The sequence below is a fragment of the Triturus cristatus genome, chromosome 11 (assembly GCF_964204655.1).
Source record: "Triturus cristatus chromosome 11, aTriCri1.1, whole genome shotgun sequence".
Taxonomy (NCBI): Eukaryota; Metazoa; Chordata; class Amphibia; order Caudata; family Salamandridae; genus Triturus; species Triturus cristatus.
The window spans coordinates 1,019,810,992-1,019,955,170 of record NC_140594.1 but is presented as its reverse complement, the minus strand read 5'-3'; positions in this window follow the sequence as shown (position 1 = coordinate 1,019,955,170).

The window sequence follows — 144,179 nt, the reverse complement described above, 5'->3', positions numbered from 1 at the left end:
TTGCACAGGAAATGGTTATTAGCAAGAAACTGAACAGTTACATCTAGGCATAGAAGTAGATATACAGATGCATAAATTTACAGGTGAATATTTACCTTTGTGAATCGGATTCTTAACTTCTCCAAATAACTTGAAAACAGATGTGCAATCTCTGGTCATTTCCTGTGTCTGAACTCTGGAAATGCTATTCTTCCTGGTGCCCCACAATACTTACTGACACTGCTTAAGACAACACTTCATACCGCAGCTAGACTGTTTAGCCTAACCACAAACAAATCAACCATATCAGTTTGATACTACACATTTTGCATTGGCTAAAACGAACAGTACAAATGACATTCTTTTATGCTGCACCACTTACAAAGTCACTTAATTGACGAAACCCAAGTACTAACAGAAGCAGCACACCATTTTGGCCATGCTAAGAGATCACTAAAGCTGAAGCTTCCTTCGATTTCAAGGGCCTTAAGGGCACAACCACTGCTTGGTACTCCCTACACCCCTCAAGTTTAGGAAACCCCAGAAGTTCACATTTTCCATCTCCTTTTGCACCAATATCTATGTATCTTTTTACCCCAGAAACTACACAATCCTCTACTGTAATGTTTGCAGCGTCTGTGTTTCTTTTCGGTCTAGTTCTATGAATAGCAGGTATTGTCATCTGTTGCTGCAATAATAATAGCTAAATGTTATCATCCGTAATCGAGCTCTGTTGCAATGGGTTTAAACTAAAGGACTTCTAGTACCCTACATGGTGCAGGAGCTTTGTGTAACATGGCTAAATATATAAATGAGAAATTAGATGAATAGGATAGTCTGATTTAGGTGAGATCACCCCAAATCCTTTGCATAGCAAGCACATACGGATGCATTCACAAATCAAAGCTTACACATGAGTAATTCTGCAGTTATAACTTTACTCTTACACTTTTGAGCAACTTACATTTATTTTTTTATTAAAATCAATAAAATTATTTTTAATATTCATTGACTTTAAACACATGCACATCCAAACACACACACACACACACACACACACGCACACACGCACACACACACACACACACACACATATAAAGTCAAAATAAGTTCATTTAATTTAACATTCCTATGAACTTTTTCCTCCTTTAAGCCCTGCATTATTTTCTGTGAATGAGTATTGCAGTACCAGAAGTTTGCCATTTGTGGTGCTGGGCCAACTTCTAATCTGGAGTACATTTACAGTGGTTTTGAGTCATCTTTGACTGTAGTAACTTTAAAAGCGCAATTTGTTTACAACAACGGTCTTACTCTTTTGTGGGTGGACAAATGTCCCTCCCTCAATCCTTTCTCTAAACCCCTTCTTACTCCTCCTTTGATCCCTCCCCTTTAGTAGAAAGTATTCCCCATTTCCCAATCACTCCTCCTTGTCCCTCCAACATTTACTACTGAAATGTATACGTACATGTGTGGAGATACTGCAGTCATTGTGGAGATTTCTACACAGAAAAATATAGGAGAGGCTGAGGTGGAACCTCTGCACATGGGTTTGACAGTAGTAATTTGCAGCACATTAGTAATATTGTAGCACTGCTAAACGTAATTTACAACCCTTATGACACTTGCAAAAATGTCTTTAAAATGCAAAGGAAATCAGGAAAAGTATATTTTCCATGAACATGCACCTCTTAATAAATTTGGAGGTGGTAAAGTCTCTAGTTATCAACCACTGTTTATTAGCTAAGAGCTTTCACACTTTCTGGGAAACGTGTTGGTCCTTGTAATTTCCAACTGTTTTTGCTTGAATTTTGAAAGTTGCCTTACACAGGTTTGTCAGTAATGTTGATATAATGCATAATGTTTCACAATTGACATTTTAAGCTTATTAACTCTATACATGTTTGAGGTTGAATGGAGAACATCATGCCTTTTGTGTCTACAGTGTAATATTTGCATGTTTGCTTTTGTGTGTATGATAAACAATGAATGATTCCCTTCTTTAACGTTTGTTTTGACTGTCTTTTTAGTAAAACTAAGTGGAATAGAAGACAGCAATCAGGATTTGAACCATACATACATATGTGATCAATATGTAGTTGAGAATACACATGAAATGCTTGATGTAGAAATATGTTTATTGTATGATTAATCAGAACCTTGAAAATATAGTGCATTAGAAAGGTATTGAAAGAAAATAATAATAATGATAATTAGTTCAGGGGTACAAGGAATTTAAAACAATTTTTGTTAACCTTTTATCAATGCAATCATTTAAAATCAATTGCCATTAGGTCAAAGTGCATAGTGCATTGAGGTTAATAGATCTTTGTGTACCATATGACCATCACGAACTTGATGTGTCAAAAAATAAAATACGTGTTTTTGCAATCAGCAGTCATTACATATTGGATCATATGGTTAGGATATTTTGAACAATATCCCAGGTGCCATGTGCATTTTATTGTTCAGCGATCATTGCTGCACTTAAGTGGGTTGTTTCAAGCAGGTCCTGCACCACCTTAAGGTATTTGCCGATTCGAGCCAGTTCAGAGGGGACCATAGTAGTTAATATCCCGATTGTGACAATGCTACAGGTTCTTAAGCCATAGATTAGAAAGAGTGGCTTTAATAATGTCAGCCTGGAGTGGAGTAGCGACGGGCATCAGCAGAGTAAATGTGAGAACTGATTCAAGTTTGTAGCCACACAGCCAGCACTTCACAACATTGGAGAGGAGCGATCAATTTAGATTAAAGTCTTTAATTTTTAGTGTCATCATCCTCACATTTGAGTGAGGCAAGCTTTCCGAATTGAGCAACTAAGGTATGGCTGTTGTTTTAGACTGACCTGGTGTTAATTGTCGTACGAGGCTACCAAGGCTTGTGAGATAGTCTTGATACATGACATGTTATGTTACACCTCTTACACCACAAATAAGGTTTCACTGTGCTATAATTTGTTTGAAAATGCCATGTCCAGTGGCATTACATTTGTTAAAAAGGTTATACCTCAAGGATTCAACAGAAGTTTGTATCATGGTCAATTTGGATATGTGATGGTAAGGTGTTCCAAAGAGAAGGATAGCCAGTACCCTAAAAAGATGTCTGCCAATACTCCTGATAAAGCAAAGATAAAGTAAACAGTCCCTGAGATTTGTTTTGATCCTCAACAGTTTTCTGGCCACATCATTTTGAACTTGTTGTAAACAGGTTATGGAATTATCACAAAGACTGGAAGGAACTGCATTACTGGGTTTGATGCTGGAGAAAAGAAATGTATTATCTATATCAATGTACAATGAGGGACCAATGAAAAGGAAGAACTGCTCATAGTTTATTGGAATGCCTCATTTTGTTACTGTACAAAGGGGTCAAAAACTTCCTACAACAGAGGGAGTCAATAGGAGACAGAAACTATACTAATTTTTATGAATTTATTGTAGGTTGGTTGATGAACGTCAATGCTGTGTAAGTAAAAAAGGTAAGTTCAGTTGCTCAAAGATTCTCTCATGGCCAGCCATTGTCCAGGCCAAAAACCAGGACTTTTGTACACCAAGGCTGCCTAGGTTTGATTCTGTCTCATGCCTCTTTGTTCCACTGCCCTACATTTCCTGCCTCTTGGTCTTGCACAGTGTCAGCCCTCCTTTCTTCCTTTAGCACTATTTCCCTATCTTGCTCTTACTCCTTGTTTTTTCCTTTTCTTTCTTCCTCATTCTTGTTCTACTTCAAAGACTGATAAGTGATAGTACCCACCACTGCCATAAACTAAGCACTCTAAACCACCTTCTGCTTGAAGACATGGACAAACAGATCTTCAAGTGAGATCCACCCAATTGATCATTTAAACTGCTCACAAGCTGAGGATCACATTTGTGTCATCCACTTCACACCAGACAAATGTCTTTACAAATGAATGAAGAAGATAAGCCAGGCCAGAAAACATTTATTAAACATCATAGACACAGCTAATCCTTGCAGTACTCTTTACATGACTAACCTGAAGGAGAACTGGAACAAAGCAACAGAAATACATATGAAGAGAACCTCTAACACATATGCAATTATCTTTACTACTCTGCCCCACAAATCTATCTTCCACCAAACACTAAAATAAAAGGGACTGGTCATCAATATTGAAGGGTGATGAAAGGTCAGACCTCTGACCATTACCATCCAGAATACACATGACAACCACTTTGGTGCTCTACCTCGGTCTAAAACTGACCCAGAATCCAATATTTTCTGGACTTCAAAGAAGTGATGCTGTTGGGTCAAGACAGCTCTGTCATATAGCTACTAGAAGTGGCAGGAGGTGAATGGGGAACAAGTAGTCTTAATCACCGCGCTGGGTCCTGTTAATGTGTCTTAAGCAGCACTCTAGGTTTTAAAGAACTTGGCACTTGGTGACCAATAAGACCAAAGTAGGCCATTTGTTTCAGTACAATGATGACCAAGGAAAGTTCCACTCACAAACGTTTTTGTTTGAGTCAGAACGTGTAATACTGTTAGCAATCTGTGGCTAGGAAACAACACATGAGATTGATGAGAACGCCTTCGTTGACGGCAATGTTATCTGTCCCTTACTTGTCTTTGCTATGCACGTGAATTAAATATTACATTTATATGTTCATTTTTTTAACCACACATTTCACAGCAAAGTGGGATAATAAAGAATTCTCACAAGTGCTGAATGGAACTGTATATTTTATATGGAAACTTTTGGGGTTTCTCCTATGTTGGGGAACAGTTTATATTACTGAATGGTTGAGTCTCTCTACTTCTGCTTTGGTTTCACTAGCATATGTCTGATTAGGGCTATACTCTCTATCTCATCAATAACTTATGATGTCTTTATTATGCTGGTCCTACATAGTGTTTTGTGTGCTTGAACATTTTTTAATGGCTATATGGATAAGGACTAAGTAGCTTTACCTTCTAGATATATAAATATAGAATTCCCATTGACAAGAATCATTTGTAATATTTATGGACCATAGATGTATGCATGTTTAGTCAGCACGACTGGCTCAAATAAGTGCTTTTTTAATGAAGTACTTTCCATTCTGCCTTTACTGTGTAGTCATAAGGGATTCATAATTATGACATAATGGAAATGCTCCATGATGATGTGAGCAATTTTAACTTTCAGATTCCCTGTTGTATCAACTCAGTCCAGGAATTTCCATGTTTTCACCTAATGAGAAGGAACAGCTTAACTCAAATTGAAAATTCACTTCATGAATATCAGTTTGCTAAATGAGCGAGCTAAGGGTGAGCTGTGCTTTATAAAAGTATATTTCTTGATTGAAGAACAACATATTCCTCCCACAAAGATGAAAGAGTGCTTTTACTGTTATAAATTCAGTGAATCTTGTTTTTTTAAAATGTGTGTTTCACTTTTAGGGATGATTTTTCAGACAATTAGGAACAACTGTAGTGTGCGCGTGCGTTTGTTAGTAGTTCCCTATTAGCAAAAAAATACATTGACACAAATGAGTTCCACTAACTATTATCCACAATACAATGTTCTCTCCAAGCTGCGTTGCTGTGGAAAATGACCCAATCACGTACTGCTAATCGTCACCACCATGCGTCTTTCTGCACACAATGTGTAGAGTATTTTATTGTTTGAATGTGTATACGTGGGCTTAAAGAGTGCAAAGCTATAGAGTGCTGTACAGGGTAAGAGGGTTGAAACAATGCGACATAAGGTGTCAGAAAATCGGTTATTAATTTTAGGGTGGAACTCCTACTAATTTAATAAGCACAATCCTCGTAGATACCCGCGCAGTTCAAAGTTAAGCTATGCTCAGACCTTGATAGCTATGGCAAAAGTAGCAGGCAGTTCCCAAGAGGAAGATGTGCTACTTTTAAGCAGAACCAAAACAATACTGTTTGGAACATAATAAAATTGAATTCCCAAAGCAGATTTGGAAAGTCAAGAATAAACTTCAAAGCAATAGGACACAAAATGCTTATAAATAGACAAAGAGAACAGGAGATATGCAATTTTAAAGTTGTAAGGCAAAGAATGAAAATAAATGGCAAATCATGAATGAGAGCCCATGTTCATGATCAGCTGAGACCTAGTCACAATTTCAGGCTGACCTCCATGGAATGGAATTCAGGTAAGCCTAGTGCGTCATATCAATGGGACATTTTACCTTGAAACTTTGATACTGATCTAGTTCTCAATATCCTTCAGTGGGGCCACAGCAGACTGCTGAACCTGGCAACGGCCCCTCAAAGTCATATGAGCCCCAGCCTTCAGTATTTGTGCCAATGTCTTCAAGCAGGGCAAACGTCAGATTTTGTAACCTCCAGTGACTCTATGAAGCTGGGAAGGATTAATAGCCATTGCTATGTCCAAATATCTTTGCTTATATTTAGTGAACATTTTAGGTTCCTAAAATCCTGAGGGCTCCATGAGGCTGATACCTTCATGAGGAGGTGCTTATGACGTGTTTTCTTCATACAGAAATCAGAGTGGGAAGAACCTAAATATCTTGGCCAGCAAAAATGATCATTTTTCTAGTTGCCTCTGAACCTTAGTCCGGTCCTGCAGAGGTTGAAACACTGACTTTGAGCTCAATATTGTCTTGATGCTGGGAAAGTTACTCATTGTTTCTTCTAAAGCCCCCATGGCCTTGGGGGAGGTTTCTAAGTGCCAAGTCGTGCTCCAGCCTGGGTTTTCTCAAGGAACACTGTAGGCTAAACACATCTGGGCAACTGTATCTACTTCAGAAGAGGAAGCAATTCTGCCTTTTGTGGTTCTGTATCAGTGAACAGCAGGTCAGCCAAATGATTCCTGGAGAGCAATTTAAACTCCTCGGTGCAAGTTGAGATAAGTACTTCTTTAGTCTTGCCCGAAAGGTAGAAAGAAAGTTTTTTTCCCTTGCTTGTAGAGTTCCTCTACATCCATGGATGGGCTGAGGGAGTGTAGTTGGTTGAGATTCCCTCATTGTCCATGAAAATGGGGAACACCCACTAATGATAGTGCTAGTGCTGTATGTGTCCACGCTATCTATTTTACAGAAGCAGCCCCTTCTGTAATACCAAAGTGCCACAGGAGTGCACAAACAGGTGCACATGCTTGTTGTGCTCCTGGGGCACTCTTTGTAACTTGACCCCTGATGTCTCAATCACATAGGAGCTGCTACTCTGCTCTCTTGAAGTAGTGTGCAAGACAATCCTCCAACAATTGTGTGGCACATAAAGTCGCCTTACAATAGAGTGACTACACATGGACCAATACCAGGCACTCCTGCCCTGTCCAACTCCTTAGACCGGTCCTCAGAGATTAAACTCCTCATGTTCACAACCAATATATGCCCTCACACTCAATTTAAGCTACATATTTGGTTGCAGTATCAAAGTAAATGTTTTTAGTCAATGATGAAATATGTAACATTTCTATGTCCCAATCCACCATCCCAAGACACTGTTGTGTAGTTTGGTTTGTGTTAGTTTGATCTCTATATTGTGGCCCCACAATATTTTCCTCAATATTTTGACACACCACAGTGTGAAGCATGTGAGTACTGTCAATGTTTTTCTTTTTGAATGATTTAAGTACACAGACCATCACAGCCAGATGTACATGTACATCTACTAGGGCTAATATTTTGAGTTATACATTTTTGTGGATATGACAGATGACAGCAAGCCTGCTGTGTTTAAGCGGCTTTGTAGCCTAGTTAATGCTAGTAATATGGTTTTGATCTAGCATCTCTTCTAAATCTTCCTAGATGTTTTAACTGGTAAAGGCTGTTAGAATACAATTTGCTGGGCTTTAAAGAGCGCCATTTCCTGATGAAGTCTGGAACCATAGCATTTAGGAACTTTACATTGAATGACCTATAAATCCATTAAGTACTGCTGTGTACCTCGCCCTATTGTGTGCCATCCATTTTAGCTTCTTTCGTATTATATGCAATATAAGGGGATGCATCTGATCCTTACACAAACCAAACATACCCAGAAGGGAAAAGTTTGGAAGGGCAAACTCGGCCTTTCCTGAGTTATCCAGCCGTTCAACTCACTAGAAGGACATTTATCTCCTCCGTGCTGCTATGCTAGCACTACAGTTCCCTTAAACAACTGAGGTGAGGACATAGAGTGACACGGTTTAATACAGAAGTATGTTGAGATTATGAAAGAGGGGTCCTTCCAACATATCCTCAGCTACACGTGGGACCAGACACACAGCTGAGCCTGAAAAACACCTGGTAACATGGAAGAACATTGGCATGCAAATATAATGTGGTTGCCACCTGCGTATGATTGCAAATGGTGAAAGAACTCCCTGCTTGGTTATGGCTCAAGTCTCTTTGAAACTTAAGAGGTCCACCTAGCTGCACAGGAATGGCCATCTCCATGCGGACCCCATTGCCATGGGGGGTCCTGAAGGAGACCTTTCGGGACCACCATGCACAGCTGTATTAACATGAGCAGCAGTAGGCAGTGACTTTCTATCCTTTATGATGCTGTGTTTACTTAACATCTTTTCAAGCTTAGGTACCTTGCATGTGTCTTAGCCTGTAAGCATTATGTTCCTTTGAGGCTGAAACATTGAATCTAAAGCATATGTGAAGCCCAGCAATAAACTTTTATGTTTGGACTAGCTAGTCTGCTGTGCTAAACCTGCATGCCAGAGTTTTTCTTGGGGGGGAAATATGTGGAGTATTATTATGCCAAATGTATAAAGACTTCCCCTTTATGTAAAGAACTGCAAATAAATCTGGCCATGTTTCAGAGTTTGCTTCCCACGACATAGAACAAACAGGAGAATTCTACCGGTACATCTGTCAATTTCTTGCACCCCTTTTTACTTGTACTTTGCCACTAAAACAATTGTAAATCTTTCTAACATCCTTTGGCAAAGCTTGTGCTATGTGAAGTTGCATAAATAGATAAGTAAATGAAACATTAACTGTAATGCACCTTTTTCTTTTGCCCAGAGCTTCTAGACAACACCACTGGATGCTATTCGTCTTCTCTGGTTACTGGACCTTCACTTCCCCATACATCTACCCATCCCTGCATTAATATAATCCCAGCATTGTCTTTCCTGTACCAGTCAATTCGTAGACAGGTTTTTTGCATCCTCCCTTGCATTCTGCATTGCCTTACAGTGTTCCAATAGCCAGCTGCCCCTACACCACCAATAACAGGGGAATAGACCAGAAGAAACGTGTTCTGTGTTAGGAAGATCCAAGTATCCAATCGTAGTCACTATTTGCCTTGTTTCCAGGAGTTTCAAGAGTCTCCCTTTTTAGCTGGTGAATCACTTAGTAAAACCCTCCTGTCTTACATGTTTTCTTACCCATAAGGCTCAGAGGCTAGATGATAACCTGATAGACAACTTCTACTTGCATATGCACAGCAGCTCTTTGGCGGTCAATTTTAATGATATTGTAATAGGAGTCTACAAGTAATAGCTCTGGTCTTTGCTGCATTGTAGCCTCAAGAGTGTGCATGACAGGCTAGTAATTCAGTTTTAATATAGCATCTCTCCTGAAGAATCCTTGACACTTCAGTTGCTATAGCCATAGGTTGTCTGTATACCATTTACTAGGGTACCATTCACTGAATAAGAGCAGAACTGTAACATTTTGTGCCTTGATATGTTTGTGTGGTTAGGCGGTTGAGATATCAGTAGCTGTTTCCACATGAGAGCCAGGTATCTTGAGGAGCCATTGGATGAAAACCTTGGGCTTCATTTTGTTCACGTGTCTCTATAAGGAAAGCTGGTCAATGTTCATTGGGAATCTTAAATCTACTACCTAGCTCACCTTCAATGTAGAATTGACAATATAGTGATCAGGCCAGGAGAGCTGGTGGAGCTCTAAGAACTTAACTTGGGTACTAACAAGAACAAAAGGGGAAGACTATGGCTGTCTGTACTGGATGGAGTATCTGCCCAGATAGGTAGAACACTTAAGATGGCAGCTTGATCATAAATAGTCAGAATGCATTGGGCCAGACCCAGGGACATTGGAATTAAATGAAGCAATACATTTGTGAGTGGACGATATATATCATTATAGACCAGGGAAGAGGTAGAGTGGTAGGTTGTTGGGAAGTTGGTCTTAGGATGTCAGAAAATGCCATAGCCTTGTTTAGAATGGTCACAGTATGTCATTTGTAAGTCAATATTCTACACTGGAAAGCAAAAATGCGTTTAGAAAAGCTACTATGTATAAAAGATGGGCCACTATTATGCAAGTTATAGCCAACAAGTTGCAAAGAACTCCCCCAACATATAAATGATGTGCCACTGTAATGCCAGATTGCTAAAATATGCGAAGGCCACAACATGCAAGTGTCAATTACTAATGAAGACCTCCACTTTATTCCACTGCAGCCATACACATAGAGGTGCATGCACACACAAACACACACCCATACACATATGCACACACAGACTTAAGTGTACGATAAAAGATGCATGTTGCTGACACATATAATTATTACACACACATGCAGACATACATTTAAAAAAATCCACAGTGGGAGTGATAAGCAGGAAAAGAGAGTTCACTCAGCTTCTTATAGCAATACAAAAGCTTCTCCCCAACCTGCATGTGAAGACCCTATATTGAAGCTGCCGTCTACTAGTACATCAGTGGAGATAACATACTGCTGAAGGAAACTAGCTGTTGAGGGTCTAAATATACTTTTTTTAAGAGACTCTGGTATTGAGAATGGCGTGGTTATTTCGCATACCGTTACAACGCAAGCCGGAAAAACGACTTGCGTTAAGGGGGAAGAAGGTGTTGGATTTAAAATCCAACATCTTCCTTAGTGTCCGCACAGACTGGAGTTGGAATAGTAAATTATACTATTCCAGCACCCAGTGCCCCCTTCAGCAAGTTGTGGTTCCAACTTGCGTTGTAACGGTATGCGAAATGACAACGCAGTCATTGTAACGACTGCGTTGTTACATGCGAAAAAAGGATATATTTTCCCCTTGATGTCTTTCTTTTTTTAATAGACATTTATTCCATCTGTCAGCTTATGATCCTTTCCCCTGTGTCCCTTTCTCATTTACTTACTTGTAGAGGGATGGTGATCCTGTTTTTTTATTGGACGCTGTGTAGGCCCAACATCTAACATGGAATTCTGGGGGTTGATATAGAGAAGTTGGGAGTAGCAAGGCAGGAGTGGGCTAACCGGGTACAACTGGAGATGGGAGGCGACAGACAGTGGTGAAGGAAGAGGCATGCACATGCATCAATAAATACTCTATACCTTCAAATACCAATACCCATTTCATTGGCTGAATTTCTCAAGGCCATACGAGTGAGAGCTGGTAGTAGGTGCCTGGCGACTTAGTTGTTATCAGGTTGCAATGTAAGAAGGCTCACTCCATGTTAATCTAGGAAAAGCTGCCAGTTTTGGCAATATTCATGCTGCCACCACTTTCTCATAGACACACACAGAACATGAAAAATCTGTGCATAATTGAAGATGGACACTCCTGAAGTTCCTGTCTCTGCCATTGAGCTGCTCTGCTGCTCTTCTACCACTAGGGATGGCAGGGGGAAAGCTGCAAAGTATTGTCCCCCTTCTCAGTTGATGACATTCTCTCTATGACCTTCCCATGGTTGATAATCCGATGACCAGTATGCATTTTATTTGTTGCGGTTTTATCTTTGCAATGATCACAATACATGAGCCAGAATATCAAACAATCTAAAATCCTAAAATACAAATGACTCTTTACACCGTAACATTTGTGATATCTGCACAGCCAGAATGGAAATGACAGTATCACCAATACATCAAAAAACTGAAAGTCAATTGCTTTAAAATGTCAAAAGTAGGGGGGTCATGGTCTGACACCGAAAGAAGATGGTGGCTGGTTTGCGCTTCTCCGTCTGGGACTCGAGGACTTTTTCGAAGACAGGCGGCGTCGGCTCCCTGCCACCTCTTATTTCGCCAGGAATTGCCTCCCGAACACCGCTGGATTCCGATGGTGTTTCCTTCAAACAGCGTGGTAAGTCCGATATTGCCTTTTTCTTTTGAAATGTGCGGCACGTTTCCTTGACTCGATTCGCAGCCGCCATTTTGTTTTGTTTCTCTGACAGGCATATTATCAGTACCGCTATACCGATATTTTTAGTCACAGACAACGTGACCTTACTTAATATTTAATATTTCTTCTTTTTGACTTCTTTTTGCCAATATTCCATGGGCATCTCTTCCTGCAGGATATTTTATTAAACTAAATGACTCTTTCAATATTGGATGCCGCTATTCCTCTTTTCTCTACACGGCCAGATTTATTTGCATTATGGCTATAGTACTAATGCATGATTGTAAGTGAGCTTTTCGACCTCTGATCCTGTATTTTACTTGTGGCTCGCCCATCAACACCTCTGCAAATGTAAAGGGCGGACAAATATTAATAACAACTATTTTTATTGACCTTTTGCTCTCAGTGTCTACAGTCAGAGTTCAATATTTTGCAGCGGCTCTACAAAAATACTTTTATTATTCGAGACATAAGGGATCTGTAAAACTGCGATATTACCTTATCATATTGTGTCATTTTTAATCTATAAGCGATATGTGCTCTATATTAACTGCTGCAAATTTGTGCAATTTTTATAATCCTATTACTGCAACAGTCATGTCTATGGGGAGGATTATCCACTTCATCATCCTGTGCCAAATCCTCCTCAATTCTTTCCTCTAATCCTTTTTCAGTGTTGCAAGGAGATATGGAAGATTCAGATAATTTTGCACATTCCCAGCCCAAAGAAACAGCTAACATATCGCCAACATATACTACTTCTACCCCACAATCCTTCACATCAACTGGGAAGAATACGCCCAAGACATCAACCTCTTCGAAGTTGTCATCAATCAAGAGAGTTAAAAAAGATCCTCCTTCACCAACTGTCTCTCCTCCACCAATATCTGTAGATCTAATGCTAGAAGTTACTGGAGCTCTTAAACCACATATGGAGGAAACGAATATCCACTTGCAAGCCTTGGAAGATAAATGGTCGACTCTTGACAATTGAATAAACTCAATGGAACATCAAATGGACTCACTGCAACTATCTTCTCAACAGATTCACCCCATGAAAATGGAAATTCTACAATTGCAAAAACAAGTGGAGACTCTTGAAAATCGAGGCAGGCGTAGCAATTTACGAATTTATGGTTTATCCGAAGGATTGGAAGGCTCCAATCCCATCGCTTTTTTCCAATCATTTTTGCCACAAGTTCTCGATCTTCCTGAAAGCCCACTACTAAATATACAGCGAGCACATAGACTTGGAAGTCCACTTCAAAACTCCTCTACCCACCGTAATCCGAGAGGTGTTATTCTCTATTTTTTGGAATTCACAGATTTGTTGAAAGTCTTACAAGCAGTTAAAGTCAAGCTACACATAACTTGGCAAGGTTCTCAGTTATTCTTTTCTCAAGATTATGCGAAAACTACAGCAGATAAACGGAAGAGTTTCCTTGCAATGCGCACTGCAATACGTACTATGAATGCCAGATTTGGCCTGATTCATCCTTGTCTATTTAAAGTAACTTACAAGAATAAAACAACCACCTACGAGGATCCTACCTTGCTTCAATAATTTATCAACAATTATAGAAAGGAGTGCATGATTTTACAAGATCATCCCATGCTTGATCTTCTCTTTTTTCTTGCTAATGTTATTGATTATAGTCTTACAAGCGTTCTCACGAGTGTCTAAAGATTATATGTTTCTATATTCTAGGTGCCGTCTTCCCTAATCCATCCATTCCTGTGTAGTCCTTTTGAATCCCCATCTCCTCGTGGTTTCCCCTGGAGTTTCGTGACTGGTTTTCCATCTTTTCTTCTTGGTTTCAACACCCTCCATCCATGTTTGAGTTTTTGGTATGTGTTTTTGTCGTTTTTACCTGTCCTATTTATCTTATTTCTTTCTTTCATTTTCTTTTTCTACTCTCCCCTCTATTCCTTTTCTTCTTTTTCTTCTCTTATTTATCTTAATATTTTCTATTTCATATCTTATTTCCTTAATGTTTGAGTGCTTATTTTTCACTCTTCTGTTTATTGCAACTTTTCTATTGTTTACCTGTTATGCTGTAATGCTTTTCCAAAGTTATTCTTAGTTTTTACAAATAATCCATGACATTACGTATTGTTTCATGGAATGTTAAAGGTTTGGGTACACCTATTAAGCGACAAAGAGTTCTTGCGCATTTATCTAATCTTAGATCAAATATTGTATTTTTACAAGAAACACACTTAGTTGCTTTAGAAGTTCTTAAGCTTAAGTGACAATGGGTAGGATTTTTTTGTTTTCTTCTCCTGGTACCAGCTAAAGAAATGGGACTGTGATTTTGTGTCAAAAAAAATTGAAAGTGACTCTTCTATCTCAAAACTCAGATGACGAAGGACGTTGGTTAATTGTTTACCTTACAGTTAATGAGATACCTATTACTTTGTTTAATGTCTATGCTCCTACAAAACCTGATAATAATTTTTGGACACATATCCCTACTCTCTTGATGTCTGTTTCTACTCTGTATGTTGTTTTTGGAGGCGATTGCAATTTAATTGTTGATCCCTATATTGACTGCACTTCCAAAACACCTTTTATTTCCTCTCCCATACACCAGTATTTTACCAACCTACTTTCCCATAGATCTCTTGTTGATTCATGGAGATTTTATAATCCACAACTTTGTGAATACACTTTCTTCTCACCTACTCACTTCTCACAATTACGTATCAATCATTTATTTGTTTCTAAAGCACTGACACATTCTTTACTACATGCTGATATTGGTTCTATATTGATTCTATATTGATATTAGATCATGCTCCTGTGATAGTGGACTTGGAGTTGCTTCCACTTAATGTTACCAATAAAAGATGGCGCTTTAATACCTCTTTATTGGCCGACCTTACCTTCACTTTTTCTTTTGAAAACTACTTCTTCAACCGTAACATATCTTCTGTATCATCCTTTTCAATTGTTTGCGATCCTTTAAAGCTTCAGCCAGAGACTTTATTATTTCTTATGTTGCCACTAAAAATTGTCTTAATTCCCGCAAAGCCAACAAACTCCTCAAAACTATCAAGTTATTGGAATCACTCTATACAGTTACAAAATCTAAAGCCGACCTTAATAACCTTATGCGAGAAAAATTTAAATATAAAAAACTTTCTATGGAAAATGCCTCTGCCTATCTCCTCCGAGGTAGTGCATGTTATTATGGCGGCCAGAACAGAACTGGAAAACTGCTTGCTTCATACCTTAAAATCAAAAAAGACCGTAATAATAATGACTATGTCCTAAATTCCAATTCTTCTCCGGTAACCAAAAATTTAGAAATCTTAGAAGAATTCAAGAAATATTATACTTCTCTCTTTACCATTTGAAGATCACCCAGCCCCTAGAGACATTCAAAATTAGCTTGCCTCCATACCAAAGCAATTTTCCACAGATATTGATTTTTCATCATTGGAGCAAGATATCACTATGAAGGACATTTCCCATGCACTGAAACTTCTTAAGCCTGGGAAAGCTCCTGGCCCAGATGGATTCCCTATGGAATTGTATGCCCATTTTTCCAAATCCCTCCTTCCTTATCTTCTTTCTTTATTTTCACACTTCATCACTTCTAAAGTTTCTAGTGGAACTTTTCAAGATGCTCTCATTTGCCTAATCCCAAAGAAGGAAAGGATCTTCATCTTTGCAAAAATTACAGGCCAATTTTGTTAGTTAATTCCAACTATAAAATATTCTCCAAAATTCTCGCTCTCCATCTTGAACCCCTTCTTCAATCTATTGTGTGTAGAGAACAATCTGGTTTTATTAAAGGACAAAATATCTCCGATAATACCAGCATGTTCTTCAATATATTACACAAGGCTAATAAATAATCTCATTCATTGGCAGCTCTTTCTCTAGATGCGGGAAAAGCTTTTGACCGCATGGATTGGTCATTTATTTTCCACACACTAACATGGTTTGGCTTTGGCCCCAAATTTATTTCTTATATCTCTCTATTATGCTCTTCTCCCAAAGCTTCTATTTTCACCAATGTTTCCACTTCTGAATATTTTACTTTACAAAGAGATTTCCGTCAAGGTTGCGCTCTCTCCCCACTCTTATTTATCCTCGCTCTAGAACCCTTCCTTGAAAGAATGAGACAAAATTCTATCATATATGGCTTTCAACATGATAATTTCCATGTCAAAATGAGTGTCTATGCAGATGATATTTTATTATATATCTCTAAACCAGAACATTCTATACCCGCTTTTATTGCAGAGGTTCAGACCTTCTTTTCCATTTGTGGCTATAAGTAAAATCATGATAAATGTGAAATTCCTCCTCTTAATATTTTTTGCTTTAAACAAGATTTTGCTCTTACTAATCTCTAATGGAACCCCCACAAGATTAAATGTTTAGGTTGTTGTTTTGCCCCCTCTATTAAACAAACGCTATTTTTAAACATGACTCATGTCTTACCAACATTATCGACATCTATCTCTAAATGGCATCTGTCCTGGTGGGGCAGACTTGATATGATTTAAATGATGCTTGCTCCCATCGTTTTTTACATGATCTCCACTACTCCTCTCAGCTTTCCATCCTATTTCTTCAAAAACCTTAATTCTATTGTATCTACTTTTTTGTTGAATAAAAAGAAAGCTCGCTTGTCCCTTGCCATGCTTAAACGCCACAAATCACATGGTGAAGTTAACTTTCCTGACTTCCAATTTTACCATAATGCCTTTCTTCTTAAGCAACTTCTTTAACCCAATCCACTTCTGCCTTTCTTCCATCATGGACAGACTTAGAACTCTCTTTCTTATCTCACTTCTCTTTTACAGAATCGTTAACATTTACTCACAAAACACGCTTTTTATCTTCACCTATATATAGAACGGCCCATAGACTCTAACATTCTTTTCTCATCTCTCACCTTTCCTCCAAAGATCAATTCCTTAATTCCTCCATCTGGCATAATCGCTTTCTTAAAATAAATAACAAGCCAATATTTTGGAAAGCTTGGTGAGACAAGGGGTTACGTTGGATTCATAAACTTTATTCTAATGATACTCTAATTACTTTTACTGAAGCACAAACTTTATAATTTACTAAATTCTTTCTCCGCCAAGTTTAGGGGCATATTTACAAGGCGGCGATAGAAAATTATCTCCGCTTTTGTGGCTGTTTTCGGCCGAAAAGCGGCGATCATTTTATCGCCTAATTAGCAAGGTCACGCTGATGCGTGAAACCTTGCATTAGCGTACGAAATCTTAACGCCCAGCTTTGCACCTCTAATGAGATGCAAAGTGGGCGTCCCTGACCTGACATGACAGGAGAAATGTCGCTAAGTGACATTTCTCCTATCATCAAGCCCCACACTATGAAGCATAGCGGCAAGAAAAGTGGCGATAACCCCTGTTATCGCTACATCCTTACGCCTGCTTCAGGACTGACTTAGCCATGATATCCTATGGAAGGTGGATATCATGGCTAAGTTTGTGGGGCCCTATCAACAAGCTAACGCCACATTTCGTGAGATTATCGCTGGGTTTCCAGCGATAATCTCATGTTAGGCAGTTAGCGCTAGGATTTTTATCGCTTTTGAGATAAGCATTGCTAATAGCACGCTATCTCAGCGATAAAAATCCACGCTAGCCGGCGATAATTATCCTAGTGCTAAGTGCGCTTAGCGATAATTATCGCCGGTTGTTGCTGATATGCCCCTTAATCTGTTGACACAAAACATCTCCTCATCCCTATCATAAATTTCTTCCACTCCACCTTCTACATCTTGTCACTGTAATATACTTCCAATTGTAAGTGCTCAACCTAGTGCCTCATTTATATATAAGTCTATTACCACACCCCTCGATCCTAGAGCTAAAACTAATATAGAACTCCAATAGGAACATGAATTCAATACATCATGGCCTATTAAATGATGGTCAAAACTTCATAAATCTTCTAGGTCTGCAAGCACAACGCAAACTCTTTTCTTTATTTACAATCGACTTATGTATACTCGAGTGTCTTTACATAAATGTACTTCCTCTTCCTCCCCAAATAGCTGGTCTTGTAACGATTCCCATGCTGATTTATATCACATGTTAGTTTCCTGTCCCTCCACTCATCAATTCTGATTGAAGATCTGGTCTCAGATTAATACCATTTTCCACACACACTTCCCTTATTCACCTGTAGATATTTTCCTGGCTTCTCTATCTGACCATTGGCATGATTTTCCCTCTAACACAGATATTGTATATTTATTGATTGCAATTGCCTTCCAACAAATACATAAGAATTGGAAACAAGCTACACAACTTTCCTTTCAAGCTTGCTGGTATGGTGTTTGCAATAATCATCGACTTTATCGTGCATATGTTTTCCTTATCATTGCTCCTGAAAAGACAATTTATATGGTCCCCTGTAATCACATTCAGAGATATGTCAGCACAAACATTTGCTCGTCATCACCACTTAGTAGAAGAAGTTCCCAAACCACCATGATTTGTTTTTTATTGGCTTTTATGTATATATTTACTTACCCATAAAACTTGTTTCTCCTCTCCCTCTAATATTTTATTACAGCTAATTCTATAAAATGTTGACATCTTTTTATACTGTATTAAGATTAAGCCCTCCTACTTTTATATTGTACATGTTATTATATTTACTATTGCACATTTTTCCTCTTCCCCCCTTTTCCTTCTTTCCAGAGTTACATTATCTTTTCTCTCTATATACAACTATTTTATTTTGAATGTGTTACTTTATGGACTTGTTTATACTTGGTTGTATTTTGTCCAAAATAAAGTTTCTTTGTTTAAACTAAAATGTCAAAAGTACCGGATGGCACTGCAAAAAGAAATCTGCACAAAAGTGGGCCTCTTTCTGAAAATGTATTTTAATTACAGTCTCATTGCATTTAATGGAAGACCAAAAAAATACCAGAAAACAACTTAACTTGTTCATATCACAAGAATCCCTATATGACAAACAACTGTGAGACTTGACATTTTACGAAATCAAGGGCCTTTTGGAGAATTTTTACGGGACCCAATTATTTTCCATGAGGAGAGACCCCAAAAGAATAAAACTTGTCACAAAAGAATAGTCCATTCTTTAATGTCGTATTATCAGCTGGTCCTGGGTTTGCCTTTTTCCTACAGGAAATATTGATACCTAATAGGAGCATTTATTAAATTAGTGGGAAGGGACCTATTGGGCAAAATATTATCTGAGGTTCAAATCAATGAATTGTGACATGCATCAAACAGATGCCCACCAACATCTAACAATGCTGATTGCACCTGCTTCAGCACGCTGGTAGATTTGATTCTCTTCCTAATGGACTGTCAGTCCCAGTCTACCCTATCTCCACCCATATCTAAAACTGTCCTTGCCCACAATGACAAGTCATTCATCATTGATGATTGCCATGTTTTCATTGCAAGACGCTAGGCAATTGAGGACCTTCACAAGACAATGGCTGCGTGCAAGTATAGACTGCATGTCTATTTACTTAGGGGATTATACTCTTGTTCCCTTTATACCCACTTTGTGAATATTCGTTCATCCTAGGAATACCGAGTGTCCAACCTCATTCTCTTCCAATCTGCGCGTGCAGTGCCTGAGATGCTCCCTCCCCAGCTAGAACACCACCTCAAGGGAGTTCTGTTCTCTTGAGCTTTTGGCCAGTTTCTGAAAAAAAAACATGCCCAGGGTTATAAAGTAGGCTCCTGCAGCTCCTGCGGTGCATGGGCTCCAACCTTCAAGCACCCCCTAATACTTCAGGTGCCCCATTCCCTACCAGTGAATATCTGTGGTATAAGGGAGACTCAGGGGCCCTCTTCAAATTCTGCAGGGTGGTCCCATCATTTACCTTACTCCACTGCCCCATGCCATTGATAATGATACTATATAGCCACTGCTATTACTCACATAGAAGTGTTTTATATATATAGCTAGGTGCAAGGGTGCCTGTGTTGAGGGGAAGATTGCTGATGTGCAGGAAGGTCCCCCTTCCAGCACATAAAAAATCTTTAAATGCCGTTTTGTAATTTCTAATGCAGCACACATAGAAATTGCAAAACTGCATTTTTTAAAAAAATGTTTGTTTATGTGCAGGAAGGGAGACCTTCCTGCACATAAACAATCATAGGCAATTTGCTTTTTCTATGTGTGCTGCACAAGGCAGCACACTTGGAAACAGCAAAAACGAGGAGAAATAAAGCACATCTCCTTATTTCACCTGTTTGAGACCAGGTTTTCACTGGTCTTAATTTTGCCACTGCCTCCTATTTACGCTGCCCTTGTAAATAGGATCCAGCGTCATAATCAATGGGTGCTGCAGTGGAACGCCCATCACAACACCCATTGCCGTCCCCTTTCACATTAAATACAGTGTGAAAGGGGGCCTTGTTTACAAGGCAGCCTTAAGTGGCTTAATGCTGCCTTGTAAATAGGGCAAGGCCCCTATCGCCACCACAACGTCACTGAACGTGACATTGTGGTAGTTATAGGGGCTTGTGAATATGCTCCTCAATGTCTTATTTTTACTTGTCATCATTTGCAAATGGTCTACTTGTTTCAGCACCTACTGAATAACTTGGTGAGACAGTGAAGCACCCTGGACAGGAGGTGCCCCACACATGATTCCTTTTCCAAGAATCCTGTGACTACTATATTAAAATTTGGGGAGATGAACAGAAAAGAGGCCTCCATTGACTTGACCCTTCTGGGCAGTGCTTAATTTGAGCCTGTGGTTTCGAGTGCTCGTCACCAGCACTTAATTGGTAACACTGGCACTTATGGCAGTCTGCCACATGGTGACACTGTTTGTCTTATTTAAAGATCAGCATAACAACAGTTGTTTATTAATACAATATACATAAAAAGACTAATACCTGCTGCCCAAGCGATTCTTACAGCTTTGGGGGCCTTGAATAGAATGACTTGTCATACTTGCACACATGTAGGTGTGTGATGATTAATAGGTGTTTTGGTGCTGTCGTTGGCTGCACTGGTTAGGACAATGAATGGTGAAAGCAGCAGTGGCTGCCTGATGAGAGCCCTGGCACTTTTTTTATTTACAAATTAAGAACTGAAGCTGAAGCAGGCATCGCACACCTCTTCGACACTGCGTCAGCAAAGCTACAAATTTGAAATCACCACAACGTATACTATTATTGTATTACGTGATTCTTCACAATAATGTACTGACGTAAAGCGCTCTGATACCATCGGGTCAGGCAGCGCTATATAAAACTTAAAAAAAACAAAAAAAACTGCTTCTTGGGATTTTACTGATAAGAAAAATGGCGTATTTTGAAAAAGCAACAAACAGTTTTTTATAGCAAAGCTGTCAAAAGAAGAAAAAAAATTCTTCAGCTCTTTAATTTTACCAAAAAATCCTGTGAACCTGGGAACATTTTCAATGGTAATTACTTCCACATTTAAAAAAAAATCTTTAGCATTAAGCAGTATAGGTTAAAGGTTGTAGGAAAACATGAAATCATAGAGTCTTTCGCTTTATTTATTTTATTTAAAATTCACATCCACCAGGCAAGCACCATCGAGCATGTGGACCCTTAGAATAACACAAAGAACGGTTTAAGAAGATAAACACTGAAAACAACAGAGCTACGAGCATTTCATCAGGAATGGAGGGGCAATGGGTAAGGAAATGGAAGAAACAGATGGCCAGTGTCGAGGGATATTTGCAGGTTTTTTTCTAACATATCTCAAGGACCCTCTATAACTTTGCTAGTCAAATCCATAGCATCCCAAAGCTTTGTCTGGTAACCACATACAGAATATACTGAAGAACAATCATCTATTATCTGTGTTTCTGAGTACCCAGGCTTGGTTTAACATAGTTCTCTTGTTACCTGTTCTGGTCTAAATAGCCACATCAACTTATCTGTTTGTTGTTTTCGATTGCAGAGAGCACAGTAATAACTGTTGATGAATATTCTAAATGTTTTGCTTGCTGAATACCATCTTAAAGGTACATTTGATATTTATATTGATCTGATCTGAAGTTGTTTCCTTGTGCATATTTGATAAGAAGTATTTCATTGCAGACTGTAACGTTGTTTTATCAATATGGCAGTCATTCTGGTTGATATATGACTATATTAGAAGAAATATTGGCTTCATCAGTACTGAATATATGCATCAAGTCTGAGAAAAGATGAAAGAATGCTGGAACTAGAAAGACAAATCAAGGGCTCGAACTTTTGTCTACATGTAAGTATAAATTAAGTACATTCTGTTTCAATGTTGTTAAAATGCTAGCAGGTATATTTTAAATATGATTTCAATGTACATTCGTACTCTGTATGTCTATGTACAGTGCAACACACATGCCAAGTCAGACAAGAAAGAAGAAATGAAAGCATTTCTTCTTTTAATGGTTGCTTTCAAGTGGTGTTAATTTTTGGTGCAAACTGTGTCTATTATTGTTAGTAGATAGGATTTGCATCAAAAGCCATAGGTGGTACCATGGGAATGCCCACCTACCACCCATTGAATGCCCCCTTTGACTCAGAGTAACGCAATGCAAAGCAGCGCATTACTTTTTTCTTTTTTACAAACCAATGCAAATACCAATTTGTTTTGGTTTGTAAACGCCCCAAAGAGATTTTATGTTGGATGTGCGTTAAAAACGTAAGGCAAATCTTACACAAACCCTTTGTAAATCGTTGTCAATGCGGCTCAAACCACAAAGTTTATCGACTATCGCATAAAACAGTATATTTGCTGTGAAAATAGATACAGACATAGTGGTTAAACAGCTTTTAGTTGCCTAGTATCCAATTGCTAATAATCTATGCAGAAACTGTTCAAGTGTTATGTCTTGATGACACAAGAGCTCCATAATAGAGTTCCCAGCACAATATCATCATTCTCCGGCCAAAGAGGTGGGTACAGTCAATTCATAAGGCTCCGTTCCAATCCAAGATGCTATCTAAACATCCTGTGATGTTCCTTCTAGTTTTAGGGAATTCTCCATGTCTCATAGTTCTTCAGAAAGAGATGAAGCTGAACTGTATAATTATTCCTAACCCAAGATGGTGGGTACAGTGAATTCCAATTGCTACTTCACAGTCAAAGATGATTCTTACTTTTTGTTTGAGGCCCTTCGTCTTCAGTATAAAAGGCTGCTGAATTTAAGGGAATTTGGGCTTCACACTGATGATAGTATTTTTGTTGCATCCTTCGTTCCCTTGCTTAAGAATTTTGTTCCATTGTTTTTTCCTCAGGATTTTCCTTGGATTCAATAATCTATTAAAATCTCCTGATTCCAGGTTCTTTAATTTGAGTTTGGATAGCTGTATCCTAATACTCATCTTTCAACAACTTCTTCATCTGCCTGTGGAGGTTTTTCCCTCTTGGGTTTTTTATCCCTTGCAAACTTTCTTGAGGACATCGCCTTCTCACATATTGTTTGCTCTGTGCAGGTGGTATCACATTTTCAGGAGAGCCATGATACCCTCAAGCAGCACTAAAGTCAAGACAGAAGCCTCAGTCCAGTCTGAAATCTAATTCTAACAGGACAGGAAAGTGGTTAGCCTGACTCCCACGAGACTAGCATGAGGTTTCATCTGGCTTCCACCTCTGGTTGTATCTGGGGTGTTGGCCTCAAATTGGCATTTCTTTTCTTAGGTAAATAACTATACCAAGAGTTCTGTATCTTTAATCCCCCTTTCCTCTTCTTACCCTGACTTGACTGGGATTCTATTCGTATTGCCTCAGCTTAGGGATCCCTCCTTTTGGTCGCATCAATAAAGGTTTTTGTGTATGACACCTGGAACAAGAGCAATAAATGCTGCACTGGTGGTTTGGAAGAAGAATTTCAATATACTTCTTTCACTCACTATACAGAACTGAGAAATCAATGACTTAAACCAATATTAAAACACTATGACGTGTAGTGTAGAACAGAAACCTTAACGATTTGTGCCCAAGTCCAGCTCAGTACTGCTAAGATTCTCTTAAAAGCCTGATCATTTTTTTTATTTGTTTATTTTAATTTCAAACAAAGACATAATATAAAAAGTTACATTGAAAGACACTCAGTTAGCCGTAAATCAGCACAGTCACAGATACGTATTGAAAAGAAGCATTATAAAGCAGATTTAACACAATAAGTGAGTAGTGTCGCATCAAGTTTAGGTAGCCCGTTGTACCCTCCCACAGCACAGGATAAAGGAATGCAGTGCACAGTCTATTCCTAAGTGTCCCAGGGACTATCTGCAAATCTCTGGATCTGGTGTGTTCATGCGGTGTAATATGTCGTACCATCTTTCACCAGATCTAGCTCCAAATGAGTACTCAGATGTGTTCATTGACAATCACAGAGCTATTTTCTGAGTTGGTATTTCCGACCCCACCACCTCCTGAGTTCCTATAAACGCTGTACAGGGAACAAAAGTTCTTGGGACGATTTCGAGGGGGGAGGAGTTCACTGTAGTGCTCCGTTTGAGTGCAGCAGTATACCATGTCCCTCGCCCAATGTTTGACTGTGGGAAGCGGCCCTCGTATCCAGCAGATCGCAACTCTGCGTTTGGCTATTAACAGTCCCATGTCCACTAATCTATGAATCACCTTTGGTAGTAATTTAGAGTAGCCCAGCAGCGCTAGGGCTGGTTCCGACTCTAGGTCCTGCCCAATTATCGCAGTCAACTTTGAGAAGGCGTTTTCCCAGAACTTTGCGATGCCAGGGCAGCGCCACGACAGGTGTATAAAATCTGCTATGTTCTCCGCACAGCGCTCAAATTTGGGGTCCTCTCTAAGACCATAACTGTGTAGTCTTTACGGGGTACAATATACCCTGTTTAGGTTTTTAAAGTGGGTCAGTCTGTGTCGCCCATTAAGGGAGACCCGCCTGGTACTGGTACAGCAATACTTCCAAGTCTCGTCGTCTATGTCACTGTTTAGGTCTCTCTGCCATGCCAGGCGGGCTTTAGTAAAAAAGTTATTTCTATAGGACTGCGTTAGGTTATATATTGTAGATACGAGCCTCATTGGTTCTTTAGCTTTAATGATTAGTGTAAGGGTGTCTAGCTCCGGCAGTTCCTCCATGTCGCTTCCCAGAAGTTGTCCCAGTGCATGTCGGGTCCTGTGAAACTGGAATCGGGTGAGGGGGACGAGCCTAGCTTCCTCTCTATCTAGACTGTCCCAATTCCTTGCCATGCTGCCAATAAAGAGGTCACCTATTGTTTGGACCCCCATAGAGCGAAGCGCCCTCACTACACCCGTTTTTCTGCACGAAGGCAGCCATTGGCACCACTCCAAAGGGGCCAAGGGAGAATTCATAAAAGTCCCAGATTGAAGTTTAAGGAGACGATGCCTTGCGTGAGTTGTCGCATTGATTGAATCTAGTAAGCAAGTCCTTTGATCCGGAGGAGTAAAAAGCATCATGGGCAGAGGGCGAGGGATGGTCACCTCTCTCTCAATGCATAAATGGGGCGTATCAAGTGGACCATGTATCCATTGGTAAGCGTGTGCGCATTGTGCCGCCATATAATACATATCGAAGTAAGGTGCACCCAGTCCTCCCATATGGTAAGGTAATGTGAGTATTTGCCATGCCACCCTGGGTTGTTTGTCTGCCCAGGCCACCTTGACCAAAAGCTTGATAATTAATCAAAATCTCAGTAACTTGAAATAGTACAACTGGGCCTTGCATGGCATATTCTAAAAAATTCCATTTTTGATTTTCCGGAACTCTGGATGAGGTTCCTTCAGAATAGAAAAGAATCAAGGTGCAGCAGCCTCTTAGAAAATGCAGACACATGCAGGTTATTTGTTAACTATTTGACTGGCTGTCAGCCTTAGGGTGGTCTTCAGCCCAAACGTTCTGTGTTGCTGAATATACGTTTGTTGGCCTTAGGACTCTATTCCCTTTAACACTGCTAACTCTTGCTGAGGTTTTTGTACTTACTTGTAATTCATGGTAAATTTTGCCCATTCCTGTTTGGCATATTTAAATTACTTGTACGCCCCTAGTAAGGTGGTATACCATATACCCAAGGATGGTAAAATAAATTATCCTAGTGAGCCTACAGTACTTATTGTGCCACCAACTTACATATCCCCTCAAATACATGTTCCAGGCCTGCCATTGCAGCCTGTAAGCAGTGTTAACTTGCCAATTCAACCCCTTGCCAGGTCTAAAACTCAATTTCAAGTAAATTTGCCAACCCTAATTTAGGCCCTACATGTTCTGAAATCCTTCTTAATGTAAAGTTGAATTTTAAGTCACAATTTTGAAAGTGTCGCTTTCAGAAAGTTGGCATTTCTCCTAGCCATTTGGTGTTTGCAGCCTGTTTCCTGGGTCACATGACTAGGTGTAGTTGGCAGTTGGACTTTATGTATTCCTTCAAAACAGCCACAGAATAGAGGGTCTGGGTGTTGGAGGCAGGATGGGCCATCCAAAGCAGGATGGAGGGGCAAAGCTGTGCACAGCCCTACTTGCATTTCAAAGACCCTTTCTCAGCTCACACACTAAGAACATCACACAAGCCTATTGTTCTCCCAGACAGAATGGGACCATGTCAAGGAGGCAGGAAATTTCGGACACTTCTGTAGGCAAACATTCCAGAAGTTTATTCCACTTCAAAAATGGCATCAGGTATAAATATAGGACCCTCAAATCCACTCTTTAGCTCAATTCTGGACCTGGAGAATGACTCTCATAGGACTGCCCTGCTGCCTGCTGTGTACTTCAGAGGTCTGCGCTGCTGCTCCATTAGGAGAGCCGTGCTGCCTGGAGCCTGCCCTGCATCCTCAGAGAACTCCTCTGCTGCCTGACACCTGCTTCCCTCCTTGAACCCAAGACTTCCAGAATGACTTCAAGGGCTAGTTGACTGGCTCCTGAACAGAACCTCAGGGAGAGAAAAGGTTCCAACCATTTTGTACCCTCACCTCAACACATCCTAAGTGAGTCCTGATCCCCACCAGACAAGACCTTGACCCATGGTTGTGGTGCTAAACATACCCAGAATTTGGGACTAAAACGTTTTTTGGGCTATAAACTGCTCTGAGAACTGAAGAAATGCCAAGGCTAACCTGCTTGTTAATCCGCCCAAGGTGCATCGACGGTTGGTCTTACTTTTACGCTCTTCCCTATACGTTCTTCTCCACAGCAGCATAGCCTGTCCATCAATCCTTCACCAAAGGGGTATCCGACGTCGTGAAACTGTTTTCAGCTACAGCTTCCTGCTTTGTCTTGCTGGAGATTTAACTTTAAAAAACAAACTAAGTCCAAACGTGGAAATCTTCACAGCGACTTCATCCAGCGGCTAACTGACGATGACGCTCCCTCCTCCGACACCGCCTGTAGCCTTGCCCCGCTGAATTTTACTTTCTCCGAATATTTTCTTCAAAATTGCTTCTAAGTCCAAAGGTAAGCACAGAGTGGGCCCAATCAACTTTTTTTACTTGGCCCGCATTCCATTGCTTTGGGCCATATTTTTTTACTTTGACCCGATCTCACGCGACGAGTTGTCCGCATTTGTCACTTTGATCTTTTATGCCCTTACTTTTACTAAAGACTTTAAAAATTCATAACTCAGGTTCCACTAATTGAATTGTATTTGTCATTTTGGTATCAATTCTTTTTAAAATGTACTGTATTTTTCTAAATTATGGTGGGATTTTTTTCAGTATTATATGTTCACTTTATTACTTTTGTGAGCTGCATAAATACCTTACACATTGCCCCTAAGTTAAGCCTTACTGTTTTTGTGGCAAGCTACCAAGGGTTAAACAAAGGTTAATTTAGTGACTTTTGTGGTTCATCCTGACAGATATTGTGGCTGTTGCTTGAATCGCGGTCACACACCCCTTCAACCAACAACTAGGCCTGGACAGAGAAATTCACTCATCTTCTGGAATTGCAGGAATTCACAAACTCTACGGTCCACATGCAACGAGGAGTTCATAATATATTACACCTTTCACTGTATGGTGGAGTTTTATTTAGTTTGTGCACACAAGGCTTGATGTGGCAATCGTTGGCAAGCGCAACAAGACTTGCAAGCCACTAGCAAGTGAGACTTGGTGGCCGTGAGCGCGGCTTCTGGAGCTTTTTTCATGAAGTTGACGAGTGCATGCAACTGCAACTTGTACAGATCCTCTACTCAAGAAGCAGCTATATCTACTCAGCATTTTCGAGTTACTATTCTACTGCAACGGACCAGTGAGATTGTTTTGTAATGCAAGCAGCCTTTTTTTACCCATTAAGAAGGATGTGCCCCAGAGACTTCAACTTACTTCTCCTGTCCAGCAGGCTCATCCCAGTGCTTTTTCCATTTCCTGGTCACTTTTCATTTGGAATTTGAGCTGGATGGATCACTCTCTTTAGCTGCTGCATATATACCATTGGATTTAAGGACTTTGTTTGTGATATTTCAGTAAGTTTAAAACATTTTGTATAAGGATGTTGTTTGTTTGATAGAGGGCATGCACCAGTATTTATTTGCACTTTTATTAATTTTTGTTATTTACAGTTTCAGTAGGGGTCTTTTTATATGTTTGCATTTCATTTTTTATCTTTTGTAAAGGAAGAATGTTGCACAGTTCAGTATATTTTCTCCATGTTTGTTACATTTGCAATATTCATTTATTTTTTTATCTGAATTAGTCTGCATGTGGGCTAAAAAGTCAGTAGGCCCAGGCTAGTACTAGTCATAGGGGCCTTAAACAAATGTTTCTGTGTTATATGTTATTTTGAAAAGATCTCAAAGGCATTGGATTAAATTTAAAATTAGTTTTTGTTGTATTTCATTATTTTTGTGTGTTAAACAGGTGCATAGGTGGGGTATTATTTGATGTCTTGGGAGGGTCTGTGTTGTTGTAATGCTTTTATGGCTCAGTTATTTTTTGTTTTTGGCAATACTGAATTAATTGCAGCGTTGTCTTCAGTATTATCAATGCCTCCTTTGTCTGCCCAGTGTGTGTGAGTGTTTGCCATAAGCCATCATGTGTCTTTGTTCTCCATGCCATGTTGCCATGGGCCATTTGGTGTAATCAGTGTTAATAGGCTTGCATGTGTTCTTTGTTTCCTTGGCTCCTTGCCTGTTATTGTTTGGCCATGTGGCCAGCGACCTTTTTGTGTAGTCATCAGTTGTGCTTTTGTCATAGTCCTGCAAGTGTTCTTTGTTGTGGCCATGCCTCCTTGTTTGCTGCTGTTGTTTGACCATGTGGTTAGTGGCCCTTTTGTGTAGCCAGTCAGTGTGTTTTTGCCATAGGACTCCATATGTTCTTTGTTGGGGCCATGCCGCCTTGTTTGCTATTGTTGTTTGACCATATGCCTGGTGGCCATTTTGCATAGCCAAGCCAGCCAGTGTACTTGTGCCATAGGACTGCATGTGGTCTTTCTTGTGGCCATGACTCCTTACTTATTGTTTTTCTTTGTCAATGTAGTCAGTGACTGTTTTGTGTAGGCAGCCAGTGTTCTTTTACCATAGGCCTGCATATGTTCTTTGTTGTGGCCATGCTTCCTTTTTTGATGTTGTTGTCTTAGCATGTGGGTGCCGGCCATTCTGTTCAGCCACCCTTTTTTTCCAGTTTTTAAAGGGCGGTTAATTTGAGAGGGCTATGCCTTTTTGTATTTGCTCAATTGTTTTACTTTCCCCTGATATCTTTTTAATATTACGCTTGAGGATCATTGTAGTATTTGTATATTAACAGAATTTTATATTGTATGCATTTTTACTGGTTTCACCTGCACATCATTGCCTCCAAATGGGTTTCTCATAGTCTCCTGGTATCCCCTAGTACACTAGCAATTCTTTTTTGGTTGCTATTTTTTCTTTTAATTTTCTTTTTTTGCTCTTTCCTTTAATTTTTTTTCTTTTAATAATTTTCTAATTTCATTTTTTAATTTTATTTTCTTGCTATTTTCTCTTTCTATTTTTTTTATGTAATGTTTTATTTTGTTTAAATTGTTCAACTATCCATTCACCACCTGCCTGCCATAGGTGCACACATACCAGCCTTAATTGCTTAAGGTTTATTCCATTTCCCCCTGTACCCACATGCCTGCCATAGGCACACAGCAGCATTCATTTTTTAATCATTATTAAATGTTCTCCTGCACCTCCCTGGCTGCCAAAAGTGCCTCCCTTAGATGCACACAAAGCAAATAATGACATCTGTATGTTGTTATCCTGACTGGAAATTAAATATTATGCTCTGGTGGTGTAATTTGACTTTGGGATGGATATACTATTGTTGTTTAATATTTAGGATAATGATGACTTGAAGTAACCACAATAAATTATATTGTCTTTGGCTGTACTAATTCAAGCTGCAACAATGCTATATTTCACTAACTGTTTTTCTTGCTTGTTTGCTTTTAGGTGCACAAGAGACATCACCCACATCACTCCCGTATCTACAGCACCAGTACAAACTAAGCCCAAGGCAAGGTCTCTCAGTGAGGCAGCCAGTGCAATTGTGTCTACGACGACAAACAGTGACATTGAATTGGATATGTAATTTTCGCAATGCAGTACCCAATCATTGGAGGAAAGCCAGGTAAGTGTACAACAACCACAGCCGGCAATACATCTTTCTGAAGTAGGATGAGAACAGGAGGTTGAGCTTCCTGCTGAACACGAACCTCTCTTTAGCAACCATTGGCTTCCAGATCTCCAGCAAAAAGAAGGAAGGGTTCTCCACTATCCCCGCTGGGATGTGCACATTAAAAAAAATAGGGGTGGTTGTTAAGGTGGTGAGAAAGGGGAATCAACTTTGATCAGGGTGGGAGGTGAAGGTGATGAGGAAGAAAAGGATGACATCTTTACACAAAGTAGCCCTATCCTTAGCAGTGTGCCAATATCACCCGAATAAGCAACCTTGAAGTGGTACAAGAGTCAGATGTAGACACCACAGCCGCATATGTGACTGTCCCAATGAGATGCACATTGAGTCTCCCACCTGCTGGTTCACCCACTCTCTGGAAGTCACATGCGTCAGTGGCATCAGAAAAGGAAAACATCCAGTTTACTATTGCAGGCAAGTTTAGGGAGCATGAGTGGCCCTATGAATGCAACCACCCAATTGCACGTCTGTTCATCAGGAAGCTGGCTAAGATTTTTGCTCAGGGCCACCTCCCTTTTTCTTTTTGTGGAAGGAGTGGATGTTTTAGAGTTTGTCGTGGCCAGCTGCCCACAATAAAAGGATCCCTGCAGGACTTATTTTGCCAAAGTGGCTGTTCCAGCGCTCCATCACGACGAGGTAGAATTGGTTGGTCAAGCTTTTCAGCACAATGCTGTTCACACTATTCACCTGAAGACAGACATCTGGACCTGCTGTCAAGCCACTGATTACATGTGTATCATTGCACTCTGGATTTCTTTTTTGGGGTTTAGACAACCAATAGCTGCTGGTCTCAGCACTAAGGATACTTTTAAGTGTGTGCAACAGTAGCCATGTTTGAGATGGAGAATTCCCGTATAGCTGCAAACATCTTGGGAGACTTTAACAGCAAGGTGTTTGAATGGTTGAGACCAAGAGGTATCAGGATTGGTTTTTGTCCCTAGACAGTGGCAGTCATATAGTTAAGGCCATGGCAGATGTAACATGCTTCAGGGTTCTGTATTTGGTGCATTGCATCTACCTCATTGTGCAGGACTTTTTGAAAAAAGAAGACCCAGCCAGCAACTTACTGACCATCTACAGAAGAATCTGCACTCATGTCAGCCATTCTTCTTAAATGCGGAAACAATTGAGGATCAGTCAGCATGCTAATAGAGTATCAGTTAAAGCCCTCTCACAGGACGTACCAACATGTTGGAACTCAACCTATTACTTGTTTCAACGTCTGTTTGAGCAGTACAAACCGATCAATGAGTATGTCATGCAAAGAGGATGGGATGTAACTAAAAGCATGATCATTGGGATGGACAAATGCAAACCAGTCAAATGCCTGACAGAGATGCTACTTCCTTTTGAGGTTTTCTCACAAGGACTCAGCAAGAAGGACAGTACGATGAGCCAAGCTATTTCATTGTTGTATCTGCTAAAGGACCAGTTAAAAAGCATGTCTGACTGGTTTGCAGCTGTAGACGATGAAAACAAAGATGTCTATACTTAGGTTCAGAGCTTAATTTTTCGCTTGCATCAGCATACAAGGCTGCAAAGAGACATTGTGTCATCCAAAGAGTATATCTGTGCCACAATACTGGATCCACGTTCCCCAAACATTCTGACCACCTTCATTCCTTTTTCCGAAGGGGATGTTTCAGAATATAAGACGTGAATTGTTGAGAGAGCCATAGTCCTGGAAGAAAAAAGGCTGGAATATAGAGTCCCACTCATGGAAAGAAGTTCTTGGGTGCTGCCTTCAAATTCCAGAAAGGACTGAACGCTCTGCAGTAAAAGTTATTGATGGAACTTTGGCACCGCACTCCTCATCTCACATCATGAAAAGGGACCAGACTTTTGTCAACATCTCTGCCTGGCCAGTTGTGGATGGAATAGTGTGGGATGCAGTAAATTTCCAAATTCATGGCCCCACCAAGGTGGTTAATGTTCCAAATGTACTTCGTGTTTCTATGGGGGATGTAGTGAAACATAACATACGCTCTAATGATTGGGACGTACAAGCTGTTCAATCTTTATTTTCTGATTTAAAGTATTATGCTGCATTTGATGCTGAGGATTTGTATTTAAATACTGCAAATTATGCTGATTTATTTTGCTACCGGCATTATGGCCATCATTACCTGCATAAAGCTAATACATTTAGAAAGGTTTTTAATTACACTCAAAGGGAACATTGCCCGACTTGCATTGAAGGCAGTTCGAAAACTCTTTTAAAAATGTGTATATTTCACTGATTTCAATAAATCCAATCGGGATTCAAGTTATTTTGAAATGAATACTACGTCCAATTCTAACGTCATGCTCACCCACACTAAATTAGTGTATTCCAAATTCTTTATTGATCAACAGGCAGTGGGTGGCTATGAGCTGTGGAAGGATGCAGTAGATCTTAAATCTGTTTGGGGTTCTAAATTCTGGCAGGTACACGGCTCTGATGCTTTGCATTGTGCGTGACTTATCCCAATACAAATCCTATTCTTGAATAGTTCAATTTATCAAACAACCTGTTTAGGTTTAGCCACTGCAAAACAAATGAATGCACCTAAAATACCTGCACTAGCTCATTATGAGAACTGGAATAATCATACTGATTTGGCCATTGATGATTTGCAATCGTTGCTTTCCAATAATACTTTTAATATCTCTAGCCTGGACCTCCTGGGTTGGTTGGTTTGGCAAACAAGTTCAGATTCTTGCCAATGACGTTTTCTAGACAAGGCCCCAGAATTGGTTTCAACACTCGACCCTTACGTCAGTTAAATGTCATTTGTCATTATTGTCAAGTGACGTTGACTTGACAGATTTTATAGAAGGGCCTGCTGGTCCTAGATCAAAAAGATTTATTTATGCAACTTACAATGAAATATGGAAGCTGCCCCAAATTGAAGCTGCTTCGTATCTAAGGGTAATAGACCAAGCTAATTTAGAAAAAGTGCTGACTGTTGTGGAGAATAGTATTAACACTCTTTCTTCCCATATTTACATATTAGACAATATTGTTTCATCTGTTGTGGGTATTGTTCATGATGAAGTGTCTGTTTTGTATCATAGTCAAAATTAATTGCGTACAGTTATGCAGTTTGCATGGACATTGCAAACTTTGAAGATGGGGAAAGTTCCATGGGATTACATGAACACGTCATCGTTATTTACACCATTTAACTTGACAGATGAGCAACAGTTTATGTCCATGAAGGATTCCACATATTGAAAAATTGGAACCTTTTCATTTTTCGGTTGCTGAAACTAATTTAGCAGTGTGGCTCATTCATAGGGTAATAACTCTGCCATTTTCCTTGTTTAAATTTAGTTCATGTATGAAACATTATCCCTTGGGCCACTATGAACTTTTAAGTAGTTCATTTCTTCACAAAGTGTGGTCTTTACCATTCACATACAGATGCTTACGGGATGACAAAGAGGTGTATCTTACTGAGGAATCATGTGATTCCTCACCTCATCATTATGTTGTGTGTAAGAGTATACAGTTGCATGGCGCATGTAAATTAACAGGACCGAATTTGGCGTGTGTTTTGAAGGGTCATCCAGTGCCAGCTATCACTCCTACGTTTACCCTGCTAGCAGACGGTAGCTATTTGCTTTTAAATAATGAAGATTGCTGCGGCTTGCTTGCTGGCATTCACTACAATGTAACAGTCTCACAACGTGTGGTTTGCTGTAAAAATGTGCTTTTTCTAGCCCCACATGGGAGGCTTTACATCTCGATTTGGCATTCCATTCCGACCTAGAAGGCAGAGTTCAGTCAATTGTGCAGAATAAGAGCATTATTGTTCCCAAAAGAAGTTACACTCACATCTGCCCATGAGACATTCGTCCTTCACGTTGCTAACACCCGTACAGAAGTACACGCGCTTCTTAATACTGACCTCCCATTACATTTCGGTGCTTTGATTAACACTATCTTCAATGCTTCCAACTCCACAGGCATTGCCCATTTTTTTAAAGCTGTGGGCTCTGGCCTTGTGACCTCTTTTCAAACTATATTTGGCGTGATACCAGCATTTATCCGTTCTATTTTTTCCAGCGTCTTCGGTGGCTTGCCACTATTACTTTCCCTAGCCGCTGGGATTCTGCTGTTAATTTGCTTGCTCCAAAATGAATGCACTTCCTGTAGACCCAAACAGCCAAGACCGGCTGCTGCTGCTTTGTAGTCGTATGCTTGAATGCTACGGTACTTTACCATTGGCCACTCTGACCGTGGCTTATGGATTAACCTTTCAGTTTGGTTATTTCACTTGCATGCAACCAGTCTTCCACTGCCTGGAATGTTCGTTTGAATAGGCATTGGATCTTTGCCTCTCCAATACGGTGTCTCCTGCCCCGGATTATGACCTGCTAATGAGTCCTCCAGTGGCTCATGAGCTGGACTGTTCTGGTGTTTATGGACTATTGCCTGTGCAGCTGTGCTTGAAGTTTTAGCGGAATGGGATGTCTGTGCAGCTGCACATGATTTCCTACAATGAAGTTTTCTTGAGGAAGACGCAAGTTGTCCACTGATGGTGCTAGAAGCTCCCATTGTTGATGAACATGTATGTTCATTTTCTTTGCTGGAATGGATGGCTACTCTCTTTTCTGACAATATCAATGACTGTTGCAACTTACTGCTCATACACCTTAATGGATTAACCTGGATGACTTCCATCATCTGCCGGATATTTTTTGTAATGGTTTTTCTTTTTCATTTTTTTTTTATCAAATCGAGTTTTTACACATGAATTTGTGCACCATTTGACTGTTTGTCCAAATATGACTGCTGCTCTTGATTCTTGCTCACTCTAACTTGAACTCTGTGTTCTATTGTTTCCACTGTCCGTTGGCCCAACAAAGGGGAGGGTGTCGTGAGGAAATGTGGTTAACTGCATAAGTAGTATATACTTGGCTGCCATTCTGCCTCTTTTGCACACAACACTACATGGCTCTGTTCTCGTGTAATACTTTGCTGGTGCTGCTTCACATGAGAACTGTCTACCTTTCACATATCCAGCTGGGTAACATGCTCTCTGTCTGCACAGCGTGTTCAAGGTCGAATAGCAATGTATGCTGTTGATTCACTTTGGTCAGTCCCCCGCACATAGACATAACATGAAGCACAGCGGCCCAACTGAAACTCGGGTGCTTTTTAATATGGCATTACATGCATGAGAAGGCACTTGGAGAAAACCCTTCCAACATAGAAGAGCTGTGCTGATCCTGGGATGGGATTCATTGCATCTGATCTCGTAGGTATGGGGTCTCGCTGACAAAGCTCAGAGGTCTTCTATAATTATTCTAAACTAGCTCATGAGCACGGGGAGGGTGGTAAAAGGCGCTATAGTCGTGTTTCCACTGTCATTATAATATGATTTCCAATTTTGTGCTTTATGGAATTGTAACAATGCTTATTATATTGTTCTTATGCATTATGCTGCTCTTATTGGCTAGAGTACTGCACCTTAGAGCACGTTAGCTAAAAATGAACATTTTAAACTATACAGTATCTCTGATTACTCACGGTGTGGACAAGTATGAGTGTGAACGAAAGAGTGTTCTTCTTTCCCACTATTCCTGAGAGTTTACTAAGTCGCATGTTCTAGGTTGTCTAATCATTGGTAGCTTTGCTGTAGTACGGAGAACAAATGAGACACTATTGCTAGTCGGATTGGGGTTCTGGGCACTGAGGTGGCTTTTTTGGTACACAACAATACACAGACGTCCTGGTTTCCTGCACATACTTCTGTGCATGAGCAGAATCCCTGCAACAAATCCTGTTGTCTCACAGCAGCCAACATGAGCAACAAGAACACCAATGGCTACAATAACAGAACACAAGAATTTGCCACAACCTCAGCATTAACTTGGTATCAAAGGGTAGGGCTTAAGTCCAGTGTATAGGCTAAGGCAAAAGAGGCTGAGCAAGCGGTAGTACTAACGACCATTGAGAGGATGTCCCAAGAGTATCTGGATGACCCAAGAGAGGTCTACGTGGTAAAAGCACATTAGTGTATTGGTATGCAAAGATGCACCACTGTCCACAGCTCAGCAGGCTTGCAATAAAGTATCTGGCCTGTCTAGTAGCAAGTGCAATAGTGGCTCGCCAAGGGAGTGCTGCGGGCGGTGGGGCGGGGTGGGGTGGGGGAGGGGCAGGGTGGAGGGGAGTGGTGTCCGACATGTGACGGTCAGTAGTAAGGTAAGTAATTAAATACATAAAACTATTTACCTTGTGTGTGCTGCATCGCCAACTCGCTCAAAGAGGAGTTAGCAAATGTGAACCTACCTGACCTACCTACCACTGTGCTTGGATTGGAACAGGTAACTAACTATTGCACCAATGAGTAATATGGTATTGAGTGATTGTGAGTGATGATTGATGATTCATGTGGAAGCAGACAGTGTGGGGGGGTGTTCTACTAATTTGTTATCTTGATTTTGATGATTTCCAATGTTTCAGGCCTGATGGGTGATAATTTTCCTGAAGGTTATTGACCCTTTCATACTTAGCATGATTTACTAGCAGGGGCCACTCCTCTTTTTTCTGTTTCTTCAGATACATAGACCAGACCAGTCACTTTAGTTCATAAACAGAAATCTATACAAAACAAATACTCAAATTCTGTTTGTCTTCTTGTTCTTCAACAGCAGTGCACTACTGGTCTAGCTCGCTTGCGTCGGTGTTGGACTGATTCATTACTTGGAGGCAGGAGGAGAAAGATAGAAGTACTCAGGGTGGGACTCCCTACTCAACAGCCAGAAGAAAGAAGGTATTGATTGAGTCCATCGACTTCAAATATAAACCAACATGATGGTGACTCTGAAGCCTACTACCCTATGTGGACTGGAGATATTAGTGTTGATTTGGAAAATGCTGCTGAGTGTGCCTGTGCCGGCTCAAATGTGAAACTCCTCTTATGTGCTTGTGATCCGGGGGGACCTGTTGCTTGTGAGAAAGACTTGTGTTGTGATGCCACATCATCATCTTAATTACATGATGCATGTACTGGGCTAATTGTTATAAGTACAGTTGTGAGATAGGTTATGCAGCTATGTGTCTGTGATTGGTTGTAAATTGCTCTCACTCCTCAGTTACTCTGCCATGTCTAATAAAATGAATGATTGCAGCAGTCTATGCTCTTGCTCAGCCTCCGAGTCTTGGTAGTTGATACACTCCTCATGCAGCTTACTTTTTCTCCTTCTCCCTATTACATTGTTTCTGTTTTATAATCCACAAGCCTCTTCTTTTCCTGCATGAAAGGCAATAGACCCATAACGCTCCCTTCTCCCTATATTATAATTTCTGTTTTATAGTCCACAAGTCTCTTCTTCTCCTGTGTGAGAGGAGAAAGCTCCATGACACTCCTACTTACCGTACAGGCCGGTTCAGCCATGCATCCAAGACAGACATTCTAAGAAGACTGCAGATGTACCGCCCAAATTGGCAAAACAGTATAATTTTTCTTTTACCAATCATAAGTTATAAAACTGTGTGGGTTCACTAATTACAAAGAGAGCCAGTCGGCACACAATTTGGTAGGGTTGTACAGTAAACATTTTAGTAGGGACTTCGATCGCCCCCTTCACTGTGGGACCAGGATCACCATACCTCTGAGCCTCTGACTGCCACCATTTTTGACCTCTCAATAGTACCCCTATCTCATTGCCCATCAATTGCTCCCTCCTGGTACCCCAACTTTGGTAGTGCACCAACCCATTTCAAGCTAACGTCCTTCCTATTTGGCCTGCATGTGCATTCTCTCAGTAACACAGATGCTTCTGTCACTGTTCCGTCTCAAGTGGTAGGTTGGATGCACATTGCTACACTATCCAGGCACTTACCACTCCATACAGTCCCCCAGACTGCACTTTCTGTCTGTCTTTCCATAATTTGTATTTATCAAACATAGATGACAGAGCATTTAGATATATTAATAATGTGAGCTTCTGCAGCTGAAGGACTGTTTGCAGACCATTTTGCTGAACTGTCTTACAATTTATTTTTCATTTCCTTCTGCAACAGATTGTTGATGATGTACTGCTCATTGCCCTATTGAATATTGTGTTGCTGTGTAGTGTTAGTCTTTGTCACAACATTCCCCAAATCCCCTTTCCCATCCATTTTTCAAACCCCTAAAGCTCTTCCTCCAGCTATATGTTTTTTTGAGCTGTGACTTAAGTTATAATATAAATGGATCACACACTTGGTGGGACGGATATAGTGAAAGTGACACCAACTCACTGAGGAATCTTCTATAACCTGAGGCGAAATCAACATTGCCTATCAAAAAATGTTTTGGGCCCTTGCCTGTCGCGGGTACTTGGGCCTCCCACACAAGTGAGGCAACATTTTTACCGGGAGACCTGGGGGAACGCTGGGTGATGGTAAATTTGTGTGAGCCCAGTGATGCCACAACTTTCCCACACCAAAATGTGTGAAAAAAGTGATTTTTTCATCTAAAATTGAGGTTTGCAGGGAATTCTGGGTAAGGAAACGCTGGGGGATCCATGCAAGCCATACCTCCCTGGAAGCCCCCGGGTGTCTAGTTTTCAGAAATGTATGGGTTTGGTAGGTTTCCCTAGATGGCCGCCGAGCACGGGGCCAAAAACCCAGGTGACCCCCCTTGCAAAACCAGGTGGTTTTGAGATAGGCAATTTTGATGTCGCCTCACTATGTTTTGGGCCCTTGCCTGTCGCGGGTACTTGGGCCTCCCACACAAGTGAGGCACCATTTTTACCGGGACACCTGGGGGAACGCTGGGTGGTGTTAAATTTGTGTGAGCCCGGTGATGCCACAACTTTCCCACACAAAAATGTGTGAAAAAAGTGATTTTTTCAGCTAAAATTGAGGTTTGCAGGGGATTCTGGGTAAGAAAACGTTGGGGGATCCATGCAAGCCATACCTCCCTGGAAGTCCCCGGGTGTCTAGTTTTCAGAAATGTGTGGGTTTGGTAGGTTTCCCTAGATGGCCGCCGAGCACGGGGCCAAAACCCAGGTGACCCCTCTTGCAAAACCAGGTGGTTTTGAGATAGGCAATTTTGATGTCGCCTCACTATGTTTTGGGCCCTTGCCTGTCGCGGGTACTTGGGCCTCCCACACAAGTGAGGCACCATTTTTACCGCTAGACCTAGGGGAACACTGGGTGGTGGGAAATTTGTGTGAGCCCGGTGATTCCACAACTTTCCAACACAAAAATATGTGAAAAAAGTGTTTTTTTCAGCTAAAATTGAGGTTTGCAGGGGATTCTGGATAAGGAAACGTTGGGGGATCTACGCAAGCCATACCTCCCTGGAAGCCCCCGGATGTCTAGTTTTCAGAAATGTGTGGGTGTGGTAGGTTTCCCTATGTGATGGCTGCGCTAGGGCCCTAAATCCACAGGTAGGCATATTGCTAAAAACAACTCTGTGCCTAGTTGACTTTCTGCCTGCCGGGGGGGCATCGGGGGGGAGGGGGTTGCCCCGATATGCCCCCAAGGGGGGCAGAAACACTGTGGCTATTTTTTGGGGGTGGGGGCATTGATATGCCCATTCTGGGCAGCCCCCACCCCCACACATAAAAAAAGCCAGCGTAATTGTTGGCGTCCAGTGGGCTTTTTGCCCCCTAAGGGGGGCAGATTGAGTTGAGGGGTTCTGCCTCTATCTTCCCCCCCGGTGGGGCAGAAAGTCCAGTAGATGCCAGGGATTTTTTGGGGCAAATTTTAATTAGGTTGGGGGCTGTTCAAAACGGGCATGCCAATTCACCCACCCTAATAAAAATTTGGCTAAAAAAATCCCTGGCGTCTAGTGGGCTTTTTGCCCCCCGGAGGGGCAGATGGGAGACTACTGCCCCATCTGTCCCCCAGGGGGGCAGGAAGGCTGTAATTTTTGCGGGGAGGGGGTGGGGGCATGGGCATGGGCGTTTTGGGCAACCCACACCCTAATTAAAATTTCCCCCAAAAAACTCCCTGGAGTCTAGTGGGCTTTTTGCCCCCCCGGTGGGGCAGATTGAGGGCTAATGCCCCCACCTTCCCCCCCAGGGGAGGCAGAAAGTCCACTAGGTGCCAGAGAGTTTTTTGGGTAAATTTTAATTAGGGTGGGGGTTGCCCAAAACGGGCATGCCAATGCCCCCACCCAAATTAAAATTTTCCCCGAAAAATCTCTGGCGTCTAGTAGGCTTTTTGCCCCCCGGGGGGGCAGATTGGGGGCTACTGCCCCATCTGTCCCCCACGGGGGGCAGGAAGGCTGTAACATTTGCAGGGAGGGGGTGGGGGCATGGGCATGTCAGTTTTGGCCAACCCCCAAACTAATTAAAATTTGCCCCAAACTAATCCCTGTCGTCTAGTGGGCTTTTTACCCCTCCAACAGGGCAGATTGGGGGCTGATGCCCCCATCTGCCCCCCAGAGGAGGCAGAAAGTCCACTCGATGCCAGGGAGTTTTTGGGGCAAATTTTAATTAGGGTGGGGGCTGCCCAAAACGGGTATGCCAATGCCCCCACCCTAATTAAAATTCGCCCCAAAAAATCCCTGGCGTCTCGGGGATGCGCAGCGTAAGGAGAAGGCAGGCGGGAGCATTGGTGACTGCACCAGAGGGCTGTGGACTACAGGATCCAGGAGGCTAAGGTCGAGGGGCAGCATCATCATCTGTGGCCCCTCCCTCCCGCACCGAACATTAAAAGCACCTCGCGCCTCCCGCTTCGCGGGACGCGCAGCGTAAGGAGAAGGCAGGCAGGAGCATTGGCGACTGCACCAGAGGGCTGTGGACTACAGGATCCAGGAGGCTAAGGTCGACGGGCAGCATCATCATATGTTGCCCCTCCCTCCCGCACCAAACATTAAAAGCACCTCGCGCCTCTGCTTCGCGGGACGCGCAGCGTAAGGAGAAGGCAGGCGGGAGCATTGGCGACTGCACCAGAGGGCTGTGGACTACAGGATCCAGGAGGCTAAGGTCGACGGGCAGCATCATCATCTGTGGCCCCTCCCTCCCGCACCGGACATTAAAAGCACCTCGCGCCTCCCGCTTCACGGGACGTGCAGCGTAAGGAGAAGGCAGGCGGGAGCATTGGCGACTGCACCAGAGGGCTGTGGACTACAGGATCTAGGAGGCTAAGGTCGAGGGGCAGCATCATCATCTGTGGCCCCTAACTCCCGCACCGGACATTAAAAGCACCTCGCACCTCCAGCTTTGCGGGACGCGCAGCGTAAGGAGAAGGCAGGCGGGAGCATTGGCGACTGCACCAGAGGGCTGTGGACTACAGGATCTAGGAGGCTAAGGTCGAGGGGCAGCATCATCATCTGTGGCCCCTCCCTCCCGCACCGGACATTAAAAGCACCTCGCACCTCCAGCTTTGCGGGACGCGCAGCGTAAGGAGAAGGCAGGCGGGAGCATTGGCGACTGCACCAGAGGGCTGTGAACTACAGGATCCAGGAGGCTAAGGTCGAGGGGCAGCATCATCATCTGTGGCCCCTCCCTCCCGCGCCGGACATTATAAGCACCTCATGCCTCCCGCAGCGCGGGACACGCGCTGGCAGCGCCGGGCTAAGCCCGGGCAAAGGGCAGGCCGTCTGTGGCCGTCAGGGGCCGGAGGTGGCCAGGCCAGGCCTACCCTCTTTCCCGTACAGCTTAAGGATCAGGAATGGGTAAGCGGAAACTTCTCGTTACACAGGACCAGGGGGGAGCCAAAGCTAAAGTCCCTAGAAAGTCGGGTACCATTATATCATATTTAACCTCAGCTGTGGGGGTATTAACATCAGAAAGTGCGCAGGCAGAGAGGGAACTTGGACTTGATCTTATTGAAGACCAACAAACTGGCCCTGTGCAGCCCCCAGGGAAAACCCCGTTCCATTAGAGCCGGTTGTTGTCATTGGCCCCCCAGCTCAGGCATTGGAACATCTCGGTGCTGCTGGAGAAGTTCCGGCCACCGCTCTACCTACAATTACTCCTCAACCTACACCCCTTCAGGCCCCTGTAAAAAAAAGTCTATCAAAACTCCAACCAAAGGGCACAAAGAGAGCGAGTAAAAAGCTAAATAAGCGGGACCCTACATCTAACTGTACTTTATTGGACCCTAGCCCTGTGACTATGGACTCTCTCTATTCCTCTATTCGGGACATGGTGGAGAACATTTTTTCTAGTCGGTTTGAGGAGATCCTTACCAGTATGGCAAAAGATATTGTTGACACCCTGAATTTGTGTGTTGTTAGCTTTCTAGAGAAATGTGCCAAGATTGATTACACCCTTTCAGCTATAAATAAGGCCTGCACCTCCCCACAAAATAGTACCTCACCTAGATTGGCTCACCCACCAATAGATGGCCCAACTAGTAGCTTAGTGGGGGGCCGTCCTGGGAATCTGACTCCAGCTGAGCCCCCGAAGTTGAGCACCAAAATAACAACTCTAGAAGCAATGGCCTCGGAGGGGCACTTGAATAGGCAGACTAGGCCTCTAGTCGATCTTAGGACTCAGGATAAACCTGCTAGCGGCCTTACCTCATGTAATACATCAACCCAACCCTGTATTAACCTCCCTCCTGAGGCTGATCCATTGGTGGTTATACTGGTCAAAGTACCGCCATTAGCACACGGTAAGTTTGAATCAACCAAAGCACTATTGTCAGTCACCAGAAAATGGTGCGATCAGAATTGTACGGGTTATGCCAACATTTCACGCCATATTCTAACAGCCAGGCGGGTTGGATGGATCGGAGGTACCCAGAAAAAACTTAAAGGGGACTGTGTAGTTGTCAATTTTAACAATCCCCATGTAGTAACAAGTATGTTATGGGATGCCTCAGATATGGATGGGGAGGTTGGTAACATTAGGGCTGCCCCTTTAAGTTTTTTTTACCCACCGCCCTTCTAGACTTTTTAGTTCCCAAGGGAGTTATTGCCCCGCACCACGTCCAGAGACTATTCTGGTACGTGTGCCCCCCGCCGTTTTTAGTGAAGAGGCTGCGCCCTGGAGTTTCCCTAAAGTTTCATCTCAGGATAATCTCAGAACTAGCAGGAGAGACAGGTCTCCAGTTGTTATTGCCACATCTAACAGGTTTTTACCCCTGTCCCAGCTTGATGTAAATGACTGACTAGATCTTCCAGTCCCTAAACCCAGTAGTATTGGAAAGGAAACTGTTAATACAGTGGACCCCGGAGTTCTTATTAGGCTCATGAGCTGGAATATAGCTGAGCTACGATCTAAACAAAAAGATGTAAACTGGTTAAAGTTTGTGGCAGGTTTTGATATCATTGCTTTACAGGAGACCTGGGCCAGGGACACCAACTTGTGGATTGATGGACTTAGTTCCTATTTTCAGCCTGCCCTACCATCTGTAGCCGGCAGAGCAAAGGGAGGGCTGTTGTTCCTTTTTTCTATAAAACTTAAGGCCAAGATATCTCTGATAGACACTGCCTCCCAAAATTGTCAAATTGTGGAATTCATTACTGAGTCCCAATCCAAAATACTGTTTATAAATGTTTATAATGCACGGGACTGTGTACCTGAGAACGAGCACCTTAGATTTTTAGCAAACTTATTAGAATTGTATAATACTCGTCAAACCACTTTTGTACAAATTATTCTATGGGTGATTTTAATATTCATCTTTGTGATTTTAATTGTAAGATTGCTGATCCTTTTGGCCCTCCCCATTCTGCCCCCCCACACTTTGAACATTCTACTAAGGGTGAGGCCCTCGAAGAACTCCTTCTATCGGCGGATCTCTTTGAGCCATGTTTTCTTCCTAAGGGGGAACGGGTAGCGACGTTTGAAGCAAGGGATAGTGAATCAATCATCGATTATATTTGCCTATCCCCTGCCCTCTTAAGGCTGGTTCACAGGTATAATGTTTTTCGTTCACCATTCAGCGATCACAATCCTGTGATCCTAGAACTAGATAAGGCTTTTTGCCTTAAGGAGGCCCCATTGGACACAGCTCCCCCTGTTACCCTGGCCACTAGTGAACAAGGAAGGAAAGTAAAGTGGGCTAAAGTAGTTCAGGAGGACTTCTTGGAGAGCCTAATCGCAAAAACAAGTGATGAGTTCAGGAAGTGTATGGACCCCTCTCAATCGGGTGGAGTGATAATAGTTGCTTTTGATTCAATCTGTAAGCAGGTTTCATCAGCCTTAACCACCCATAGCAAACCACGGTGTCATCAGGGAAATAAGTAGTTTGATGCTCGTTGTTCCAGGGCTCATCAAAAATTATTAACTGCCTTAAAAAAGCTATCCCGTGATAAGATCTTAATAGCTACCCTTAGGAAAGATTATAAACTCATTATCCAGTGCCGGAAAAACGAACTTAAGAAGGAGGCTTGGGATGCCTTAACCTCGGTTGAGGTTCTTAAGGATAGCGCCAAATTTTGGAGTATGGTTAATAGCCCATTTTTAACAGGGAATGATAATGCCCTACTTGACATTAACATTTAAGAGGGGGAGTGGTTGAGTCATTTTGAAGGAATTTACGCGAGTAATCTGATCTTTGACCCTTTTAAGGTCCCTGAATCCTTCCTCCCCCTTAACCAGTTGATATTCAACAAGAATGAAGTGGGGAAGGCCATAAAAGACTCTGCCACCAATAAGGCCCCTGGGCCAGATGGTGTCCCGTTGGATCTTTATTAAGGGGACATTGAGCTCTGGAGCACCATTTTAACCAATGTTTTTAATGATAGTGTTGAGAATGGGTTTCCGGAGTCCTGGTCCAAATCAATTATTATACCGGTTTTTAAAAAGGGAGATAGGGGCGACCCGAGATGTTACCGGCCCATCTCACTAATTGATTCAGCGGTCAAAATTTTGGGTAAAGTGATCTTGAACAAAATCTCAGATTGGGTGACGGAGAAGGGGATTTTATCAGAGATACAATATGGCTTTAGATCAGGCAGAGGCACCATGGACCAGTGCCTTAACTTGTACCTGTTAGTTAACAAATATACTAAAGCCACCAAAGGATCCCTGTATCTGGCATTCATGGATTTATCCACAGCCTTTGATCTGGTGAACAGAGCGAGGCTGTGGACGATCCTGTTGGACCTGGGGATTGACCCTTGTCTGGTGTACTTTTTAGCGGAACTGCACCGAGACTTGTACGCCGCAGTGAGGATTTCTCATGAGGGTAAATGCACACGTCACTTTAAATCGGGCAGAGGGGTGCGCCAAGGATGTATCCTGGCCCCCTTGCTTTTTACCTTATATATTAATAGATTAGATCTAATCTTAGGGAAGGCCAGCCTGGATACTCCGCGTATAGGGAACAGCACTCTACCTGTTCTTCTATATGCGGATGATGCTGTTCTTCTGGCCCGTACCCCTCTGGGATTACAGAGACTATTGAACTCCTTTGGGGTCTTCATGAGCTCACTGGATCTTGTGGTGAATAGCTCTAAATCGCATGTGATGTCCTTGGGTATACAGAAAAACAAAGTTAAAAAATTCTATTGTAAAGGACTGGAGGTTTCAAGAGTTAAGGTATTTACCTACCTGGGGGTCATATTTGACGATAGTTGCTCGTGGGCCCCTCAGCTTACAGCAAAAAAGAATAGTGTAGGCAGATCATCTTCCGCCATATTAAGTTTTGCTCGACGCTTGGGGGGCAAACCATGTGACGCCGTTCTTGCCATCTGCAGGGCGAAATGTTTAGCCATAGCGGTTTATGGTGCTGCCATTTGGGGGTATAAAAAAGCGGAGGGAATCCAAATGGCAGAAAACAAATTCTTTCGGTCACTGCTCTCTGTTCCCCAATCATCTCCTACTTTTTCAATACACCAAGAATTGGGGTTGGGTTTTGTGTCCGATCTTATAAGTTTGGCTCCCCTAACATTTTGGCTGAAAACATGGTTGAATCCTGAACTTTCCCTTAACAGATTGATCTTAAAAGACTGTATTGGTTTAGACAGAAAGGCCGATATCCCTTGGCTCTTGTATACTAGGAAAATGTTTTATAAGCTAGGGCGTCCAGAGATTTACGAGAACCCAGAAACAATCATTAAGGGGGATATTGGCTGGGTTAAAGTTAATTTTTTAAACTTAAGGTCTCAAGAGCGGGAGGAAGAGGAATTTACAAAAACCACGGTTAGGGCCCACTTTTTATTAATAACCTCTCCCCAGATTGAGCCCTACCTCAAGCTAGTCAGGAATCACTATCACCGTTGGTTGTTGACCAGATTTCGTTTTAACCTGATTCATTTCGTTTTAGGGAGCTTTCAAGGATGGAGTAAACCTGTAGATGCCGCTCTTTGTAACTGTGATGGTTGCTCATTACAAGACACTGTGCACTTTATCTTTTTTTGTAAATATTATGCTGAAAGGAGAAAGAAGTACATTATACCATTGTTGCAAAGGAGAGGATTTTTTCAAGTAAAACCTGCACTGATGTACTTGCCATTACTAAATTGCCTATGGAATATTTTTAACATTGCTAACTTTCTGGTTGCTGCGGCCCGGTCAAAGAAAAAGCTTGACGTACAGCCTAGTTAATGATTTTAGTGATATATGTATTTGTCTGGATGAATATTTATAATGTGGTTGTTATTGTATTTGCGTCTAATTAATAATATTTAGTATTGTGATGTACTTTTGTGATTTTAATTAATCGATTAAAGTGGTTTTGACTGACTGACTGACTAGTGGGCATTTTGCCCCCCGGGGTGGCAGACTGGGGGCTACTGTCCCATCTGCCCCACAGGGGGGGCAGGAAGGCTGTAATTTTTGTGGGGGTGGGGACATGGACATGCCCTTTTTGGGACCCCCCACACTAATACAAATTTGCCCCAAAAGAATCCCTGTCGTCTAGTGGGCTTTTTGCCCCCCCGGTGGGGCAGATTGGCGGCTAAAGCCCCCATCTGCCACCAGGGGGGCAGAAAGTCCATTAGATGCCAGGCAGGATTTTGGGCAAATTTTCATTAGGTTGGGGGCTGCCGAAAACGTGCATACCAATGTCCCCACCCTAATTAAAATTTGCCTAAAAAATCCCTGGCGTCTAGTCGGTTTTTTGCCCCTCTGGGGGGGCAGATTGGGGGCTACTGCCCGATCTGCCCCACAGGGGAGCAGGAAGGCTGTTATTTTTGCGGGGGAGGGGGGTGGGGGCATGGGCATGCCCGTTTTGAGAGCCCCCACCCTAATTAAAATTTACCCCAAAAAACTCCCTGGCGTCTATTGGTTTTTTGCCCCCCTGGCATGGCACATTGGGGGCTGATGCCCCCATCTGCCCCCAGGGGGGGCAGAAAGTTCACTAGACGGCAACGAGTTTTTGGGCAAATTTTAATTAGGTTGGGGGCTGCCAAAAACAGGCATGCCAATGCCCCCACCCTAAGTAACATTTTCCCAAAAACTCCATGGCCTCTAGTGAGCTTTTTGCCCCCCCCGGGGGGCAGATTGGGGGCTACTGCCCCATCTGCCCCCCAGGGGGTAGGAAGGCTGTTATTTTTGGGGAGCAGGGGGTGGGGGCATAGGTATGCCCGTTTTGGGAGCCCCCACCATAATTCAAATTTGCCCCCAAAAAAACCCTGGCATCTAGTGGGCTTTTTTTCCCCCCCCCGGCAGGGTAGATTGGCGGCTAATGGCCCCATCTGCCCCCCAGGGGGGCAGAAAGTCCACTAGATGCCAGGGAGTTTTTTGGGCAAAATTTTAATTAGGGTGGGGGCTGCCCAAAACGGGCATGTCAATGCCCCCACCCTAATTAAAATTTGCCCAAAAAATCCCTGGCGTTTAGTGGGCTTTTTGCCCCTCCGGGGGGCAGATTGGGGGCTACTGCCCCATCTGCCCCCAAGGGGGGCAGGAAGGCTGTTATTTTTGTGGGTGGGGGCATGGGCATGCCCGTTTTGGGAGCCCCCACCCTAATTCAAATTTGCCCCCCAAAAATCCCTGGTGTCTTGTGGGCTTTTTTCCCCCCGGCGGGGCAGATTGGGGGCTAATGCCCCCATCTGCCCACCAGGGGGGCAGAAAGTCCACAAGACACCAGGGAGTTTTTTGGGCAAATTTTAATTAGGGTGGGGGCTGCCCAAAACGGGCATGCCAATGCCCCCACCCTAATTAAAATTTGCATAAAAAATCCCTGGTGTCTACTGGGCTTTTTGCCCCCCCGGGGGGCAGATTTGGGGCTAATGCCACCATCTGCCCCCGGGGGGGGCAGAAAGGCTGTCATTTTTGCGGAGGGTGGGTGGGGGCATGGGCATGCCCATATTGGGCAGCCACCACCACAAATTATAAGAAAAAATTAATCCCTGGCATATAGTGGGCTTTCTGCCCCCCGGGGGGGGGCAGATTAGGGGCTACTGCCCCCCAGGGGGGGCACAAAGGCTGTACATTATGCGGGGTGGGGGCATGGACATGCCCTTCATGGGCAGCCCCCACCCTAATAAATTATGAGCGCAAAGTAAATATCCCTGGTGTCTAGTGGGCTTTTTGCCCCCCAGGGGGGGCAAAAAGACTGAATGGCACTAAAAATATTTGGGAGGAGCAAAAGCCCTTGCCTAAGGGGCCGCTCCCCCCTCCCTGGTGTCTAGTGGGTGGATCCCTGCTTGCGGATCGCCCTCCTGGGGCAATCCCCAAGCAGGGATCCACTGGGGAGGGGTACCATTGGAAAGGGGAGATTCTCCCCTTTCCAATGATACCTCTCCCGTCTTTCTACGTGCCCGGGGGGCTGAGATAGCCCCCTGAGCACATACAAAGTGAAACTGAAATGAGCCTAAAGGCTCATTTCATTTTCGGTTTCTGTGCAATGAAGACAGCGCAACGTGCGCGCTGATCTTCATTGCACAGAAACCAGGGAGGGGGCCTCGGTAGCTGGGGAAGCTCTTCCCCAGCTCCCAAGTTCAAAGGGATTAAATAGAAATCCCTCTGCTGTCTGCAGCAGAGGGATTTCGTGCCCCTGGCCTCATGACGGAATGGTTCCGTCATGAGCACAGGGGCACCGATGCTCATGATGGAACCATTCCGTCATGAGCATTGAAGGGGTTAATTTATCAACTTTCAATGCTTTTGTTGTGTTCAAGGAGTGTTCTCCTGCATCAAAGTTGACTTTTGTTCAGTTTCAGCAATCTGTGATAGGCAGCCTTCTTGTTGTGGAACAGGCAAGTGTCCCTAGAGTTGGAGTCGTGGAGGATGTGGCTCGATTGAAAGCTCGCCACTTTCCTGATTTCATTCCTCCCACATCCTCCAAAGACTTTCCCACTAGGAGATGTAGAGTCTGTTAGGGAAGAGGTACGCGGAAGGAGACTCGTATGTACTGCCCCGAGTGTCCTTCTAACCCTGGGCTGTGTGTCCCTGCTTGTTTTAGAGCGTACCACACGCAAAATAATTTTTGGGAGCATACATGAGTGGTAAAGTGAACTGCCTGGTCTGTATTCTTTAAAAAATGTGATTGTTTCAAGGTTGGCATTAGTGCAATGTATTCAATTTCAGATTTTGTGTTAGTAGATTTGTATCTATTCTCAATTTGTTTGAGTTTTTATTTTTGTCTAAAAAAAATACTAAATGTCATGGTGGTGTGTGTAGGCTGGTGCTTGGCTGGTGGTGTGCGTGGACTGGTGCTTGGCTGGCGGTGTGCGTGGACTGGCGTTTGGCTGGTATTGTATGTGGACTGGTGCTTGGCTGGCGGTGTGTGTGGACTGGTGCTTGGCTGGTGGTATGTGTGGACTGGTCCTCGGCTGGTGGTGTGCCTGGACTGGCACTTGACTGGTGGTGTGTGTGGACTGGCGCTTGGCTGGTGGTGTGCGTGGACTGCGCTTGGCTAGTGGTGTGCGTGGATTGGCGATTGGCTGGTGGTGTGCATGGACTGGCGCTTGGCTGGCGGTGTGTGTGGACTGGTGCTTGGCTGACGGTGTGCATGGACTGGTGCTTGGCTGGTGGTGTGCCTGAACTGGCACTTGACCAGTGGTGTGTGTGGACTGGTGCTTGGCTGGTGGTGTGCGTGGACTGGCGCTTGGTCGGTGGTGTGCATGGATTGGCGATTGGCTGGCGGTGTGCGTGGATTGGCGATTGGCTGGCGGTGTGCGTGACTGGTGTTGGGCTAGCGGTGTGCGTGGACAGGCGCTCGGCTAGCGGTGTGCGTGGGCTGGCACTCGGGCTGGCAGTGTGTGAGTAGTGACTTCCGTTTTTTTTGACAATTTTTTAGGTTTGCAAGGGATTCTGGTTACCAGACCCTGGTGGGAGGCAATCAAGTCACCCCATCCTGGATTCCTTTGGGTGTCTAGTTTTCAAAAATGTATAGGTTTGCTGGATTTCCCAAGGTGCCCACAGAGCTAGGGTTAAAAAACTAGAGCTAGGCACTTTGCCAAAAAAGGGTCATTTTTCACTGCGATATTGAGGTGTGACCACGTTGCGTTTTGCACCGTTTCCTGTCGCGGGCACTAGGCCGACCCACACAAGTGAGGTACCGTTTTTTTCGTAAGACTTTGGGGAACGCGGGGTGGGTGGAAATTTGTGGATCCACGCAGATTCCAGAACTTTCCACCACAGAAATGTGGCGAAAATGTGGTTTTTGGGACAATTTTTTAGGTTTTCAAGACATTCTGGGTATTTGACCCTGGTAGGAGGCAGTCAAGTCACCCCATCCTGGATTCCCCTGGGTGTCTAGTTTTCAAAAATGTATAGGTTTGCTAGGTTTCCCAAGGTGCCCGTAGAGCTAGGGTTCAGAAACCACAGCTAGGCACTTTGCCAAAAAAGGGTCATTTTTCACTACGATATTGAGGTGTGACCATGTTGCGTTTTGCACCGTTACCTGTCGCGGGCACTAGGCTGACCCGCACAAGTGAGGTACCATTTTTCTCATAAGACTGTGGGGAACGCGGGGTGGGTGGAAATTGGTGGATCCATGCAGATTCCGGAACTCTCCACCACAGAAATGTGGGGAAAATGTGTTTTTTTGACAATGTTTTAGGTTTGCAAGGGATTCTGGGTAACAGAACCTGGTGGGAGGCATTCAAGTCACCCCATCCTGGATTCCCCTGGGTGTCTAGTTTTCAAAAATGTATAGGTTTGCTAGGTTTCCCAAGGTGCCCGCAGAGCTAGGGTTCAGAAACTAGATCTAGGCACTTTGCCAAAAAAGGGTCATTTTTCACTACGATATTGAGGTGTGACCACGTTGCATTTTGTGCTGTTTCCTGTTGCGGGCACTAGGCCGATCCGCACAAGTGAGGTACCATTTTTCTCGTAAGACTTTGGGGAACACAGGGTGGGTGGAAATTTGTGGATCCACGCAGATTCCAGAACTTTCCACCACAGAAATGTGGGGAAAATGTGTTTTTTTTTACAATTCTTTAGGTTTGCATGGAATTTTGGGTAAAAGAACCTGGTGGGAGGCAGTCAAGACACCCCATCCTGGATTTCCCTGGGTGTCTAGTTTTCAAAAATGTATAGGTTTGCAACATTTTACTAGATGCCGGCAGAGCTAGTGTTAAAAAAACTACAGCTAGACACTTCGCAAAAAAAGGGTAAATTTTCATTGTGAAAATGTGGTGTGTTCACGTTGGGTTTTGAGCCATTTCCTGTTGTGGGCACTATGCCTACCCACACAAGTGAGGTACCATTTTTATTGGGAGACTTGGGGTAATTCAGATTTGTAAAGCATCTGTTATTACCTATTGATTTTTGATGCATTTCTGCCTTCCAAATGAAAGACTTTGTGTAAAAAAAAGTCATTTTGAAAAATGACTGATAATTCTCATACTAGTATGAGTATTCCCAATTTCGAAAATGTGCAAATATGTACTGTTTCTAAACTCCATAATTTGTTCACATTTCAGGAATACATAGGTGTCTTTCATACCGAATTTTCCATGTATACATTTTCCCACAATAATTGCTATATACCCGGAACATAATAAAAAAACATTGCAAATTGCTGCTCAGTTTTTGACTCTGGGTTCGTCGGGTTCTTGGTGAACCGACAAGTCCTATATATCCCCACAACCAGGAAGGTCCAGCGGATGTAACGGTATATTGCTTTTAAAGAGCTGTCATAATTAGAAGAAGTTACAGGTAAAAACGTTGACACAAAAGGCTGTTTTTTTCAACTAATTTTCATTTTTTCCTATATTTAACTGTTAGTTTCTATAAAGAAACCTTGATGGATCTACACAAATGACCCCTTGCTGAATTCAGAATTGTGTCTACTTTCCATAAATGTATAGCTGTCCAGGATCCATTATTGCTTTCAGACCCATTTCTACCATTAACTGGAAGGAGGTTGAAAGCACAAAAAATAGCAAAAATAGGCTATGTCCCAGAAAAATGCCAAAACTGTGTAAAAAATGTTGGTTTTCTGACAAAAGTCTGTCATTCCCTAAAAGCTGTGAAAATTGTGATTTCAGCCCCACAAACCCTTTTTTGATACCATTTGCAGAGAAAAACCCAGATGCTTTCATTTGCAGACCGTTTTTCCCATTTTTCCCCAAATAAATTTTGCTGTGTTTTGGCTAATTTCTGGGACCCCTCCAGGGGAATCCACAAACCTTGGGTACCTTTAGAATCCCCATGATGTTGGAAGAAAAGGACGCAAATTTGGCATGGATACCTTATGTCGTCAAAAAGTTACACAAGCCTAAGCTCGCACTACCCCAAATAGCCCAAAAAAGGCTTAGCACGGGGGGGGGGGGGGGGAGGCCTAGCAGCGAAGGGGTTAATACTTATTCTAAATTTACTTTTCTAAATTGGTGTACGATTTTTTCTTTTGTTGTGTTTTTACTTTATTGCTGGTTGTGTACTCCATGAATACTTTACACATTGCTTCTAAGCTAAGCCTGACTTCTTTTTGTGCCAAGCTACCAAGGGTTAAGCACAGGCTATTTCAGTGACTTTTTTGATTCACCATGACATGGATTGTGGTTGTTGCTTGAATAGGGGGCACCTCCTCTTCAACTAACAATCCAATTTCTCAAAACATCTAAAGTACTAATGTATCCTGGGAAATTGACAAACCAGGATTCAGCAATGAACTGTATAGAAACCTGCTTTTCATTTTGTTTTACTAGGCAACTTGTGGCATACTCAATCACTCATTTTAAAGAAATAACATGAGAACTCAACTTTAATAACTTATTACAGTGGAGTTCTGATATCAAAGTGCTTGCTGCCAGAGCCAGCATTCGAGGGGAAAGGCAGGTCAGGTCATGGACCAGATGTTTATGGAACAAAACAAAACGCTGCTTTTCTTTCTTCAGCTTAGTTTTTCTAGCTGCACAGTGACAAGCAGAAAGGAGACATTTATGGCCACATGTTTGTTTTTTGCACTCCTTAGATGATAATGGAAAAGTTAAAATCTTTCTGCATGTTTCGACTCATTCCGATCTACTGTGACTTTTAAAAAAAAAACTAATTTGTTTTAAACGGTTTCTAATATCTTTATGAAACAAACATCTAACATCTTTTTTGATGAATTAATTTTGTAGCCGATATAATTTTTTTATTTTTCATGTTTGCAAAGATGCTCTCTCTTTCATGTGAAAGAGCTTGGCAACAAGAATTTAAGTGATTTGTGGGAAAGGTAATTGTGTGAACATATATTATAAGGAATAAAGTACCCCGTACAGTACTAATAAGGATATTGTAAGCCACCCCAGAGTTCCATAACCTTATAAAGGAACTCAGCCTTTGGTCTTGTTCCTTTATATAGTCAGGGAACTCCTCAGCATTTGAAAAATCCTTTCAATCTATGGCATAGGGCACTTTATCCCATATAAAAAGGCCATCTGGATAGATAGAGCAAACCCATTTAGGAGATTGCTAATCTTCTACTGCTCCTATCAACCAGGTCCACCTCCACAAAACATTTAAAGAACTATGAAACTCAGTATCATCTTTCTAAATCACGGCTAGGCTGATGTCGCAAATGCTAATACATTTTGGGGGGGCTAAGACACCTGCAACATGTGAGCAGAATCTTAGTAGACCTTACAATTATTTACTGGGCAATTGAAGAACCAGAACCTTTTGGACCTGGTGGCGCAGGGTACGCCCTCTGTCTCCGGGGTTCACCTGCTTCGCTACACAGAGACACGGGACACTCTGTCGGCGTTAGAAGATTGGATTTATTTAGCTGCAGCTAGTACAGTTATCCTAGAAGTACACAAAGTAGGTTCTCAGGAGACTGCCACTTCACTCTGTGGCGCATCAGATTAAATAGCATACAATACGTAATTATTAACAAGACATACGCCCCAAGCATAGAAGAAAAGAGCCAATAGGGTAAGTGGAAAACAAAGCGGAGCCAGTAGAAAAGGTTCGAAAATAGAAGTATCAGATGACTCGAAGAGACCTCTCCTCCAACTGTGTTTGTCATCCCACCCCCGAACTAATTTATTAACAGATTACAACTAACTTGCAGGTGGCGAGATACGTTTGTGTGTATTGGAGGACAGTCACGACACAAGAGAATGCTAGCAGGAGACAGTGAAGGCCAGTCGATAAGATATGATCGGGAAAGAATAGTGTGAGCCTACAGATAGTAGAAACAGGGATTAGGAAAGCCAGACAAGGATTAGTGTACTCGGCTAGTCCAAACACCAGCTTCGCAAACAAGGCCGAGGACGTATTTCGACACCAAGCTACGGGAAAAGCAGAATAGACTTCGTTCGCCGTGCTGCCTGAGTGATGGCAACACAAAATGGCGGCGGGTCACAAAATGGCGGGTTTATTCGATCGTGATCAAAAATCGAAGTTCCTCAGACCCTCCTTTTGCCAGAACTCAGGCAAGATAGACTCACGTTAATCTGAGTCCTCATCAATAGCCATGAGATCATCAAGCTGTTGCTGTAACATCATCCTTATGTTTTCTGTTACTTGAGGTTTGGGTTTTGGGATGCACATAGTAGCACAAAGATCACAGATAGCGGGACCACAGTGCATACAAAGGCAACAAGAAAATACAATAGTCAAGATTATTCCAAGAAATGTCAATGCTTTCCAACCCCATTTGGACAGTAGTCCCCAAAACCATTCCGTTAAAGACCAATCTCCTTCGTCCTGATGAATAGAATCGGAGATTATGTGCAACTTGGAGATAGCTTGGTATACTGTTGGAGCGTCATTAGGAATGAAAATACAACAGCTTGACCCGATCAATTTACACACTCCACCACGATCGGCAAGAATAAAGTCTAAGGCAACTAGATTTTGCAAGGTAATAAGACGATCCGCCTGTAGTTCCGCCGTGATATTACTCAAGGCTCCTACAGTGATGTCTATTGTAGTCTCTACGACACGGACCAATTGCCTTATATTTCTGCTGTTGGCCATTGGACCCCAGAAGGGAAGAAAACCTTTAAGGAAATCTCCTCCCTCTTGTCCCGCGGTGTCTTTTGAGTCTATGATTCCTCGGCTGAGACGGGTTCGGTGATAATTTGCAGAAGCAGTGTAAGTAGGAGGAAGAAGGAAAGCTATGTAGCAGGTACCAGAGAAACCTGTTGGTAACCAGGTATAAGCTCTATCATAGCAAATGAAATAGGTGCCTTGAGACGGTACTAGAGGAGGAGAGTTTTGAGAGGAATAAATGTATGTGTAGGAACAGTTACTCTTTTGTGCAGTATCAGAAGAGCGATAGTTTATTTTTAAAAAGAAATTACCTTGATGGGGTATAGTCCAGATTGGTGAGGAGTTCTCTTTTCCCATTTTATTATTGAGACTCGACATATATTTGGTGACGTTCCAATTGGTGTATGCTTTCCTTTCGTCGATGTTCTCCATGATTTTAGCCATAACTACCATACCCTTAATCAAGGAACTATGACTAAAATCCGGATAATTAATTTGTGAAGCAATGGACCGTCTAAATTTGATTTGATATGCATTGGAGAAAATGACAAAGAATGCCCAAGCAGAACCCTCATAAGAGAAAGGAAGAACTAGATATGGTATTCCTTTCTCTGTAGTATGTGGCATAAGACCACATACCCAACAATCAGTTGTGTTAACCACTAATTGATGCTGGTTCAATAGTTGGACAAAGGAATTGTTGTAATACTCAGTTCTTCTGACAAGTTCATGTGAAGGGAAAGTATGAAGGAGGTGTGGAGAGATAGTAGAAGAAGGCAAGGTATTTCTTGGCTGCAAAACATAAACTATCCAACCAATAGTCGCCAAAACAATACATAATGATATTAAAACACATAGAGTTATACTGTAACGACTGTACATTATTTTACAAGATGCTTTCTTCATTTCATTTCTTCTCTCTTTATTACTTGGTGTAGTTTCCATTTTCACTAGTGGATGCTCACGGCAATCTTCCTCAATCACTGAAGTCACGATGCTCTACCGTCCTATGACACTGAGGATCCTGCAGACCTATTGTCACTACTCAGGTCATGACCTAGACTCCTACCGTGACGCTGCAACCTAAACAGAACACTACACAAGGGAGAAGAAAGTTTTAATAGTTCTTTTGTCTAGGCCTGAGATGATAACGTTCCTTCCCTAGAACACTCTGGTCTCGAAACAATGTTCTTGGTTCAGTCGTATTCAAGCGACGATGCGATGTAATTGCTTCTTGTAAAATGCCGTCGTCCTCTTTTTCAGACAATGTTCCATTCAGGTGTGCATCGCTAAAGGGTACAAATCGTGGAACTGTTTCGCCTTCACAGTCACCAACCCCTCTACGAACCCACTGATCAAAAGGCAAAGGCAAGGGTACTTTCTTGCAATGCACACCGTGAATCCAATTTTTCTTTCCTTCAACTTTAACTGCTGTCCTTGTCATTAGTAGGACCATTTGGGGCTCCCGCCATCTGGGTTCCAAATTCTTCTTCTTCTGAAAGTTTCGGGTACAGACCCAGTCACCTGGTCGGATGGAATGACCTGGATCTGTGGAAGCCTCCGGCAAAGCACTCTGAACCTGTCGATGAAGGACATGCAATTTAGTTGTAAGGTCATGCAGATAGTCAATCAACATTGGATAGGGCAAGTCGGAAAACTTTTTAGGACGAGGTATTCCCCATACGTTGGCCGGACGGCCAAACACCACTTCGTAAGGGCTAAGTCCCAGACGAGAGTGTACTGCAGTTCTGGTGGATAGCAGAGCTAACGGTAAAGCATCAGGCCAATTAAGTCCCATACTTGCTTGAATCTTCGCTAATTTCAACTTCAAGGTACCATTGTAACATTCTACTAAACCCGCTGACTGAGGATGATTTGCCGCGTGGAACTTTTGCTTGATTCCAAGACCTGCACAAACTTTCTGCATGACTTGGCCAACAAATTCGCTCCCATTGTCACTCCAGACAATGCGCGGCAATCCAAACCTGGGAAAGAACTCTTTTAGAAGGATTTTAGCTGTGGATAAAGCTGTGTTATCTTTCAAAGGGTATGCTTCTATCCACATCGAAAAGGCACATACTACCACCAAAACATATTTGAGGTTGTTGCATCGATCCATGTGAATGTAATCGATTTGCAACACTTCAAATGGGTATGTCGGAGGAGCAAAGTGACCTGCTGGAGTGGGGGTTCCCTTTCCTGGATTGTACATCAGACAAACAATACAATGCTTTACTACGTTGTCTGCACATTTTGGGATGTTCTCATTTTGCCAAACTGGGGCTAAAAGTTTACAAATGCCTTTTGTGCTTAAGTGAGCTGGACCATGAGCCATAGTAACCACTGGGAGTACATAAGCATCTGGTAACAACCAACGTTGATGTTCGGATAATTCTACCCAACAACCCATCTTATCTAACATTCCCGTACTTTCTCTCCACTTGCTCAACTCTCTTTCTGAAGCCTCTTTCTGTAACGCTTTCACGCTTTCCACTGTATTCTCACACATTCCTCTCTCCCTGACCCAATTCACAGGACCTGCCATATACATTCGACTCGTTGAATCCCTCGCTGTTTTCTTTGCTGTTTCATCAGCAAATGCATTTCCCCGTCCAACATCATCTGTAATCTTCTTGTGTGCACTACACTTCACTATCGCTATTTGGATGGGTAAAGCAAGTGACTCCAGCAGATCAGTCACTAACTGGCCATGCTGTATCTTAGTGCCATGTGAAGTTAAGAAACCCCTCTCTCTCCAGAGACGCCCAAAAATGAACGCGACACCAAAGGCATATTGACTGTCAGTGTACACGTTCACTCTTTTCCCTTTTGATAATACACAATCTCTCGTCAGTGCTATCAACTCTGATGCTTGCGCTGAATTGTGTCTAATGCGTGCAGTTTCCACAATCGTATGTAAGGTAGTTACAGCATAAGCTGAAACCGTATCTCCATTAGGCATCTTGAAACAAGAACCATCTACCCATAGAGTCCCATCCGGATTCTCTAGCGGTGTGTCTCTCAGGTCAATTCTCCCTTTTGTCTCTTCCTCAGTACGGAAGAAACAATCATGCTGATCCTTAACACTCTCCTCATTTGGAAGGGGCAACAAAGTAGCTGGATTCAGGGTATTACATCGTTTGATGTGTATGTGACTAGCCAACAGCGTCAACTCGTAACCAGTTAGATGTGCACTCGTAAGATGCTGTGTCTTCGTTCTATTTAGTAAGGTATCCACTGCATGTGGCACCATGACAATGAGAGTGTTGTCTAACACCATTCCAGCAGACTGTTGGATAGAAATTGCTGCAGCTGCTGTGGCTTTGAGACAACTGGGCAATGCTTTAGCTACGGGATCTAATGTAGCCGAAAAATAGGCACATGGCCGCTGTCTATCTCCAAATTGCTGTGTCAAGACTGATAATGTACAACCTTCTCTCTCGTGAACATACAGCGTAAAAGGCTTAGTGTAATCTGGGGTATCCAGTACAGGAGCAGAACACAGAGCAGTGCGTAAATCAGTGAAACTCCTTTGGCACTCATCTGTCCAAGGAAGGGGCTGAGGCGTATCTTTTAAAGTGAGTGCCAACAAAGGTTTGGCAATCAAAGAGAAGTTAGGGATCCACTGTCTACAATAGGAAGTGATACCCATAAAGGCACGTACTTCCCTTTGTGTGGATGGTACAGACATTCGTGCAATCACCTGAATTCGTTCTGGTGTCAATCGTCGTCCCTCCTTTGATAGGAGATGACCCAAGTAGGTAACCTCTCGACAAACATATTGCAGTTTGGAGGGTGAAACCTTGTGATTCAGCTTAAATAAGTGACGTAGCAGTGCAACAGTGACATCTTTGCAGATATCTTCTGAGTCAGCGGCGACTAACAAGTCGTCCATATATTGGATAAGAGCAGCACCAGAAGGCAAGTGAAAAGTATCCAAATGACATTTCAAAGCTTGGCTGTAAATGGAGGGACTTTCACAGTACCCTTGGGGTGCGCGCTTAAATCGGAAGCTTGGGCCTCCAAGGGAGAAACCAAAAATGTCCCTACTCTCTTCTGCAATGGGAATACTGAAGAAGGCATTCTTTAGATCAATAACAGAAAACCAAGACGCTGTGGAAGGTATCATAGTCAACAAGGCAGTGATATCTGGAACAACAGGAAATTGTGGAATCACAATTTTGTTTACTTCTCGCAGATCAATCACAAACCGGTACACAGGAGGCTGAGAAGGGTCAGTACGTTTAAGAACAGGAAGAATAGGACTATTGCATGTGTTACCTCTCGTTTCTTCAACCACACCCTTCCAAATTAAGTCATGAATGATTTCCAAAAGCGCTTTTTCACCTTCAGCAGAGATTCTATATTGTGGGATACGTGGTAGTTCAACATTGGGCTTGAGAGTGACAACATAAGGCGGTATCTCAAGACAACCCACATCGTTCGGACCCGTGGACCAAAGTGCTGTTGGAAGAGAAAGCAACTCAGAAGGAAACTGATCTTTAGACAGATACATTGGGGTGATCAACTTCTGACCTAGAGTAAGATGTACGCCTGAAGGAGAACAATATATTGTAGCATGCATTCTTTTCAATAGGTCTAGACCCAACAGATTCTCACCACAACCATTCGTCAACAGAAGTGGAGCTTCCAAATCATAAGGACCAACTGAAATAGGCAGAGGACGAGAAACTGGATTGCGAACAGGGGCGCCAGAAAATCCTACAGAAACATTTGTTAAGCCAGACAAAGGTGCCCCAGGGAGTTTAGAATGAATAATAGAACTTCTCATTGCTCCAGTATCTAGAAGAAATGGCTCTGATACACCCATTGTAGTGACGTTGACATAAGGACCATTTTGATCTACTGGGATTGGCACAACTCCCTTACTTTGTCCATGGCTGTCCTAGTTAGCATGAAGACTCTCATTCTCGCCTTCAACATATTGGTCTTCATTATAATACTGAGTAGATCTCACATTCTGCTGATCAAAGTAGTTCATGGAATTGGGAGTAGGAAGGGCACGCTGTTCTTGAGTTGAAATACCTCGACCTCTACCTCTGTTTGCTGACTGTAGGCCAGCACGACCTCGTGGAGCAGATAACGCTCCATTGCGCTGCAATAAAACCGGACAACTGCTCTTAAAATGACCTTCCTCCCTACAATAGGCACATTGATTAGGACCTAACAAAGGTCGCGGAATGTATGTCTCAGTTTTCTGATACAATCTCTGAAACTGCGGTGGCTGCTGAGTCTGAGGCTGAACATAACGTGGAGGATAAACTTGCTGCAAGAGAACCTTCGTTTTTAAATCTTTCGTCTTTTTCTCTTGCTTTTCTTTTTCTTCTTTATCCCTATTCTCGTAATATTGTGCGGTAGCCAATATCTGGGCAGAAGAAGAAACAGCCCAAGAACTTTCTGAATCCTTTAATTTGTGTGACAGCTCGGGAAGCAAATTGAATACAAATTTGTCCACGAATAATCGCTGTCCACCCTCGGTAGCCATGTCCTGACCACTGTGATCGATAAATGTCTCTTCGAAACGAGTAAAGAAATCAGAGACACTTTCATCTTTCTTTTGTTTGCATGCTGCTAGCTTATCCCAATTCACTCTCAATGCAGGCATCATAGTTTTCATCAATGTAATGATTCTACCAGGAAGCTCTGAGATCAAAGCATCAGGCTTTGCGCCACCCACTTGATCTCTATCTGTATCAGCTATAACATCCCAAGTAGCACCCAGTTCCTGTGCATGATCCTCTCTACGAATCTTAGCCCATATTGTCAGTGGGACTACATTACCCATTAGCATATCAATATCTGCTAGATTCATAATACAAGCATCGATTGTCTGCGATAATTCTTTGTAATAACCTGCAGGGTTTTTACGAGGTTCTGGTAGAGTCTGCTTAAGGGCCAAAACTTCAGATCTCTTCCATGGCACATATACCCATATGCGTTGAAAGTGAGCAGGAATAGCTGGATTAACACCTGCTGCTGCAACTTCCTCCTTCCATACTGGAGGAACCTCTCTCATAGGATAATTTTTCGACGTCAGTTTAACCGACGGATCAGAATCAAGAAAAATCTGAGAGAACAATAAGGTTCTATAAGAGATGAGTGTCCTTACAGCTTCCTCGACTTTAGAACCTACAATAAGTCCTTTTTCAAAATCGGCTTGAACATCTAACAAATCTTGTGAGATCGGACTCGAACTCACATCTTCCCATTCTTTAATGAGAATATCGCACATTACATTAAAAACATACCTTTGCGTAGGCGCATTCCATTGCAAAAGGGTAGGCATAATATCAGACACACTATATTGTGGACCCTTCTTGATCCATCTTCGTGCAAGAGAATCTAGCTTCTCTCGTTCCTCAAAATCTGGAAACTGACTGCGAGATTGTCTTCGAGCAAAAGCCGGAGACACATTAAAAGCTCCAAAGAAAGGAGATAAAATACTAGTGACAGAATCTGTGAGACGCTTACGCATAGACGGTGAATTGGACATCAGAACTGAAGACAGAGTATTAGGCGAACTAACAGGAGAAGGACTAGGAAATACAGGAGGAGCAGAAGGCAAAGGAGAGCTAAGATCAGGAGATGAAAACAAAGAAGTTGAGACTAATGGTAAAACCGGAAAGGGCGGTAATACTGGAGGAGGCAAATGCTGAAGAGCCGGAACCGGCGGAGGTACCACTAGCAGCTGAGCAAGCTGTAACGGCTGAGGTACATTGGCATTTTGCGCATAGGGCGGAGGCAACCTCAATAAATGGGACATTAAGGGATCTTCTTCTATATCTTTCTTATTATCAGAGGGAGAAACAGGCAACACCGGATAGCATTTATCTATCGCCATACGATGTTGTCCTTCTGAAATTTCGGTCGCATTGTCAATTTCATCATTCTTGAACTGTTGGGCAGCCTGTATAATTGTCATACCCTGTGCTTTCCTATCTCGTTTTGCTTGTTTAATTTCTTTTTGTTTGGCTTCCTTACGCCAAAGGCAGAAAGAGTCAAACATTGCCGGCCGGGCTTTTCTTTTGAACAGAACTGATTCCAAATTATCTAGCACATCAGGGTGAAAACTACCGTTTTCTGGCCATTTAAGAACACCATCTTTCTTCGTGTATCGAGTCCATGTCTCGTTAAAGGCAATGGGGCCGATACCATGTTTCGAATAGAGCTCATATGTGGGAGTTCCAACCGAAGGAATCGGACAAGAGTCCTCAAGTCGAGAGTCCCTATTACAACCAAGACAACAAATTCTTCCAAACTTAGTCAGACCAGGCATTTCGCAATGTCTCTGGACTGTTCACAAACTTCAAGGGAGTAAAACTCAGTTTACGCAGTACAAATGCACTTACCCTCGGCTTTAGTCTTTGCAATGACTAAATCTAAGACACCTAAGGACATCAAACAAAGAACCAAAATTGTGGGCGCGACCCACGAAAATACTTAACTTAACTAAGGACATCTTCTTCCACCAACAGAGGCCCGTCTATCGTCTCGCTTTACCATACATCACCAAAGGAATGGGCCAAAGCAGGGCGGCAGTCAGGGCAGCGGTCGCCAGTAGCAGTCAGGAAGGAGTAACCGCGCTGCAAAAGACCTTCGGACCACTTTCGACATACAGGGGTCGCTTAGCGTGGTTCGCGAACCCTCCGGAATTTTCTTGCGAGGTTCCTCACGACCTTCGAGCAGAACCGGTACCACTGAAGCCACCCCATGTTGGGTGCCAATTGAAGAACCAGAACCTTTTGGACCTGGCGGCGCAGGGTACGCCCTCTGTCTCCGGGGTTCACCTGCTTCGCTACACAGAGACACGGGACACTCTGTCGGCGTTAGAAGATTGGATTTATTTAGCTGCAGCTAGTACAGTTATCCTAGAAGTACACAAAGTAGGTTCTCAGGAGACTGCCACTTCACTCTGTGGCGCATCAGATTAAATAGCATACAATACGTAATTATTAACAAGACATACGCCCCAAGCATAGAAGAAAAGAGCCAATAGGGTAAGTGGAAAACAAAGCGGAGCCAGAAGAAAAGGTTCGAAAATAGAAGTATCAGATGACTCGAAGAGACCTCTCCTCCAACTGTGTTTGTCATCCCACCCCCGAACTAATTTATTAACAGATTACAACTAACTTGCAGGTGGCGAGATACGTTTGTGTGTATTGGAGGACAGTCATGACACAAGAGAATGCTAGCAGGAGACAGTGAAGGCCAGTCGATAAGATATGATCGGGAAAGAATAGTGTGAGCCTACAGATAGTTGAAACAGGGATTAGGAAAGCCAGACAAGGATTAGTCTACTCGGCTAGTCCAAACACCAGCTTCGCAAACAAGGCCGAGGACGTATTTCGACACCAAGCTACGGGAAAAGCAGAATAGACTTCGTTCGCCGTGCTGCCTGAGTGATGGCAACACAAAATGGCGGCGGGTCACAAAATGGCGGGTTTATTCAATCGTGATCGAAAATCGAAGTTCCTCACAGTGAATAACTTCCTGAATTTCCCCCGAGCACCCTTGGACTCATTTGAAAATCTTTATAGCACATGAGTGCTCCCAAACTCCAGCCCATCTCACAAATACCTGTTACGAGCAGATTAATCAAGTACATTTCTTATCAATACACATCTTGTAAAACTCATTATCTCTTATAATTATTTGTGACTATGTTACTTAATAGTTTAATGCCTGTTTAAGTATCATCAGCCCTATATGGTTTCTGGCATCATATAAACCATTGAATATAGTGTGGGAGCATGAGTAAAGAGGCCTTCTCAAGGATAACCTTACTTTAAAACATTGAAACGATAGAGAAATTCCATTGAGGTAGGGGAGGTCTGATGTACTCAGAAGGGTGAAAACTCACAACGAACATACCTCACGTAAGCATGAAACTCTGGCCAAGGAGCATGAGAGGGGTCACTGTCTCTTGCTCTGACTGCCACACCAACCTCCTTACTCAGAATTATTACATGAGATGAAGAGAGCACAGCTTGAAAAGAAAGATCTCTAACCTCTGCTCCAAGGCTCTTAAAAATGTTCTCTGTGAAACTTCAGTTATCACAAGCACTGAAATCATGAGGCTTATGGCTAACAATGAACTTGCACAATTTTTACCAGATACATTTTGCATGGTCAAACCTGTTAATAATTATCAGAGAAAAATGCTTAGAAATTATTTTAATGTGCTGATTTTTCTTTATGTTCCTTGTAACCTCAACTTGTTTAGGCTTCTCAGCATTAACACAATCAGGGAAATTAAGGGGCTGATCACACTGGCCGTCCCGTTTGCCAGTTTACAATCTGACCACATTGAAGGCAGTCAGAAACATGCCTCTTTGCATTGAGGCTTGTTCTGCAGCCCGGAAAAGGGCCACAGCACAAGCCCCAATGCCAAAAGGCCTGTTTGTAAACACCCCTAGAGGTGCCTGCCACAAGATGCAGGGAGATTCAGGGGCCCATAGCGGAGGGCCATGGGGAACAGGGGCCCTGCTAGAGGCCACAAAAAAGCCTTTACACCAGCCTTTTCACATCGGAAGAACTGACGCGAAATGGCTGGCGGAAAGGTGGATCGCCATCCCCATGGTGGTGCCTGAGAAGGCACCGTGTCCATTGTGGGGAATACAATCTGTCGCTTGCCTGATGGGCTCCTTGAGCCCGTTGGAGGCTGTCAGTCGGTCCCTGGGCCTATGAGGTCCGACAACTCTATCGTAATGCGGCGATCTGACCACTGTTATAGATGTCGGTGGGACCGACACCGATGGCATGTCTGTGTCAACCATTTAATTCCCTTGTAAATTGCACCTGGTTGGACACCACTATCAGTCTATGGGGCTTGTTAAGCCTTTACATGATCAGCAAATATCACTTGGATTGACTTCAACCATGCATTTCATGTACCTTTAAATATATGTTCCTTCTAAATGCCTCGGTTAACTTCACAAATACGAATGCATGCTTGAAGTCTGAGAAACCTGAGGTCCTGTGAAACCACAGTCTCATGTTCTCACTCTATCCCACCAACTTTGGGGCATATTATCAAGCCAGGCGATAAAATTATCGCCGCTTTAGCGGCAGAAAACTGCCGCTAAAACGGCGATAATGGGCTTGATAATATGCTCTATGGAATTCCAATTGAAGTCCATGTTAGATGTGAAGGACGTCTAACATGGGCTTCAATTGGAATTCCATTCCATAGAGCATATTATCAAGCCCATTATCGCCGTTTTAGCGTCAGTTTTCTGCCGCTAAAGCGGCGATAATGTTATCGCCTGGCTTGATAATATGCCCCTTTGTTACTATGAGTTACTGCATGAGATGCAGAGAGTACAGCTCCGAAATACAGAACTCAACAACGACTCCAGGGTTTCTGAGCTGCGCTGTGCAGCTCATGCATTAACCAGTAAATCTTGCTCCTCTTACCGCACTGAGAGTAAAACGCAGATCTTGGTAGTTTAAGCATCAAAATCCACCTTAGTTCCAACACCTCATAAAATGCCATGATTATTGCATCCAATTAATTCCAAACACCTTGTAGTTGTTTTTTATTGAGTCTGGGAATTACATCCTCTGTTAAAGGGCAGTTTGTAAAGAAGACTCTTGTTTTTGACTTCGGAGAATAACAGCATTGTAGTAATATTATTCACAGTATCCATATTGTTTTAGAGAAACATGCTCATGAGTAACTGTGTGCCAATCACGTCTGTACAATGTCGACAGGGCTAGCTAGATAAGCCCTAAAAAGGTGTTTTTTAATCATTTCTCTATTGCTCTGAGCAGGCAAATTCATTTGACCATCTCAAGGAGTGTTCGAGATGTTCTCTCTAACACGTCCATGCTCCAGAATATATTACAGGCTGCATAATTTAATGTAAAGCACAACCCAACAAATCTGCTGTTTAAAAAATTTGAGTTTTGAGGTCTGTTCCGGAAGGCAACTAATGAATTATTTCAACACTTTAGGGTCTGGTAGAGCACAGAGGAGAATTAATTTTTCAAGGCAGCAAATAATGTTTAATTTAAAAACAAAAGTGTGCTGTTTAACCAGAAGTGCTTTCAGACAGGCTCTCAGTACTCCTGCTAAAATAGCATTTTACCTGCTGGAACAGTCCTCCTACGCTGAATAAAGGGAATTTCCAACCATATGTACCACTAGGTAGGATCCTAAGTGCCTTATGGGTAAGTCTTCCAGTTTTATGATTTTACCGATTTCTAAAGATAAATACAGACAGAAAACAATGTGTTTCATGTCTGTATTTATTCTTAATAGCCGAAAAATACTGAAAATGTAACTTCTTGTGAGGAACTCTCGGTGCTCTCTTTCATGAATTCTAGGGAACAGCTGAGCAGGCAGACAGCATGGAGGGTTAACATACAGGATGAAATTTCCTTAAATACAGGCATGTGTTAACATATATTTGTAGTATGACGCTAAAATGTACATGTGAGTGTTGTCTTTTGTTATACGTGGCTTCTTAGTTTGCTAAACGTGACAGGCATCCATGTTTGAGTGCACGTCGAAGAGTGATATAACGCAGACATTTACCATTTTACATCTACATTTATTCTTGAAATACAAAATAAATATGGATAAATGCCAGTAAGATGGACACAAAATAAATATGGATAAATACTGATGGAAATCTTAAAAAAATAAATACCATAAAACCAGGAGCCCTACTTATGGGTGACCAGTCATTAAAGGCATGCTTCAGACTTATAGGCCCAACACAAATGCAAGTGCTAGCAGCAAGGGCACGGGCACTTAACAAATAGTAAAGTCTGCAAGGCCGTTAGCACATACTGCCACACGAGGGAAGAGTGTCATAATTAAAAATAAAAGCAGACTCCTGGGAGATGCTGGGGCTTTGCCACCCCTCATACCTCCATGGTTGAGTGTCTAACAGCTTTTGCTGTATTTGTGAAGAAGGAAAGTTGCTAGCGTGTGCCCACAGGAGGCACTAAGAAAGGGGGCATCAGTCAGCCTCTAATTCCATCTTGGATCTCCCCAGGGGCGTAACACAGGCCTCCGCAGCCCCTTTGGTGCGGGGGGCCCGACGCTCCAGGGGCCCCCTCACTCTCAGGGAGGGAGATGACTGCAAGCAAATAAAATGGTGCTCCTGCGCGCATGGCCTCCCCAAGTCCCCATAAATTAAACGGTGCACGCACGCCACGGTGACGGCCTCTAAGCCTCTCTCCATTAATTATGGTGCAGTGCGCATGCCCTGCCAGCCTGCCTGAGCCTTTTAATAAATTAATTAAATAGTTGGTGCGCAGTACGCCCGGGCCGGCTCTTCATAAGGCTCTTCATAATTAAATAGTGCGTGGGCGTGGCAGCGTGCAGTTGTTGTCTATGCGTCTGCGTGGTGCCTCAGTCTTCAGGGTAGGGGCGGGGCGGGGCTGGTGACTAATGCTTGCGATTGTCATGCGTATTGTAATTAATAGTGCCTGTGACTTGTACTAGTACTGACTAAGAAAAAGGGTGCGGCTGCTGTGCCAGGATAATTTAATTATACTAGAGTACTAGCCCCTGCCTGGTGGCTACCTTCACCCAGTCGCCCTGTCTTCTGCTTCCCGCTCGCCTCCGAAACTGCAGGCCAGGCCTAAAAGTGAGTGAGTATGTCCGAGGAGGCAACCTGCCTTGTGTTGTACTAAAGTGGCTCTATAAAATAACCCGTGAATGGGGTGTACAAACATACAACCTGCCCTGGGGTGTGCAACAAACGTATTACTAAACCATTCATCCTGTGTACAAACACAACATTATACAGCCTCAAAAACAAGATGTGCACAGATGGAACCTGGCACTGCAAACAGCGCAGATGCGACTACAGTACAAACACGGCATTATAAAGCAGCGAAATGCCAGAGGCAAACTCCTGACACTAACATGCATTAGTGACAACTGTGGGCTTTTACCACTGGGTCTCTTAGAGAATGACACCTCAGGTCCATACACGGGGGCTAAACACAGCACGTTTCTGGGTTCTCCACACAACGTGTTCGCTATTTGACGCCACACTTCTGCAGCTTGTGTTGAGGAAATTAAACATTCCCTTGTGCTTGTATAAAACATAGCTGCCAAGTGGCATTGGCACCATGATGTGTCCATTCGTAGCTTTTATCCAACAACACTTTGCATGCTAGATGGTCACAGCACAACTCCCAGATTGCAAGACGCTGTTGGATTAAAATCCAGGCCTGGCTGGCAGTGTCACACGTGACGAAAGAGCCATTTGGAGGCAATGTGGAATCTGTAATTTAGCAGGCATGTCTATGCTCTTAGTAAATTGTAAATACCGCCAGTTGTTGACACACTGAGGTCTGAGGCCTCTGTTTGTTATGAAGTAAGGCCCAGTCTGGTGGTTCAGGTCAGTCCTTGTGAGGGAAGCTGCAGGAGTGAGGACAGGGACCTTCTTTGTAATTGTATTTGCCTTAATACCCCGATGAGGCGTCAAAGCGCTTTTCGGCAGGTAGCACACTACTCCAGAACCCAAAGTGGATTAGTGGTGAATTAGTATCAGGGATACTAAATTAATTTGAGCGGCGGACATGTTGTAATTTCATAGAGACCCTGTTTTGTCTGGGCTATGTGAAGGGAGCACCTCTCCCCTAGTCCTGGACCTAGAGACAGCTGGTGCTCAGGTTTATCGAACCAGCAGACTTCCCTGCTCCCCCAGCAGTCTTCCAGGGGCTACCCACGAGTTGCTGATCCTCCCCGGCAGTCAGTCGGGCAATACATGAGGTCTCCCTGATTCAGACGCTTTCTTCCTACAGCCACCCTAGGTGTTGCTCGGCCAGAAACAATCTACCGGAAAGTGCCCTGATCTCGGTGCCCATGTCATATCTTAGCACCCTCCCAATTTCAATCCCTGCCAACAAAAATCTCCCAGACAATGCTCTCAGGTGTTTTTGAAAAGGCAGACCCATCAATATCCTCCCAGATGGTGGTCCCGACTCCCAGGTCTCCCTGAAGCAGCATAAATCTCCTATGCAGTGCTCCTAGTTGTTCCTCACCCAGCAGAGACATTGCAGACAGTGGTCCCAGGTCTCCCTGGCTCAGCAACAGCAGTAGCATCCAACACTGGTCCAGTAGCATCCTAGACAGTGCATCAGGAATTTCTGATCCAGCAGCTGTCTCACAGTAATGGCACCAGATCTGCCTGTTCCAGCCACAGTCCCAGCAGCAGTAGCCAAGCAGTATACTAGATAGTGAGACTAGGCCCAAGTCCAGCAGCAGACTCCCACAAAGTGCCCCAGGTCTCCCTGCTCGAACAACAGTCTCACAGATAGTGTCACCCTGGTCTTCCTGAGCCAGCAGCAGTCTCCAAGAGTGAATTACTCCCATTGCCCTATAGTCCAGCAGTCTGGGAGACAATGCTTCCATGACTCCCTGACCCAGAACACCATCACCGAACAGTATAATAATAATGACAAATAATTAAAAATAATAAATAATAATAACCTTGAATTTGTAAAGCACACAGCTACCTCCGAAGGGGTTTCCCGGCGCTGCGGGCCCTCGGGAAGATTAAGCGAGCTATTGCCCAGAGTCACATGGTGCTGGGCTGACCTACCACCGGCGATCGAACTGTGAACCCTGTGGTCCGGAGTCAGGAACACTGGCCGCTGCGCCACACCTCTTCCACAGTATCTGCACAGGTTTCCTTCACTCTTCTCATCATTGGAGGAGATGAGGCCTAACGGCAAGAGCTGCTGAGTTTTGATCTGAGGAACGATGTTTGAGTCACAGCGTCTGCTTAGCATTCTGTGATTCCAGGCAAATCACTTGATTCCCCTGGACCTAAAAAATGAATCTGGCCTTCTGAAGTGTAATCTGCTGCTCACAGAAACCACTCTACAGCCATTGGGCCAACTTTGCTTTACTTAAAAGCCAATAGGCCTCATCTATGCAAGAGCTATTGGCTTGGCCAATATGTTTTAGCCATGTTGTACACTAGCGTGGCTTCTGTTCAGCATGGATAAACGTTAGTAGGGTAAAGGAGAGTGGCATGTAGTATCATGGAGTGACGTAAAGTGAAGTAGAGTGGAGTGGTCTGGAGTGGTGTAGAGTGGAGTGAAGTCGAGTGGTGTAGAGTGTTTTAGAGTGTTGTGGAGGGAGTAGAGTGTCATAGAGTGGAAGGGTGCAGAGTGGACTAGAGTTGAATGGAGTAGAGTGTTGTAGAGTGGCATAGAGCACAGTAGATTGACATACAGTAGAGTGGCATAGAGTGGAATATTGTCAGAGAGTGGAACTGCACAGATTGGGGTAGAGTGTTGTAGGGTCGAGTGGCATGGAGAGGCGTGGCATAGTGTGTAATAGAGTAGCATAGAGTGGAGTGGCGTAGAAAAGAGTAGAGTTTAGTGTGTCGTAGAATAGAGTGAAGTGCCATGAAATGCCATGAAGGGAGTTGTGTTGACTGTCGTAGAGTGGAGTAGTGTTATAGAGTGTTGTAGAGTGAAGTGACAAAGAGTGGAGTAGACCGTCATAGAGTGGAATATTGTAAAGTGTAGTGTCGTAGAGTGGCCTAGAATGAGGTGGCGGGAAAGTACACTGGTCCAGATTTGATGAATGTAGAGCTCAGTGGCGTAGAGTAGAGTGATGCAGAGTAGAGTGCAGTGGTGTAGAGTGCAGTGGCATACAGTAGATTGTTTCAGAGTGGAGTGAAGTGGCGTAGAGTGGAGTGGTGCAGGGTAGTGTGCAGTGGCGTAGAATAAAATGGTGTGAAGTGCAGTGCTGTGGTGCAGACTAGATTAGAGTGGCATGGAGTGATGCCGAGTGTAGTGGCTTAGAGTGGAGAGGTGTGGAGTGCATTGACATAGAGTTGGGTGGTGCAGAGTAGCATGCAGTGGCATAGCGTTCAATGGCGTAGAGTGCAGTCTTGCAGAGTAGAGTGTCGTAGAGTGTAGTATTGTAGACCGCAATGGCATAGAGTGCAGGGTTCTAGAGTGCTGTGATGTAGAGTAGAGTGGTGCAGAGAGGAGTAGCGTAGAGTACAGTGGTGAATAGTAGAAAAGAGTGGCGTAGAAGGCTGTGACAGAGCGCTATGGTGTAGAGTGGTGTAGCATTTAGTGGGGTAGAGTGCAGTGGCATAGTGTTCTAGAGTAGAGTTTAGTGGCATAGAGTGTAGTCCTGCATTCGTTTTGATTTATGTGATGTTGAGTGTATTGGCGTAGAGTGCCGTGGTTTAGAGTATGGTGGCGTTGAGTAGAGTGGTGCAGAGTAGAGTAGAGTGGCGCAGCATTGAGTGCAGTGGCATTGAGTGCAGTGGCATAGAGTGGAGTGGCACAGAGAAGAGTGGAGTAGAGTACAATGGCATACAGTGGAGTGGTATAGAGTAGAAGAATAGAGTGAGGTGGTGTGGAGTGGTGCAGGGTAGAGTGCAGTAGAGTAGAGGCTTAGCGCAGAGTGGCGTAAAGTAGAGTGGTGCAGAGTAGAATGGCGAAGGGTTGCAGTGGCGTAGAGTAGATTGTTTCAGAGGAGTGAAGTGGCGAGGGATATTGCAGCGAAGAGTAAAGTGGCATAGAGAGGACTATTATAGAGTGGAGTGGTGCAGAGTAAAGTGGAGTGCCCCATACTGGAGTGGTGTTGAGTGCAGTTGGGCATAGTAGAGTGGGGTAGAGTGCACCGGCATAGAGTAGAGTGGTTCAGAGTAGAGTAGAGAGACGTAGAGAAACATAGAGTGAATTGGGGTAGAGTGCAGTGTCATAGAGGGCCGTGGGGCACAGTAGATTAGAGTGGCGTAGAGTGTAAAGGTATAGATTGCATTGGTGTAGAGTGCGTTAGTGTGGCGTAGAGTAGAGTGGTGAATAGTAGAGTGTAGTGGCACAGAGTAGACTGATCCAGAGTAGAGTGGTGGAGTATTTAGTGGAGGAGAGTGCAGTGGTGTAGAGTAAACTGACATAGAGTGCAATGATGTAGAGTAGAGTGCCATAGAGTGCAGTGGCATAAAGTAAAGTGTTGCAGAGTAGAATATAGTGGAGTACAGTGCAGTGGTGCAGAGTAGATTGGCTTAGAATGCAGTGGCGTAAAGTGTATTGTTTGGAGTAAAGTGGTGTACTGGCATTGAGTGTAGTGGTGTTGAGTGCAGTAGCATAGAGTGGAGTGGTGCAGGGTAGATTGTAGTGGAATAGTGTGGAGTGGCGTAGAGTGGAATGTCGCAGAGTGGAATAGAATGGCATAGAGCGCAGTGCCTTAGAGCAGATTGTTTCAGGGTAGAGTTCAGTGATGTAGAGTGCAGTGTCATAGAGTGCAGTGTTGTAGAAGTGCAGCAGTGCAGAGTAGATTAAGTGGTTTAGAGTGGATTGGGGCAGAGTGCAGTGACGTAGGGTGGAGCGATGTAGAGTAGCGTGGCGTAGACTGTAGTGGCATTCAGTGCAGTAGAGTGGCATAGAGTAGAGTGGTGCTGAGTAGAATACAGTGGCATAGAGTGCAGTGCTAGATTTCTGGGTGGTAGGGCAAAGTGATAGATGGTGGGCTGCGCCGCCGGGGGAGGGGGGCCCCATCCATGTGCTTTGCAGGGGGGCCCTCTCAAGTTTCGTTACACCACTGGATCTGCCACACTATTTTTCTTGGTTTGGCAGAGCTGAGAGAGACAGAAGCTGAGGAGAATTCCCTTCTCCCTCCTCCCTCCTTCTGAGGCTCCAGCGACATTGACAGAACTGGTGTGGACAGAAGAGGGGGGCTTGCTGTGCGTCCTTCTCAACTGCCTCGGGTCTCTAGTTCCCCTGCTCAATGCACATAGCCTGTGGAAAGGTGGCAAAGGGGGGGATTGGAGGGTAGAAAAATGGTGGGGATTAGGACATGAGAACGTTCAGAGCATCGGCCTGTACTAATGTTCACAGCCGGCTGATGCTCCATTGCCTTCAATGAAGCTCTCAACTTTACGGTCTTCTAATATTCTTAATGCCCCCAAGCTTTCAGATTCCTTTGTACGGCATATCGATTTGTGAGTTGTTCCGTAAAGGACGGCAGCCGCATATTTTAAGTCCCTCTCTTTAGCTTTTTCCAGTTTCAGCTTTCAGATCTATAATTCATTCGAAAACTTTTTTCTCGCAGAGGCGAAGCGTCGCATTATCATATAATACAAATATGTTCTTCTAAATAAATGACCGCAGTAAACTACAGAAGCCCCCTGTGAGCTCAATGCATTCGGCTCTATTGATCTGGTAAGCTTTTCGTCAAGAAATCCCATTTGCGCCAAGCAGTGCGGCATTGCCAATCCTCTTTAAATAGAATGTGTGCTTACGATAAGGCAGGTGGCTGGACACATTGCCAAGGACATGCAACAAGAACGCCTGAAGGTAAAGATTTGTAACCGGTCCAGAGAGTTGGGCTCACACTGCAATGTTTCAGGCATGCCAATGTGATGGGCAACATCAGTTGTTCAAAATGGCACTTTTTCATAATACATTCTTTAGAAACCCCCGTTTGTCTTCATAAAAATCAAGAAACGCAAAATGTGTTTGTTCGTTGCTATAAATTATAGTGCGCTACCTCTCCAATTTACACTGTATAAAAGGATAACGTCTTTCTAGAAAATGAATCAAGGGGGCCAGCCATTGCAAAAAGCGAGCATTTTATTCGCCTGCCTTAACACACACTATTATGATTAAAAAAGCGTAGTGATGGAATCAGACACCACAATGATTTTCACAAGAGAGATAAGGAGCAGTTCTGCAAAGTGTTGGAAAACAAGACAAAGAAACACAATTATTGAACAAAAGCGTCTGCTATGAAAAACGAGGTTATAGATTCCATATCTTTGAATTCAGATATGTTATGAAGAAAAGCACTATGTCAACTTTAACAAACATACAGCTGAGGGTGAAAGCAATTGAAAAATATTGTGAGAGTAAATGGTGCATAATAATTATATCTTACATCTGTATATTTGTTTACGCGTTCATCTCACCTAATTTAGCCACATAATTTATAAAGGTTCATCTCCTGCTATGTTTGTGTATTATTTTGTGATGCATGTTTATCTGAATGGTTACCATATAATTTGCAAAAATCCATTTAAAAGTATTATGAAATTGAATAGAAACATTTTCCCCCCAAAACATAAATGCAATACAATATAATACATGTTTACAGAATTTTCTAATATGTAATTAAATAGCACGAGGTTAACACGTTAACAGAGTTTCCATTCATGCTGTCAAATATCTATGACGTGGGAGGAAATGTCGGCCTGGTAAAACACAATGAATGACATTGGTTGGGAAAATTACCTTTGAAAAACAGATTGATGTGACTTAAAAATAATAATTCAGTTTCACTCTCTTGAATGTACATTGGCTAGTTGGTCACTTCCCACAAATCCCCTCTGCACCCTTTCATATTTGACGGATGTGACCTCACACATTTGATGACCCCATGGTTCCCACGTGGATTCGTTGTGAAAGCACACAATGACCTTTGTGCATTAGGCCTACACGGCCAAGAATAGAAGCCCATTATTTGTTTTTTAATTAATCATTGGTGACAGGCCTCTTTGACCTCAAAGGCAGGAAGATGATTTATTTCAGCCTGCAGGTAAGTAACATGCCACAGGGAGTAGTATAATGCTTGCCTCCCCCCAGCTCTTGTGCTTGTCTAACAGGTACAAACAATTCACACTTTGTTGTCCTTTTTCTAATGCCAGTGTGCACTGACGTACTTCCAAGGTTGGAGTAAATTAGTACAATCATGGGGCCACATTTGAGAAAAGTGGCACATTGCGACACTCTTCATTGTGCCCTCATTGCGACACCATAAATTGTGCTATATTTACACTACGGCACTCCGTGTCACAAGGATTGAAGAGATACGTTAGAAATCCTGACGTATTGTTGACGCTGTAATGGCCTATTGCTGGAGTGTGTCGGATAACAGATGCAACTCCAGTAATCTGTCATTACACATGGGTGAGTCCCATGTGGAAGGCCTTGTGTCGGTCCTTACAACCTGCTTGAGGCAGGTATAAGGATTTGACACTGTGATGTTGTATAAGTGGTGCACTGAAATCTCATAGATCTGACTGCACCACTGCTTCATGCGTTTTCTATGGGGGAGCGCCCATATATCATACAATACACCTGATGCAGGTAAATGTAGCGCAGGGCTCTACAAAGTGACACATCTGACTAAATGTGTCACTTTGCAAATAGGATGCAGTGTGGTGCATTGATTACGCTGTTGCAGCATCACAAAAAGTGACACAACGGCGGCGTAAGCCCTTCATAAATAAGGGCGTGGAGTTCTTTTGCTTGATGGGCTCCACCTCACTTGAATCTTCTCTGCCTCCTGCTCCCACACCCAAGATGTTTCAAATCCTTGCACTGAGACATCTCCTTAACTTTCCTTAACTACCCTTAGCTAACAACATTTCAGAACCTTCACAATAGTATTCCTACATGTGGCCTTGCCTGGAGCTTTGGCTAATTGCCAGTTATTCGGAGGTACCAATCCCTTACCCAAAAGTTGCTCCAGCTACGTAGATAAACATGCACATATATACATAGTTTGTAGTTTCATGCATTCATATAGGTTAAGGAAAACTCTTTTAATGGTTTGCTTGGATATTTATCAACAAACACTGGCATCCTAAGAATTTATTTGAAGAAACTTAATACTTGCATTTCTGGTTATTGGATCATCATGCAGTCTAGAAAATGCAAGGTGTTTTTCATTCAAAAGAATCCAATTCATAGCTCTGCATTCTCTACAAATCCACTGAATTTCTGCCCTTTGTGTCATAGAAACCATTCATCTTGATGGATATTGATTTACAAATAGGGAACCAATCTAAGTTTTTCAGGTAATGATTAAAATATATTTTATTATGATTTCACATACTGATGACAAAGGAACAGCTACAGTGCTTGACATATTTTTATGATGAATTGATTAATGCCATACACACATGTATGTGGTTTTATAATGCTTTCCAGCACTGCAGTTTGGTGAAGGTGCAGTTTTGCTTTTAAAGCTTTTTTCTCTCCAGTGTCTATTGTATTTCTTCTAATTCATTTAGTTCTCCAGTACATTTTCCGTTTGAACTAACACCGGTTGGAATTTTAATTCTGTGAGCGGAATTTGAGTATTTGAGCAACTTTGCACTTCTCATTTAACAGAGTTCCCACCAAAATCTGCCAAGCATCACATGGCGGATTTTTTTTCCGTTCGAGAAATGAAAGACTTTCGAATGCCAGCTGGTGAGCGTAATTTGGCAACCCCTAATGCGATTCATGGTCTGCTAAAAGGACTTCTGGTGAATGTTAGAACTGGGGTCACCAATTCCGACGTGGAAGCTTGGCTCGAGGTAGGAAGGCACCCGAAGGCTATGTGTAAAGCAGTTGTGCAGCACTCACTCACACGGATTCAGCCATGCGCACACAATGAAGGACACGACACCAGGTGGTTTGATAAAAACAAGATCTTTTATCTATCTCATGTCATTGCCAAGCAGTGCATTTCAGAAATAATGCGGATACTTTGCAAGGCAGCAGTAAATTCATTCGGGTAGCTACATCAGATAATCATAGAGCAGCCAACAATTCATTCAGATACGGGAATCAGTGACTGGCAGGGCAAAAATTAATTCATTTAGATCAAACAGGCATAAATTAATTCAAGTGAACAACACCATTACCCTCTTGGCCACGAGCAGTTCATCCTAGCCCCAGCACGGGCGGACTTCAGTTGGGGGAATACTGCGGGAAATCTCAGGGCAACTTAGAATGCACTTTGGGCTCCAAACAGGAGTAAATTCATCCCATGCAATAAGCAGAGTATCTGAGTACAACAGACAACTCAATCTGGTCAGTAAACAGCGCCTTTCAGAGCAACAGTCACTTCCCTACCCCCACCCCCAAGGGGCTATCCAGGCTCCGATCAGCAATTAATTCCTCTAGATGCCGCCTTTCCGTGCAAACAGATTCTCTGCAGGGGGGGGGGTGTTGCGGGCATAATGTTTGCAATCAGAGCCAAGTCACAGGGCTACATTCCCACACTGGGTACGAGTACCGGCTCAGCCCGGCCATTCGATTCGGTGGGTTCAGAGGGGGCCGGCCGGGCTCGGTTGCAATCCCTGGAGGGGAGGGACGGACGCGGGGCTGCCTTCCCAGGTGACGGAGACTCCTGGGCAGCCCCCGCGATTCTCCCAGTCACTCCGCCCTCCTCCCAGGGGGGGTTTTACCTGGTAGCGGGGCCTCTAGACCAGGCGGGGCCCACGCAGTCAAAGCGGGCTCCCCAGCGACTTCGGCACACGGCGGGGCGAGGTTGGAAGCCTCCGGGCCGGCCTCCGCCTCGCGCCGTCTTCTTCGTCCGGGGCGTGGATCTCACAGGCCGCACCCACAGTGGCCTTCCTTGCGCGGCCCTGGCGGGGCGTGGCAGGTGACACAGCCGGCGCCCCGTCACGTGTTGCAGGCCACGCTGGATTCAATGGCCTACCACCAGCTTCCTCCGTATCGCGGCGGCCCTCTCCTGGCGTTGGGGGCTGCTGCAAGGGTGGCGCAGCAGGTGTCCGCGATGGCGGCGATTCCCCAGGCCGTGGCAGTGACAGCGGCACAGCATCTCTTCCGACGCGGAGCAGGGGGGCCCTGGCGGTGTTTTAGACAGCTAGCTCTTCCAGGCGCCCAGCGCTAGATGGTAGCTCCTGGGCAGCGGCAGTGATTGGAGGGTTCGCAGCGCTCTGCGGGTACAGCGCTAGGAAGAGAAAGCACTTAACAGGCACAGCGCTAGACAGGTGCCGGGCTTGGCAGTTACAGCTCCTTCAGCAGGGGCCCAGTTCCAGTAGCACAGCGCTCAGGGGACACAGCGCTTGAAGGCACAGCGCTTTACCTGCAGTTCTTGGAGGGCCCACAGCGTCAGTCCAGGTCAGCACTTGTCTTAGGGGGAAAGGAGATGGCAGATCCCCCTGGTAGGCATATTAGAGGGAGAAGGGGGGTGGAGTTGGCAGGCATCAGAGGCAATGGGGGTCCCTGCAGCACACTGGAGATGATTCCCTGGGTTGCCCCCTCACCAGGCAAGATCAGCAGGCAGGCAGAGTCCCTCATCTAACTTGGATACAGCAGGGCCTAGACTCAGTCAGCCCCAGTAGTGTAGGTTTCTCCCCTAGGCCCAACCGCCTACGCTCCGGCAGAGGTTCCCCCAGGTCCAGTGGTGCCCCAGCTGACTAGTCAGGTTTCCCTACTTTCCTCTTATACCCCCAGGTCAGGTGACCCTCCTGCAAAGGTGGCAAAGCATAATCCCTCCCAGGGCTGGAAGGTTCTAGGAGCTTCCACATAACAGTCTATGTGACAAAAAGGCGGGATGGAAAAAGATACTGTATCCCGATGTCCCAGCCTGCTCCTAACCACTAGTGTGTGTGTGCAATGGCCACTCCGCAGTAGCAGGGGCCTGTGGCAGCCATGTTGTTAGGAAAGAGCACCTGCCCCTCAGCACTGTTTAGCAGTGGTAAGGCACCCAGAGACCTAGGGCCAACATAAAGATGACGAAAAAAATGAGGCAACAAGGGCAAAAAAATGGGGTAGACCACCCTAGGGCTGACAGGTCTAACATGCGTCCCCCCCAGCCGAAAGTGGGGAGAGCTACCCAACCTCTAGGGGGTTCTCATCACTAAGGCGGAAGAACCGAGAGAGACCGTCAGCGTTGGCGTGGTCTACTCCGGGTCGATGTTCCACCCTGAAGTCCATTCCCTGGAGGGAAATGGACCACCTCAACAATTTGGGGTTTTCGCCTCTCATTTGCATGAGCCAGCGAAGGGGTCAGTGGTCAGTCTGAATGAGGAAGTGAGAGGCAAAAAGATATGGCCTCAGCTTCTTCAGGGCCCAAACCACGGCGAAAGCTTTGAGTTCTATGGTACTCCACCGCTATTCCCGGGGGAGTAATCTTCGGGAAATAAAGGCCACTGGCTGGTCTTGGCCTTCCTCATTCAATTGGGAGAGCACAGCTCCAATGCCATGCTCAGAGGTGTCTGTCTGCACGATGAATTCCTTGTTGAAATCTGGAGTCCGAAGCACCGGAGCGGTGCACAACGCATGCTTAAGGGTTTTAAAGGCCTCTTGACAGGCAGCCATCCAGATGACTTTACGGGGTTGTTTCTTAGAGGTCAATTTCGTCAGGGGGGCCGCGATGGTTTCATACCCCTTGACAAACTGGCGGTAGTAACCCGTGAGGCCGAGAAATGCCCGTACCTCCGTTTGTGTTTTGGGGGACTCCCAGTCCAAGATGGTCTCAATTTTGGCCTGGAGGGGTTGCACTTTACCCCCGCCCACCAGGTGTCCCAGGTAGACGACAGATCCCTGTCCAATCTGGCACTTGCTAGCCTTAATGGTCAGGCCAGCCTGTTGTAGAGCCTGTAGCACCTCCTGGAGGTGCTCCAGATGGTCCTCCCAGCTGCTGCTCAGGACAGCTATGTCGTCCAGGTAGGCAGCTGAGAAGGCCTCTAGGCCAGAATGCACTTGGTTGACCAACCGCTGGAAAGTGGCCGGAGCATTTTCGAGCCCGAAGGGTATCACCCAAAATTGAAAGTGGCCCTCGGGGGTGGAGAACGCAGTTTTCTCCTTAGCTCCGTCCGCCATGGCAATCTGCCAATATCCTGACGTCAGGTCGATGGTACTTAGATACCGAGCTGCTCCCAGTCGGTCAATAAGCTCATCCGCCCTAGGGATCGGGTGAGCATCCATCTTGGTCACGGAGTTCAAGCCACGGTAATCCACACAGAACCGAAGTTCCAGTGTGGTGCCCGGTGGGGCCGCTTTCAGCACCAACACCACCGGACTAGCCCAAGGGCTGCTGGAAAGCTCGATCATCCCCAGCTCCAACATCTTGGCCACCTCACTCTGGATGCTGGTCTTGATCTTGTCGGACAGCCGGTAAGACTTGGTTTTCACAGGCGGGCTGCCCCCTGTGTCCACGTCATGGGTACACAGATGCGTGATCCCAGGAGTGAGGGAGAACAACGAGGCCTACTGCTCCAAGACCTGGAGGCAGTCCCTCTGTTGCTCAGGGGTCAAGGATGGGGAGAGGACCACTCCCTCCACCGATCCATCCTTCTCTTGTGTCGCCAGAAGGTCCGGAAGAGACTCGCTCTCTTCCTCTTCGCTCCCATCCGTCACCATGAGGAGAGCAAGCTCTGATCGCTTGTGGTGCGGCTTCAGGTGGTTGATGTGGAACACCCTATGGGATTGCCGGGGGGTCTTGAAGTCAACAACGTAAGTGGTCTGGCTTCTCTTCTCCACAATGTTCTACGGTCCAGTCCACCAGTCCTGGAGGGCGCTAAGCTCTCCAGGCTCCATGACCCACACCTTCTGTCCAACATCCAACTCCACCGTCTGAGCGTTGCGGTCATACCACTCCTTCATGACGGCTTGACTAGCCTCCAGGTTGTCTGAGGCTTCCTTCCACAGCTTGGCCATCTGGCTGCGCAATGCCAGCATGTAGCTGACCACGTCACGGGGAAGATTTGTAGAAGTCTTCTCCCACCCCTCCCTCACAATACTGAGGGGCCCCCTAATGGGGTGGCCATAGAGCAGCTAAAAGGGGCTGAAACCGACCCCCATCTGCGCCACCTCTGGGTAGGAGAACAGCAGACAGGGTAAGAGGACGTCCCACTTCCATCTCGAATCCTCTGACAGGCTCTGGATCATCCCCTTGAGAGTCTTATTAAAGCGCTCTACGAACCCGTTAGTCTGGGGGTGGTAAGGAGTGGAGAACCTGTAGGTCACTCCACACTCCTTCCACATGGCCTGCATGTAGGCCGACATAAAATTAGTGCCCCTATCTGACACCACGACCTTGGAGAATCCCACACGGGTAAAAATCCCCATCAAGGCCCGCGCCATCGCAGGTGCAGTGCTGGTCCTCAGAGGGATTGCCTCCGGGTACCGGGTGGTGGGGTCCACTAACACCAAGATGAACCGGTGTCCTGAAGACAATGCCCGACAATGCCCGACAATGTCAATGCCTACCCGCTCAAAAGGGGTACCGACAACTGGGAGCGGTTCCAGAGGGACCTTCAACTTGGTCCCAGTCTTGCCACTCGCTTGACAAGTCTTACAGGTCTTGCAAAAGGTGTCAGAGGCAACTCGCATTCTGGGCCAGTAAAAATGTGGGACCAACCGAGCAAAGGTTTTGTCCTGGCCCAGGTGTCCTGCTAGTGGTATCTCGTGTGCCAATTCTAGCAGAAAGGCCCGGTAGCACTGGGGACCACTAAGGCCCTAGATGACCCATGCACCGGAGCCTTAGGCTAACTGTAGAGGAGGCCATCCTCCCAGTAAATATGGTAATTGCCGGTCTCTTGGTTCGTCGCTTGGGCTTCGGCCTGTCGCCGCATACCTTCAAGTGTGGGGCACTCTCTCTGTGCCCGACAAAATTCCTCCCGGGTAGGCCCTCCTTCCACCTGCCACTCTGCAGGGGTCGGCAAGTCCCCCACGGGAACAACATCCACCTCCGCAGACTCCGGGGTCACCTCCGCGGGCTCCCCATCCATCTTGCAGGGTGCGTCTTCTACAACGTCCTCCTGACCAGCATCAGGCTGGGCCATTGTTCCAGGCTCCAACCCGTGTTGAGTTCCTTGCCGGGCAGCCATGGACCTCGTAACCATGCAGGTCCACCCTGGTAACCCCAGCATCTCAGCATGAGCGTTGAACTCCATCTCCTTCCAGGCGGTATGTTCCAAATCGTTTCCGAGCAGACAACCCACTGGCATGGCAGGGCTGACGGAGACTCTCAACTGGCCTGAGACTCCTCCCCACTCAAAGGGAACTTGGGCCACGGGGTAATGACTCTGGCTGTTATCGGCCATTACCACCGAGTGGACCACTTCAGGAATCACCTGCTCTAGGGACACCAGCTGACGTCTTACCATCTTCATGCTGGCACCCGTGTCCCTCAGAGCCTCCACTTCCTCCCCGTTAACCCGTACCCTCTGCCGGTACTTGGCAGTGTTCAAGGGCAACTGTGTCACTGGGACCATCTCTCTATCCCCCAGTGTAACCAGGGTCAGGCCTGTCCACTCACCCCCCTCATCTAGGGACAACTCCTCCCCCAGCGCTACACTAGCCACTCTGGAGCTCTTACCTCCTGTGGGGGCTGGGATCTGTTCGCGACACTGGGGATCCCCTTTGTAGTGCCCAACCTCCCCACATTCGTAACACCGGACCGTTCTGGGCTGCTGACTCTTGTCAGGGTAAGTGGGTTTCGGTGAGCCAGATTGTGGTGGAGAACCTACCCCCTTTCCTTGTGGTCTATTTTAGGGGCCTTTGAAAAACTCCTTCTTTTTACCCCCCCCTCTCTCTTCTAGGGTGAGCCCTGTCCGCCTTTCTGGGTGTCCTCCCTGGGTCCCTTGTGGGACACCCGGGCGCTAACCCAGGTATCTGCCTCCTCTGCAAGCTTCCGAGGGTCGGACAGCTTGCGGTCTACCAGGTGTTGACGTAGCTCTGGAAAACATTTATCGAGGAGGTGCTCTCTTAAAAACAAGTTATACAGCCCCTCATAATCGCTCACTTTGCTGCCACGCACCCAACCCTCTAAGGCCTCACGCACATAATCACAAAAATCCACCCAGTTCTGTGTGGGAAGCTTATGGCTGTTGCAGAACCTCTGGCGATATTTCTCTGAGGTGAGACCAAACTTCCTAAGTAGGGCCTCCTTCATGACATGGTAATCTGTCCGCTTCTCTCTGTCTAAGGTCAAGAGTGTGTCCCTCGCCACTGGAGGCATGTACCGATATAGGCCACCCCCCCCCAGTAACTCTCGGGCGCCCCATGGGCTACCAAGGACACCTCGTATGCTGCCAACCACTTACCTATGTCATCCCCAACACTAAAACTGGCCACCACCTCCTTTGGTAGATATAACTTAGGCTCTTGTGGAGCCTCAGTGGGTACGCTGCCACCATTCCTGTTGCCTTGCGCCCCTAGCTGCAGTGCTCGCAACTCTATCTCCTTTAGGCTGAGCTCATGCGCAAGCTTCCTCTCCTCCATGGCTAGCCTCTTCTCCTCTCTCTCCTTCTCCATCCTAGCAAGCTCCAAACTCAATTGCCTCTCCTCCCTCCTGTCCTCGTACTCCTCTACTGACACACTCCCTGCTGACACACTACTGCCTGCCCTGGAACGTCTCCCTGGAAACACATTGTCATTAATGTCTACCTGCAGTAGGTCCAACTCCCCTAGAGTGCCCGGTTCCCCTTGAGCGCCCGGCTCCCCAGAAGCGCCCGGCTCCCCCTGTCCCTCATCCCCTCTCCCTCCCAGGTGGGCCAATACCCATGCCCTCAAGGCTTTCTGAAGATCCTCAATCTTGGTGCCTCACCTGACGGACACCCCCACCCCCTGACAGAACTCCTTCAGCTGCGCAACCATATACATTTCTAGTCTGGCCAGCTTGAACACCATCCTGACAGGTGGGGCCCCAGACAATTCAAGGGAAAATTACAAGGACAAAGGCAACAGGTTCAACACAGGAACCTATACACCCAATTATACAGTGAAGGGCAATCGATAGGCTTGCGTTAGGATAGGTATCCAATTGCGGCGCACACTGAATCCCTGTAGGGTGCTGCACAAGTGCAAGTCCCAATCCCACCGCTGAACACCAATGTTAGAACTGGGGTCACCAATTCCGACATGGTAGCTTGACTCGAGGTAGGAAGGCACCCGAAGGCTATGTGTAAAGCAGTTGTGCAGCACTCACTCACACGGATTCAGCCATGCGCACACAATGAAAGACACGACACCAGGTGGTTTGATAAAAACAAGACCTTTTATCTATCTCATGTCATTGCCAACCAGTGCATTTCAGAAATAATGCGGATACTTTGCAAGGCAACAGTAAATTCATCCGGGTAGCTACATCACATAATCATAGAGCAGCCAACAATTCATTCACATACGGGAATCAGTGACTGGCAGGGCAACAATTAATTCATTTAGATCAAACAGGCATAAATTCATTCAAGTGAACAACACCATTACCCTCTTGGCCACGAGCAGTTCATCTTAGCCCCAACACGGGCGCAACTTCAGTTGGGGGAATACTGCGGGAAATCTCAGGGCAACTTAGAATGCACTTTAGGCTCCAAACAGGTGTAAATTCATCCCATGCAATAAGCAGAGTATCTGAGTACAACAGACAATTCAATCTGGTCAGTAAACAGTGCCTTTCAGAGCAACAGTCACTTCCCTACCCCCACCCCCCAAGGGGCTATCCAGGCTCCGATCAGCAATTAATTCCTCTAGATGTCGACTTTCCGGGCAAACAGATTCTCTGCAGGGGGGGGTGTTGCGGGCGTAATGTTTGCAATCCGAGCCAGGTCACAGGGCTACTTTCCCACTCTGGGTATGAGTACACTACCAGCTCAGCCCGGCCATTTGATTCGGTGGGTTCAGAGGGGGCCGGCCGGGCCCGGTTGCAATCCCTGGAGGGAAGGGGCGGACGCGGGGCTTCCTCCCCAGGCGATGGAGACTCCTGGGCAGCCCCCGCGATTCTCCCAGTCACTCCGCCCTCCTCCCGGGGGGGGGGGGGGTTTACCTGGTAGCGGGGCCTCTAGACCAGGCGGGGCCCACGCAGTCAAAGCGGGCTCCCCAGCGACTTCGGCACACAGCGGGGGCAAAGTCGGAAGCCTCCAGGCCAGCCTCCGCCTCGTGCCGTCTTCTTCATCCGGGGCGTGGATCTCACAGGCCACAGGGTGTGGCAGCTCAGCCCAATAGCGGCACGGCCCTGGCGGGGTGTGGTGGGTGAGGCGGCCGGCGCCCTGTCACGTGGTGCAGGCCGCGCTGGATTCAATGGCCTACCACCAGCTTCCTCTGTATCGCGGCGAACCTCTCCTGGCGTCGGGGGCCGCTGCAAGGGTGGCGCAGCAGGTTTCCGCAATGGCAGCGATTCCCCAGGCCGTGGCAGTGACAGCGGCACAGTGTCTCTTCCGACGCGGAGCAGGGGGGCCGCGGCGGTGTTTTTGACAGCTAGCGCTTCCAGGCACCCAGCGCTAGACGGTAGGTTCCTGGGCAGCGGCGGTGGTTGGAGGGTTCGTAGCACTCTGCAGGTACAGCTGATGAATACAGGCCCCAGCTAGGCCCGCAGGACACAAGGGTTCGCTCTCCTGTAAAGGAATCTATAAGGAAGTTGGCACGGAAACTGCAAAGTACAAAGACAGAGTTTTTTAACCCTTAAGGGTGGTCCTACAATCCATACAATACCCTTCAGTATTGCATAGAGTAGCACAAAGAACTTGCATACACGGTCCCCTTTTATACACAACAGAGGGGCTCATAAGTGGGAGGATACGACATGAGACGAAGAATGTTACCTTTTATGGACATTTTCAATACAAGATCAATATGTGGGCGGAGCTGACATACTCCTTAAGCCCGCGAAAACATGGTCAAGCAAGGACTAACTGATAACAGATGTGGTCAAGCCTGGGCATGCGCCAGACGGACAAAGGAACTATTTATAGACTGTTACTAGGCAGATTACAAGAGCAACTAACACAAAGATAAGACTCTCCTCGTGTTGCACACGTGGAGACATGACAATACAAAATGGAGTCCAAACTTCAGTCAACATAACGAAAGAGACATGTGTAAGACAGGAGAATTCATTTCTTTAGTAAATGCTTAATCACATCGAAGTTGCAATTTACAACAGACGACCCTTTCAGCATTTACTGAAGACATCCGGCTTGTTAGAATAATCATCATATATATCAATTATCATCATCTCTTCTACTTCCTTAGCTAAACGTTTCTGATTAGTGACATTGGCAATAGCTTTCTTATCGGGGATACAGAATGATACACATAAGGAACAGAGCAAGGGACCACATTGAACACAGATGCAACCAGAAAACAGAACAGCTATAATTATACAGAGACCAGTTAAAACCTTCCAACCCCAAGCAGTGATCAATGCCCAAAACCATCCAGAAAAGGACCAAGTGCCGTTTTCTGTATGGATTTCAGCTGCAATTTTATGCAACCTGTTAATTGCATTATAGACTGACGGTGTGTGGTCAGGAATAAACACACAGCAACTACTTCCGATAATTTTACAAGCTCCACCTCGATCAGCTAGCATAACATCTAACACCATACGATTCTGCAATGCAACAATTCTGGTAATCTGTAATTCTTCCGTAAGATTCCCAAGAGCAGCAGCGGTTTGGTTTGTCACAGCCTCTACCACTCTTGTTAATCTTCGAACTTTCCTACTATTTAGGGCAGCTCCAACGAAGAAAAACAATCCTAAATTGAAATCAATATACTGCTGCAAACTGGTGTCAGTCTGGTCCACGTCGTCAATTGACAGAGTACGTTTATACCTATTTACAGTCACATTATTTAACAACTTTAAATCCTTATGATAGGATGCAGGTGCCAGGAATACAGGAGGCAACAAAAATGATACATAACATACTCCGGACCAACCGGCTGGCAAACGGTAATAACCTTTATTCCCGCATACAAAGTACGTATTATGGGATGCTAAGAAGGTACTGTTATTCAACCCATCGATGTTTAATATGGTAATACAATCGCTAACACCAACAGGAATATAACCCACACTTTGGACACACAGGTCCGCTTGAGCTTGTGCCACTTGAATCACAAATTTGTCTTTTCCCACAGTGTCTCTAGTGTTCGTGAAAACATATGGAATCGATTCATTGTCTGGTCGATACTCTTCCCATTCCGAAATTGTCCCATTCGCTTGCGGATATCCATCTTTATCCTGATGACATTCTTTATTGAGTCTGAAGAGTAATCGTCCCACTGTGGGTTTCCGAGTGGCAAAAAGCAAAGTGTACCATGCTCTACAAGAGCCATTATGAGAGAAAGGAAGAGGTATGAATGGCGTTCCTCCTTTCTTCTGATGAGCTGGCATCATACCACATATCCAACAGTTCGTAGCATTGGTGGCAACATGGGTATGATGTAACATCTGGATGAAAGTGTTATTCAAATAGGACTGACGATGCTTCAATTCTTGATACGGAAGGGTATAGAAATAGTGCTCCGCAGGCACTGGAGTGGTCAACACAAGCAACTCTCGAGCAGGAGTCACATCCTCCACAAACCATGTGGTTATCCCAACAATAGCTACTGTGAGCATAAAACCTGTTGCACAAAGGATCTTCTTTTTCTCCATGTCAGAATAGAGAATCAATATCTTCCTGAAACTAAAAGGTTTGTCAGAACTCTTCCCCTTGGGCAGCGGTCGATTTCTTCACCAACGGGCCAAGACGGGTGTCGCTACACTAATGCAGGGCTGATCCCCCCCCCTTGCCTCATTGGCTCTCCGTTTCACTAACCCAAGGGCCGTTCTGACAACATGTCCCGATACTGAAGTATTCACTTTCTTGGCCTCAGATGATATCGCCTTCCTCCAGGAGTCGCGTGGTCCGGAAAGAGCTCCTCAGCGTCGTTCGATTCCACAGCACGGCCTTTCTCTGTGGTCAGAATCTCTCGTTGATCGGTCAATACAGCGGGCTCCACCAATCCGGGCGGTACTTTGCGGCAGTGCAGGGAATGGATCCAATTCTTTCTGTTGGAAACTCGCACAGCCGTCCTCGTTGCCAGTAAGACTTGCTCAGGGCCAACCCATCTCGGCTCCAGGCTGTTCGTCCTGTCAAAGATTTTCAGCATGACATAGTCTCCAGGCCGGAGACTATGTCCTTCGCCGGTGGACCGATCGGGGAGCGCCTCCCGGACCTGTTGATGAATGGAAACCAAGTTATCCGTTAACTGTGCCAGATAATCATTCATCATTACACAAGGTACATCATACACAGTCTTAGGTTTTGGTGGACCCCAAACATTCATTGGACGTCCAAAGACAATCTCATACGGTGTAAGGCCGATTCGAGAGTGCGGTACCGACCTAATTGACAACAATGCCAGCGGTAAAGCGTCTGGCCAAGTCAAAGACGTTGAAGCTTGAATTTTAGCGATCTTGAGCTTCAGTGTACCATTATACTTCTCGACTAGTCCTGCAGATTGAGGGTGAAATACTGCGTGGAACTTCTGGGTGATGCCTAGACCCTTCAAAACATACTTTATAACATCCGCTATAAAGTGGGGTCCGTTATCACTCCACAGAAGTCTACAAACGCCATATCGAGGGAAGAACTCCTTCAACAGCATCTTAGCGGTAGTCATTGCAGTATTGTCCTTCGTAGGGTATGCCTCAACCCATTTGCTAAAGGCACACACCACTACTAGAACATACTTCAAATTGTTACAACGCTCAAGCTGGATGTAATCCATCTGCAAAACCTCAAAGGGTGCAGTAGGTGTTACAAACCCTCCTGCTGGGGTCCGAGTACCCTTTCCTGGGTTGTACCTCAGGCAAATCATACAGGTCTGCACCACCCTCTTTGCCGTGCTAGCAATCTCTGGATGCTCCCAAACTTGAGTAAGCAATTTTACAATTGCGGAAGCTCCAACATGTGCTAGCCCATGTGCCATCTGAACCATAGGTTGTACAAAAGCCGTGGGTAATTTCCATCTATCCATCTGCTTATTTCTCCAGCAGCCCTCATCATCCAATTCCCCCTCCCTGGACCAATTCTCCCGTTCTTTGTCAGAAGCGGTCCTCTGTATTTCTCGCACTTCTTCCTTCGCATCATGCCATCTTTCTACTTGCGACTTCACTACATACATGGCAGTAGCACCAGGCTGCATCGCAGTCTCCCGCGCCACCCGGTCTGCTAACGCATTCCCTTCTCCAACTTTATCGACTACTTTCCTATGGGCGCTACATTTAACGATGGCAATTTTCTTCGGATATGTCAATGCAGTTAAAAGATTATGAACTAACTCCCCATGCATTATTTGTACTCCATGCGACGTTAAGAACCCTCTTTCCTTCCAGAGCAGGCCGAAATCGTGCGCTACTCCGAAGGCATAGCGGCTATCTGTATAAACATTCACACACAATCCTGTACTGAGCTCACACGCTCGTGTTAATGCTATCAGTTCCACTGCTTGAGCTGATTTCTGTGGTATGCGCGCTGTCTCCACTATTGTTTGCAATGTGGTAATCGCATACGCTGCTGAAGTCGTACCATCTGGTTGCTTCAGGCATGACCCATCCACCCACAGTTCTCCATCTACATCTGAAAAGGGCGTATCCTGGAGATCAATACGACCCTTTGTTTGTTCCCCGGTCACAAGGATACAATCATGTGCTTCTCGTGCCTCAGACCGAGTCTCGGGGTATGGCAACAATGTGGCAGGATTTAACGTCACGCACCTCTTCAACGTAATATGAGGAGCCAAAAGCGTCAGCTCATATCCCGTTAAACGGGCACTGGTCAAATGCTGCGTCTTTGTCTGATTAAGCAGGGCATCAACAGCATGGGGGACTAATACCAACAGCTTATGAGATAACACAATTCCCTCGCTCTGGCGTATTGACACAGCTGTTGCCGCAACCGAGCGAAAACAACCAGGCAATGCTCGGGCAACAGGATCAAGTACAGCCGAAAAATATGCACAAGGGCGCTGCTTGTCGCCGTGCATCTGCACTAAAACCGATAATGCACATCCATCTTTCTCATGCACATACAGCGAAAAAGGCTTGGTATAATCAGGGGTCCCTAACACTGGTGCTGAACAGAGGGCCTGTCGCAGTTTCTGAAAGGCAGTGTCACACTCATTCATCTAAGGAAGCGGGATAGGTGTATCTTTTGTCAAAAGGGCTAACAATGGCTTGGCTATGTGCGAAAACCCTAATATCCACTGCCTACAAAAAGAAACAAGACCCAAAAATGCGCGCACGTCCTTCTGCGTGGACGGCGTCGGTGTGTCCAGAATCACTTGGACACGATCTGGTGTGAGTGCACGTCCCTCCTTAGACAAAAGGTGACCCAGATAAGTCACCTTTGGTCTACAGAATTGCAACTTTTTCCGAGAGACTTTGTGATTGTGGGATGCCAGAAAGGAAAGCAAAGACAACGTACTCGTTTCACACAACTCCGGAGTGTCGGCCGCCAGCAAGATGTCATCGACATATTGAATGAGGGCGACACCCTCGGGCAGAACAAAGGAGTCCAATTGTCTTTTCAAAGCTTGACTGTAAATGCTAGGGCTTTCCGTGTAGCCCTGAGGGATTCTACAAAATCGGTAAGACCTATTATTTAGAGTGAAACCAAAAAGGTATCGACTATCGGGATGAATGGGAATTGAAAAGAAGGCATTTTTCAAATCAATAACTGAAAACGTGGTCGCCGTAGGCGGGACCAAAGTAAGCAACGTCGTGATATCCGAAACCACTGGGTACTGAGGTATCACGATCTTGTTTACTTCTCTCAAGTCAATGATAAACCGATAGACTTTGGCATCCGTATCCTTTTTCAGAATGGGTAGAATCGGGCTATTACAAACGTTATAGGGAACTTTTTCCACTACTCCCACCTTAATCAAATCCTGTACGATCTGTATAAGAGCCTCTTCCCCCTCCTGCGAAATACGATACTGTGGAAGGCGTGGTAACACCGCCCCCTCCTGGACACTAATGTGAACAGGCGGAATCACCATCTGTCCCACATCAGTATCCGAGGTGGCCCATAGAGCACAAGGGAGGGTAGCCAACACAGCATCTTCTGTAACCGCACACATCCGTTCAGACAGGGGGTAATTGTCATTCAATATCACCCGCACTCCAGCAGGGGAACAGCGGATCGTAGCTCTGAAGTTCTTCAGCATATCAAGGCCCATAATATTATCCGGCGTGTTCGGGGCTAACAAAAACGGACAGGGTGCAGAAAAGGAATTAACCTGAAATGTGAGGGGCTGCGAAAGAGGGCTTCGGGAGAGTGTACCATCAAACCCTACCGATGTAACCATTAAGCCAGATGGGGGGGCCCTCGGAACCAATTGTTTAGACAGTGCACTACGTGTCGCTCCTGTATCCACTAGGAACTGATCAGTAGAGCCCAAAACCTCAGCTGATACGTAAGGACCCTTCTGATCAACCGGCACCTCAACTGATTCTAACCCCCATCCAACGCATTCCTATGCATGCTGAGAATCATGGTACCCAGAACGGTCAATCCCCGACACTTGATACTGGTGTTGTCGATCGAAAACATTAGACCTGTCTCGTTGCTGCCCGGCAGGGTCAAACCGAGCGTGATCATTAGCATTCCCTCTAAAATTCGAGAAACCCCCTCTACCTCTCGGGCCACCCTGATTGTGTCCCTGACTGTGTCCCTGACGCGAAGCATGCAACGCTGGGCAATCTCTGGCCCAGTGTCCCGATTGCTTACAATACGCACATTGATTCCTATTCAGATCAGATCGGCCCGAGGGAGGACCATAAAATCCTCCCCTACCTCTATTTACACCCCGTCGGGGCGGACCATATACTTGTGCTAACATCACCTTTGTTTTTAAGTCCTTCGATTTCTTCTCCTCCTGCCCCTTCGCTTCCTGCTCCTGGCGCTCATAGTACTGAGCTATAGTCAGGAGGGCTGTTGGGGTCGCAGTGGACCAAGAGCTTGCACTCGCTTTTAGGCGAGCTGCAATCGCCGGTAATAAATTCGCCACATATTTATCAGCAAAAAGGTGCCGACCCGTATCATCCGTAAGGGACTGACCACTAAAATCATGAAACGTCTCCTCAAAGCGCGTAAAGAAATCTGCAACTGATTCGTCGGCTTTCTGCTTGCACGAGGCTAGCATATTCCAGTCAATCTTTTTAGGGGGAATGATTGTCTTCAACTTAGTCAGAATAGCAGCGGAGAGATCTAAGATAATCTGAGGTGGCTTCTGCGCGGGCTTTCTCTCCCTATCCTCATCCTCAAGCTCAGACCATCGAGCCTTAAAAGTGGCAGCATCATCCACCTTCCGCACAGATCGCCACATGTCTGGTGGTAGAATAAGCCCAAAGAACAAATCTATATCCGCTAAGGTCATAATACAAGAATTCAAGGCCCCCTCGACTTCTTCGTAAAAGGCCGCTGGATTCTTGCGGGGATCAGGCAACGCATTCTTTAATGCCATGACGTCAGCCCTGTGCCAGGGAGTATAAACCCAATTATACACAAAATATCCCTTAGCATCGGCGGAGGTAGTATCCGAGCTAGTCCCCGCTCCTTTAGGAGGAACATACAAAGGCGCTGCCTCGCGCATTGGTTTAGCATGCACTAGATCACTCTTATCTGATTGAGAGGTGGATGAATGGCCGCCTCCGGTACGCGAATCCGACCGCTTTTCCCCCTCAAGTTGTTGGCGCGTTTTCTCCTTAAGATCTGCCGCCGCATCCCGCAACGCAAACAGTCGCCGAACCGCCTCAGGCGCCTTAGAGGGAGAGAAAACACCATTACGCAATGCTTTAGCATCTAATACCACATCGTCAGGTTCAAAGACACTGGAATATTTCCGAAAGGCAGCAATCACTTCATCAGAAAAGTGTCCCAAGAAATACAACCTTTCTCTATCCTGCCACGACTCCCAAGAATCCAACAACTCAGCAAGGGATAACTTGCCCTTACATGCACGATAGGAAAACTGTCGAAGCTCACCCATTCGCTCAGCTGATAACATGGACCGCGTGTCTACCTTACTCGAACCCGATCCAGAATCTTGTGGCCTCGGGGCAGACGCGCCAACATAAGGAGGCGGAGAACGATCTAATAAATAAAAATCATCGTCATGATTATTAAGGACAGGATAGAGTGGCTGATGAACAGCATATTGACCCGAGACTTGTAACCTGCGTTCTTTCTCTTGCTTCTCCGTCTGTTCTCTTTCCTCCCGACGCTTTGCTTCCTGCGCTCTCACATGATCATTCTTTCGTTGCTCTTTATCAAACAGCGCTTTCTCGCGTTTCTCTCGCTCACGCACTTCCTTCACCCATAGTCGCATACATTCAAACATGTCTTGACGAGCACGCCGTTTACACATACACTGTTCCACATACTCAATCTTACGTATATCAAACGACCCATACAACGGCCACCGTAACTCAGGATCCTTTTTGGTATATTTCCTCCATACTGTGCTGTACATTATGGAGGAAAGACCATGCTTCACATACATATCCCTATTAGGAGTCCACTCTGGGGGAGCTGGAGCGGATTCCTCGAGGTTTAACCGGTTTCCAAAGCAGCAGCACCACTTACGGAGTGCGCTAAAAGCAGGCATGCTCAAAAATAATGCAGAATATGCAGTATTATCAAAAAAATGGCACTTAAACGTTGTGCTGTTCAAAGTTACACAGTTCCGGAGAAATATCTCCACATTACCTGCCTATATGTGTTGCAACGCATATATTCTCACAATAATCAATACAAGATATGACCGGTCATCACAAATCAAACTCAAATAGCCAACCCAGGCTTCAAAAACTCGGAGCAAGTACCGTACAACGGTTCTTACCAATCAAGAGTCCAGATTCCAACTGCCAAGCTCCGAAATTCGCCCAAACGGCTGTCACGGCAGGACCGACAGAAGAGGTCTCAGTCGAGGACCGGCGCCACCCAGATGGTCAGGTCGTAAGGGAAGGAAGAAAAACCTCGGGATGCCAGGACTAAAAATGCCTCTGGCAGTGATCACATCCCCGGCCAAATTCCTCACCTTCGTCGCGACCAATCCTTCGAGCATCCGAGTCGCCGATGAGCCCCACGTGACGGGCGCCAATTGATGAATACAGGCCCCAGCTAGGCCCGCAGGACACAAGGGTTCGCTCTCCTGTAAAGGAATCTATAAGGAAGTTGGCACGGAAACTGCAAAGTACAAAGACAGAGTTTATTAACCCTTAAGGGTGGTCCTACAATCCATACAATACCCTTCAGTATTGCATAGAGTAGCACAAAGAACTTGCATACACGGTCCCCTTTTATACACAACAGAGGGGCTCATAAGTGGGAGGATACGACATGAGACGAAGAATGTTACCTTTTATGGACATTTTCAATACAAGATCAATATGTGGGCAGAGCTGACATACTCCTTAAGCCCGCGAAAACATGGTCAAGCAAGGACTAACTGATAACAGATGTGGTCAAGCCTGGGCATGCGCCAGACGGACAAAGGAACTATTTATAGACTGTTACTAGGCAGATTACAAGAGCAACTAACACAAAGATAAGACTCTCCTCGTGTTGCACACGTGGAGACATGACAATACAAAATGGAGTCCAAACTTCAGTCAACATAACGAAAGAGACATGTGTAAGACAGGAGAATTCATGTCTTTAGTAAATGCTTAATCACATCGAAGTTGCAATTTACAACACAGCGCTAAGAAGAGACAGGACTTAGCAGGCACAGTGCTAGACAGGTACTGGTCTTGGCAGTTACAGCTTCTTCAGCAGGGGCCCAGTTCCGGTAGCACAGCGCTCAGGGGACACAGCGCTCGAAGGCACAGCGCTTTACCTGCAGTTCTTGGAGGGCCCACAGCGTCAGTCCAGGTCAGCACTTGTCTTAGGGGGAAAGGAGATGGCAGCTCCCCCTAGTAGGCTTATTAGAGGGAGAAGGGGGGTGGAGTTGGCAGGCATCAGAGGCAGGGGGGTCCCTGCAGCACACTGGAGATGCTCCCCTGGGTTGCCCCCTCACCAGGCAAGATCAGCAGGCAGGCAGAGTCCCTCATCTAACTTGGATACAGCAGGGCCTAGACTCAGTCAGCCCCAGTAGTGTAGGTTTCTCCCCTAGGCCCAACCGCCTACGCTCCGGCAGAGGTTCCCCCAGGTCCAGTGGTGCCCCAGCTGACTAGTCAGGTTTCCCTACTTTCCTCTTATACCCCCAGGTCAGGTGACCCTCCTGCAAAGGTGGCAAAGCATAATCCCTTCCAGGGCTGGAAGGTTCTAGGAGCTTCCACATTACAGTCTATGGAACAAAAAGGCGGGATGGAAAAAGATACTGTATCCCGATGTCCCAGCCTGCTCCTAGACACTAGTGTGTGTGTGCAATGGCCACTCCGCAGTCTCAGGGGCCTGTGGCAGCCATGTTGTTAGGAGAGAGCACCTGCCCCTCAGCACTGTTTAGCAGTGGTAAGGCGCCCAGAGACCTAGGGCCTACAAAAAGATGGCGGAAAAAATGAGGCAACAAGGGAATAAAAACGGGGTAGACCACCCTAGGGCCACAGGTCTAACAGTGAGATTTTACTAACATGGGTGGTCGTAAGTGGTTGCAGTCAGAGAGCTGCTTCCTGGGCAGATTTAAAAAAAAGCAAAAAAAACTCTAAAATAGTTTTTTTAAGTAGGTATTTGAAATAAAGAAGTTGAAAACAAAAGCGTTGAATGAAGGCATTTATTGATCAGAGCTAGGTCTCACAAATGTGGTGCCCCCTTCACCAGTTAGTAGGCAACTGTTGGTGAACAGAACAAACACAATGCCCTTGGAACATCTGTTAGAAAGTGGGTTATTGGTAGGGGTAAGCATTCACCTACCATTAGTAATAAGGCCACCAACATGGCCTAGGTCCAGTAAAGGTCTCAGTAAATTAGCCTCTTCTTCAACCCTTAGTAGCTGACAATGAGCAGTCAGGCCTAACTTAGGTGACAGGAGTGTAAAGCATTTAAAGACACCAATACATCAAATAAGTCGGACACAGCAGACATAAAAATTGCACACCAATTTATAAAGATAGGAAATACATTTATGAACCAATAGACACCAAAAAAACTAAAATACAATGTAGGGAAAGGCTCCCCATATCTTCTGTTGAGTTATAGTTCCTGTGATTCCATTTCAGCAGCCATAGGTCCACAGGGTGGTCTTCATCACCCAGGCATAGGGGAGAAGTCTTACCTTGACAGTCTGAAGACATGTTTGGTTACAAGTAATCAACTTTTTTTGTCTTGGAGTCAGGTAACACTTCCTTAGTTCCCAGGACCCCATTCACTCTCCATGTACTGGAGAGGATATCCAAAGGACAAGCAGGCTCCACAGACAGGACACAACCTCTGCCCTTGGGTAACAAGGGAGTTCTTTTCTTAGCTTTTTATAGGAACTTTCCATTCTCTTGGATCCAAGCCCGAGCCAGTGACACAATCTTCCCTCAGTCTTTTTTCATGTACATAGGAACTCTTCCAGTCTCAAGCATGCAAGCAGTTTTTCTTTGTAGTTCTTAGTCTGCATGCAAATTATAGGGAAACCAATCAGGCAATATTTAGACTGAAGCTACACTGTCTTGCCAAAGATGTTTGAGATAAACTAACATTTCTGGGATTTCTCCACCCAGCAATGTCAACAAAGTGGTCCAATTTCTCTTGCAAGAATATGAATTCTGGCAACAGCAATTCAAGTGTCCTTTCGGCATAGAAAAGGAACATTGCTTCAGTTTGATGCCTTCATTCTCATCGCTTTCTTCCAAAAACTATTAGTAAGTCCAGATACTTCATCAAAGAATATGCAAAAATATTTGCATTTCTTTTCTCATCTATCCTTCCACACCTGGTGTGGGCTACTCCACTGACCTAAGGAAGTTCTCCAGTTTAAAAGGACCACGCTATTGTGAGTTTGCTTTCACATAGAAATTTGAGTTGGATGTGCTGGATGCAAGGTTCGTTTTTTCTGCTGTGTAATCTAACTCTTAGTGGCCTTCCATTGTGGCTCCTTCAACCTCATTCTCCATCCAAGTTTCAAATTTGCCTGTTTTCAATTTGCTTCAAGTTACTCTAAGGAGGGCATTGCCTTTCTTCCATTGGCAAGCAAATGCATGGGCCCTGAATTAAAGGAACACCGATTATCTTGGCTTCCCACAGCTTTAATTACTTGATTGCAGATATTGCAAAATTAGGAGGCTCACTTTCTGAAAGGCCATGTTTACTACAATTCAGTTGAACTCTTAGTAGCCTTCACCTTGCCTCTTTGGAAATTAAATGTTTTTAAATCCTCTGTATACTCAAGAGGGGTGCCTACATCTTCATTCTCAATACCTCCAGTGTAGGATTTGAACATAGTTTTGATCCCATTCCTCAATATTCCTTTATCCATGGCACTTCACATGATTTTGTATTTCCATCATACATGTCTTGGTATGAATAATTCCTTCCATTTTAGGTCCACAGCCCTGTAGAAGGTTTGCCTTAGCACTACATCTCTAAAAATCTCCCCTATTGCAGCCTTCCTAATCTTATCATATTCTCAGTCTAATTGCTCACTATGATTCAGATGAATTTAGTGCTAGCACACATCTAGTAATATCATTGTGAACACTTTTTCCAATCACATTTTTATATGAAGGAATAATGTCCTTGGGTTGGCACTGCTTTCTTTCTTAAGAAAAGTTTGTATTTTTTGTTTGGATAATATTCTGCACGAATTAGCATTTTCTTCCTGCAATATTCAGGCAATCATGCCAGGTAATTAGGTTCTCCATTACCACATAATTACAAAGGAATTAAATTTGACAATACTAAATATAATGTTTCTTAAAACTCTGTATGTGCCGTATTCCAAAAATATTCTGAAACACCAACATAGAATTGACACGTTTGTGTTGCACGTGCAGTGAGAATTGTCAGATCAAATTTTGAATCCTTTATTCAAACATCTCCTCTTTGCAAAACTCCTCCATTCAAACTGACTGAGGAAGCTTAAACCACCCATTTCTCCCACTCATTGCAGAACAGTAGTTGAAGCAGAGTTACTTTCCTATCTAGAAGGAGGTAATGCCATTCTTTCTGACCTGCCTTAATAAACCATAGTAACCTTAAAGGGGAAACTTTATACAACTGTTTGTCTTGATACAGGTGAAACAATATCACATGTGATTGTAACAAAACTCAACTGGGTAACCTGGAATCTTGCATTGACTTAAAAATGGCATGCATCATGTTCAAAGCCTTGCATGTTAGCCGATCCAGCTACATACTATAGTTTTAGTGTCCCCATTACTTAGTACATAATTGGAAACAGTGGGGCTTATTTACAAGCCCCTTGCACCACCGGTACTTTACTTTTTCCCATATTTAAAGTGGTGCTGGTAAGTCATTTGCATTCTTATGCACAATCATAATATATATAATTATATTTATTGGAAAATTTGGGAAAACTCATTCAGGTCATTATTATTTTCTGTCTAACAACACCAACAACGACATCAATATTCAACAATATTATTATTATTAATAATCATGTTAATATTATTATAATTTTTATAATTATTATCATCATTATTGTTAATGTTATTCTTGTTAATAATATTGTTAAAGTTATCATGTTTTGTACAGCACTTTCTACTGTGGTTTTTTGCTGTGTTTGAAGCACAATATAAAACTTCTTCCAAAATAAATACATTTATCGAGGTTAGGATCGCAGTGCAAACAGGTTTTATTGCAAGCAAATGTGTTAATTAAATGTCTTGACGGTGAAAAAAATGGAGAAAGTTGACTTTGCCCTACTTTTGCTGTGAACTGACAAATGGAATTGCCCATGATATAAAATAGCGTAATCAACATCACTCATTTGTCTATTTATCAAATGGAGAGAAATATTTATTTATCCATTCATTGTTTCCCGAAGCGAACAATATTACACATCACCACTTTTGATTCATATTTTCAGTGCAAACCGTTTGTAAGTAATGACTTATATTGGCTACCATTGACTACTTACTTGAATAAGATTGCAAAAACACGGGTTTTTCGAACCTGTTCTGAAAATGTTAAACCTCTGTGATTAATTAGATTTCTCTGCTCTTTTCCTATCCAATTTTAATCATGATATTGTTTCTTAGATATTGCAATTTTTTCCATTGACTTTTACTATTATGGGGTCGATTCTGATTCCGGCCGCAAAACGAACCGACCGACACGGACCAGGTCCGAATACCGACCGACATGGACCAGCGCCGTATGACCCGTGCAGTACGATGCATGGCGAGTGAATTACAACCGACACGTACGGAATACAAGCCGTACGACCGAGCCGGAGGGAAAATAGTGATCCGGCCTGAAAACCGACGCGATTTTCACCGACCGACACGAGCCCGGAATCAACCCGACCAACCCATACCCGCATTGTACGATTAGCGCCGTACGATGCAATGCGTGTAAAACTAGACCGACTCGCACGGTTACCAAGCCGCACGACCGACACAAACAGACAACCCGGCACACAAGCAATAGAGACCGCCGCAAACGACGCTTACCAAACACAGAAGACAGGCAGCGTGAACAAGGCGGAGAAGCCCGCAGGAGACAACAGCAGCGTCCGTTTCCATCACATGAACGTCTCCTTCATGCCTACAAAACACAAAGGAAAAACACAAAAAAAGGACCAAACAAGCAATGACTAAGCCAATAAATACCCTAAAAAAATTAATTGGACAAAGACACACCCACAACTCCAACTAAATAAAGGACTACAATCACTACCATCATCCCTTGCAAACAGGAGACACAGCCAGCAGCAAACACCAGTACACAGCAACCACAGACACACTCACAACTCACCCATCACACAACTCACACACCATCAGCACCTCATACAAAAGCACACACACATACACACAGCAAAACCAACACCAACCCAACATCACTTGCACCCTCACACACACACCTCCCACCACCACCAGTCATCACCATGCCTCCAAAGAAGAATCCAAAGTTCACAGATAGTGAGTTAGAAGTGCTGGTAGATGAGATCATCAGAGTAGAGTCACATTTGTTTGGTACATTGGTTCAAAGGACCCCCATCTCACAGGAAACCAAGATGTGGGCGAGGATTGTGGACAAGGTGAACGCTCAAGCACCAACGTTGCGCACAAAGGACGATATCCAGAACCTGTGGTATGACGTGCGCAGTAGGGTCAAGAAACTCATCGAGAAAGATCACGCCTTGAGTCAGCACACCGGCGGTGGCCCTCCTGCCAAACCAGTCTACTTCAGGACCTGGGAGGAGAAGGTGTGGGACATACTACCACCAGAGAGCGTCCATGGCCTAACAGACAGCCCAGAGACTGGTGAGTACACAAACAACATACCCAAGATTGTGTGGCAAGGGGATAGTGAAACCATGCACCCCAAGCAAAGCTACACTAACCAATAGATAATCCACCCAAGATGTGTATGCCAGTCACACAAACACAATACCTGCCATCTCATAGTGACTGGGGACTGTGTCATGACATGCACCAACCTACAAACAAATAGAGCAAGCCAGTGGCACTAAGCCAAATACACCCAGCCAGACAGTTTGCCACCACAAACACACCACCTCACAGTGCAGCTGACTGTCAGGAAGGAATAGTGGGGATGCAGGTGAAGTGAGTGCAGACAAAAGCATGATGGGGCCTGTAGTCACAGATAATGCTCCCCCTCCTGATTGGCCCATCAAGACCCCTCTGAAACATTCCCACATCACAGGGATTAGAAAATGACTGACAAGATGGCTGACACTGGCTCCTGCTGTGGGGAGCACAAGGCCCTGCTAGGGCTTGTGTGCAAATCAGAAGCAGGACACCACTGACTGACATCCTGAAAGACAACTTGCACGCCCTACAATGGAAGCACGTTTCATGATGGGAAGGAGGACTGACAGCCCTGACCATACTAATCAGCATGGGGAGACACCCCCAACACAAACTCCACACAACTCACCGGGTACAATGCATTGACACACACCTCATTGAAATATCAGCAAAAGATACCCCTGTACTGGGTGCTGCTGTGTGAAGCACAGGGGCTCACTTGGGACTTGTAGCCAAACAAACACCAGGATTTCACAATCAGCCATCTTGCCATTGATGTCACACCCCCACACAGGGATGCAGAGTCAAGAGGGAGGAAGCATGGGCATGCTGGGAAGGGGGGTGTAGCCAAGAGTATGATGGGACTCGCAGTCACAGACAACCTACACCCACCCACATGGCCCTGCAAGATCAACCTGAACCATACTCGCCTCACATGGAGTGGGAAGGGACTGACAAGATGTCTGACACTGGGCTCTGTTGTGGGGAGCACAAGGCCATGCTGGGACTGGTAGCCAAACAAACACCAGGATTTCACAGTCAGCCATCTTGCCATTGATGTCACACCCCCACACAGGGAAGCAGAGTCAAGAGGGAGGAAGCATGGGCATGCTGGGAAGGGGGGTGTAGCCAAGAGTATGATCGGACTCGCAGTCACAGACAACCTATACCCACCCACATGGCCCTGCAAGATACTCACCTCATAGGGAGTAGGAAGGGACTGACAATATGTCTGACACTGGGCTCTGTTGTGGGGAGCACAAGGCCATGCTGGGACTGGTAGCCAAACAAACACGAGGATTTCACAGTCAGCCATTTTGCCATTGATGTCACACCCCCTCACAGGGAAGCAGAGTCAAGAGGGAGGAAGCATGGGCATGCTGGGAAGGGGGGTGTAGCCAAGAGTATGATGGGACTCGCAGTCACAGACAACCTACACCCATCCACATGGCCCTGCAAGATCAACCTGAACCATACTCGTCTCACAGGGAGTGGGACGGGACTGACAAGATGTCTGACACTGGGCTCTGTTGTGGGGAGCACTAGGCCATGCTGGCAAATGGCCAAAAACAAGATCAAATTCTGTCTGTGACAAGCTGGGAAAAAGTAGTGTACAGGCAGGCATCTGTATGAAAAGTAGAAAATGTCATGTTTGTGAACCAATGATGCATGTAGAAACATAAATCACATTGTGTGTCTCTTCCAAACACAGTGAGAGGTTTAGTATTGCAAAGATTACTAGGACTGCAATCTGCACTGCTGGTGAATTCTTTCTAACATGTATTAGAAAGTTTCAAAACATAATAATTCTCATGAATGATACAGCATTCTGTTCAATATATTTCAATATTCATCGTTTTATATATGTCTGACAAGATAACAGGGAAGACAACACTTCAACACCATATTTAATGACAAGGTACGAGTAGGGAATCAAAGTGGTTGGAGATTTGTCAGAACATTGTAGAGTCACACATTATTTTTCACTTCAGTGTTTCTTCTCTTAGTGATTGAATTTTGAGAACTTCAGAGTACTGATATCCAATTTACAAGGTACCGTAAATCATTGAACACATTGACCACTTTGGTGAGGGGAGCACAAAACACACGTATTTATCACAACGATTTATTGAGATTAACCGATCCCATAAAGGGCAGATTCTGAAATGTTCTCCTTTTCTTCACAGCATACCCCTGACGAAGGGACAGAATGTCCCGAAATGCATTGGGTGTTTTATGACATCACTAGTGTTTTGATCTAGATATATGCAATTATGTGAATACGTTTGTTTATGCAAGATATATAAAACGATGAATATTGAAATATATTGAACAGAATGCTGTATCATTCATGAGAATTATTATGTTTTGAAACTTTGTAATAAATGTTAGAAAGATTTCACCAGCAGTGCAGATTGCAGTCCTAGTAATCTTTGCAATACTAGGCCTCTCACTAGGTCAATTTCACATGCCCCGCAAGCATATTGCAACGCTGCACGCATACCAAAAAACTTTGCTTACATTCTCATAAAATTGAGTGCGTACACCACCTATCCTTATCTTCCAAACACAGGTCATGCTGGGCACCCAGCGCCAAATGACGAGGATACCCAGTCCCAGACTCTGGTGGACACTGAGCTCTCTGGTCTGACTCTCTCACTGTTTGTGGCAAGCATTCTCACTGACTACTTTCCTCCACCAAAGTGTGTAGGTACATGTAATGAATCGTTTTCCTGCTGCTAAAGTGCATTGTTGCAAGCTTAAACTATCCAGGCATTGTTAACATGTCAGACATGCATGTGAGTTTTCATTCCCCATGGTTGCACTACCTGTGTAATTTATTTCCCTTTGCGATGATGACATGTATATCCAATTGTGTGCTGCACAAATGTGGGGCATGTGTGTTAATGTACTTTTCACTTTGTCATCCTCACAGGTTGATGCCCACCAGAAGCAGGAGATCTGGCTGACCATCGCCCGGGCTGTTCGGTCTGTGGGGGTCTACAAGTGCCGCATCCGCAACTGCCAGAAGAGGTGGCAGGACCTTCGGGGCTGGACCCGGAGGATAGGTAGAGTCCAGCTGAAGCTGTCACCTCCACGCAGGAGGGACGGACACCGAACCCTGACTCCCCACATGCTCTGGATACTGGCGGTGGACTTCCCGGACCTGGATAGGCAGCTGAAGTCCAGACAGCAGCAGAAAGGGGGTAAGTCCATGCCTGTTCTGTGTACTATGTCTGACATGCAAATAGCAGTCTTTTGTCCGGGTCACACTTCACATTACGTAGGTCTTGTAGTCCCAAAATCAGGTCCCTCATCTGTGTGATGCACCCTCCTCATCTGTTCCACAGGTGTGGCCCCTACAGTCTGTTGCTTGTGTCACTAGGGCACTGTGTCCCTGCAGTCAGCTATGTTTCAGGTACCAGTCAGCATCAGTTCCCGTGACTCTGTTGTGCGTTTCATGGGTGGTTCAATTGTTTACACAATGCCTGAGATCTGACATGTGAACTGTGTGTGCCCTTGAGATGTGTACCAATTGCTGGTCTGACTCCCAACATGTTTCTGGGGTATTCAAAACAAAATCGTGCAGCAGGGGACTCCAATTTCTGGGCATCAGGAGTATGTATATCAAGTATGTCACAATTGCTTAGCCACCTGACTACTGTCCGGGGCAAAACACTGTTTCACTTAGTCCTGCCTAGTCATGCCCCCTCAAGGGCATTCAGAAACACTCTGTAATCCCACTCCTGTGTATGAAATTGCATGTTGTGCTTAGTGACATGTGCCCTCAGGTGTCTGCCTCTGTGTCATTAGGGTGTGGCTTGTTGCTACGTACAACTGGGGTGTCCATGATTCAGAGGGTCAGCATGACATCTGCAATGTGACTGTGGGAGACAAGACCTGTGTGACATATAGGTGTGTGATCATCTGACAGCGCACAATGGTGAATGCAACTGTGTCCCTCATGCAGCTGGGTTACATGCATGGCAGACTGTGATGTGTTAATGTACATGGATTTGTGTTTGCCAAGACTCATATGAATGATTTGCATGATGTGGGGTCTTCTGGGTCCTGGATATGTTGTTTGCATGGGATGGGCAAGTGCGCCGGTCATCTGCAGAGTCAGCTTTACCCCTGAGCTAGGATTGTGAGCCAGTGCATATTGTTGTTGTCTGGATGCCCTGCCCCTGTGACAGGAGACAGTGTTGACTGACTTTCAGGGCATCCCAGTGCCATGGCATTGAACTTGCTATGAGTGAGCCTGCGTTGTGTTCAAGTGTGCACCATGCACCCCATTGTGGCCTTGCCCATCAGGACATGAGTACATCATAGTGTGTGTTGCTGGCATGTACCCCAAGCATGTGAAATGAGTCTCTGCCCATCCCTTCATCCGGACACCTGTACTGAGTCAGTTGCAAGAGGTGCGCTGTGTGTTTGGTGACATACTCCTACATGTTCACTTGCATGTACAACTAATGTGTGGGTGGTGCATGTTGGCACATTGGTGTGTTAGCATCCAACATGCAACGGACATATGTGTGAAAGCCAAGGAGGGATATGTGTGCCATGGTTGATGTTGAGAATGACATTTGTCTCATCCTAAACAGTGTTGGCACTTTGAGCTGTGTTCAGCTGATGATGCCAAGGCTTGCCCTGTGATGTGATATACTCACTGTGGTGTGTGCAGTCGGTGCAGGTGACTGATGTTGTTCTCTTGCTTCCTATTCCTATACAGCTACATCCACGGCCACAGGAGGGGACAGTTCCACGGACCAGGAAGAGCCACAGAGCCTTACAGGGACAGAAGGAGAGGAGTAGGTTGGACCCAGTGGCATGGAGGGTGAGTTGAGCCACACAGAGGAGTCGTCAGCACCATCCCCCCCAGCTGAAGGCCACAGCAGCTCTGAGGATGACTCCCCTGTAGAGGCGGGTGTCAGCAGCCACCAAACACCAGCTACTGAGGCTGTCTCCGCCACCACCACCACCACCCCCCTCCCATGGGCTCCCATCCCAAAGGTCCCTGTGGGCTCCTGTGTTCGTGAGCATGTCTCTTTTGTGCCAGGCACCACACCCCCTACCCCTGTGTCCTCTTCTGCCCTGAGTGAGGAGTCTGTGGACTTACTTAAACAGATCCCTGTAGGGCAGACGTCGATGCTGAAGGTCCTCGATGCACACACAGGTCTGTTGACACAACTGGTGTCATTCATGGAGGGCATTTCCTCGGGCATGTCTGCCCTACAGAGGACCAACCAGTCCGTGGCCTCCTCCCTGATGGCAGCAGTGTCCCTCCTCCAACAGTCCCACACCCCACCTACCCCTGCACCACCCACGATTCCTAGCACCCTACCTGTTCCAAGCACAGAAACCCCCAAACCAAGGGCTAGACGTGCACACAAGCAAGCGCAGGGGACTGATTCCACACTCACAGGGGCTTGTTTGCTGACACACACACAGTCATCCACAACCACTCCACAGTCCTCCGAGACCTCTCCCTCCCAGCCCCCTTCCCTTGCCTCACCTGCAACCCCATCCCCCCAGAAGCTCTTCCTCTGTTACCGTGGCCTCTTCCCCACCCACCCAGTAGATCCTGATTACAAGGGGAATAGGAAGTCCCCACACACAGAAGGGAGTGCCCCTCACACCCAGATACCCTCCCCCAGGCGCAGTCAGACCGAGACGCCCACCCGCAAGTCCCCCCGGCGAAAGAAGAGCAAGCCCCCCGCCACCACGCAGCTCCAAGGCAAAGTCTCCGTCCTCCATCCCCCAGGCCACCACTCCAGAAGTTCCCCTGTTACTCCCTGCCACGGGTTCCCCCACACACAGATACACCATCCCCAAAATGCTAAGGCCATCCCCCCTAGCACTTGCTTCTCCACACCTGGTCAGACAGTTGGTGCCACTGATGTCGGACCGTGTCCCCCCCTGCCCTGCCGACCTCACCTGTCCCCCATTCCGCTCCCATGGATGTAGGCACTGCTTTGGAGTCCACGACCACCCCGTCTGACTTGGGCACTGCAGTGGTGAGCCAATCCACTCCATCTGACCTGCCCACTGGAGTTGTGCCGGCACCCACCCCATCTGACTTGTGCCCCACAGTTGTGACAGCACCCACCACTTCAGTCAGCTCCACTGCAGTTGCAAGTGTCTCGCCTGCATCCCCCACCTCTTCACTGCCTCCTTCTGTTGCTCCCTGATCCTGTCCCTGTGGTGCCTGGCCTGCCCCCATGTATGCCCCTCCGAGGGGATGACCCCGGTCCTGAGCAGTGCAGGCAAGCAAGGTGTGACAGTTGTCACTCTAGTTCACTCCTTGGCATTTTGACATGGACTGGCCATTGGCTTTTTGGTTGCACAGATGTTTAGCATTTCATATACCGAATTTGTCACTCTAGTTCACTCCTTGCCATTTGGACATGGACTGGCCATTGGCCTTTTGGTTGCACAGACGTTTAGCATTTCATATACTGAATTTGTCACTCTAGTTCACTCCTTGCCATTTGGACATGGACTGGCCATTGGCCTTTTGTTGGAACAGACGTTTCACTTTTCATATGCTGAATAAAGCTTTTTACTTTGTCCCTGTGAACTTTATTTAGCTGTACATCATGTTGATGTTGTTTTACATGCCCTTGCACCTGTAATGCTTGGTTTACAATGTTGCATACTGATGTGTTTATGATTTGAGGTACTCCCTGTGGTCCATGAGATATGTTTCCTATTCTGGTGGGTATCCATGCCATCCTTTGCAGCTACCTGGGTGTGTCAGGATCAACTATTTGTGTACATCTCTCTGTGAGCATTTCATTGGCATGGTCACATCTATGGCTTGCACCCCTGCACATATGATGCGCTTCCTATTGTCCAAATTGTCACTTCCACATACTTCGTGCTCATCACTACAGGCCCTACAGGTGTGGGCATCATTGTAATAGGAGGAACTGGGTCCTCTGTGCAACTTGCTAGACATATGTTTTGGGTATGTGCAGATGACTTAGGGGAGACTCCCATACCCAGGCTGTTGTGACCAGAGCCTTCATTGTGTGGTAACTGATGGCTGACTGACCAAGTGTTATGCAGACATGAGTGGGACTTGCAGTGAATACGCTTGGCACAGCTGGGCTCCCACAGGAGTTGTGTCCCCTCAAGTTAGTGTGTTGTCCAGTGACATGGCCTGGCCCATGGTGTGTGTTGTATGTGCATGTGTGTCCACATCCCTGTTCATACACAGATAGGGTTCCCTTGATATGTTCCTGTTGTTGATGCTTGATGAGTGGTATTGGGTTCATCCCACTACTTTTCCAATGGGTTACCAGATGTGTGGGTGCATGGCACACTACTGTTAATTGTTGTGTCATCATTGTGATTTGTCAGTTCTGAGTGTTGATGATGTTGTCAGACACAGATGGGACACAGTCAGGGTTCCTCAAGGCACTTTTTTGTTCGCAATATCATGTAGTTGTCCCTAGGTGGTAGTTTTCAGTGATTGAGACATTTTTATGTTTGTGTGACTGCTCCCACTTGTCGGGTTCACGGCAGGAATGCTGGCAGGTGTCAGCATGGGTGCCTTGTGTTTCTCCTTGGCATCTGCATAGTCCTGGGACTGTGGCAGGGATTCTGAAGGTTACATGACCTTTGAGGTCATGGCCATGTACCGCATACTGTGCAGTGTGTCTGTCATTCCCCAGGGTTGTAAACAGTCCTTTTGTGATGTGTGTGTGCACCTTAGTTCCTTGCAACATTCCTGTGTTTGTCATGGGTGCATGTGCAATGTCACCGGTCCATGTGGACTTCACAGATACACATTGTTGCAGTTCAGGTGTGTGGTGTTGATGGTAGACTGATGTGAATGTTTGCATGGATGGTCCCCTAGATCCCGTTTGTCCATGGATGAGGGGCCATGCTGAGTGATTTTTGTTTGTGTATGTGTGATGTACGTTTGTGGCACAGGACACATGTCTGGGTTTCCCAGTTTGTACGACATCTGCCTTTGTCATCACAGTGGAGGTGTCATGCATGCTTGTGTCACCCCACTGTCTCTTCCCTGGGGGTAGTGGTGTTGTGTGGCAGTCTCTTGCTGTGTTAGTTGGTGTTCATTCCAGCTTGTGTCACATGTGTCTGTTGTGCTTCCTCTCATCTCCCTACGCCTGATTGCCCTCTGAGGGTGTCCCAATGATGGTTTACTTTTGTATAGCACTGTGTCCACATCTGTGTCACTGTGGTTCAACCCCCCTCATGTGTTGTGTAGTTGCCTGGGGATACTGAGACACACACACACACACACACACACATGTTGTGTCAGATGTGCAGTGTGAGGTTGCCTGTTTGTGATTGTGCATCTGCATCAGTGCATTGGTATTGCTGTCGTGGGCCATTGTCTAGATGCTGTTTTTGTGATTTTGCCTGCAGTCCCTGTGAGTCATATCACATCATTGTACACATTTATCCTGGTTGTTAGGTGCCATTGCTGGCATGGAATGGGAGTTTGTGAGCTGACACCTACAGTCTACACAGTTTGTTTTCATTAGTGTGTCTATTTTCGAGATGTGTGTATGCTTTGTGATGGTCACTTCTGCTCTTGTGTCATTGTTAGGCCTGGGCTAAAATTCCATTCCGCTTGCGGAAATTGCGATAATTTGACATTTTCGCATTCCGCGGAGAGCGCGAAAATATCAAAATTTCCGCAATCCGCATTTTACCAGAATTTTTTTGCTTGCTCGCGCTGTAAAATAATACATTCTCGCGTGCGCGCGATCGCCTTACCTGAATCCCCGTGTTCGCCGACAAGGTTTCCTGGTCTGGTCGCTCTCTCCACGAGATGTTGGATTGTTGGTAGCCATTTGCGCTGTCTCACGACAGTTCACGCCCGCAGTAACGTCATTTGTTGCGCGATCACGTCTTTCTTCTCGCGATCATGCACCGCGAGACAAGTGAAAACAAGATGGCCACGCCCGCGAGCAACCGCAAGGGTAAGTTGGCGAGCCGCGACCACGCAGAAAATACCGCGAACGGGCGGGAAAAAAACTTCTGCATCTTCGCGATATTTCCGCATGTTTGCGGAGATTTTTAACATTTTCGCGATAATTTCCCTAGTCATTGTACACTGTATGCATTGTCAGCCCCCTTCTGTGGTGCCTGTCTGCACATGGCCGAGAGTGTGTTATGTTTTCACAGCACTGTTAGCCTCACCACATCTCTGTGGGAATGAGACACAAACACTACTTCACCCCAGAAGTGTTTAATGTGTTGGGAGCAGGGTTCATACATGCTGTTTGTTATTTGCAGCTTTGACCATGATGACACTTTTGGTCACTGTGATGAGGGGGGGGTTTAGACCCCATCACCACAATGCTCAACGTCTGCTGCAGTTTGGAAGCCCACACTTAACTTTTGCTCTACACAGTGAGGGGGTGTTCTTTTTTCATTGGCACAGTGCTATGGTGATGCTTGCCTTGTGTATGTCACACTCATGTGTTGGTCACACATGTGCTGTTACTTACATTGTATGCTCGTAGCCATAATCACTGTTGTGGGCATTTGTCACAGACTACACACTGTTGTCATGATGTCATGGGGATGTATTTTGCAGACATACCTGATGTTTGCGTATGCTGGATGTGTTACGCATCACCCATCCTATGGGTGTGGGTGGCAGGGGTGATGGGCAACAGGTCCCCTGTGAGTGGGGGTGGCAGGGGTGATGGGAAACATAAGCAATAGGGGTGTGGGTGGCAGGGGTGATGGGCATCATAGTCCCTATGGGTGAGGGTGGCAGGAGTGATGAGCAACAGGTCCCCTGTGAGTAGGGGTGGCAGGGGTGATGTGCAACAGGTCCCCTGTGAGTGGGGGTGGCAGGGGTGATTGGCAACAGGTCCCCTGTGAGTGGGGGTGGCAGGGGTGATGGGCAACATAGTCCCTATGGGTGGGGGAGGCTGTAGTGATGAGAAAAGGTCCCCTGTGAGTGGGTGTGGCAGGGGTGATGGGCAACATAAGCCCTGTGAGTGGGGGTGGCAGGGGTGATGGGCAACAGGTCCCCTGTGGGGGTGGCAGGGGTGATGGGCAACATAGTCCCAATGGGTGGGGGTGGCTGTAGTGATGAGCAACAGGTCCCCTGTGAGTGGGGGTGGCAGGGGTGATGTGCAACAGGTCCCCTGTGAGTGGGGGTGGCAGGGGTGATGGGCAACATAAGCATGAGGGGTGTGGGTGGCAGGGGTGATGGGCAACATAGTCCCTATGGGTGGGGTGGCTGTAGTGATGAGCAACAGGTCCCCTGTGAGTGGGGGTGGCAGGGGTGATGGGCAACAGGTCCCTTGTGAGTGGGGGTGGCAGGGGTGAGGTGCGACAGGTCCCCTGTGAGTGGGGGTGGCAGGGGTGATGGGCAACATAAGCCCTGTGAGTGGGTGTGGCAGGGGTGATGGGCAACACACGCCCTTTGAGTGGGGGGGCAGGGGTGATGGGCAACAGGTCCCCTGTGAGTGGGCATGGCAGGGGTGATGGGCAACATAGTCACTATGGGTGGGGGTGGCTGTAGTGATGAGCAACAGGTCCCCTGTGAGTGGGGGTGGCAGGGGTGATGGGCAACATAGTCCCTATGGTTGTTGGTGGCAGGGGTGATGGGCAACATAAGCCCTGTGAGTGGGTGTGGCAGGGGTGATGGGCAACATAAGCCCTGTGAGTGGGGGTGGCAGGGGTGATGGGCAACATAAGCCCTGTGAGTGGGTGTGGCAGGGGTGATGGGCAACATAGTCCCTATGGGTGGGGGTGGCAGTAGTGATGGGCAACAGGCCCCCTATGGGTGGGGGTGTTAGTGGTGCTGGCCATGCAACCCCTATGGTGGGCTGTTGTTAGTGGCCAGGATATGGATCCCCTGTGTGTGTGCCATTTTGCGGGTATGTGTCGTTTGTTTATGTGGTAGGTGTCTGACTTACCGCCTGCGCTGTCGGCGTCGGTCCCTGAGCCGGTCATAGATGTAGAGTACTGGTATGACCTACGCGATGGGATTAATTATGTGTTTGTGTCGTACATGCTGCTAGTTGCTCCGTCTCGTACCCGCTGCAAGCTGGTCCATCCCATAGCCGTGTATTGATTTGTGGCGCGAATCGTAGCTGATATGCTTGTTTTCCGGATGCTGTGACGTGCGTGATGACCCGTCCGGCGCGTAGGAAGTACGCATCGTACTTGTCATGCCGGAAACTGCTATGGATACTGCTTCCGGGCGACACGGTTCCTATTTGGGAGTTACGGCTCGGACGGAGAATGGGGCTTCATTCACAGCCTACGTGTCGGTCGTGTTTTTGGCAGTTATGCGCATCGTACTTACTCTACAGGACGGACCGGCTCCGGGTACGTGTCGGTCGCACGGTAAGGCTACGGACAGTTGTCCGACCGGCTTTCGGAATCGGCCCCTTAGTGTTAATACTCGATCTCCATTTGTAAGATCATTTCCCCCTTTCCCTTCCCTCCTCTGATATTGTTTAAAATGTAAACAGCTTTCTCCTCTGTTTTATTGCTTATTTTCTTCCACTATTTTTATATTTAATAGGTTATGTTTATTGCCTGCTCTTTGCAACCATATATTATTAATAAAGCTTTTTAAATATTAATATTTTCAGTGCAACAGTTTTAAGAATATCAAAGAGACTCTGGGGTTTATTTATAAGTGACCCGTATGTTACTTTTTCCATGTTAAAAATGACGCAATAGTGGCGCAAGGGACTTGTAAATATGCCCTCTATTGTTAATGGCAACACTTATAGATAAATTGTTCAGAATCCGTTTTTTACTACATAAGTATGGTGATTTAAGGCAGTCTCCATACAGTACCGCTATCTACCATTACTACACAATAGAGATACATTCCCAGGCCTTATATTAGAAACCATTATAGTATTACTCAGTATTGTTCTATGTACCCTGGAATCAAGGACGGGTGTGTTGCTAAAGTTGACACAGACATGGCCGCCTAAAAAGCTTCACTTTCAAGGTGCCTTATGGCAACATAGACAGTTTAATGAACAATTGGTGAATACTGATAGTAGTAAATAGTCGAATCTCCACGAAAAGAGACATGTATAGACATAAAGAAATATATATATTTTTTAAATGGACAAGCTTAACCATGTCCCTAGGGAATCCCTGTGACTGGCATTTCTTACAGCCACAAATCCAATGCCACTCTTACATTGGCATCAATGCAGCAACAATTTAACAGGGGATGGGGTGGACTGTTGCTGAATAATTTATCCATATATAATTGACACTAAAAAGCTTTACTCCAACATCAGGTAGGCATGTCGCTCGTTTGAACTTTTTCTCAAGCAGACAAAACATTTATTGCAGCACGTGTGGAAGTAATCCCAAGCCACGTGTACAACATGTTTGAAATTCTCTGCAAATGCTCTTTGTACAATGCCCTGCAGTGTTAGTTAAGTACAAATCAGTGTTCCAAGCCTGTAGTATATGTTTATTTTAAGGATGACAGATGTCTCCGAGGCATGGATTTATATTTTTAAGTCGGAGAACTCTTCAAAGATATCAGAAGCATTGGGTATAATGTTAACCTTTGAGAATGTCGAACAAGGGATATACTCTAATATCTGTCAAAACGAAAAATATGCCCTTGAATATTGTTTGTAGTACACAACAGGGGCCTCCAGGAGAGCACTTTGCGCTAATGTATGCCATACAATTTTAAATGCTAAGGGGTAGATTTATGTTTCCTGGCGCATCCCTGCAAATCAGCAGGGATGCGCCAGAAAAGATGCGTCACGCAAGTTTACCCTTGCGCCACCACAGATGCGCCGCATTTACAATGCAGTGTATCGTGGCGCAAGGATAAACAGATGCGTGACGCATCTGATGGTGTAAGGGCGGCGCATTGCTGGAGTCGTGTCGCAAGCACGACGCAACTCCAGCAATGTTTAGGGGCTGTCCATACCTAACATGCTGCGTCATGCCTTACGCCTGCTTCAAGCAGGCGCAAGGTTTTGACGCAGCAGCGTCGGAATCGTGACTGAGTGAAATCTTGTACATTTCACTGCGTCACTTTTCCAAGGCTTTTTCCGATGGAATGCCCACCCTGCATACATTAAAACTGACGCAGGTTTACACCGTGACGCATCTCCATAGATGCGTCACGATGTAAATAGGGCGCAATGTGGCGCAGGATTTACGCCGCCGCTGCGTCACAAAAGTGACGTAACGGCGGCGTAAAAGTGACGCAAGTCTAACATAAATCTGCCCCAAAATGTTTTATGATGATTCAGATTATTTAGTTAAATAGTGCTAATTAAATCTCATATTATGTCACCAGGGTCGGATTGGCTGATCGAACATTCGAGCTCGATTTGAAAGGCCTCCGCCGAAGCTAGCTGTGGTCTTGTGTATTTTTTTTATTTTTTATTCATTCACTATGTGTGGCCCTAATGCCTGCGCCTATAAAGCCAGGGATTTGCTTGCCCAGTGTGATGTGGCCCCAGAGAACATTGAAGTGTATGGTGCTTGTGACACCATTGCCAGGAAGGTTTTTCGTCTGCGGCTTTCTCCCCTGCTGCTGAGCAGCTCAGCTAACACTTCCCTCATCATCGATGGAGGAATGGAGGCAGTGAGGCCAAACACAGCTTTCTACCCATGGGAAGTGCATGATGGAACCTCTCAGTACCATGGACAGGGCCAGAAAGGAAGGGTCTAACTCCGACCCCTAGAGCGCCACCTAAGGTCATTGTGACGATATTGAAGCTCCGAGCCTTCTCTCTTTTTTTGTGTGCAAATGTATATAGCGCAAACCCAACCCAAAGGTATTGGAGCGCTCTTCATGAGCACCAGTTACTTACACAAGGACCAATTCATTTTTATTTTTTTTCTAGGTACGTGGAAATTAAGCATTTGCCCAGAATCACAGAATGTGGAGTAGACCCAAGGCTCGAACCTTGGTTTCCCAGCTCCAAAGTCGGCAGTCGTTTTAAAAGAGGGGAAGCAGCTGACACTAGTGCCGGCTCTGGTCAGAAGGGGTTCAGCTGCAGCGTTGAGAAGTAGGAAACCTGAGACAGCTGTCGATTCACAGCGAGGGAGGAAAGAGCAATCTCTGGCTCTTCATAGAAAGGTCTCTCATTTCCTGTTGATCTGTCTCTCACTCTATGTAGAAGGGATCACACCTCCCCATAGTGTCTCTGTCACAATACCGTGTGTGACGCAGTTAGTCAGACAATTCAGGTTTTTCATTCTGGGACTTGTATTTTCACTTTTAACTTTGTAAACATATTTTAAAAATCTCAGAATTCAAAGTGCTGTCACCTGTAAACTAGGACCAGCTGAAGGTGTTACACATGACATGGGACCACCTGTGGTGTCTTGTTGGATTAATGCACCCGCTCCCAAAATGTGTGTTTGGCCTCCTGACTGTTCGTTTGAAACCTGGTGGGTGCACTAAGACTTTCACCCTTCTGAGGTTGATTCAAATGGGTACTATAGTGTTGGGTAACAATAAGCACCTTTTTGTTCAGCACCAAGATGCCCGATGGAGTGAATGTGCATTCAGAAATGCATGTGTTAAGTTATTTTATGTTATTCCTTCCCACTGAAAGGTCTCCCACTGGCAGTAGAAGGGCATCCTATAGTCCATAGAGAGGTACCTCAGTCATCATAGGGGATACCTCTCAATCCAGAGGGGGTCTGATTATGAGTCAAGTGGAGCAGTACATTTGGGTAAGATAGGGCTCCACCTGATTCCAAGTGGGCCAGTGTTACAAGACCTGAAATTACTTGAGTGTCAAAAACAAGACTCGTAGTTCCATAAGAATGGAGCAGTTTATTATCGGGTCTGACTCTGCCCCTGGTAAAAGCCGGCTATCTGCTTGAGAGGTAGGGGCTGCGGGCAGAACTCCGGACCGACCAGTGCTCCTACAATAGTGGAGCAGGCAGCACATCCCAAAGATGCATCAGTCCCTTGCCTCTAGATCCCTATCCCACAGCATAGGCATTTATCATCGGTTTCAGGCAAAGAGTTACCCCTTGACTCAAAACAATGGTGGGGCGGTGACAGCCAAAGCTTTTTCCAACTTACCTGAGGCCTAAGCCCCTCCCACCACGAGCATTAAATGCCCTGGGAAAGCGGAAGTGGCCAGTGTAAACCCAGCCCAGTCAGAGACCACCTCTGATGATCTTCCCAGCAACAGTATCATAGGGGGAGAGCAAAGACCAAAGATCAAAGTCAGAGCTAGAGACTGATGGAGTCCACATCATCACACCAGTGACAAAATGGGAGAGAACCAACAGCCCCCTGGTCATTCTCTAAAACTTGTCACACCATTGACAGCCTACCTAATCCCCACAACCGGTCACTGCTTCCCACTCCCATTCACCATCTGCTTAGTGCAGGTCAAATAAGAGAATTCAACTGCTGTAAAATGAAAACTGAGGCATAATTTCACCCACAAAAAAACAGGTCTTTAGAGTTGTTCTATATTCTGACTTGTTGAACTTGTAATTGGTTGGTGCACAGAGGAAATACCTCTAAGAAACAATATGTTTTGCTCCTGTAATTCCAGCACCCTGCCAAAGAGTCTTCACACTATTCTCAGTGAGTAGGAGCCTAGGGGAACTGAGACTGAGTATGGGCCAAGAAGTCCTGATGGTATTGGGAGCCCTGGAAGACTGAGTTTGAGTTGGAGCCTTGAAGGTTTGAGGGTGAGCTAGAGCCTTGGGGATCTAAACTGACAAGTCCCTTGCTAGGAACCTGAGAGTGAGTGGGAGTCACTAGGTCTTGGGTGTAAGCAGGAGAATAAAGGTCTCAGTTTGAGGAAATGTTTGGAGTCAAAGCCTACTTTTGGTTACAATTCATCCCTGTATGTCACATATAATGAGGCTGTCTATTTTCTAAAAATCTCCAGACTTCTGCATTGCATTTGATTGTATACTGACGGCCATTTTGGAGATCTTAATAATGTTTTCCCTCCTGTACCTTTTGAATATTTTTATCGTCTTCTTTCCTGTAGTGTTCCTCTCCTATTAGTTTCTTTGATGTCTGTGCCAAATCTGAACATTAAGAGCTCTTTTTTGTTTGTTGTTTTTTATTTAACTTTATGAGCGCTCACTTGAAAAAAAAATCAGATAATGCTAGTTCATCTATTCTTCGAAATGATTGTTCAGTAAAACAATGCAGAACACATGCATGCGCATTTACTTATCTATCGAGCATATATATTGTGCCTTGTGCCAATAGCTTTGGTGACATGAAGAGTCACATCACTATGTTCTAGCTGGTCCCAACACTTCACCGTTCATTCAAAACAATTGCACTGGCAGAAGCTCCTTCCCAGTCCAAACAGCCAAGAACTAGAAGTCAATGCTTGCAAGAAATGAGAAAACATTATCAAGCACTTACATTTCAGCCAGCCTTACCACCTGGCTATTGCCAATCACTTATTTCTGTGATACAAACTATTATTAAAGAAGGCGGCATTAGTTTGCTCACACAATAGTGTATATGCTCACACCTTTTTGCAAGAGTTTACGAAATAATATAAGCACAGGTTCATCGCACCATGATTGGATCTTGTCTACGATCCTCACCACACCCAACAGCTTCCACATGTCTATTTTCATCTCCTCACTTTTTAAATCATGCACCCCTAAAGGGCCTACCAGGAAACTAAAGGGGATATTTACAACAGAAGTGGCGGAGCGTGTCGTTAGCCTCCTTGGCTTAACGCCACACTCGGCCACTTCAGAAACGCAGAGCTGGGGGGGGCGTGGCTAGGCGCTCGAGGGGAATGGCGGCGCCGGAGTAGAGCTCCGTCCGAGCCGGAGTTCACTGGCGGTTTAGCGCGTCTCACGCGACCTTTGTAGGGAAGCCCCGGCAGTCTTAATGTGACGGGCATGCCCTGAGCCCTTTTCTGCTGCCGTAATGGTCTTTTTGTCGGCGCTGCCGTCCCTTTTGGCCCCGGTCGCGGCTCCGTAACGGCCGCGACCGCCATTTTTTTCTTTTTTTTCTTACATTGCTGAAATCCTCTCAGCAGCGCGTTTAGCGTGCTTTCAAGTCCTGGATGTTTCTGCGGACCTGCGTTGACCACAATACTATGGGTGATACAGATGCCACAGCCAAGTATCTTCAGGTGATTTTTCCTTGACTCCTACGGCTTCTTTAATAATTAATGGGCACTTTTTCTTCTCCTCAGAACTGGCAACCATTTTGAGACTTCACTCTGCTCGTCTGACTCTTGGTATTTTTGTTCTTTCTGGCCTGGCATATTTTTTCGCCGACTCTTTTTAGCTACCTCTTTTTATTTTTATTATATTTTTCACGCTCTTTTGCTCCTGTGAGGTGCCTGTTTCGTCTTCAGTCTTCCGGTGTGCCCCCAGTAACCTGCTTTTCAGAGACGATTTGATGGCTGACTGTTTCAGCAAGGTCCATAAGCGCAATTATATCAAAAACTCCAGGCTTTTCGCGGAACTAGCCCATTTAGAAGCTTCCCAGTCTCTACCTCCCAGTGAAATGACATCACATATGGATGCCTCTTCACAGCCTTCAACGAAAGCGATGCCTAAGAGGTTGAAAAAAGATCCACCTTCGCCTCCCAAGTCCTCTTCGACCATCTCGATGGAGTTACTCCTTGAAGAAATACGAGCCTTGCGCCCTTTTAAGGAGGAGACCAACGCTAAATTGCAGGTTCTTGCTGACAACTGGGCCTCAATGGATGAAAGAGTGTCGTCGGTGGAGCGTGATGTCTCTTCTCTTCAGGATTCTGCAGCCAAAGTCACCCATCTACAGGCGCAAGTCTCATCTCTCCAGAAGCAGATGGAGGACTTGTAAAATTGAAATAGGCGCAACAATCTTCGCCTTTACGGCCTGGTGGAAGGATGTGAGGGGAGTGACCCCATCAATTTTTTCAAGTCATTTCTTCCCAAGCTTTTACACTTACCCGAAGATCCACCGCTCAATATCTAGCGTGCTCACAGGCTTGGAAGAGCTTCCTCTTCTCCATCCACACCAACGAAACCCAGAGGTGTAATAATGTATTTTCTGGAGTATACAGATCTGCTGAAAGTTCTTTCAGCAGCCAGAGCCTCTCCTCGCCTCACATGGTCGGGTTCCAATCTGTTCTTCGCGCAGGATTACGCCAGAGCCACTGCAAACCGACGTAAGGCCTTTTTGGACATGAGACCTGACCTTCGCTCCATTGGTGCCCGATATGGACTCTTCCACCCCTGCCTATTTAAAGTCACTTACAATAATAAAACCACGACATATGAGGAGCCTACACGACTTCGAAGTTTCTTGAACTCTTGCAGCCAGTCTGACATGGAGCTCTCTGGGCCTTCATCTTCTCTCGCACCGTGACTTTGTCCGAAGTTGTACTATGTTGTTCCAGTTTTCAGTTGTTGCTGATTTTTTCTAATTCAATTGCTCCTTGACTTGTGTGTGTTCTTGATGAGTTTATACTTTTTATAGATATGTTTGTTAATTACGTCATAAATTCCTGGTTCGCCCTATCTTTTGCTTGTCTAATGTTATGTCGTTTGCCGTTGCCTAACCTTGTTATTTTTCTTCCCTCACAGCCCAATGTTTTGCATTCCGCCTTGTTTCTCTGGTCGGACGTCTCGCTGACCCCGTGTGTCCTGCCTTCTCCAGTTGGCCCTACCTCCCTCCCCTCGTCTCCACGTACGTTTTTGCATGTTCCTCTTCCTGAACGTACCTCTCCTAATTTACCCCTTGTAAGTATTCTTCATATCCTTTACGATATGTCTGTTCTTGTTCTGTTTTTATTGTCCTTGACTTTTCTCTTCTCATCTTCAGGTTTTTTGGTGTCATCACTGTTTTTACGACCTTTTTCCTCTTTTCTCTCTCTTTCCCCTTTTCTCCTCACCTTTCATTGGTTTCCTCGGTCATGCTTCATTCTCATTATACACTTCATTCCCTTGTCACTTCACCTCTCCTATGACTTACAGTTACTTTCTTTTCCTTTTGGCCGTTCTCTTTTCCATTTTATTTTTTCATTGGTCCCTTTGCGCATGTTCTGTTTTCTCTTTTATTGGACCTTTATTATTACTATTTCCGGATTTTTTCGTGTCATTTCACTGATCTTAGCAACACCTTGGTTTTCTTCTATCTTTATGGCATTTCTCAGTCTTCTCTTCCTCTGCCTGCTTCTGTGCATTTCATTTCTTCTCTATTCTTTTTCTTTCTTTCTTTTTCCTACGTCTTTTATTTTTCATGAGGCTTTCTCTCAATATTTTATTCCCTCTTTGTGTTATTCTCTCAATAATTTTTAATGTCAGTGCGTATTGTATCCTGGAATGTTAAAGGTCTTCATTCTCCCATTAAGAGGCAAAAAATTCTTTCTCATTTAGCCAAATTAAATGTAGACATTGCCTTCTTGCAAGAAACACATTTGTCTGATGTTGAAGCTGCTAAGCTCAAGAGGGGTTGGGTTGGTGATGTTTTTTCTGCCCCTGGGGATGGTAAAAGGAATGGTGTGGCTGTGTTAGTTCGCAAATCTCTTTCTCACTCTCTCTTGTCTTCTGAGTCAGATCCCGAGGGCAGATGGTTGTATGTCAAACTTTCCTCGAAGGGTATTCCCATCTCCCTTTTCAACATTTACGCACCTACTGGTGGTGACCCCGCCTTTTGGCGTGCAATAGCTTCCCGTATTTCTGAATACATTGACGATAACTTTATTATGGCAAGAGACTGCAACTTACCCCATGACCCCTTTTTGGATAGACATTCCAAAGCATCCTATGTCCCTAATAAATCTCACAAGTTGTTCGTTCAGGCAATCTCCCAGCACAATCTCGTTGATGCCTGGCGTTTGTGCAATCCCACTACTAAAGAGTTTACTTTTTACTCTCCATCCCATCAATCCCAGTCCCGCATTGATTATATTTTTCTTTCTCATCATATCTCTCAGTCCCTCACTCACGCCGATATCGGCCCCATTTTGTTTTCTGACCATGCCCCTGTTCTGGTTAACATTGATATTTTACCCAAGCCCACTGGGCCAAAGCGATGGCGCTTTAATAACACTCTCCTTCTTGATTCCAAATTTACTACCTCCTTTGTGAATTTACCACTGAATTTTTTGCTATTAATGATACGCCCGACATGCCCAAACATGTCATCTGGGACGCTTACACAGCTGCAGCTAGGGGTTTCATCATTGATTTTGTGGCTAGGAAACGTAAAGCCGCTCGTAAGCGTACCAGCGATCTCCTCCTTACGATTAAAAAACTTGAGCACTCCTTTTATACCTCCCATTCACAGGAAAGTTTGACTACTCTTATTGAAGCTAAGATGCAATTTAACAAACAATCTACTGATGATGCTTCGTTATATCTGTTGAAATCTAGTTCAAAATTTTATGGGGGTAGCAACAGAGCGGGGAAGGTTCTAGCCAACTATTTAAAAGTTAAGCAACACAAACTGAATATTGAGTCTGTTTTTGATGCTAATTCTGTTTTAAAGCACACAGATGTTGATATTCTAGAAGAATTTTCTCGCTTGTATGCTACGCTTTATTCTTCTGAAACTCACCCTACTCCCCAATCCCTTGCTAACTTCTTCTCCAGTATTCAAGCTCCCCCTAATTTTCCTGTCGATTTATCCACTCTTGAAATGCCCATTTCCAGCTCCGATCTATACACTGCGCTTCAATCACTTAAGAAGGATAAGGCTCCGGGTCCGGATGGATTTACCGTTGAATTTTATTTGCAATTCTCTAAATTACTACTACCCAAATTACACTCTCTTATTGATTCTTTTGTCCTCAGTGGTACTTCTTCTGGCACTTTTTCAGACGCCCACATATGCATAATACCCAAAGAAGGGAAAGATACCCAGTATTGCAAGAATTATAGACCAATCTCTTTAGTCAATATTGATTACAAGATATACGCTAAATCCCTTGCCATAAGACTAGACCCCTTTCTCCCTGAATTATTAGGCCCAGAGCAGTCTGGTTTTGTTAAGGGTCGTTTTATCTCAGACAATACCAGACTTCTGTTTAATGTCCTGTCCAAATCCCCACGATTTCAAGATTCACTAGCAGCAATTGCTTTAGACGCAGAAAAAGCGTTTGACAGAGTAGAGTGGACTTTTCTTTTCTCCGCCCTCCGATGGTTTGGGTTTGGTGCTAATTTTATCTCCTTTGTTTCTTTCCTGTACTCCAACCCCAGAGCGGCGGTTTGTGCTAATGGACTAATCTCTTCTTTCTTCAACTTAGGTAGAGGAGTTCGTCAGGGCTGTCCTCTTTCCCCTTTCCTTTTTAATTTGGCCTTAGAACCTTTCCTCTCAAGACTTCGCCAAAATCCTAATCTGCATGGTTTTCAATGCTCTCAGACAAACATTAAACTTGCTGCCTAAGCGGATGATATCCTTCTCTTTATTTCCAACCCTGCCATTTCCATTCCCGCATTTCTAACTGAAGTCCATGAGTACTCCCAAATTTCCGGTTATAAATTGAACAACGACAAATGTGAAATCTTACCCCTCACAAAATTCACCTTCAAACCTGATTTCGTTGCGTCCAATTTTACTTGGAATGCCTCGCATATCAAATATCTTGGTTTACATATTACACCCTCCCTTTCAGGCACTGTCTCACTATGCCTTAGCAAGTGTACCCAGAGACTGTCTGACCTTACTTCCAGGTGGCACCCACTTTACCTTTCTTGGTGGGGTCGCCTTGACACAATCAAAATGATGCTCTCCCCAATAGTTCTTTACACTATTTCCAACATTCCAATTCCTATTCCAGCTAAATATTTTAGGGGAATCAATACTATTCTCTCATCTTTCCTCTGGTCAGGCAAAAAAGCGCGTATGTCCTTGTGCAGACTACGACTCCCCAAATCAGAGGGTGGGGTTAATTTTCCAGATTTCCCCACTTACCACAAAGCTTTCCTTCTGCGACAAGCTTCTCTTTGGCTGCGAGAGCCTACTGATTCTCCCCCTTTGTGGCTTGTTATTGAGCGTCTTTCTCTATCCCCTTTTACTTTTGCTGAATATCTCTCATTTTCTCGTAAACCCCAGCTCACCTCCACTCCCATTCATAAATTCACCACCAAGCTTCTTCTTTCCACTTCCCCAAACCCTCCTCTTTCTGTAGCCGATTTTCTCAATACCACCATTTGGTATAACAACAGCATTCTCATTAACCACAAGCCCTTTTATTGGAAATCTTGGAGACAAAAAGGTCTGATCTGGGTGTCTCACCTCTTTTCTGGCTCTGACTTCTTATCTTTTTCTGTTCTTTCCCATAACTTCAGCCTCCCCTCCTCCTTTGCCCGTAAGTACCTCACGTTAAAAAATGCAGTAATGTTCACCTATGTCCAACTTTCCAACTCTCCCGTCCTGCCTGATCCTCCCAATCCCGCTCTACGCCTCCATTCCTTGCTTCGCACTCACAATACTGCATCATTAATCTACCGCTCGTTTCATAAGACTCTCACCCCCAGACCGAAATCCACGGTAGAGGAACAGTGGGAATCTGATCTTGATATTTCCTGGCCCATCTCTCTCTGGGATAAGGTATGGACCAAAATTCGCAAATCATCCAGGGCTGCCTCTCTTACGCAAACCCTTTTTTAAATTTATAATAGACTTCTCTTTTCACCCCATATGTTGAATAAGAGGTTTCCTTCAATTCCTGATCATTGCTGGTCCTGCTCAACACCCAAGGCTACTCTTTTTCACATGCTTTTTTCATGTACCGCTGTGAACAATTTTTGGAAACAAGTTTGGGCTCAGATTAATGCCATATTTCACACTGCATTTCCCTTTTCCTTTGTCAATGTTTTTTTAGGAAGTCTCTCTTCCTGCTGGGTAGATGTTGATTTTAATGTGCAAATTGTTGATTTATTGCTAGCTGTTGCATTCCAGCAAATTACTGTAAATTGGAAAGATTCTGCTAATATCTCTTTCAGAGCATGGTGGTACAATGTATGCCATAATCACAGACTAGATACCGTTCTTATATATCCCCTTAATCTGGCTAAAAAACGACAGGACCTTTGGTTACCTGTGACTTTGTACCTTGATATTTGTGCTAAGCGCTCGTCCCATTTGCCTCCCTTTCAGCAGGAGGTCCCCAAGCCTCCCTTATTGACCTTTTATGTTCCTTTGCATTTTCCGTAATTCATGTTATTGCATATTATTTCCAGTACTGATTTCTGTTACATAGCCTCAATTATTTGTTATTTCTTAGTTTCATATTTAACTCCAAAGACATGCTTATTTTATTTATTACATTGTTGTTATGTTTTAATTTTTCTTACGTATTAACACCTCTACTTCTTTAATAAAGATCTTTTGAACTTAAAAGAAACGCAGAGCTGCACCATATTCACAAGAATATGGTGCAGCCAAGCGTTTCCCCCTGCGCTGGTGCTACACTTAGCAGGGGAAGATTGTTTATGTACTGGAAGGTCCCCCATCCTGCACATAAACAATCTTTAAATGGCGTTTTGTAACTTGTATGTATTCTGGTTAATGCAGCACACATGGAAGTTACAAAATGACATTTTTTTAAAAGATTGTTTATGTGCAGGAAGGGTCAGTTTCCTGAACATAAACACTCCAAGGCGTTTTCCTTTTTCCAGGTTTTCCCTGGTCTTAATTTTTGCGCTGCCTCCTATTTACGCTGCCCTTGTAAATAGGGGGCAGTGTCAAAATCAATGGGTGCTGCCGTAGAACGCCCACCTCAACAGCCACTGCCCACCCCTTTCACGCTAAGCATAGCATGAAAGGGGGCTTATATACAAGGCAGCGTTAAGCTACATTAAGTGGCTTAGTGCTGCGTTGTAAAGAAGGCGAAGCCCCTATCGCAACGGGAACGTCGCAAAAAGTGACGTTCCCGTAGTGATAGAGGCTTATAAATATGCCCGTAAGGATCATCAAAGTGGGTTGCAATCTAATAAGGATATGAATCCATTTATGCATTCTGTCTCACAATATCGTACTCTAAACCATTGCATTCGGAATAATATTACTATTGAATATAGGTGCAATTGTTGCCAAGTGCAGGGATGTTGATTCAATTCATTTTGGGCATACAAATCCGAGGAAAGCTCAATGCACCCCAAATCAGTGGTCATCAGGTCACACGCCCTTCCACTGTAGAATAAGGTAGAATGTAGCATTTAAATATTGACAAATGTGTTTACTTACGTAGGTCTACATGCTTTACAATTTCAGAATGATTTAAACCAAATGCTGCTTTAAAGAAAAGTCAAAAGCAGGTAACATCACAACTGATTCATCAAAGTTCTGTCTCAACAAAACTGGCAGGTCAAAAGCCTTTAATGTGGCCATTCCCTCCACTCACTTTCCAACGCTTTTATAGTCACTTTGCAACAACTGCGAATACAAAACACACAAGTACAGTAGGTTAATCCCACCTATAACTTCAAACCTAAAGACAACACGTTTCCAATCTCTTTTGAGGTTTGCATTCAGCAGCACAGTTCACAAAGGGGCAGTAAAGTGTAAAATAAAATACTGTCAAACAAACAGTAAATACTGTGAAAACATAAACAGATTAAGATAGTGTGAATTTGTCATGGAATCTTTGTACATGAGGCCAAACGTGCAACGAACAACATGATAGCTGAACGATTTAGGAAAACTAAAAACAAAATTACAAGTAAAACTATTATAGATACGTAACTATATTAAAAAACATGTTGACAATACATTTGAGGTTCTGTCGACTGAAAAAGCCGATGACATGCTGTGGAAACAACGTTTGGCCGCTACTAGCATTGACGAGATCTCCTGAAGATCCGTCAACATCAACAAGAATCAGGGGCATATTAACAAGCCAGGCGATACAATTATCGCCGTTTTAGCGCCAGAAAACTGCCGCTAAAACGGCGATAATGGGCTTGATAATATGCTCTATGGAATTCCAATTGAAGCCCAGGTTAGATGACCTTCACATCTAACATGGGTTTCAATTGGAATTCCATAGAGCATATTATCAAGCCCATTATCGCCGTTTTAGCGGCCGTTTTCTGCCGCTAAAGCGGCGATAATTTTATCGCCTGGCTTGTTAATATGCCCCTATGTTTGTAATCTTTATTGGGTTTTCACAAAACCGTGAAAGAATATAAATATAAAAAAACTCTGGGGCATATCAGCAAGGCGAGGTGATAAAATTATCGCCGCTTTTGCGGCCGTTTTCGGCCGAAAAGCGGCGATAATTTTATCGCCTAATTAGCAAGCTCACGCTAACGCGTGGAAACTTGCGTTAGCGTAGGATTTCCTAACGCCCAGCTTTACATCTCTAATGAGATGCAAAGTGGGCGTTCCTGACCTGACATGACAGGAGAAATGTCGCTAAGCGACATTTCTCCTATCATCAAGCCCCATGCTATGAAGCATAGCAGCAGGAAAAGTAGCGATAACCCCTGTTATCGCTACTTTCCTTACGCCTGCTTCAGGACTGACTTAGCCATGATATCATATGGAAGGTGGATATCATGGCTAAGTTTGTGGGGCCCTATCAATAAGCTAACGCCACATTGTGTGAGATTATCGCTCGGTTTCCAGCGATAATCTCACGTTAGGCAGTTAGCGTGAGGATTTTCATCGCTTTTGAGATAAGCATTGCAAATAGCACGCTATCTCAGCAATAAAAATCCACTCTAGCCGGCGATAATTATCCTAGGGCTAAGTGCGCTTAGCGATAATTATCGCCGGTTGTTGCTGATATGCCCCTTCATTCTTAGAAAACACATTCTCAAAAGATAAAATCGTCTCGCTTAAAATCATTCCAGGCCACTTCATAGTCACAGATCGAGTCAAAAGAAAAAAATAGAGCAATATAGTTGAGTCAAAAATTTGCCTAAAAGTTGTTTGCAGACAATTCTGTGCAAAAAGTGACTGGGTACATAAAAATACTAAAATGCAATCTGTGAATAGTATCAAAGATAAAAAATAAAAAAAGCGTAACAAGTAATACAGTAAAAAACAGCTTAATCAACGAGCATATTAGTTACTTGGTAAACATAGTGCTACAAATTCTTGGCATTTTATTCCCCAACTTATCTACACGGCTTGACTACGGCAGCAATAAATCTGTAGATTGTGTGACAAACCACATCAGTTTGCAGCAGCTGGAGATACTCCAGCACCGCCTTGCATCCTCTGATGTACAGGTTCCTCAGTAAAGGTCTTAAAATGTGTGTTCTGAGATCTTTATATAGATTACAAAAGAAAAAGAGGTGCAACTGACTCTGGGAAGTTATTGAAGTGCATGGTCAGGGTGTCAGATCTCTATGAACATAGGTATCTGAAGGATAAGACACCAGGAAGTGGGCGGTACCGAGTCTGAACCTTGTCAGATGAATCTTTTGTGAGACGGCACTTTAGCTAGACATGGTTCCATATTGTCAGTTACAATCAATGGGAGATAAGATTCAATTGACTTTTCCCCATTTTCCTTTTGGCTCTTTTACCAGCTATTGGCCCAATACTTCACTCTTCACTAGGACTTTGGGTGACCGGTTAATGTTCTGCGGGCGTTCGCACAGATCAAACCTTTGGATCGCCAGCTGGTCTTCTCTTATGTGCTTCAACCATTTGATATTTTGGGATTTTGTAAGTATTAAGCAGTCTCCATTTGGGCTTCAGGCCTAGACGAAACAGGAAGCCACAACATAGTTGACACTAACGTTATAGGATCACTTAGATATTGAAGCCCTAATTTCTCGAAGTTTATTAGGACTGAAACGCTTTTGTGAAGCAATAGCAGTTCTGGTAAATAGACATAATATCGAATTAAAAATATCGACAGGACAGAATATCGAGTTTTTAATATAGAATGGACAGAATATCGAATTGCCAAAATATAGTGGTGAAGAATATCGAAAATCAGGTAAGAAATATCGATTTAAATAATATCGAAGTAAGTAATATCGACAGTTATAATATAGTTGTTAAAAATATCGAATTTTTTTATAGTGTTTTAAGTGTTAGTATATGTGCTAAAAGTGTTTATTAATTTTGGAATGTATGTTTGAATATTTTTAAAGTAATGAATTTTAAGTTATTTAATTTTTTGTGTAATTTAATTCCGTAGCGGGTTGTGGGTTTATAGGGGATTAGGGTGGGAAGTAATTTAATTATAGCACATAAAATAATAATTTTTAGGAATTATTAATTATTTTTAATGAATTTTGGCGTTTTACTTCTGTAGCGGGTTGTGGGTTTATAGGGGAATAGGGTGGGAAGTAATGTAATTATTATGAGGTAATTATTAATTGGTATTGAAAATTAATTGGTTGTTGATTAATTATTAATTGTTAAATAATTTGTATTAATTGGTAATTAACTTGTATTAATTGTTTAATTGATAATTATGTTAATTGTATTATTTATTATTTGTAGCGGGTTGTAGGTTTATAGGGGAATATGGTGGGAAGTAATTTAATTGTAAATAATGAATTATAGAAATAATTTTTGTATATTGACAATTAATTTATTATTAATTATTTATTAATTGGTATTCATTGTATTTATTAATTTTTGGTATTGAACATGTATTGGTTGTTAATTAATTATTAATAGGTACGTAATAAAAAAAATGTTTGTATTTATAATTAATTAATTATTAAATATTGTGTAATTGGTATTTTCTTTTTACAATAATTATTTATTAATTTTAAAGTTATTTAAGTATTTTTAAGTATGTTTCAGTTAATTATATGTATCATTTCATTAATTTTACATTACTTTTAAGACATTTAAAAAATTAGATATTTCGACTAACTATATTATTTACAACGATATTTTGGATTCGATATTTTTGTACTTACCTGTTTGGAGATAGGCATTCGATATTTTGGCATTCTATATTTTTCCTTCTATATTTTGGTAGTTCAATATTCTCCTTCTCGATATTTTGTCAGTGATCCAGCAGTCTTTGCAAGAAGTTATTTTCACTGACCTGGAGTTGTGAGGAGTCGCTATACCCCCATACCCCTGCCCATAAGAGGCAATCGATAAGGTCCTATCTTTGTAAACTTTGATAAGTTTCTAAAGGCATGGCCCCTAGTTTAGCAGCAAATTTGTACAGGGAAGCAACAGTTTGTTCAAATTGCATTATCCTCACACCCAACATGTGTTTCTATGAGCGTTTGTTGTTGAAAGGGACACCCAAGGAAGTAAAGGTGGTACAGGCTGGAGTATGGTATCACCAATGTGAGAGGCACACCATAGCAGAGGACTTTGCTTTATGGCTGATAGGCTCAATTCACACATGAATATGACAGATCTATCTAGCATCCTCTGAAGTCCCCGTCCTGTTCTTGCCATGAGAATGCAGTTATCTGCATACATCAAAACTGGCAGCTTCCTGGTCCCTGCTCTAGGGGGGTCAGCTTCTATGGTGGGCAGACAGCTGTCAAGACCAATTATATAGAAGCTGAAGAGGAAGGGGGCTAGCATGCACCCCTCTCTGACACCTCTTTTAATCTTTATAGGTGATGTACATTCCTCGTTGGGGCCTAACCTGATGCTGCCTTTGACGTCCTCATGAGTTGAGCGAGTAAGTGGATAAACTTCCAATTAGCCCCTTTTTCCAACAACATACTCAACTACTTGCCCCTATTGACATTATCAAAGGCTGCACTGATGTCCATGAATGCCAAATAAAGGCATACACCTCTAGCAAGCACATATTTACTCGTTAGTAAGTGAATATAAATACATTGGTCTGCTGCCTCCAAACTCTGTCTGAAATATACTGGACTGCCATCAGAATGCCCTTGTCTCTTGCTCAGTTCTCCAGTTGATCTAGCAATACTCTGTCCAACACCTTGGCTGTAGAATCTATTGAAGATATTCAGTGATAGCACCGAAGACTGCCTCTGTTTTCGTTCTTAAAGAGGGGAACAATAATTGTCCTAGGCCAGGATTTAGGGGGGGCCGAATCGGATTACCCTGTACAACACATACACCAAAATCAGGGCCCAAAAATCCAAATGACTCTTGCAAAGATCAATGGGGACGCTATCGGGTCCTGATGCTTAATTACTTGGACACCTTGCCACAGTGGTTATAACATTAATAATCGCAACCATTATCGAGTTGTCATCCTCTGGGCTGGTTACCACGTTTAGTGTGCTGCCATCGGGGTAAGCAGGGTTATGAGAGTCACATACAGCAGTTAAATAGGAGACCCATGCATGCTGTGGAATGGTCACATCTATGCTAGTGGCAGGACTGTTCACAAAGAAAGGTGCATTCATTACCCACCAGAATTGAGACACATCATTCCTTGCACAGGCGACAGACAGTTAGTTGTTCCCAGGCATCCGTTCTAATCGTCTCTTTCCTTACCTTAACAGCATCCTATTAAAGTTTCCTGCAGGTTCTGACTTCCATCCTATTATTGTTGAACTTTTAGCTGCCCATAACAGACTAATGTGTGCTTGAGAACAAGATTTGTTGAACCATTTTATGTCTGTGTTTGGGGCCCTGTCAAGACAAGTTTGAGAAATCTGTGGCATTGTTGCATTGTCTAGGTCTCCTGTATACACACATTGGTATTTGGTTTTAAGCCACCCTTGCTTGATTCTTCCCATGTGTCGGCTATTACATGTACATTGACTTGTGGAGAATTGGATACCAGAATGCTGGTAGCTGCAACTGGCAGAGTCTCCCTGGTTGCCCCCAATCTCTCTTCAACACTAAGTACTGGGGCTCTGACCCTACTAAGACAGCACACTGTTGGACCTATAAGTAACTCTGCCTGGAGAGAGGACTACTCTTGCCACTCTTCTTGACTGTTTGAAGGAACTGCTTTCCTGCTGTGCTGTTGCTACTGCTGCCTGCTGATCTCTGCCCAGCTGAGGACAAGGTCTGGTCCATGGCGGCTCCTCCTCTAAGACTAAGGAGTTTTGCCCCACTGCCAGGAGCAGCAAAGAAAGAAAAAAATTAAATAATAACAAAATGTTATTCTAATTTAATTTTGTCCTCCTGCTGCAGCAGTGCATGATAGGGGTGGGGGGGAGCTGCAGGGGTGGAGTGGTAGAACATAACAGCCTGAATGGAGAACATGCCCACCCTTCCATTCCCTGGCTGTGCACCCAGGCATTCAGTCCAATCACAAAGCTCCATTGGAATTTTGTGATTGGCTTAGGGGTGGATGCCTGGCTTCCTGCTTCCTATTCCCACCTGGAGTTGGACATAGGCGAGCAGGAGAGAAGACGTGGGACCCTGGGGTGGCAAAGTAAGTTTTTTTTAATTTTTTTAAAAGCAGCTCGTGACCATGCTCCGAGCACGCCTGCCCCTCCACCAGCGAGCTGTGCCAGCCTCTCCTGTACTGGACCCATCTCACTTGAACCCAGATTGACTTTAGGGAGTTGCTGGCTTGCCTCCTGGTTTCTGAAGTCTCAGGGACACAAAATAATTCTTGCAATTCTGCTGGTGTTTCTGTACTCTGCCTTCTGTGAGTCCTACCCTTGCCTGAGATGTACCCTCCAGTCCTGGTCATCAGAAGTGGGCACTGCAGATGATTTGCTACAAAATTGACACATTTTTACCACTGCACAGATCGAAGCTGATGCAGTGCTAATCCAAGGACATCACTGCACTGCTTGACAATGATGCAGGACCCGACTGCAAGGTTCGATGATGACGCAAATGCCTGTCCAAAGTACCGACTGCAAGGCTCGGCTTCAATGCATCGACCCGACTGCGTGAATTGGAATCAACGCATTGCACTCTCGATGACGATGCTTTGCCCCATCCAAAGTGCTTTTCATTTGGACCCCACATGGGTCCTGTAGCCAGCCTGCCCTCCCTCGTGGTTAGCCTGAACTTTGGATTTACCCCAGTATAGTAGGACCTCAAGTAACCTTTAAGCTTAATTGACTTCTGAGCACTGTTTTTGGATGTAACTTTAAAAAAATAATATCTCAACTTCTGCTTATTATAGCTTTGTCTGCATTTTTCTAAACCTGTGTGGCATTTTGTGGTGTATTCATTGTGTTACTGTGTGTGTGCTGCACAAATACTAAACACATTGCCTCTTTATATAAGCCTGACTGCCTGTGCCGAGCTACAAGAGGGTGAGTCAGGTTATCTTGTAGTGTGTATCTAGCTTACCCTGACTAGAGTGCTTGTTATTGCCGGGGCTGGGTGTATAACTCAGCCAACCAGGAATCCAATTTCTAACACAGTTGTAAAAATACTACTAGTAAAACACCTTTGTAAATAGCAAACAATTGTAAACTTACACCAAAGTGTAAGTTTACCTTTGTGAAGAAGGCCCTAAATGTGTACACAGTTTAAGCTTATACTTACAAAATATCTCTTGTCATGATTTAAACATATCAGGTTTGATTCTTGTGCAATCTTCTTTATTATGACACTGAAGTCTCTTTTGAAGTCTCTTTCGCTCTAAAAGAATCTGCATATAGAGTTGTCTTTGAGAGTTTCCTCCCAAGTGGTTTTGGAATGGATATCAAGTATTCTAAAACTCAAGTTCCTTTTACGAGAATTAAACTCTACAATACTCAGTTATCTTTATCATTCAGTTAATAAGAACTAGGTTCACATGCCCTTGTTTTTTAGTTACAGATATGTCCTTACTCGATTTCGCGTTCTTTGTTTAGTTTTTCATTCAAGTTCTGTCTTTTTTCAAAGTTTTGCTCTGGGGAGATATGCTTCAGTGATTCAATTGTTGCCAATTGAAGCTGGGAAAATAGGGAGGACTATATGAACCTGTCTGTAATGCTCATGGACAGATAAGTCTGGCTCAATCGCCTTGCAAGGTGTGATCGAGTAGGTGGGGTTTAAGTAGATTTCCAGCAGGGCCAAGAAATTTAGTTTGTAGTGTAGGACGCCTCTCGTGGTGCCTCTGTCCCTTTCACCAGGTCTCCAAGGTTAATTGCAGAAGGCACAGGGAGGCATTAAGAGAGAAAGGAAGAGAAGGAGGTAGGGGGGTGGTAGGGAGAAAGAGACCAGAGGGGGAGAATAAAGAGAGGATAAAAGTAGAGAAGGTATCGATCGATGGAATGAGAGAGGGGGTACGAGGAAACGATGGCAGAGTGCCTGGTTTGAGCCTTTTTGTCAGGCCTGCTTTTGTTCTGGCCCTGATATTCAGTGAAGATGGCTAGGGAGATATTTTTACTATTTGTCTGACTAAAACTGACTTCAACTGTTTCAACAACAACTGTGATAGGTAGGCGTGCCATGGGAATACCCATGGCATTTGAGACATTCCCAGATTTAAACCTGGGACTGTGTAAAAAGACTATGCCTCCAAAGGGGAAGCATAAGGGAGATGCAACAAGTAGAAATACATTTATTTCTCCTTCTTTTTCCTTATTCTATGTATTCTGCAGCACACATAGAAAGAGGAAAAAGATTCTTGTGATTGTTTGTGTGCAACAACAACCATCATCCCTGCAACACAGGCATCCTTGCACCATGGAACGAGGGTTCCTGTGTTGGCACATGGCAACCCATTGTGCGCCTACGTAGGGGAAAAAGACGGCGATGTGTCGTATCTGATAGACACAGTGCATTCCTGCCCAGTTCTTTTGCCAGAGGGCAGCGCAGTAACAAGGCCTGTGGCACTGCCCTAAGGCAAAATCTTGTAAATGAGGCCCATCAAGAATAAGAAAGATGCCCTAACCCCGTCCTTCTTTACTTCACCAATCAACAGGAGAAACAATAACCGCTGCTAAGGAAAACAGCTCTTCCAATACATGCGTAATAAAATTCATAATGGTCCGGGCTTTTTGTAAGATACTAACAGCTGGAAGAAGAAATAACCAGCACTACGACAACTGCTAGAGGAATGGTGCATACAGTTCTGATTACTCGAATCAGCAATGATGTGATTGACTACAGATGGCCGGTGCAGAGTTTTCCAGGAGAGGGATGATCTGGAACGAATCCTAATATTTCTAGAAGACTCCTTTTTGCATAGGTTGCAAAAGCAGAACACGGCACCTTTGAAACCACAGACATGAGTCTTCGAAAGCACACTGTATCTAGTGCAGAAAAAAAACTAAAATGATGAAACAGGTGGAAAGAGAACACGCTCAAGAGGAGCATCTCCAACAGACAGCAATGACTGTGGATAAGCCTTTAAACCCATCAATGAAGGGATATAAACAGTATGGAGTCCTAGGTGCCAAGAAACCGACAGAAAAAGTATAAAGCAACAGGAGGCCGGCAATATTGCCTCCCCCATACCCCACACTCAGTCTTGGCTCTCTGATCTTACCTGACAAGAACTTCATACTAGCTCCCAGCAACCGAGCAAGTAAAGAAATAACCACATGCCAAGGGGTGGGCTTCTTCTCTTTCAGCAAGCAGAGACAAATATGGCCGAAGTACGGGACTATTTATGGCATATAATGCTATGGTGAGAGTGGTAAGACAGGCTTGGACCTCACAGAAGAATGAACCTGCGAGGGCAGAAGGAACCCGCAACTGAAGTTTACTTAACTCAATTACTTGCGCCAGATCTATTGGCAGCACGATAGCAGGAATGCACCCCCAGGACCTCTAACTCCTGTCCAAGATGTCTGCAGGCACAGGCTGATTTGTATCATGTGTGTGGGAGTGTAACCAGAGAGGACAGAACGGTGGTGCTTGACCCTCGAACTTCTTGTTAAGATCAAGGGCAAGAACTAAGACAACTAAGGGCCTCATTTACAGGACGATGCATCACTGGGCTAAAGCAGCAATGTGCCAGCTTACTTGCGCCTGCAGCCGAAACCCTTGCACCACCATAGATGCTCCGTATTTACGCAAATGCAAAAAGAACTATTGATGGACAGAATGCAGAACAATGTCATACATTCACCCCAGTACAGAGATCTGGACCTAAATCCATCGTTTTTTTTGCTCACCATGCCATTCCAGTTTGGACCCAGCCATATGCAAATCAGTCTAGACCCTGTGCCCAATGGGAACAGTCCAGACCGAACTGCCAGGCCAGGTCCTCCCTGGACTGGAAACAAGCATCCTAGGGCGCACCATAATGCAGGGTTTTTTTGGCACATTGCTGGAATTGCTGGGAAATCCAATGGAACTCCAGCAATGCGTCACAATACAGAGGCGTTGCATTAGGTATCACTGACGCATCACCTATTGAATGGGGACCACTGTGTTAGAGGGTGAAAAGGTGACAAAGTCACCTTGTGCTCAAACATATTGGTCTTGGATGTCACGGATACAAGTGGGCATAGTGCCCAGTTGTATGTGTGACAATCAGCACATAATGTCACAAATTGTGGCATTACGTGCACTTCAACCTAACATAAGCCACTAAGGCTTAACCTCTGCGCACTGTTGCTATGGTGAATTACCACCAACAAAGTTTTTACCTTATTATTATACAGTATTTGTTAACAATGTCTGTAGCCTTTTCTTCAGCTAAAATGTTATATAAAATAAACAGTCTCTTCAAATATGTTATGAGCATAAACTTTTTGTACAATAGAAATTTACGTGCACATACCATCCTTATGTGGCCCACTTACCTCGTGACTTGATTGCGCATTGCAATCAAGTCACTGCAGCTGGTGTGTCCCTTTGGCACAGCCAATTTGTCATCCCTATGCCTGGATTTAGCAGGCGTAGGGATTGTGATGCATTGGCAGCGCAGCAACCCGATACCACTGCAGCAGTATTACTGTCGGCATTTTCGATGGTATGCCTACCTTGCATGAATTAAAATCTAACTTGACACAGCTGATTCTGAAGCAGGTAAAACCTACGGAACCTTAAAAAAAGTGACGCATCTGCATCCATGTAAATATGGAGCAAATGAAGGGCCGCTGTTGCGCCCAAAAAAGGGACTCAATGGCATCACAAAGCAGTGCAAGGGGCTTGTAAATAAGCCCCAAAGTCTATATGCACATGTATGCACAACAATTTGCTTGAGCTTAAAGAAATGTTGCCATGGGGTACAAGGCATGTTGAGTATTAGATAGCAAAAAATGGTTCATGGATATTCGGAAATGGGTACAGCTGGAGTGACTATGTTACACATGCAACACAAGAAAGGCAGCTGAGGGACATCAGTAGATGCCTGGGATATGATCTGTAGAGGCTAAGGGCAATATGTAGGTAATTTCTATTTACCGATTCCTAAATACCAAATTTTACCGATTCGGTATTTAAGAATCGGTAAATAGAATGTAGGTAAAAAATCGGTAAATTTTACCGATTCGGTAATATTCGTTATTACCGATTCGGTATTTACCGAATCGGTAATAAGGCATACCTTCCCATTCATTCCTATGGGCCTGGAGGCCCATAGGAATGAATGGGAAGCCATTCACTATTACCGATTCGGTAAATACCGAATCGGTAATAGGGGGAGCATATTCAAGGGTGGCAGGGTGTCACATTGACACCCTGTTGCACCCCTGAATCGTGCATGTGTGCACATGTGGCGCACATACATGCCCTAAGGGCATGTATGTCTGCCACACGGCACTTTTAAAAAAGCACAACATTGCTTTTGAAAAGGTATTCGGTATTTACCATCAACTTGTAGTTGGTGGTAAATAACGAATCCTTAAACCAAAAATGCACTCACTTGAGTGCTCCCTACATAGGATTTAAGGATTCGTTAATTTACCGATTCGGTATTTTACCGATTTCTTAAAATACCGAATCGGTAAATTACCGAATCCTTCAATCCAGCCTCCTACATCTCAAGGGGCTAAATACCGGTCGGTAACAGAAAATTTACCGATTTTCGGCCGTTACCGACCGGTATTAGCCCACCTACATATGGCCCTAAGTCAGATAAACTCCTTCCGTGAATGCAATGGGGTCTGCTTCATGTAATCTTCCTCAGAATTGGACACACAGTAAGGAGGGTCGTCAAAAAAGGGCTGAGATGCTTGAAAGGGTATTTGGACAAAATATTGAGTTGTAAATATCAGGAGACAGAAAAATTGGGAACAAATATTGTGATGCAAAAAATCATGATTCAGAAATATTGTTGCCAAGAATAATATTCATTTCAGGTAATAATTATTGTTGTTAAGAATATCATAGTTGTTAATACCTTTTTCAATAATATAGTTGTAAACAATTTCATTTTTTAAATAGCGTAATTTGTTTTAGTTCATATAATAATTTTATTTGTTATTATTTTTTGTATAATTGTTAATAATATTTGAAATATAGTTTGCAATTTCAAGCAATTTTTTATTTTGTATTACTAATAGTAATTTATAGTGTTGTAGCGGGTTGGTATGTTTCTAAGGGTATATGGTGAGAAGTTTATTAAATAATAATTAAATAACAATTAATTATTAATTTAATAATATTTGTATTGATTATTATGTAAGCTGTGTAATAATTATATTTTTTTGTTATATTTTAGGTGCAGGCCACTGGGTTTGCAGGGTATAGGGTGGGAAGTTAACTAAGTTATAATGAATTGACAATTAATTATTAGCTTATTAATAATTATTTAATTGATTATTGATTATGTTAAAAAAAAATATATATATATGTTAGTCATATTTTAGGTGGGGGATGTTGGGTTTGTAGGGATAAATTGTGGGAAGTGAAGTAATAATTAATTAACAATTGATTATTATTAATATTATTATTATCATTATTATTATTATTATTCATTGAATTTATAATTAATTGTTTGATACTGATTCATTTTAGTTTTATTTTAGTTGCGGGTTGCTAGATGTGTAGGGGTATAGGGTGGGAGTATGCTAATTAAGTAATTGTGAGGATTTGGGTGACTATATGATATGACTGTGGGACCTTATCTAGGAGTACTCTTGCAAATACCATCTTGGGTCCAGTCGGGCTTGTTTACTTAACCTTAGCTCAAACCTGGGTAGCTGTGGCTGTGAGTAGTAAGGCTTGGCAAAGGAACTTAGTGTTAAGCATTTAACAGCAGCAAACAACGAAATAAGAAAGCCACACCACAAGAAAGAGACATAACAAACAATGTATATAAATAGTGTGTTTTTAATGAATCTTTAGAGATTTAGATCACCAAAATCCACCAGAGGGTTCCAGAGATACTGATTTTAAATGTTTCTATCACATTTAAATGTAACTGCAAACAAGCATTGGTCAACAAAAAGTTTGCAAACTTTTTTAAAGGTTGAAAGTGTTAGTGTGAGTACTCCGGCCCGGGTTGGGAAATCAAATCTGGCAGGGTAAGGTCTACGTGGCCGGAGAGGATACTTTCGACAACTGCCATGGCCACCAGAGGGTTTTTAAGGCAAGTTCTAAACTTTACAGGATGACCACCATAGACATCAATGGAGTGGTCTTGATGCTGAGGATACAGGCAAAAGATGCTCAAATGATGCTCTGGTTGAGGTGAGGTCAACAGGGGTGTCTTGGTGGTGGTCCCTCAGGCCACAGTGATGAGGGACAACTTTGGCCGCAGAGATCAGGGTCCCTTTAAGAACTCTGAGTTACAATAGTGGGCCAGCTGATGTTGGGCTACTGGTTTCCGTGCAAATTGGTTGGGGCAAAACTCTTAGGGGGGGCAAGTGTTCCTTCGGTATGATGAATTTGGACTTTGATAGCACTCCTGGGTCCGGAAGACATGGGCTCAGCTTTTCGCTATCTCAGATTTGTCCGTTTCTGGTAGTGGCGAAACATCTGCGGTGGCTACCAACTTGTTGGTTTGGGCTTCTTCGCTTCTTGTGTCCCTGGAGCTGGATTCAGGTGATCTGTCGACTGATCCTTCTAGTCACTAATGTAGGTTGGGTCTAGGAATTAACTTTTTCTCAAGCCAGGAGCTGCAGGCACTGTACGAACTTCACTAGCTTACAGTGCAACAGGTGCAGTCCTTCCGAAGGTGCAGCGTCTCTTTGTGCAGTTTCAAGGGCAGCAGGGCAATCCTTTCTTGGTCCTCCATCTGATTCCAGTATTATCTGAGGGGCAGATATATGAAAATGGTTTGTCCTACTTCATAATATATAGCTCCCTGTCATAGGGGTCCATAGGCCTTCCTTAGGGGAAACTTAGATATATCATTAAGGAAAGTGGGGGCTTTGCCATTATTTGAAATAGAAAAGTCGAACTAGCAGTGTTAACACTGCCTTTAAAGTCTGCAGTTGCAGGCTGGGGTCCATTTTGTCTTTGTCATGCTAAGGTTGACACAAAGAGTGCTGCACCACCACACTCTGCCTTAAATCTTAAATGCCCTGGTATCATATACTAGAAAATTATAAGCAAGTCATTACTAGCAAATTGGGTGTATCCAATTCAATATATCTCTTGTATACAGTTAGAGCACTGGCACTGAGGTCGTGCTTGCAGGCCTAAATGCACTCTCAGAGTCGAAAAACCATCAGCATCGGTCCAAATATGTCTGGCTGAACATGCAAAAAGAGGCAGTTCCTTACAGAAATAATTATTTAACAACTAATTACAAATTGTTAATTGATTATCAATTATGCACATTTCATTATACTTATTTATTTTGGTTACATTTTAAATGTGGGCTGCTGGGTTTGTAGGGCTATAGTGTGGGTAGTTCATTAAGCAAAGCGGTACAAAAGGGGGTGCATTTGTCACCCCGAGTGGGAAGGGTATGCCCAGACGTGGGTCCCTTGCTCTCCATGCCACTGGAATCAAGCTATCCTGGCTGAAGAGGGGTGAAACCCCGAAACCGGTCCTAGGATGCTTGTTCCAGTCCAGGGAGGACCTGGCTTGGCAGTTCGGGCTGGACTGTTCCTATGAGGCACAGGGTCAAGACTGATTTGCATATGGCTAGGTTCAAACTGGAACGGCATGGTGAGCAAAAAAACGATGGATTTAGGCCCAGATCTCTGTACTGGGGTGAATGTATGACATTGTTCTGCATTCTGTCCATCAATTGTTGTTTTTGCATTTGTCACCCCGAGTGGGAAGGGTATGCCCAGACGTGGGTCCCTTGCTCTCCATGCCACTGGAATCAAGCTATCCTGGCTGAAGAGGGGTGAAGCCCCGAAACCGGTCCTAGGATGCTTGTTCCAGTCCAGGGAGGACCTGGCTTGGCAGTTCGGGCTGGACTGTTCCTATGAGGCACAGGGTCAAGACTTATTTGCATATGGCTGGGTTCAAACTGGAACGGCATGGTGAGCAAAAAAACGATGGATTTAGGCCCAGATCTCTGTACTGGGGTGAATGTATGACATTGTTCTGCATTCTGTCCATCAATTGTTGTTTTTGCATTTGTCACCCCGAGTGGGAAGGGTATGCCCAGACGTGGGTCCCTTGCTCTCCATGCCACTGGAATCAAGCTATCCTGGCTGAAGAGGGATGAAACCCCGAAACCGGTCCTAGGATGCTTGTTCCAGTCCAGGGAGGACCTGGCTTGGCAGTTCGGGCTGGACTGTTCCTATGAGGCACAGGGTCAAGACTGATTTGCATATGGCTGGGTTCAAACTGGAACGGCATGGTGAGCAAAAAAACGATGGATTTAGGCCCAGATCTCTGTACTGGGGTGAATGTATGACATTGTTCTGCATTCTGTCCATCAATTGTTGTTTTTGCATAGTTCATTAAGCAACAAATAAATACTAGAAAATTATAAGCAAGTCATTACTTGCAAATTGGGTGTATCCAATTCAACATATCTCTTGTATACAGTTTGAGCACTGGCACTGAGGTCTAGGAATTAACTTTTTCTCAAGCCAGGAGCTGCAGGCACTGTACGAACTTCACTAGCTTACAGTGCAATAGGTGCAGTCCTTCCGAAGGTGCAGCGTCTCTTTGTGCAGTTTCAAGGGCAGCAGGGCAATCCATTCTTGGTCCTCCGTCTGATTCCAGTATGATCTGAGGGGCAGATATATGAAAATGGTTTGTCCTACTTCATAATATATAGCTCCCTGTCATAGGGCTCCATAGGCCTTCCTTAGGGGAAACTTAGATATATCATTAAGGGAAGTGGGGGCTTTGCCATTATTTGAAATAGCAAAGTCGAACTAGCAGTGTTAACACTGCCTTTAAAGTCTGCAGTTGCAGGCTGGGGTCCATTTTGTCTTTGTCATGCTAAGGTTGACACAAAGAGTGCTGCACCACCACACTCTGCCTTAAATCTTAAATACCCTGGTATAATATGCTAGAAAATTATAAGCAAGTCATTACTTGCAAATTGGGTGTATCTAATTCAACATATCTCTTGTATACAGTTAGAGCACTGGCACTGAGGTCGTGCTTGCAGGCCTTAATGCACTCTCAGAGTCGAAAAACCTTCAGCATCGGTCCAAATATGTGTGGGTGAACATGCAAAAAGAGGCAGTTCCTTACAGAAATAATTATTTAACAACTAATTACAAATTGTTAATTGATTATCAATTATGCACATTTCATTATACTTATTTATTTTGGTTACATTTTAAGTGTGGGCTGCTGGGTTTGTAGGGCTATAGTGTGGGTAGTTCATTAAGCAACTAATAAATACACATTTATTTAAATTGTTAAATAATTATTACAGTGTTAATGATCATGTAAATTATTTAATTGTTTTTAGTATACTTTTTGGGGGGAGTGGTTAATTAATATTGTTCACATTGAGATTTATTTTAATTATTATTACATTTATTCAAATATGTAATGTGTATGAAATGAATTAATTTCCCTACTGTTCCTTTGACTTGAGTGGGAATAATACATTTAACCCCTCCAAAGTTCAATGCTTTCCCTACTGTTGCACCGACTCAAGTGTGAACCTTACCCCTTGGAAGTCAAACGTTTTCCCTACGATTACACAGACAGGAGTGGTAATAGTAAATCTTACCCCGACGTAGTCCAACACTTTCCCTACAGTTGCACAAACTGGAGTGGGAATTGTAAATCTTACCTTTTGAAGTTCACCACTTTCCCATACTATTGCACAGACTGGAGTGGGAATAGTACATTTAACACCTTTAAAGTCAAACACTTTCTCTGCTGTTCCACAGATTGGAGTGGGAATAATAAATCTTGGGCCAGATGTAATGGGCCAGATGTACAACCCATTTTTGCATGTGCAAACGGGTTTGCGACCCGTTTGTGCATGCAAAAACCTACAGGGACATATACAAACCCTATTTAGCGAGTCGCAATTTATTTGCAACTCGCTAAATAGGATTTGTGACTCGCAATTAGGAAGGGACGTTCCAAGGGCGTCCCTTCCTAATTGCGACTCGCTACGCTATGTAAGAATGTTTTGCGACTTCAATTGCAGTCACCAAACACTCACAATTTACCGCCTTCTTCAAGAGGGTGGTAATGCATTCACAAATGAGAAGGGGTCCCCATGGAACCCCTTCCCCTTTGCAAATGTAGGGAAAAATATTTTTTAGGGGAAGGAAGTGGTCCCAGGGACCCCTACCTGCCCTTAACCCCTTCAGCGCGGCGCGGATTACCGCGCTGTGCTGAAGGTTCCGTCATGCGCGTTGGTCGCGCTGTGCACATGACGGAACCGCTCCGTCATACGCATCAAAGGGGTTAAAAAATGACAGAAAAAAAGAAAACTGCTTCATTTAAAAGCACTCCCAGACATGGAGGTCAGCTGAGCCCAGCGGGCCACCATACCTGGGAGGGCCAGCCATTCTCAATGGGGTCGCAAATTGCGAGTGCCTCATCAATATTGATGAGGTATGCAATTTTCGACCCCATTGAGAATCACTAACAGTGTCTCTGACACTGTTGTACATGTCATTTTGCGAGTCACAAATTGCGGCTAGCAATTGAGCGCAATTTACGACTCGCAAAATGACATGGTTATACATCTGGCCCCTTATCTTTCTGAAGTCCAACGCTTTCTCTACTGCTGCATAAACTGGCATGGGAATAGCAAATCTTACCCTCCGAAGTTCAACATTTAACCTACTATTGCACAGACTTGAGTGGGAACAGTAACCACTCTGAAGACCAACGCTTTCTCTACTGTCACACAGACTGGAGTGGGAATAGTGAATCTTATCCCTCCGAAGTCCAACTCTATCCCTAATGTTGCACAGACTGGAGATGGAATAGTAAATCTTACCCCTCCTAGTTCCAATACTTTCCCTACTGTTGACCTGCTTGGAGTGGGAATAGTAAACGTAACCTCTCTGAAAGCCTACGCTTTACCTACTGTTGCATAAACTGGAGTAGTATATTTATCATTCCCAGATGGCAATACTTTTCCTAGTATTTTTTAAGTATGCCTATTGTTATTATTTGTTTATTTGTTTAATTTATATATATATATATATATATATATATATATATATATATATATATATATATATATATAAAAACCTTAGAAATTCACTGAAAAAACCATAGGTTTCAGGGACGTTATAGTTAGCTGGACTTTTCACTCGTACAAAACCATTGAAATTCCCCTGTTATAGTTAGTTCAGCTAACTATAACTCGCACACCCGCAATCCACTGCTGATGACGTCACATATTACATCACTCATGACATGGTCAGTGACATCACTCATGACATCACTGATGACATCTAAAATGACATCACTGATGACGTCATCCATTGAGTCTGTGTTTCTTAACAATTTTAATATGTTTAATATATATAGGGAAATGCCTGTTGAAGAATGAGTGGGTGTACAAGTGTGTAAGTGGATGAGTTTCTTTGGTGCGTAACTGACTCTATAAGTGAGTCATTAAATGTATCTTACTGCAGACTAGTGACTAATCTGTGTGAATGTCTGTATGTTTCTGTCTGTTGGTGTATAAGTGGCTGCATGGTTTTGTGAATAGCTATATGAGTGTCTATATGGGTTATCGATTGGTTGTCTGAGTATCCGTATGGGTGCCTGAGTGTTAGTGTGGGTAGGCTGTGTATGACTCTGTGCATAGATGTGTGAGTGGGTGATTCTATGGGTGCATGGTTTTAAGAGTGCATCTGTGATGGACTGTATGGTTGAGCGAGTGTATGTATGGGTGTGTTAGGGACCGAATGTATATCTCAGTGGCACATTTGTAACTAACTACATATGTGAAAGGCAGTATATATGTGTGTAAGAGTATATAAGTGGCTAGATGTGAGAATGTGTGATTGTGACAGTGACTGTATGGATGAGTGTGTGCTTTTGTCAATGATTCTAATAGAGCATAAAAATGTGATACTATTTTTGTGAGCAAGGGAACTTGAGTGTGTATAACTGCATAGGTGAGTAAATGGCAGTGTGATTCTTTGTATGAATGACTAGGTGTGAGAGTACCTCTATGGATGATTGGTAGTGTGTGAGTGTCTATATAGGTGTGTGTATAAATTCATATGATACTTTTTTATGGAGTGACTGTAACTATGAGTGACTTTACAGGTGAGTGTGTGGAGGTGTATGAAGACCTAAAAGTTAATATGTGGGTATGCAGTTATTGGTATTGCATTATTTATGGATATGAGAATGGAACTCTGTAATTTTGAGTTGGTATATCAAAGGTTTTAGAAGGGTGTGAGAAGATGTTGTAATTTATCACATT